General features: G+C 42.6%; 1 protein-coding gene across 6 annotated transcripts; it reads left to right on the top strand.

Annotated features, from left to right (window-relative positions):
- The first annotated feature begins 44,811 nt into the window (after positions 1-44,811).
- Positions 44,812-141,814, top strand: LOC144608761 (glutamate receptor ionotropic, kainate 4-like). Of its 6 annotated transcripts, none has more exons than XM_078426834.1 (21): positions 44,812-44,944; positions 59,117-59,249; positions 62,659-62,823; positions 66,760-66,857; positions 69,057-69,222; positions 80,399-80,577; positions 85,600-85,653; positions 89,528-89,689; positions 91,696-91,848; positions 93,453-93,557; positions 97,508-97,615; positions 104,749-104,790; positions 105,774-105,977; positions 109,879-109,992; positions 123,684-123,793; positions 124,120-124,293; positions 128,550-128,715; positions 128,792-129,017; positions 130,738-130,866; positions 135,679-135,797; positions 140,492-141,814. In XM_078426834.1, exons 2-21 carry the CDS (start codon positions 59,174-59,176, stop codon positions 140,855-140,857), a joined length of 2,916 nt encoding a protein of 971 aa, XP_078282960.1. In that variant the 5' UTR covers positions 44,812-44,944; positions 59,117-59,173; the 3' UTR covers positions 140,858-141,814. The 6 variants fall into 6 exon arrangements, with proteins under 6 accessions (XP_078282960.1, XP_078282959.1, XP_078282961.1 ...); XM_078426833.1 differs by lacking the exon at positions 44,812-44,944 and adding an exon at positions 45,229-45,520; XM_078426835.1 differs by lacking the exons at positions 44,812-44,944; positions 104,749-104,790 and adding an exon at positions 45,229-45,520.
- Positions 141,815-144,179: the final 2,365 nt, after the last annotated feature.

Genomic DNA, 144,179 nt, shown 5'->3' with positions numbered 1-144,179 from the left:
CCACAAAGACCCCCTCCCCCTGCCTGAGCTTTAAAGTGGGGATTGGTGGCCTCCTATTGTAACTGCCCGCATTCATAAGACCATAAGACATAGGAGCAGAATTATATGTAGGAAAATAACTGCAGATGCTGGTTCAAATCGAAGGTAGACACAAAATGCTGGAGTAACTCAGCGGGTCAGGCAGCATCTCAGGAGAGAATGGATGGGTGACGTTTCGGGTCTCAACCCGAAACGTCACCCATCCCTTCTCTCCTGAGATGCAGCCTGACCCGCTGTGTTACTCCAGCATTTTGTGTCTACCTTAGGAGCAGAATTAAGTCATTCGGTCCATCAAGTCTACTCCGCCATTCAATCATGGCTGATCTATTTTTCCCTCTCAATCCCATTCTCCTGCCTTCTCCCCGTAACCTTTGACACCCTTACCGATCAAGAGTCTGTCCATCTCCGGTTTAAAGATAACCAATGTCTTGGGCTCCATTGAAGCCCGCAGCAATGAATTTCACAGAATCACCACCCTCTGGTTAAATAAATTCCTCCTCATGTCCATTTCAAATGGTACGTCCTTTTATTCTGAGGCTGTCCCCTCTGGTTCTCGACTCTTCCATTACTGGGAACATCCTTTCCATGTCCACTCCATCTAGGCCTTTCATTATTCAGTAGGTTTCAAGGAGATCCTCTCTCATCCTTCCAAACTCCAGCACGTACTGATTTGTAAAAGACTGCTATTTTTAACAGTTGTCCCCCAGAGATTAACTCCAGATCACCCAAGCTCCCCCATTCTGTTACCAGGACTTTTGGGGGCCCTTGAAGATGGGGGCCGCTGTCATCTGATTCTTGAACAGGCCTCTTGTGTAAGCTAAGGATGCATTTCCGATCGCCCAATCTATTGCTATGTGGCCCTTGCACTCTTTCTTTTATCTGCATTTTTCTCTGTCACTGAAACACTATATTCTCCATCAGGAGGCGCAGTGGTGCAGCAGTAAAGTTGGTGCTGCCTTACAGCGCCAGAGACCTGGGTTCAATCCCATTCCTTCTCTCCAGAGATGCTGCCTGTCCCGCTGAGTTACTCCAGCATTTTGTGTCTACCTTCGATTTAAACCAGCATCTGCAGTTCTTTCCCACACATTCAATCCCGACGACTGGTGCTGTCCATATGGAGTTTGCACGTTCTCCCCGTTACTGCATGGGTTTTCTCTGGATGCTCCAGTTTACTCCCACACTCCAAAGATGTACAGGTTTGTAGGTTAATTGGCTTTGATAAAAATTGTAAATTGGTGCTAGTGTGTATGATAGTGCTGGCGTATGGAGTGACTGCTGCTTTGCGCAGACTCAGTGGGCCGAAGGGCCTGTTTCCGCACTGCATGTCAAAAACTTTGATTGTAATCAAGCAAGGATGATTTACCTGGATAGCACGCAAAACAAAGTTTTATACTGTATCTCATGTAAATGTGTGTCTCTATATGTCTGATAATGATAAACTAACAGCAATACCAAAGCAGATGTAAAATATTGACACATTTTACAAATTTAACTGAACAGCATATTTTCTAATTTGCAGTGATTTCCGTCGCAGTGCTGGTGTTATTTGTGCTGAGCTGGTCAATTCACCGGATGCCGATGGAATATCATCCTCTTCTATAGTCAATAATGTTGTTTCATCTTGACTCTTGTCAGAAATATCATACATTGGTTCGTCTTTAACAATCATGGGATTCCCTTCAGGGACACAGTTGATCTCACAGTCTTCACTAAGCTCCTGCATATCATGCTCGAAAAGCAAGTGCTGTACGAGAAATCTTGTGAATCTTTCACCAATCTTCATGAGATAATTCCTGGAACTATGTACCCCGACTGTTTCCCTGAAGTACCATTTTTTTCATCTCCTATCAGAGGTCTCAACATATAAACTCTATTGTGCAAATGGAATCTCTTTTCTTGCACCTTATGTCACAACGCATGCTCTGTGTGAGTGCCTTTGCTCCACTTTTGCTTCCAAACTGAATGAAATTCAATTGTACATACTGGCGAAGGGTTCCGACAAGAAATATCACCCATCCTTTTTCTCCAGAGATGCTGCCTGACCCACTGAGTTACTCCAGCACTTTGTGTCTATCTTCTGTGCACTGAGTCCCTGTACACTAACATTTCATCTATGGGGCATTGTGTTGTGAAGTTTATTTAGGAGTTTAGAAAAAGTGCTGCAAGTCAACATTTCATTGTGGTTTTCAGTTAATGTTCTAGGATCTCTTTCTACAACGTGTCTCTTTGTAGCACAAATACTCACACAACCCAAATTCAACGTCAGAAGCTCTTGCCATTGTTCTGCTCATTGTGGGTACACCATGTTTACACAAATTTTCTGCACTAGCCAAGATCTCTTCAGCTTTTTACAGGTCAATTCTATCGATGTAACTACTGGGGATGCCAACTATCTCACTCCCAAATAAGGGACAACGTGATGTCACCGCCCCGTGCCCCACGTGACCTCACCCAGCCAGCGGTCACGTGCTCCCGTTTCACCAATGGCGACCGCCTGGGCGGGGAGGCGGGTTGCTATGCAACCTCCGTTAGGCGGTGCCCGGGTCTCCGGGCCTACACTGTCCAGAAGGTAGACACAGATTTTAACCAGCATCTGCAGTTTTTTTCCTACTACACTGTCCGGACCAACACTGTCCGGGCCTACAGCATCCGGGCCTACAGCACCTCCCGGGCCTAATACAGGACAAGGGGGGTCCTATATGGGTCAAACCAATTTAGCCCAAAATACGGGATGTCCCGGTTAATACAGGGCAGTTGGCAACCCTAGCTGTGACAGTATCTTGCATGCCCATTTGAAGATATGACCTACATGTTTAATATCATAGATAGGATATGGTTATAAGATGGTCCACACACAAACACAAACAAATGCCAGATGGAGAATAAAGTTCTTGATGCGGCTCCAGGACAAGAGATCAGAAGGCCAGAAGGTCCTTGGGAACTTCAGGAATTTCTTCGGGATACTTAAATTTAAGGTGTATTCAGATGTGTACTTAAACCTCTGGTGCACTTTTGCCAGCGTTAGATTGCACCAGAGGAAGGGTCTGCACCAGAAGAGAGGAGCACAGGCCAAGGGCACAATTTAACTGGTCTGAAAATGTAATTCAATTCAATCCCAGCATGCATGCCGGAACACTGAACCCTGAGATCTGTAGACAAACTGTGGAGGAAGAAGCTGCTGATGCACGGTGGCGCAGCAGTAGTGTTGCTGTCTTACAGCACCAGAGAGCCGGGTTCGATCCTGACTACAGGTGCTGTCTGTACGGAGTTTGTATGTTCTCCCCGTGACCAGCATGGGTTTTCTACCAAGATCCTTGGTTTCATATCATATATATATAGCCGGAAACAGGCCTTTTCGGCCCTCCAAGTCCGTGCCGCCCAGCGATCCCCGTACATTAACACTATCCTACACCCACTAGGGACAATTTTTACATTTACCCAGCCAATTAACCTACATACCTGTACGTCTTTGGAGTGTGGGAGGAAACCGAAGATCTCGGAGAAAACCCACGCAGGTCACGGGGAGAACGTACAAACTCCTTACAGTGCAGCACCTGTAGTCAGGATCGAACCTGAGTCTCCGGCGCTGCATTCGCTGTAAAGCAGCAACTCTACTGCTGCGCTACCGTTCCTCCCTCACTCCCTCACTCCAAAGACGTACTGGTTTGTAGGTTAATTGGCTTGGTATAAATATAAATTATCCTGTGTGTGTGTGTGTGTGTAGGATAGTGTTAATGTGCGAGGATCACTGGTCGGCACAGACTTGGTGGGCCAAAGGGCTGTTTCCGCGCTGTATCTCTAAAGATGGACAAAATGTGTAGGAAGGAACTGCAGATGGACAAAATGTGTAGGTATGTGGTATCCCCTCATTAATACCTCTTCCACAGCCAACAATGGACCATTGTGGGCTCCAACTTTCCTTGGCCATGCTTGTTGGCCCTGATTTGTTCTTTTCACACCTTTCATTCTTTAGTTCTTTGCACCTTTTCTTACCTCTAGCTTCCCTCTCCCCTGACTCTCAGTCTGAAAAATGGTCTCAACCCTAAAACTTCACCTATTCTTTTTCTCCAGAGATGCTGCCTGACCCGCGGTGTTACTTCAGCATTTTGTGTCCCTCCATCTGTAGACAGACACTGGTTTCAAGAGGCACCTTCAAACACTGACTGCATTGCAGCGTGCTGTGTGTCTTAGTTCTGCGCTGGAGCATGCTGATCAAGAGGATAAAAGCATCCTCCTTAGAGGATCAAATGTTTGAATATTTCATACTCTCCACCAGGTCAGCGGTTCAAATTCTTAAGATTTTGCAAGTTTAAAACGTATAGTACGTAACACGAGCACTAATCGTTCATTGCCATCTGACATCATGCCAAAGAATCAGCAAGTTGCATTGGAAATATTTGGCATGTGGACTACTTCCAAGATCTTGAGGAGAGCATGAGGAGAGCATGAGGAGAGCTTCCCACTGCAAGTAATCAACAGTGTTTGCTCCAATATTCATCCTGGAGCGATCGGGTTGCAAGATTATTTGGGAAGAGGTAATAAAAGATAGGCAGTGTATGGAGGCAGCTATTGTGCAGGAGTGAGCTGATGTTTCATTGCCTGGTCATAAGGTCATAAGATCAGAAGGAATAGGAGTAGAATTAGGCCATTCGGCCCATCAAGTCTATACCGCCATTCAATCATGGCTGATCTATCTCGAACCCCATTCTCCAGCCTTCTCCCCATAACCTCTGATACCAATCCAGAATCTATCTATCTCTGCCTTAAAAAATATCCACTGACTTGGCCTCCACAGCCTTCTGTGGCAAAGAATTCCACAGAGACACCACTCTCTGACTAAAGACATTTCTCCTCATCTCCTTCCTAAAAGAACGTCCTTTAATTCTGACAGAAACTTTCTCGAGTCTGTCTTGTGTGTGTGGAACTGTGCACTGAGAGTGCTGCCAACCGCTTGTATCCTGTCAAGTTTCAACTGTCCGGGTCGCTGCCGCATGTCAAGGATGTCCTTCAGTGCCATGTGGAGCAACCTTCCTTCTACTCATCGCACACAGCAGGAGCTCCGGCACATTTGGAAGCGCAAGGGACTGCAGACGTTGGAACTTGCAGAAAGCAAAGAACAGTTGGAGGAAATTAAGAAATTAAGACAATGAAATTCTTCTTTGCAGCAGCTTTAAGGGCACACTAAACACCAACACGAGAAATAAATATACAATAAACAAAAATGCGAAATGGGTAACCAGACTATAATAGAGAAGCTGAAGTACATAGTGCAACCTATAAAAAGTAAATAGTATTCAGTGCTGAGTTAGGGTTGTGGTCAGGGTTGTGCCATGATCGTGATGATCGATGGGAAAAAGCAGTTCTTGAACCTGGAGGTAATGGGTCTTAGGCTACTAAACCTTCTTCCTGATGGTAACAGTGAGATGAGACCGTGGCCAGGGTAGGTGTAAGTCTTTGATGATGTCTTCCTGTACAGCACTTCCTGTAGATTAGTTTTGATGGTGGGAATGTCAATACCCATGATGGACTGGGCAATATTCACCACTTTCTGCAGCCTCTTTTGTTCTCGGGCGTTCGAGCTACTGAACCAGGCTGTGATGCAGACGGTCAGCGGGCTCTCCGCCGTACACCTGTAGAGGGTCGATAGAGTATTTGGCTTCATGCCAATACTCCTCAAACATCTGAGGGAGTAGAAGTGTTGATGATCCTTTGTGATTGCATCAAAGTGCTGGGCCCAGGGCAGACCAGAGAAGTGCCACGACCAGAAACACGACCAGGGCGGCACGGTGGCGCAGCGGTAGAGTTGCTGCCTTACAGCGAATGCAGGGCCGGAGACCCGGGTTCATTCCCGACTACGGGTGCTGTCTGTACGGAGTTTGTACGCTCTCCCCGTCGGGTTTCTCCGAGATCTTCGGTTTCCTCCCACACTCCAAAGACGTGCAGGTTTATAGGTTAATTGGCTTGGTAAAGGTAAAAATTGTCCCTGGTGGGTATAGGATAGTGATAATGTGCAGAGATCGCTGGTCGGCGCGGACCCGGTGGGCCGAAAGGGCCTGTTTCTGCACTGCATCTCTAAACTAAACTAAACTAAACAGGAACATGAAGCCGATGACTCTCTCCACTGCTGTACCACTATCTCTCAGCATCTATGGAGGGGCACAGTTAGTCAGCGCTCCATGTCGAGACCTTTCTAGATGCCTGACTCGCTGAGATCGTCAAGCTCTTTCCCGCTTTTAGTTCCAGTAAATATATGGCTGCTCTGGGAACAGAAGCCGGCACCATCCAGGACCTTTGCAATCTCAAAAGCTTTTCACTTCTCCAAGGAGATAACGGATGTCGGAGTCTTTCAAGTTATTGTCCTGCAGACCTAGCATGACTGTTCCCTTCAGCTGGTTGCTGTGCCAGCACTTTCTCTCACAGATCAAACAACGTATGCAAATCCTGCCTCGGTGCAGGTAACAGGATCACTCGCCTCACATAGTTTATCCCTAATTTGTGCACAATCAGCCATTGCTAAACTGAATTCTCTGAAGGGTATCTGTTGCATAAACATGAGCACAGGAGCAAAGCTGCTGGGCTGCTCAAACTCCACTGCGTTAAGATGTGACAATATTCCATAGGCAAACAATTGTCCCTAACCTGACTAGTACGAGGATTCACAAAGCCCAATGCAAACTCCAGTGGGTAATGTCAGGCAGGAAATATAATGTGCGCATCAAATTTAAAATGATGTGGACAAAGTGTGAGGATAATTAACTCAAATTTAAAAGGCTGGGGATAATCAAAAAGGACTGGCACAGGGCTATATTAGAACATTTCTTTAGTTTAGTTCAGCTGATTGTCATGTGTCATGCAGTGAAAAGCTTTTTTGCCGCATGCGATCCAGTCAGTGGAAAGAATATTATTCATGATTTTACATCAATCCGTCCACAGTGTACAGGTATAGGATAAAGGGAATAACATTTAATGCAACATAAAGTCCAGTCATATCCGATTAAAGATCGTCTGTCTCCACTAAGAGATCTGGATGATGGAAATGATGGTCCATCATTTAGCTCAGGACCACGTTCGAGTTGGTGTTAGGATGTTTCAGCTGCCTGATAATGGCATTGGGAATGTGAAAAGGCATTAGTGACATCTGGCCAAAGAAGACTAGCAAGGCGTAGACAGGATGCCAGGAGAGTAACAGAGACTCTCTGTTGGTGATGCATTAGGTGTCTACCAAGAAAGTCTTCCTCCTTGGCCATTTTATCTGAAACAGGGCAGCGTGGAACAATGTCATCAGAAGGGGCACCAAGGGCACATGCCTTTACTGGATAGTAAAATGGGGCCTCATGTGAAAAGGCTGCAGCAAGGTGGATCAGGACCACAGGTGTGCGCTCCTGTGGGAACACATCTACATACCTGCATGGAGGGCCTTTCATTCTGAAGGCCATGGCTGGATATGGCAGCTCCTACACTTGTGCACAGCTTCTACTCTGCTGGAAGCCACTGTGTCCTGGCAGCAGATGGACGAGCTCAGAATCTTGCCCTCTGCTGGCACTGACTTTGACAGAGAAGACATCAAGTGTCCCTTTGTCAAGGCTCCTGTGAAAGATTGGTGACACCTTGGTAGACTGGTTGAAGAAGCAACACTGATAAACGTACGAGCAGAATTAGGCCATTCGGCCCATTGAGTCCGCTCTGCAGATTCAATCATGGCTGATCTATTTTTCCCTCTTAACCCCATTCTCCTGCCTTCTCCCGTAACCTTTGATGGCCTTACTAATCAAGAACCTATCAATCTCCTCTTTAAAAATACCTAATGACTTGGCCTCCACCATTCCTAATCTGAGGAAAGACATTCTAGCCTTAGAGGGAGTACAGAGAAGGTTCACCAGATTGATCCCTGGGATGGCAGGACTTTCATATGAAGAAAGACTGGATAGACTAGGCTTATACTCCCTGGAATTTAGAAGACTGAGGGGGGATCTTATAGAAACATATAAAATTCTTAAGGGGTTGGAGAGGCTAGATGCGGGATGATTGTTCCCGATGTTGGGGAAGTCCAGAACCAGGGGTCACAGCTTAAGGATAAGGGGGAAGTCTTTTAGGACCGAGATGAGAAGACATTTCTTCACACAGAGAGTGGTGAGTCTGTGGAATTCTCTGCCACAGAAGGTAGTTGAGGCCAGTTCATTGGCTATATTTAAGAGGGAGTTAGATGTGGCCCTTGTGGCTAAAGGGATCAGGGGGTATGGAGAGAAGGCAGGTACAGGTTACTGAGCTGGATGATCAGCCATGATCATATTGAATGGCGGTGCAGGCTCGAAGGGCCGAATGGCCTACTCCTGCACCTATTTTCTATGTTTCTATGTTTCTATTGTCTGTGGCAATGAGTTCCCCAAAATTAACCACCCTCTGTCTAAATAAATTCCTCCTCATCTCCATTCTAAAGGTATGTCCATTTATTCCGAGGCTGTGCCCTCTGGTCCTAGACTCATCCACTATTGGAGAAATCCGCTCCATTCCTACACTCCCAGGCCTTTCATTATTCAGTAGCTTTCAATAAGATCCCCCCTCATCCTTCTAAACTCCAGCTTAGAGCTTGGAGCCATCAAACGCTCCTCATACATTAACCCAATCATCCCTGGAATCATACTCATAAACCTCCTCTAGACCCTCTCCAACGCCAACATATCCTTCCTCTGATTTGGGGCCCAAAATGGCTCGCAATATTCCAAATGCGGCCTGACCAGTGGCTTATAAAACATCAGCATTACATCCTTGTTTTTGTATTCAAATTATCTCAAAATGAATGCTAGCGTTGCATTTGCCTTCCTTACTTCTGACTCAACCTTCAAATTAACCATTTGGCAATCCTGCAGCAGACTTAGGTCCCTTTCCACTTCTGATTTCTGACTCCTCTCCCCATTTAGATAATAGTTTACGCTTTTATTCCTTCTACCAAAGTGCATAACTGTTCTTGTTGTTGTTGTTGTTCATCCTTCGGGTTCGAAGATGACCATGACTTCACTTTCAGTTGGAGGATTGGTGACTGTGGGTCCGGAAGTGACTGGTGAGGCCAATCCGGGCCCGGAAGACACGCCCACACGTAGGACACAAGTGGATGGCTGCTGCAGTGGTTTTGGCGACCAGTGCAGTTCTTCTTTCAGGTCTATCTGCCTTGATGTTATCCAGCAGGGTTCACACGTTCCACGTGCCGAGGTTGAGCACCTTCAACTTGTTTTTCTTATTATTTCGACGGCTGATTGGGATCCCCGCCAGCCGCGGTATGCTGGCCAAGGTGAAGTGAAGCAGGCTATGTTTGAGGCACCTTTTCTAGCCCCTTCCTCCATGGAGGTGAGCAGAGCCAATCCTAAAGAGGGTTGCTCAGACACCCGGGGGGCTGCCGAACTCCACTGCTGCTTCAGTCCAGTAGAGAGCGACCCTATGCCCTGGGCCGCCTGTGTGCAGGTTCGTGACTACAGCTTCTGGTGTATCCACACCTACTGCCTCGCCACTCTCCCATCGCCACAGGACTTGAGGTTGCATGGTATGGGGTTGAAGTCACGACTTGCGCTTGACTTGGATTTAAGTGAGGGGGAGTTGCGCAGATCGTCGGCCTCACTCTCTCGTCCCGGCCTATCGGGTTTCCAGCAGCAAGACAGTCGGGACGGCTGGGGACAGGTCAGGATGCAGTGGATGGTCAGAAGTGTCCTACGTATCTTACTCTGCCCTGTTTGCGCTCCACGGCGCTTTGCTGGGATCGTCTTTCTGTCCGTTGAACCTTCTGGTGGTTTCCTCCGCGCAATCCGCCAAACCCAGGTTTCACACGCTAGGTAAACAAGCCCTAAAGCCGCTGGAACCAACGACTTGCCGACTGTACAAGTGGCATGCACGCAAGACAGTGGAGACATCATGGGGGCGGGGTCGTCCAACTCCCATACAAGTCCCATTTAGAACTTGACCACTGCCCTGAACATAACTGTACATAACCGTACATTTTGCAAGACTGTATTCCATTTGCCATTTCTTTGCCCACTCTCCCAACCTGCCCAAGTCTTTCCACAGACTCCCTGCTTCCTCAACACTACATGCCCCTCCACCTATCTTCGTATCATCTGCAAACTTGGCCACAGAGCCATCATTTCCATCATCCAGATCATTAATATATAACGTGACCAACTGTGGACAGCTGCAGAACATCACTGGCAGCCAAGCAGAAAAAAAAAAACTTCTAGATGTATTTAACTTCAGTTCCCCGAGGGCCATGGATATATTGAATTTCCTCTGCAGAAAATTAAACAAAGCCTCTATATAATTGGCCTAATAGCATAACCTTTTTGTCAGGCAGCATCTGTGGAGAGAGAAGCCGAACCATCGTTACAACTGTCAAAAACTCTGCATCTGAAATGTTAACTGTCCATCTCTTCACAGATGCTGCCTGACCTGCTGAGTATTTACAATATTTCAGACCTCTAGCATCTGCCACATTCTGATATTCATAAGTTCTTAAGTGATAGGAGCAGAATTAAGTTATCCGGCCCATCAAATCTACTGTACCATTCAATCATGGCTGATCTATCTCTCCCTCCTAACCCCATTCTCCTACCTTCTCCCCAAAAACCCCTGACACCCGTACTAATCGAGAATTTATCTATCTCTGCCTTAAAAATATCCATTGACTTGTGCATCCACAGCCTTCTGTGGCAATGAATTCCACAGATTCACCACCCTCTGACTAAAGAAATTCCTCCTCATCTCCTTCCTAAAGGAACGTCCTTTAATTCTGAGCCTATGACCTCTGGTCCGCGAATCTCCCACTAGTGGAAACATCCTCTCCACATCCACTCTATCCAGGCCTTTCACTATTCGGTAAGTTTTAATAAGGTCCTCTCTCATCCTTCTGAACCTCAGTGAGTAGAGACCCAGTGCCATCAAACGCTTATCATATGTTAGCCCACTCATTCCTGGGATAATTCTCGTAAATCTGTTTGAATAGTAACTTACACAAAAAGAATCTAGCATTAAATGTGTAATGGAAATAGATTGGATTAAAACCAGAAAATGTTTAAAACCATCAGATCAGACCACTGATGTGGACCAGGATGAACAAGAGAATACAGTCTCAAATGAGAAGAGAAAATTAGTCCTGCCTGCATACAGAGTTTCACATAAGATTTGTCGATATATGGAATGAATTTGCGGGTTTCGTGTTTGTGAAGAAAACACACACTAAGGTCAATTCTACATTTATACCAAGCCAATCAACCTACAAACCTGTACTTCCTCGGAGTGTGGGCGGACACCAGTGAACCCGGAGAAAACCCACGCAGGTCATGGGGAGAACGTACAAACTCCGCACAGACAAGCACTCGCAGTCAGGATTGAACCCTGGTCTCTGCCGCTGCAAGGCAGCAAATCCACCGCGACGCAACCTGCCGCCCACTTATGGCACAAGAGTAGAGATTCTTTATTTAGTGAGTGAAAGATAAAATGAGAAAGAGGGTAATGACAAATTCAACTAGAACCATCTAGAAACATAGAAACATAGAAAATAGGTGCAGGAGTAGGCCATTCGGCCCTTCGAGCCTGCATCGCCATTCAATATGATCATGGCTGATCATCCAACTCAGTATCCCGTACCTGCCTTCTCTCCATACCCCCTGATCCCTTTAGCCACAAGGGCCACATCTAACTCCCTCTTAAATATAGCCAATGAACTGGCCTCAACTACCTTCTGTGGCAGAGAATTCCACAGATTCACCACTCTCTGTGTGAAAAAAAACTTTCTCATCTCGGTCCTAAAAGACTTCCCCCTTATCCTTAAACTGTGACCCCTTGTTCTGGACTTCCCCATATTTCTACTCATTACATCAATGCACAATAGAATAGAAAACAAGAAGTGTTTTATTTCATTAGGATAGCTGTTTTCTTATGAAAGATTTTAAATTATTTGCAAATAACTACCATGTTGAATATTTTTCATATTTATAATTAATATCAATATTAACAGAACAGACAGGTCAATATGGGCGTTGGAGGGGAGTTAAAATGGTTAGCAACTGGCAGATTGGCGGATGGATGTGAAGGATGGTCTGAGGCAAAGGTTCTCATGCACCTCCTCGAACCTCATCTAATGCATTTGCTTCGACTGATGCTTTAATTCACATATGGTTCCGAACTGACTGTGTGACGTTCTCTTTAGTTTTGTTTAGAGATACGGCGCGGAAACAGGCCCTTTGGCCCACCGAGTCCACACCGACCAGCGATCCCCGCACATTAACACTATCCAACACACTAGGGACATTTTTACATTTATACTAAGCCTACAAACCTGTACGTCGTTGGAGTTTGTAAGGAAAACGAGGATCTCGGAGAAAACCCACGCAGGTCACGGGGAAAACGTACAAACTCCATACAGACAGCACCCTTAGTCAAGATCGAACCCGGGTCTCTGGCACTGTAAAGCAGCAGCTCTACCACTGCGCCACAGTACCACCATGTTGGAAAGTTGGAACATAGCCTGCAAAAGAAAACGCTTTCACACATCATGTCTGCCAGAGTGAGTGCCACTTCCTTCCTGTGTATTCTGGAATCAGCGCGCAAGTTTAAAGGATGGAAAAGATGCCCAAAGTAACACCTGTACGGCTCAGAACATTCTTCTGGGCTGGGCTATTAATTGATGATATCAGCATGATAGATTCCAACCAGCAACCAACTCAGTGCCAACAATGAGAGTTAATGGCAAAAATATAAATAATTGCACCTTGCACCAACTTTGGGAACCAGCCTGAAAGAAACTGAACTTACATACAAGAAACGATTTCTGATGCCCTGACACCTTTTCCTGGTATTGTACGGTCTTTTTAACGCGCTCCAACTGGGCCTTCTCAAGGTCTATCTCCGTCTAAGTTTTACTACTCTTGACCGAATACCAGAAAGGCACCCAGCCCTTTGTTAACCACTTCTGACTGTGCTGATAAATATCTAATCTTTTTCCAGTTGGGAATTCAACTTCCTAGATCACTGATGCTTTAAAGAAGCAAGACTTTGACTAAAGTCATTTTCTGTGCATCTAGAATTCCACCACTGTTTCCGATGGAGAGGATAGCAAGACAATCACCAGCACAGTTCTGCAGACTCACTTCAAACGTTAAACAGCAGCACCACCTATGGCCCACAATGCAAACCAAAAACCGAAATCGAGCTTCTTCAATAACCTCTTTATCAGTGCAAACAATTTGCTCCCATTGACCTCTAGCCATTCAAAACTTAGCAGCACTTTATTGCATAACGATAAATGCTTTTACATTAAGCAATCACGAAAAACTGTTCCGATGAAGAATCTTTGAGCTGAACTGCGAACATTATGTCCCTTCCCACAAATGCAGCCTGACCTCCTGAGTGTTTCCAGCATTATTTGCTTTTATTATGAGAAGCAGTAGATGACTTTTAGAGCATGAACCTCACTTGAAGGAGCTATATTCAAATGCATACTGCATCCATGATTACACATAGAGTGATAAAAGGGTTTGATGTAAGTGGTATTACAGCAGTAGGATGAGAATACAGGGATTGAACATTCCAGGCTATTTTCCATGTAAATTAGAAAAGGAGATGATTAACATTGTTCATCAGGGATATCATCAGTATAGCAGTGAAGCAGAATCTCAATTTAGCAGATAATGCCATAGAATAGAATCATTTCCACTGGAGCTAAGAAGTAACAGAGAGCAGAAAACATTAGGGTTAAATTGTTTATGGGCCTTTGAATAGTGGTCATGATGCAGGGCATGGTGTAAATGAGAAAATTACAGGCATGCACAACAGGGATAATGTAGAGGGATTTTAATTTAAATGTAGCCAACCAAATTAGCACAAACATCTCAGACAATGAATCCCTGTAGTTTAGTTTAGAGTTTAGACTTTAGACTTTAGAGATACAGCGCGGAAAGAAGCACTTTGGTGCTTCACTGAGTCCGTGCCGACCAGCAATCTCCGTATCTGGACTTTCAAAAAGCCAAGGTCCCACACAAGAGATAAGTGTGCAAAATTAGGGCACGTGGTATTGGGGATAGGGTATTGACATGGATAGAGAATTGGTTGGCAGACAGGAAGCAAAGAGTAGGAATTAACCAGTCCTTTTCAGAATGGCAGGCAGTGACTAGTGGGGTGCCGCAAGGCTCGGTGCTGGGACCCCAGTTGTTTACAATATATATTAACGATTTAGACGAGGGAATTAAATGCAACATCTCTACGTTTGCAGATGTCACAAAGCTGGGTGGCAGTGTGAGCTGCGAGGAAGATGCTATGGGGCTGAGTGGTGACTTGGATAGGTTGGGTGAGTGGGCAGAAGCATGGCAGATACGGTATAATGTGGATAAATGTGAGCTTATCCACTTTGGTGGCAAGAACTGAAAGGCAGATTATTATCTGAATGGTGTCAGATTAGGAGAAGGGGAGGTGCAACGAGACCTGGATGTGCTTGTACATCAGTCACTGAAAGTAAGCATGCAGGTACAGCAGGCAGTGAAGAAAGCGAGAGGATTTGAGTTTAGGAGCAAGGAGCTCCTACTGCAGTTGTACAGGGCCCTGGTGAGACCACACCTGGAGTATTGTGTGCAATTTTGGTCTCCTAATTTGAGGAAGGACATTATTGCTTTTGACGGAGTGCAGCATAGGTTCTCCAGGTTAATTCCCAGGATGGTGGGACTGAAGTGTGATGAAAGAATGGGTCGACTGGGCTTGTGTTCACTGGAACAGGCTATTTTATAACACGCACTGCACAAGTAAGTGTTAAAATACTAAAAACAAAACATGCTGGAAACATTAATCGAATCAGACAACATCTGTGGAAAGAGTAATAGTTAATGTTTCAGGTCCAGAACTTCATCGGAATGGGGAAAGAGAGAAAAAACAACTAGCTTTCAGGAGGAGAGAATGTGGGGAATGGATGTGTAGAACAAGGGTGAGAGGGAGAGACCAAATGAATGCACGTAGCAGTAGGTGGATCAGTGAGAATCAGATTATGCTTTTCTGTCTGTGTAAAGTGACAAAAACAGCAAATTTGTGGAAATGCCTAAAATGACAGAATATACAAAAATAAATCTTGTTTTAAATAAGTCTCTAAGAGGGAATGACCAAAATATGATATAATTTTGTATTAAATTCGAAAGTGACCCAGTTCAATCTAAAAATAGGGTTTTCAGTCTAAAACTATGAGGATGTGAAGTATCAGTTGTCGACTGTAGATAGGGAACTACATTAAAGTGGATGACAGTATTCCAAGGGATCTCTGTATCCATGCATGAAAGTCATTGAAAGATAATATGCAGGTATGGCAGGCAACTGGTAAGGCAAAAATGGTAGGATTTGTGTATGAGTCAAAATGTCTCGCTACACTTACACAGGACCTCAGTGAGACCATAGCTGGTACACTATGTGCAAATTAGGTCTCCATATGCAAAGAAAAATATACTAGATATAGAGATGTAGTGCCATGAGACGGCACAGTGGTGCAGCGGTAGAATTGCTGTCTCACAGCGCCAGATACTCAGGTTCCATCCTGACTACGGGTGCTGTCTGTACGGAGACTGTGCATTCTGCATGTGACCGCATGGGTTTTCTCCAGCAGCTCCAATTTCCTCCTACTTTTTAAAGACATGTGTGTAGGTTAATTGGCTTCTGTAAATTGCCCCTAGAGTGTGAGATCTGAAACTGGTCTAACATGGAACTTTTTATCATTGGTCGGCACACTCAATGATCTGAAGGGCCTGTTTCCATGCAGTATCTCCGAAACTAAACATAACATTTCATCGGACTACTTCCTGGGATGGGAGATCTATCATACGAGGAGCATTTCTTTAGGCTAACCTCCATTCACAAGAAGGAGACGCAACCTAATTGAGACATAGAAATTGTTTTAGGGTGAAAGGGGAGATGCAGGGAGGATATTCCTACTGTCCGATGAGTCTAGAACGGAGTCACAGCCTCAAATATACGAGCTAGGCCATTTAGGGCTGAAATAAGGTGACATTTCTTCACTCAGATGGTAGTGAATCATTGGAATTATACACCCCAGAGAAATGCAGTCATTAATAGCATTCAAAATTAAGATTAAGAGATTTATGGACAGTAGACAATGGATAAATCAAGGGATCTGGGATAGGACAGGAAAGGACCCAGTGTGGGGAACCGCCGGGAGGGAGAACAAAGGAACAAAGGAGAACAAAAGAGAACAAAAGAGAACCTTGGGTATGCAAAGAGTTGGCAATTGTTACATGTGACAATAAAGTATTCATTCATTCAGTCATTCATTCATTCATTCAAGTAGCACAGAGATAGAGATAGAAGATATTAAATGGTGAAGCAGTCTCAAGTGCCAGCCACTTTCATGCGCCCTATAGACTTTGGTCCTTGTTCAGGAATAAAAGAAAGAATGGGGATGCAGATCACTAACTTTTGAGTCAAACCTACACCTCAGGGGCAAGACAACTTCACACAGCCTCCTAATCAGAACAAGAATCAAAGCACAAGTGTTTCGCCCAGTTTTAAAGTTTGTGAGTGACTGCCTCTACTCCATACTCACAATTCCTAATTACACCAAGAACAGCTAAAAGATTTGTAATTCCCAGCTGGACTGCGAGAGCTGTTAATATTCCGTGGACGTTGCTGGCTCAAAACTTTCTTGATGCATGGATTTCAACCTGTTGAAATTACCTTCAGTGAATCGGAGAAATGCCATGTGAGGTTCAGAGTTGCCTCCTCCTCGACTTGTAACTGCCGGTTTGTCCGGCAGCTCCAGTGAAAAGCTAATTAACTTGTATGGATAGGTTATGCTCTCCAACTAAAAAAATATACTGAGGGAAGCTCGCAAACTTGTCCATGACACTCCATGTATGTGCTCCATTCCCTTAAAGCATGGAAAGATGTAGTGTAGTCTAAGATACTCTGTGGGCAATGGTGCAGCAGGTAGTGCTGCTGCCTCTCACCTCCAGCGGCTCGAGTTTAATGCTGATCTCCAGTGCTGTCTGAGCGGAGTTTTCAAGTTCTGCCTACGACCGCATGGATCTTCTATAGATGGGCATATATTAGGTCAATCAGCAACAGTAAATCACCTGGAATGAAGGCAGGAACATCAGCGTGGAGTTGTTGGACATGCGAGAAAAAAATAGGTTACGGGGAAAATAAATTGAGGAATGGGATTGATGGGAAAGTGCCAGCATAGACTCAAATGAGCCAAACGGCAATCAATGATGCCACGAAGAATATGTGTCACATCCTTGAGTTGCTGGAAATGTGAAAACATTAAAGGTTGTACTGGGAAAAGATGCTTAGTTTAGTTTAGAGATACAGCATGGAAACAGGCCCTTCAACCCACCGAGCCCACACCAGCCATCGATCACCCTTTCATACGAGTTCCATGTTATCCCACTTTCACATGATCCACTCCCTACAAACTAGGGCAATGTTAAAGGCCCCAAGTAAGCTGCAGACCCACACGTCTTTGGGATGTGGGAGGAAAGTGGAGCACCTGGGGGAAGCCCACGTGATGACAGGAGGAACGTGCAAACTCCACACAGACATCACCTGAGGTCAGGATTGAACCTGGGTCTCTGGCATTGTGAGGCAGCGGCTAAATTAGCTGCGCCACTGTGCCGCTCCAGAAGATGTGAAGCAAATTGTATCTATGGACATTCACTAAGTTAATGACCATGCGCAGTAGTGCAGCAGGTAGTGCCACTGTATCTCAGCTCCAGTAAATAGTGTTTGATCCTGATCACCAGTGCTGTTAGCACTTCCATCCAAAGTCTTTCAAAATAGCACCCAAGTTATATATTCATTGCATGCAATCAAAAGTTCGGTGAAACTATCATTAAATGCGTCTTGACAGCATCAGAGTGTTTTAACTCCGGAGATATTTTGGAACGTTCACTCCCTTAAGTGTGTGATCTAATAGATAAGAGGAGCCAGTCAGAAACAAAAGATCAGTTTTAATTTGACATGTAACGTTGTGGCAATCCTGGAGATGGCAGACAAGAGTGTCAGAGAATTCAATAATGCTCCAGTCACAAATATAATGGTAACCTACAACTGAAGAACAGTTCCCCAGACTTTACTCAGATATAACGACGGCAAATGGCATGATCCTCCTTTACATATGTACCAGCAATCATTATTTACATATGTACCAGCAATCATTAACGGCACAATTGTTCTCTTGCAAGGCCACATGTTATTCACATCAGAAAAAATTACACATAGTAGGATTTTGCAAAACAATGTACAGGAATAAAGTCACAAATGTAATTAGATTAGTTTATTATTGTCACGCATATCGAGGTACAGTGAGAAGCTTTTATTTGCGTACTATCCAGTCAAATAAAAGACTCTACATGATTTTAACTGAGCCATTCATAATGCACAGACAAAGAATAAAGGGTATTAATGAGAGCACAGTGTAAGAAATATTGTTGTTGAAATAAAGATGTCAAAGAGTGAACCGATTGTAATGGATGATAGCAGGTCTACTTCTGCAACCGGCATGCAGCGTCGCCTAGCTCCAACGCCATCTTAATATCAACAGAGAGAGAACAAGTTTCTTACAACAATTTAAAAAAAGGGGATCTGCACAATATTAAAATCAATGCAAAGAAAACTATTTAACATATAGTATCACAAGCAGCGTATGGTGAGCCAATAGGATTTTAAAGCTACTGTTAATAGAAAGGGCGGCACGGTGGCGCAGTGGTAGAGTTGCTGCCTTACAGCAAATGCAGCACCGGAGACTCAGGTTCGATCCTGACTACGGGCGCCGTCTGTACGGAGTTTGTACGTTCTCCCCGTGACCTGCGTGGGTTTTCTCCGAGATCTTCGGTTTCCTCCCACACTCCAAAGACGTACAGGTATGTAGGTTAATTGGCTGGGCAAATGTAAAAATTGTCCTTAGTGGGTGTAGGATAGTGTTAGTGTGCGGGGATCGCTAGGCGGCGCGGACCCGATGGGCCGAAGGGCCTGGTTCTGCACTGTATCTCTAAAATCTAAAAAAGTCATTAAAAATGCAGATTAACGCTGCAGCAGACTGTTCCCTTGTGGAGGACAAGCAGTTTAGTCATTTTCCTTAGAAAAAACACGGTCAGGCACACGACTTATTTAGGATAAATTTTGAACATCACGGGACAGTTGCAATGTTTTGGTGCAAACACTCACTGAAAGAATGAAGCAGCCTGAATAAGCGTCAAAATAAAACTTGGTAACTATTCCATAATTTAGGTCTGAATTGTCAACCCTCCAATGCGAACATCAAATTGTCACTCTAAATTGTCTCTTTAAATGGATTGGAGACAAGCAGCATGCCAAATGAACTGCAATTATCTACCTTAAGGTAATAGCATTCTGTGTACTGGTCAAACATTGAGAAAGAGCAGAGGTGATGTTTTCACTAGATCAGATGCCTACACCCAGGGGGTTAAATGAGGGGCTTCAAGATGATTGTGATGGAAAGAATTCCTCCACCACAATGGTAGTAAATCCTGTTAATTCTGTACCCAAGTAATCAGCAGAGTCTCAGTTAGAGTCATAGAGTGTTGAATCAGGCCATTCGGCCCAGCTTGCTCACACCGACCAACATGTCCCATCTACACTAGTCCCACCTGCCAGCGTTTGGCCCATATCCTTCTAAACCTGTCCTGTCCATGTACCTGTCTAATTGCTTCTTAAACATTGCAATAGTCCCTGCCGTTACTACCTCCTCCAGCAGTTCATTCCATACACCCACCACCCTTTGCGTGAATTGCTGAGATTTTCAAGACAAAAACTGATAATTTTTCAGGAATCAAGGAACATGGAATTATTAATGAGATCAATGACAATCCATGACCTTGTTGAAATGTTATTGGAGCAGGCATAGTAGGTCAAACAACTAACTCCTGTTTCAACTCTTTATATTCTTGAGCCCTCACTCTGCACCAAAAAGAGATGCTTCCCTTGAGCAAATAATTTTGGGAGATCTCATTCAGAGATCGAAAACAGTAGTTCATTCAGGGAGCAGGGGACGGAATTAAAATTTAGGGCAATAGATACCAGGCAAACGAGGGAAAGGCTTTCAGAGAGCACGTTAACTGGAATTAACTGGCTGCAGACTGGTATGAACAGAATCAATGAGTGCTTTCAACCTGAAATTGGATAGGGAATTGAGAGGGTTTCATTTGTAGAGTGGTTGAAAGAGATGTGTAATTGGGCAGAGAACTTGAGGAGACAGTACAGACTCAATGGTCTTCCGTGCCATCATAATTCTATGGTTCTATGAACTGCATCTCCCCTACATGGAGATTTGGCCTGAATCTACTGAGATATCAGTGACAAACTGGCAACCAATGAGCTCTTGTGTAATGTTTATAAAATGGGAGTCAATCCCAATTTTAAAGGCTTGAGTTGACTCCAAACAATAAGCAGGCCAAAAAATGCCAACCTTGAAGCTCAGGAAAGCCTGGTGTTGTTTATTCCCCCCAATTTTCAAAGGGAATGGGACAGGAAATCAGGCAAAGTACAGTTTTCTACTTGCCACAGTCTCGCTCCATTCAATTCCATTCTGTCTTGAAAATGAAATATGGTGAGGCAACACGTTAGGAAAGTCTGAAAATTACAATCCAATAATACTCTGCATTCTCTTTATCTTGGTAGAGCACAATTTCTGATTTACTATGTTCAGTCGGACTATTATTACATAGTAGCAATGTCTGAAGAAGGGTCTCGGCCTGAAATGTCACCCATTCCTTCTTTCCAGAGATGCTGCCTGTCCCGCTGAGTTACTGCAGCATTTAGTGTCTATCTACAATGTAAATAAGTATTTGTTGAGTCACTGAGTCATCCAGTAGAGAGCAGGCCCTTCGGCCCAACCTCCCCATCCTGCATTCATCTATACCAATCCGAATATTGAACTTGAAAACATCATTCAATTCACAGGTATTTATTCACAAAATGCTGGAGTAACTCAGCAGGTCAGGCAGCATCTCGGGAGAGAAGGAATGGGTGACTTTTCGGGCCGAGACCCTTCTTCAGACTGATGTCAGGGGGGCAGGACAAAGGAAGGATATAGGTGGAGACAGGAAGATAGAGGGAGATCTGGGAAGGAGGAGGGGAAGAGAGGGACAGAGGAACTATCTAAAGTTGGAGAAGTCAACTTTAATTCACCATTTATTTTACAATTCATGAAACTCCATTCTTCTCTGACAAGGTCAGATGGCAAAATCATTCTAATGGAGACACACGGAACAGCAAATGCTGAAATCTTGAGCAAAACACAAAGTGCTGGACTACCTCAATGGGTCAGTCAGCATCCGTGGAGGGAGGGCGTAGGTGATGATTTGGGTCAGGGCCTTTCTTCAGACTCACTCCCCTCCATAGATGCTAACTGACCCCCTGAGGTACTCCAGCACTTTGTCTTTTAGTCACTCTAATATTGGCAACGTTCTATAAAGATATTTTCTTTGCTTAAAAGTAGTGATGTAAAAGTACTGTTAATGTGCACACCCTCCATGCTGAGGTACCATGATGAACTACCTAATGAGTTCCAGTCACAGGGGAAACAACTGCATTCCAATCAGCACTTGCACATCCCAGCCATCAGTAAAACATTTGAATCAGCAAACTTTCCAAAAGTTAATCACCAATCCATTGATTACTTTTGCTGAGAATATGCTCCATAAATACATAATACATTGCTGGAAAAAAATCTGGTCCCTCTTGAGCCTTTTTAGTTTACCATTTTAAGTTTTATGTTGCTTCCGCTGTCATCATAACAGCATGTTCATGTCTACAAGGAAATTAATTGCTTGCCCAGTGCTATCCTAACTCATCTCTTCTCTGAATCTATCTGAATCTAGTCTCCAGTGAAAACTGACTTACACCTACTCAATCTATCTGTTTGGTATTCTGTACTGTGGCCACCATTTCTGCAAAGATGCAGATAAACTTGTCAGTGCAGTCAACATTGTTGGGTAATGGGTAAGAATGACTTGAATCGAACATAGTGATTGAGACTTTGTATGTTATCCTGGTGGCATCGTCCAATTGATCCAAACATTTATAGAAACAATCCAAGAACTCGATTCACGGAGAAATGGTACAACTTTATGCCAGCTATATGAGTAGCCATCATTTTTATCATTAGCAAACGACCCTCAGAATATTAGATATTACTCTTCCAAATATAACAGCTCATTCTATATCTGGGCAACAGCATATAAAGGGTTCTGGTGTTCTGAGGTATTAGATTCTTTGAGCTGAATATTCCACCAAAAAACTGTTGCTTGAGCCCCTATTACAGACAACTGCACTTTTTTAGTCTCTTCCCACAGTTTATTACAGGCCCAGCTTTCCTTCTGTGAACTTGGGGCAGCACAGTGGCACAGTGGTAGAGTTGCTGCCTTACAGCGCCAGAGACCTGGGTTCGATCCTGACTATGGGTGTTGTCTACACTGAGTTTGTACGTTCTCCCTGGGACCATGTGGGTTTTCACCGAGTGCTCCGGTTTCCTCCCACACACACCTACAGTTTGTAGGTCAATTGGCTTCGGGAAAATTATAAACTGTCCCTAGTGTGTAGGATAGTGCTAGTGTACGGGGAGCGCTTGTCAGCGTGGTCTCGGTGGACCAAAAGGCCTGTTTCCACGCTGTATATCTAAAGTCTAAATCACATAGGCTTCTCTGTCCCCTGAAACTCATTATTATACTCATTATTTCTCAATGCCTATCTATTCAGTAATCCAACTGTGCAGCTCTGTGTTCGAAACAACTGCAAACAATTTGTAAGGAGTTGGAAAGTCTCTCTCTTGATAATATTACAATTGTTTCCTTTCTCTGAATTAGAGCTCGAGTGGAGAATCAACTGAATAATCTCTGAAGTCTGGGGGAAAAAAAACAACCGCTCAATAGTTTTCTGATAATGATCCAACTATTCAAATGAACATGTGGTGCTTTAACAGTGACTGCAAACTCATGCGAGGTTGTGGGCATTGCATATTTTTGAAAACTACTAAGTCATTCAACGATCATGGCATGGTAATATTTAATGGTCTTTTCTGCAAAGTACTTAGTATACACTATCTTGGAGCTTATCTTAAATATACAGGGCCTCCCCAGATTGTAACAGGGTCATAGAGTTCCTGAGAACTGTTTGTAATCCAAACAGTTTGGAAGTTAAAAATGTGGCCTTTAGGCATTACACTTAAATAAAAACATAGGCCAACTAAGGGCAATGTGTAGTTAAACTAAGCCTGTTAACTCAACTATTCAAATATTGCCACAAAGCGAATTACCACTTGCAGCTCTGTAACAGCCAGCAATTCCATCCCCCTCGTCTCCCCATATGCTCGTTCATATGTACAGTTTAGTTTAGCTTAGTTTATTGCCACGTGTACCGGGGCACAGTGAAAAGCTTTTGTCGCTTGCGGACCAGTCAGTGGAAAGACAATACATGATTACAATCGAGCCATTCACAGAGTACAGATACATGATAAGGGAATAAAGTTTAGTGCAAGATAAAGACAGTAAAGTCCGATCAAAGATAGTCCAAGGGTCTCCAATGAGGTAGATAGTAGTTCAGGACTGCTCTCTAGTTGTTGATGGAGTGGTTCAGTTGCCTGATAGCAGTTGGGAAGAAACTGCCCCTGAATCTGGAGGCATGCGATTTCACACTTCTATATCTTTGGCCCGGTGGGAGAGGGGACAAGTGGGAATGGCCAAAGTGCGACTCATCCTTGATTATGTTGCTGGCCTTGCCGAGGCAGCACACGGTATAAATGGAGTCAATGGAAGGGAGATAGATACAAAGAGCTGGAGTAACTCAGCGGGTCAGACAGCATCTCTGGAGAAAAGGAATAGGTGGCGATTTCATTCAGGAGGTTGGTTTATACACAAGTCGGGTTTTCATATACTGGGGAAGATTTGCATTGTTGAAGCTACAAGAGTTCCAATTTCTCGACAATAGGACACAGACAGACGGTCTCAGACTATTTCCTGCATTGCTTAACACTGAGTCCAACACGTGAAGTCTTTCTGCAATGGATCAGGAAAACCATATGTTTAAAGAAAATGAGAAGCCTTACTTTTCCAAATATGACATGGGTGTTTGACTCAAATGGGCAAGTCAAAAATCCTTACAAAAGTAAAATACTGCAGATGGAGGAAACCGGAAAAAAAACCACTGTAAATTCTCTCAAGCTCAAACAGCATCCACGGAAAGAGATAATACCTCAGGAAGGTGAGTTTTTCTCGACCATAAAATGGTCCTCCAAATCTGGCATCTGTCTATCCCTAAATTGAATCTCTCCATCATTGATGGCCTTGTCTTCAGCCACCAAGGCCAAACATTTGGAATTCCCTCCCCTATTTTTAAATTTTCTTTAAAGTTTACTCTGGTCATCTAATATCATTAAATGTGACTCGGTGTTAAATGTTGTTCAAAAATATTTATTTGAAGTACCTTGGAACAAATACTGCACGGATGGAAAAGGTAACACCGATGCAGTCATTGATGTAGCAGAGAAAGGGTTGGCTCGTGGTGGCAGCCAACAAAGGCTTCCCCATGCGGGCAGTGTCAGTGTATATTCCAGTGGTGCAGTATAGTTCAGTGGCCTCAATAAATGAAGGAGGCCACTGAACTATTTAAAAAATAAGGGTAAGTATACAGGAAAACTCTGATAATCCGCTCTCCAACTATTCAGAGCTCCAAATTGTTCAGCTTTTGGCTCCTCAGGTATTGATAGCCATGTTCCCTTTCCACTCACCTGGACACGAAGAAGTGGCTCGGCCCGAAACATCACCCATTCCTTCTCTCCAAGGACGCTGCCTGTCCCGCTGAGCTTCTCCAGCATTTTGTGTCTATCTTCCCTAAATCTCAAACTCCCTCTCATACATCAAGTCCCCAGTTCCTGCACTTGTTTCCAATTCACAAGGGCCAAATTCACTTCCAACCTACATGATGCACTGAAACAAATTTACAGTTCTACATCTAAAAAAAAAATGAAATTGCAGTGTTGAGGCATTTTATAAAATGACATCAAAACTGTCCAGAAAGTCCAACACCATAGGTCTGAAGGGTCTCGACCTGAAACGTCACCCATTCCTTCTCTCCAGAGATGCTGCCGGTCCTGCTGAGTTACTCTAGCGAGCGTTTTATGTCTACCATTGGCCTGAACATGTGGGTTATAAGAATATTACTCTTTGTTTACTTTACCTCATATTGATTAGCTTCCATATTTAAATTAATTTATATCAGTTAATTATGTTTTTGTTAATTTATTCAGCCATTTTGATTTGTTTTTGACATGCGCTGATCAATGGAGTCAAATGGATGTAATGTAAAGATCTTCCACTAGGAGGAGCTGCCTGCACAGTACGCAAAAGGGGCTTTGGTTTGTGTTGCCTGCAGCACTGCTTATGGCCTGCTTTACGTCACAGAATAGCCATAGCAACAGGACCTCAATGTCACTGTGTAGCCAGAGGTTTGTTTCCACAAGTTGACTGCATTGCTTGTTCAGTAGTTTAACCAATGCACCGCCACCATACCTTCCTCTGCATGTTTTTAGTGCAGAAGCATCGGCATTAACGTGATACAAGTTAAATGAATAGGACTGACATTTATCCTTTTATGCAGTGACCTCTTTAAATTATCCCGACTGATGGCGAAAGATTACTCTGATGCTGCAGCAGTCGAGATAATTGTTTTCTTCCTCGCGTTCCATTTCTGTCACAATTGCCATTTATTTGGGGTTTTGTTTTACTTCAGATGAGGGGACTGTGACGTTGGAACTGCCTCGAATAATTTCTCGCCTTTTGAATGGCACGCAGTAAAATCATTTTGAGTGATGTCGCTGATGGTGCAGTTCTATTGCACTGCGGTGTACACAGTGCAGAAGTACAGCAGCCCCACGCTGTCTTAATAAAATGACGAGAGAAGGAAAAGCATTAAGCAAGAAGCAAGGGCATAATTAAATAGCTGGAAGAAGCATTGAAACGAGAGTAGACAATTTAACCCCAAGGCTCGCGCATTGATATGGGACATTGCTGACTCAGAACACTAGCAGTGAAAGGAATAAGATACGAATTGACATAATGCAGTCCTTTTCGTTGATGTGAAGCACAGAGAGAGAGTGGAAGCATCAAACAATAAATTGCCCTCTGACAGTCAGTCCAATGGCATTGGCAGAGGCCTGGGAGGAGAGTATGTGCCCAGGCCATTTGTTTTTGCACAATCTTGGCAGAGGCTAGGAAATAAATTGGAAAATGAAAATCGCATTCAATATTTCATAAAGAAGAGGATACTCCAATACAAATAATCCTCACGCTGTAAATCTTCAATAGTCATCTGTTCACCACATTAATAGTGAGGTATAACTCAGATAATCAACATTCTTAAAGGACAATGCACATTTCTTTCAAGTGGTAAGGGCAATATGCGCAGTGTTAACTCCGCAATTTCAAAGTGAGAAAAATGATTCTTTTGAACGTGATTAGGATTTATCAGAAGATAATTTCATCTGAGGACTGGTTCAGTAGGTTCATTTTAACTTCCTCTAAACCTATCCTTTAGGGGGAAGAACTAAGAAGGACGCGGCGTGTGGGGGACTGCCGTGAGGGGAGGGAAGAACAAAGGAGGACCTGGTGTGGGAGAACTGCTGTGAGGGAGGGGGAGGGAGAACAAAGCACCTGGCTCGTGATACTTTGTAAGTTTGTCATGCCCTTCATGTGGCGACTATTTGCATACCTTGGCTATGCAAAACAAAGAATTCCACTGTGACTTGTTACATTTGACAATAAGGTATTCATTCATATCCATGTACCTGTCCAAATGATTCTTAAACGTTGTGTCAGTACCTGGCTCAACTACCTCCTCCGGCAGCCCGTTCCATATACCTACCACCCTTTATGTAAAAAAGGTTGCTACAAACTCCAACTAAACTCCTGACTATAAACTGCCTGTGTTTCACTGGGGACTTTGGGCTTTGTTTTATTTTTGCACTATATATATATATTTTTTTAATTGAACTTCATTTCTTTTTGTTTATTTATTATATTGTATGTTGAATACTATTGTGCTGTTGCTGCAAGTAAGAATTTCAATGTTCCATTTCGGGACATACGACAATAAAACTCTTTTGAGTTTGATGTCCATCATCCTGCCATGATGCATGGTAATACTCTAGTAATGACTTTCACGGAAAAGGAAATCTCGGTATATTTCATTTCCTTTTTATGCACCAACATTCCTACTTTCTTTGTCCATCCTTGAAAATATTTCTCTAGAATCACTTACCATTAATATTTCAAATTTCAACTATCTGGCTCCTTAACCATATACGCCATAGGGCTAAGTCCTCTGGCTTTAGACTCCCAGAATTGAGACTTAGATGAATCTAACCAACAAAATTGCGAAGCCTATTGTCACTATCCTCGGTCACACCACACCATAGATGCCGAGCATTGGTCATCATTTCCATCCCAGGCATCTGCTTGAATTTGATTTGGACTACTGCCAGAAGCTTTCTTGGTCACCGTATCTACTTGTGATGCCACTTTCAAGGAACTATGTACCTGCACTATGTACCACTGGGTGGCGCCGTACGATGGCAGCCTCGCCAACCGTCTGTCTCGTCCATTTTCTTCTTTTGTTGTTTTTATTCTGTTGCTACATGTATGTTTTAGTGAATCTTTAGTTTTGTATTATGTGGGGGGTTGGGGAAACATTATAAAATCTCTTTTCTCGACGGTGATGCGACTTTTTCCAGATCGTATCTCTGTCCGTGCTGCAGCCTAACATCGTGGAGCTGGTGGCCTCTTGCTGGGGATCGACTTCGCGAGCTCCAACCGCGGGAGCCTGCGGACTTAACATCGTGGAGCTCGCGGTCCCTTGGTTAGGGACCGACTTCGGGAGCTCCAAGCCGCAGGAACTTCGACCTCCCCGATCGCGGGAGCTTCAATCGCCCCCACGGTGGAGCTTCAATCACCCCGACTGCAGATGGTTCGATTGCCCCGTCCGCAAGAGAATAAGAAGGAAAGAAGGTAAGACTTTATTGCCTTCCATCACACTGAGGAATGCGGGGAGCCGCTGTGGTGGATGTTTATGTTAACTTTTATGTCGTTGCGTGTCTTGTTGCTTTTTTGGTATGATTATATGGCAAATCAAATTCCTTGTATGTTTTTACATACTTGGCTAATAAATTAATTACAACTACCATTCCAACACTCCTAGATCCCTCTGCTCTAAAACACTCCCAGACCCTTGCATTTCACTGCAGGTCCTGTCCTGGTTTGACGTCCAAAAATGCAACACCTCACATCTGTCTTAAACTCCATGAACCATTCCTCAGCTCAGCTGCCCAATCGATCAAGATCCTGCTGCAATTTTGGATAACCATCTTCACTTTCTATTATATTACCTATTTAATAACATCTGGAAACCTATTAAGCATGACTTGTACATTCTCATCCAAATTGTTGATCTAAACCACAAAGAGCACTGATCCCTGAGGCACACCACTAGCCACAAGCCTTAATTCTGAAAAACAACCTTCCACCATTACCATCTGCTTCCTTCCAAGAAGCTAATTCTCTATCCAGTCAGCTAGCTCTCCCTGTATCCCATGTGATCTAACCTTCCAAAGAAGCCTACCATGCAGTACCTTATCAAATGCCTTGCTGAAGTCCATATAGACGTATATGGCTTTGCGCTCACCAATCTTTTTAGTTATTCCCTCAAAAAACTCAAATTTATGAGACACGATCTCCCAAGTACAAAACCATGCTTACTATCGCTAATCAGCACCAGTCTAAACATATCTCTAAATGCACATATCTCTTATCATACTCTCCAGTAATTTGCCTTCCACATACATTGGGCGCACTGGTCTTTTTCTTGCAATCCTTCTTAAATGGAGACATAATATTAGTCACCCTCCGGTCTTCCTGCACCACATCCATACATAATGATGATTCGTATATCTCAGCTAGGGCGTCTGTAATTTCTTCTCTACCTAACTTTGTCCCTCCTCTCTGCGACCACTCCATCTCTACAATCCTTCATGGTAACTGCAATCCTCAAATTCTGACCTGTTGACATGGCCCAAATTTTATCATTCCTTCATTCGCACCCATTGCCTTCCTGAACTTTTCCCACTCTTCTCCTCTCTTCCTTCCTTCCTTCAACATGCCTTGAAACCAAATGGTTTGGTAATCTTTTGGAGATCTGTCTCAATATGTCTTTCTATGTCTCCTTGCGAAAAAAAAGTATTAATAAATCGTCCCATTATTTTATTATGATATCATGCTATATAAATGTAACATGCTGCGAGATATTTGCAATCAATTTCAGTTTAGTTTAGTTTAATTTATTTTAGAGATACAGTGCGGAAACAGGCCCTTTGGTCCACGCCGACCAGCAATCCTCACACACTAACGCTATCCTACACACACTGGGGACAATTTACATTTATACCAAGCCAATTAGCCTATAAACCTGTACGTCTTTGGTGTTATTTAAGTAAGTATAAAACAGTAAAATAATACTTCCCTGGTAAAGTGTTAAAGAATGAACATGGTTGGTAAATATTATGACATTTCATGCACAATATTGGTCAATTCCTTTCTCAAAACTTAGAAGGAAAATAAAAGTAATTGCCACAAGATGGAGCCTTTGTATTAGATTACTGTTTTGCCAGTAGCAGATGGGATAAAAGCAGATGTTACATTTAGTTGGCAAGCAGGAACCAGGGGAAGGCCTGCATTATATAGTACATTGCACAAGGAGACATGCCAATTCAATTTATATAATTAAATAGTATTTAAAATGTTCGTTCTGCAAAAGAAACTATCCCAACAGGCTAACAAGCAAATAATAATAGTCGCATCACATTTCACAGAAATTTATAATTTTCTTTGAGTTTGTATTTTAACTAACCATTGTAATCAAAAGAGAGATTTACCTCCGACAATAGACACAAAAAGCTGGAGTAACTCAGCAGGACAGGCAGCATCTCTGGAGAGAAGGAATGGGTGAAGTTTCAGGTCGAGACCCTTCTTCAGACGGCTGAAGTAAGGTCTCGACCCGAAATGTCACCCATTCCTTTTCTCCAGAGATGCTGCCTGTCCCGCTGAGTTACACCAGCTTTTTGTGCCTATCTTTGGTTTAAACCAGCATCTGCAGTTCCTTCCTATACAATTCACCTCCAACAATTTCAGTAGATAGACACAAAATGCTGGAGTAACTCAGCGGGACAGGCAGGATCTCTGGAAAGAAGGAATGGGTGATGTTTCAGGTCGAGACTCTTCAGACTGAAGAAGGGTCACGACCCGAAAACGTCACCCATTCCTTCTATCCAGAGATATTGCCTGTTATTCCAGCATGTTGTGTCTCTGTTCGGTACAAACCAGTATTTGCAGTTTCTTCCTAAACAATTTCATTATATGCACCGACTCCTGGTCTCTCCGACTTCTCACAAATATTCCTTGAGCATTTCAAAACCTGTTCAATCATTCTTATTTTTATCTTTTGGATTCTTTTATGTTGTTTGGCTGCAATATCATCACCAGATGTCATGCTATTTTGATTAATGTACTTGCCGATTTCCAATAAAACAGTCCAAGCATTGGACTGGGATCTAAAAAATGTCTGCAGTGGTCATTCAGCAGAAACGCTGAACCTGCACACCAAATGGCTTCAGACCCGACTTACAGTAAAAGCAACAACTACAGGAGAAGGTTAAACTGCATTTGAACCTATAGCTCCTAGAGGTTTTCATTTGATTCATCCACATGATGTCGGAGACCAGTATTCAATAGCCCTGCCTAACCTGCACTTGAACCGACTGTGCTGCTTTGTCTAATCTTGAGGCCAATTTCAAACCGCACTAGTGTGATCGGCAATTACACGATGGCCAAACTTTTGATTGCATTGGTTAGATAACATAAAAATCCCAAAGAGAATTATAAATTTACAGGAAATATATGGCAGCACTTATTATCTGCTTGGTAGCCTGCTTGGATAGTTCCTTTTGCACGATGAAAACATTAAATAGTATATAAAGTGAATTGCCGTGTCTCCTAGTGAAAGGTACTAAATTAATACAGTTCTTTCTCTGGTTCCTGCATTGTCAACTAGAAGGAAAACAGATATTTTTCGCTCAGGAAATGTATTGAACCAGTCAGAATTTTACAGCACTGCAATAATTTTCCTACCTTCAGCAATATTACCACCTTTTTCGAATAGTTCAAGAATCGGTTAAATTGACTTTAAGTACCTCCACTAATTTGATGGGAATGTGCTTTCACATGTCTGGACCATTATTCATCAGTCTGGCAACAGAACCAAGATGTTAGTGCAGCTTACCACTGGCACCTTCACCACTTCAACCCTGGCTCCAGGCTAATGACTGCATGATTGATCAGTATCAGTTATTAATGGCCGTAGCAGCCAACCAGGAAGGTAGAAAGAGCAAGAAATGTATCATGTCCTTTAATCATCCTACGATCCGATCCTCCTACATGTTCGGAATAATATCATTGCTGCTTACATTCCACTTGTTGAATATTACCAATGTTAAGGGGCTTACAAAAAATGTCTTTGCCGTTTGCAGACTGCAACTGGAACAGATTAATTGAACAACATTTGGCTCGGGTTTCAGGAACATCATCTGTCCTCTGGATATAAACATCTTGTTTTTCTTACCCTCCAGCTGAGTAACATTGGATTTAATTTTATTTCCCAGTTTTGGCCTGAAACATTTTAAATCCAACTGTTAGATCCTTAATTGTAAAATGTTAACCTGTTTTCAGAGGGGTTGTAGAATGTTTTAAATATAAAGTTGAATAGATGCTTACATTTACCTATGTTACCCTTCGGTAGCACACAAACCAAAGGCATGAACATTGAATTCTCCAATTTCAGGTAACCCCCTCGCCCCTCTCCTTATCTACCCATCTCCCCACCCCCCTAGCCCCTATCACATATCTCCCCACCCCCACCCCCAACACATATCTACCCATCTCCCCGCCCCCCCACCCCATCACATATCTACCCATCTCCCCACCCCAATGCTTACCTTTCTTTTCTCTACCCCTCACCCCCAGTCCTTTCACCTTGATCCTTCCCCCTCCTCCATACACTCGTCAACCACCACCCCCTCTCTACTCTGGGTCCCTCATGTTTCTTCCCCTTCCTCTGTCTCCTTATCATATCATATCATATATATACAGCCGGAAACAGGCCTTTTCGGCCCACCAAGTCCGTGCCGCCCAGCGATCCCCATACATTAACACTATCCTACACCCACTAGGGACAATTTTTTTTTACATTTACCCAGCCAATTAACCTACATACCTGTACGTCTTTGGAGTGTGGGAGGAAACCGAAGATCTCGGAGAAAACCCACGCAGGTCACGGGGAGAACGTACAAACTCCTTACAGTGCAGCACCCGTAGTCAGGATCGAACCTGAGTCTCCGGCGCTGCATTCGCTGTAAAGCAGCAACTCTACCGCTGCGCTACCGTGCCGCCACCATCTACCCACCATCCCTCCCTCTAGTTCTATATTTCACCCCCTACCTTCCTTTCTTCTCAGATTCCACCATTCATGCTCCTTAGTCTTCTCTACCTATCACCTTGGTTACTATCTCCACCCTTCTCTCCCCCACTTGATTCATCTGACAATCAATTCCTCCTCACCTGGGATGTATCTATCACTTGCTAGCTCTTGCCTTTGGCTTTTCCCTCACCTCTTTCTGCCAGCTTTCTCCCCTCCATCTGCCAGAAGAAAGCTCCCAACCTGAAACATTGGCTGCCATTTCCCTCCACAGATGCTGCCTGACTCACTGAGTTCTGCCAGCACTTTGCTTTTGCTCAAGACTCCGGCATCTGCAGACTCTTGTCTACCATTAAAATGATTTGTGTTTACTCTACAGTGTTCATAAACACAAGAAAAGGGATGAAGCAAGGAATAGTACTCTAAAAAGGCATTAACCAAGATGTTCATGATAGCTCAGTGCCCCTTAGTCCCACAGAAGAGGAATCGTCATGAGGCTTTCAAGCGCAACATTAAGAGAAATTTTACAGATACAAAGGTCTCATTTGCTTAATAAATCGTACAAACTGGGGCAAATTTGCAGATGACTTCAAAACTAACAGGAGTATCAGGCACTGGTTGTACTCACTTTGACATGTTTTCCTTCGAATTCATTGGAATTATTTTGGCAAGGAGACATTTGCATATGTGTCTGCCCCCCCACCCCGTAACCAAAAAATGAATTTCTCCCCCACCATTCATTCACTTGTTCAGGTGTTAATTATCATTTCGTTTCCAGCAATCTTTTATATCTCTGCCTGATATTATTTATTAGCTGTCTCTGGACTCCAGCGTTGCTTAAAAGAAGTTCAATGAGTGATGTGTTCGCAACCCCCTAAACCATTCAATTATTTCCATCATGAAGGTCAGATCTGGATTCTGACAAGGAATCTGATAGAACAGAAGAAGGAGAGGCTGAAAGACGAGAGTGATTGATTGATTAAATGACAAATCCATCAATGCAAAGACGTGCAAATGGAGAGATCATGTCCGTAATAATATGGTGTGCAAGAGTATTGTACAAGGAGAAGTTACACTCTGTATTTGAATTGGTCTATCCTGATTTATATATTTAACTTTATATAAATATCTGATTACCTGCAGCACAAATTATAGGGAGGGACACGAGTATTCTTGTTACTGAGAACCATGCAATACAGTCAAGGCTGAAGAGACACCAGATAGGAGATAAATTAGGAGATAGTGATTACTTGAAATAAAACCTCTGTGCTTCAGAAGTGGTTAACACTTGCGAGGCAGAATTTATTATCCATCTTTAGCTGCTCGGAAAAGGTGGCTGTCTTTCTTTGCTTAATGCCAGTTGTTTTTGTAATTGAATGGCTTGCCAGAACACTTAAGATCACATTAAGAGACAATTGTATAAAGTGGCAATGGAGTGATGCGTACAAACCACACAAACGTCTCTAAGTAACATTCACAAATTAGCTGGGTTTTAATAACAATCCGGAAGTCAATAGACAATAGACAATAGACAATAGGCGCAGGAGTAGGCCATTCAGCCCTTCGAGCCAGCACCGCCATTCAATGCGATCATGGCTGATCACTCTCAATCAGTACCCCGTTCCTGCCTTCTCCCCATACCCCCTCACTCCGCTATCCTTAAGAGCTCTATCCAGCTCTCTCTTGAAAGCATCCAATGAACTGGCCTCCACTGCCTTCTGAGGCAGAGAATTCCACACCTTCACCACTCTCTGACTGAAAAAGTTCTTCCTCATCTCCGTTTTAAATGGCCTACCCCTTATTCTTAAACTGTGGCCCCTTGTTCTGGACTCCCCCAACATTGGGAACATGTTTCCTGCCTCTAATGTGTCCAATCCCCTAATTATCTTATATGTTTCAATAAGATCCCCCCTCATCCTTCTAAATTCCAGTGTATACAAGCCTAATTGCTCCAGCCTTTCGACATACGACAGTCCCGCCATTCCGGGAATTAACCTAGTGAACCTACGCTGCACGCCCTCAATAGCAAGAATATCCTTCCTCAAATTTGGAGACCAAAACTGCACACAGTACTCCAGGTGCGGTCTCACCAGGGCCCGGTACAACTGTAGAAGGACCTCTTTGCTCCTATACTCAACTCCTCTTGTTACGAAGGCCAACATTCCATTGGCTTTCTTCACTGCCTGCTGTACCTGCATGCTTCCTTTCAGTGACTGATGCACTAGGACACCCAGATCTCGTTGAACATCCCCTCTTCCTAACTTGACACCATTCAGATAATAATCTTCGTGCTCACACATTAGATTTATAGAACTCGGAATAGGTCGGGTGGGTGGACGCATACTGTCTCTTGCCCAGAGTTGGGGAAATCGAGAACCAGAGGGCATAGGTCTAGGGTGAAGGGGGAAAAGTTTAATAGGAATCTGAGGGGTTACCTTTTTCAAGCAAAGGGTGGTGGGTATATGGGATGAGCTGCCAGAGGAGGTAAATGAGGCAGGGGCTATCACAATGTTTAAGAAGCAATTAGACAGGTACCTGGATAGGGCAGGTTTAGAGGGATGTGGGCAAAATGCAGGCAAGTGGGACTAATGTAGAAGTGACATGTTGGCCGGTGTGGGCAAGTTGGGTCAAAGGGCCTGTTCCACACTGTGGCCCAAACTTAATTCTATAAGCCACCCACAAAGGGGTAAAAAGTAAAATATTGCAGGTGCTGGAAATCCTAATTAAGAAGAGAAAAATGCTGGAAATGTTCAGCAGATTAGCTGGCATCTGTAAAATAAATCAGTGCTTTTTCGTGAAAACTGTTCTGATGCAGAGCAACAAGAAACATTTCAGTCAATCTCACTTCAATATATCTAACACCACTCATGATTTCATTACTGATGCAAAGCACAGTAGCATGCAATGCCTATTGTTACCTAATGTATATTTTTACAGTTTTTAATTTCCTTTGTAAGCTGGCCAGCATGGCTCCACGTTAAATGTTAGATTGGAATCATTGCGAACATAATTCTAAAGCAAATGTAAAATGACTTCTTAAAAAGCTGGTTAAAATATCCACATGGTTCTCTCTTACTTTGTACTGATCAAAAAAAGTCATAGAAAATTAGTGCAGAACGTGGCCATTTGATGTCCATGACTCACATATAGTCCTGAATGACCTTGTCCAAAATGTTACAGGGTCTAGTTCAAATAGACTGCATACAAATAGATAATGATGAAACATATCATGGAAACACCAAGTAGCCAAAGGAACCTACACTCTCAGAGGGTGGTGAATCTTTGCCACAGAAGGCTGTGGAGGCCAAGTCAGTGGATATTTTTGAGTCAGAGATATAGATTCTTGATTAGTACAGGTGTCAGAGGTTATGGGGAGAAGGCAGTAGAATGGGGTATGGAGTGAGATAGATCAGCCATGATTGAATGGCGGGAGTAGACTTGATGGGCCGAATGGCCTAATTCTACTCCTATCATTTACGACCTCTCAGTGCAGTTCCAGATATGGTTTAGTGGTGTTTATCCTGAAAGTACGAGTCAACAAAAATTATTCTGGCTTGGTTCAATCCAGCTTCCACTGAACTGTGCAAAGTGTCCAAATTCACCATTAAATCACATTATCAGCATTATTCCGGTTGGTATACTCACTGAAAATATGCCTCACACAAAGTACATGACTTCTTAGTTTGCTTCCAAAGAGCAGATTTTTGGGAAAATATTTTGTCCAATGCAGAATTGGATACCTGTAATAAAACAGGAATGATATCACTTATGTTAAAGATCATTAAATTAAAATAAGTGTGACATGGCACGACTTCACATCATCGACAATGGGAAAATCTAGATAATTGTAAAGGCAAAATGGGATAATAGTTCAAGACAGAGATTCACTCTGCTATTCTGCCCTGGACTTTAATTTTCACCATATTGAAACAAATGTGATGCATTTTATCCTGTGCATGCTCACAGCATGTGCAAAGACATGACAAGATCACACCATGTCCGTTCAATAAGGAAATGTGTAGACCAATGCTTCACTATTAGAAACACTGCTTTCTCAAGACTGACTGCCTCCACTTGTATTGGCGATGTCTTAAAATATACAAATAGTCAGTAAAACCAAATTGTAGACACAAGGAACTGCAGATACTTGTTTACAAAATAAGACAAAAGACGTTATCAGAAGCTATGGGGAGAAGGCAGGAAAATGAGGTTAGGGGGGAAAGTTAGCAGCCATGATTAAATGGCAGAGTAGACTTGATGGGCCGAATGGCTTACTTCTGGTCCTATCACTTATGATGTTATGTTCTAAGACACAATGTGCTGGAGTAACTCAGCGGATCAGGCAGCATCTCTGAAGAATGGATAGGCAACGCATCAGGAGTGAAATGAGGTTTTTAAGTGTCTCTGTAAGGAAACAAATAGACACTTTAATATAAACGCTCTCCCTGTTGAAACAATTCTTTCATGGCACAAGCTAATACCAACTGGGACTTTAATCACACTTTGCATTTTGCACTTATAGTTCCCACTTGCTTCATAAAAAGATGCTGATCATTACTCTGTCTGACAGTATGCACTGTCGTACTGTATGCATATCGTCAGAATCATAACTAATGAAATTGGGGCAATTAAAGTAGGTCTTCTGCTTTACAATCCAGAACCCGGTGATACTTAACTATAAGTAATATGTGCAATAAAAATATGTGTTGGAAAATAACTGCAGATGCTGGTTCCAATTGAAGGTAGACTCAAAATGCTGGAGTAACTCAGCGGGTCAGGCAGCATCTCAGGAGAGAAGGAATGGGTGATGTTTCAGGTTGAGACCCTTTAGGGTCATTCCTTCTCTCCTGAAATGCTGCCTGACCCGTTGAGTTACTCCAGCATTTTGTGTCCACCTTCTATGTGTAATGAAAATCTTTGTTCACGTTTTATTCAAAAAGGACTAGTTTAAACAAGTGTTTTTTCTGCGATAACTTGACATTGAAAATGATAACTGAGTGTACATTTTTCAAAATATGGCAATTGTCCAGTTTCTTGGATTTATTAACTTGTCATAATGCATAGAACTTGGAAATTCCCCTGAAAATATATTGTTTCATGCGAGAGGTTTCCATAATTTCTGCAAACATAATGGATATAGATTAAAAGTCACTTTGCTCGTTGTTTGAGAAAGTCCAGTTTACTTTCACTAATTATGAAATATTCAGCTTAGTGAATTCTATTTCAGCATCAAAATTCAGCCTTTGTGAACAAGATGAGTATTCATATAGTACAGTAGATAGCGATACATGAGTATATTGACTTCCCAAAGCTGCTCCACCATTTTTACAGCACAAATCAGAAATGTGATGAGGCACTATCATTTGCCTAAGTGCAACTTGACACAACGCAGACACATCTGATTAAAAACAGTATACACCACCCTACACATGCAGTCTCTCCAGCACCTGGATACTGTCGTGTGCTCCCATGAATTTACCAAGCACCTTCCAAACCTGTGAAATCTCCCACCTGGAAAGACAAGGGCGGGAATACCAGCACCATAAGCAAGCCAAGCATGACCATCCAATATGTCTGAAGAAGGGTCTTGATCTGAAACATCACCCATTCCTTCTCTCCGGAGATGCTGGCTGTCCCGCTGAGTAACTTCAGCATTCTGTGTCTATCTTCGGTGTCTATCTTCCAATATATTACTTCCTTTATCACTGCGAGGACCAAACCCTGAAATTCCATGACCATCAGTACCTTCACTGAATGTAGCAGTTCAAGGAGGTTCAACGCTATCTTCACATGGGTACATAGAAATGAAGAACCCCTTGCCAGTAATGGCCTCACCCTGTAATGAAATATAAATAAGCAAATTGTAAAGAAATATTAATAAATGTTTGGCATATAAAATTTCCATTTGACATATAAAATCAAGGATTGGATTAAAGGAATTTAAGATGAGCAAATCACCAATTTAATCACCCCCATCACAATTTTTGTGATAAATGCTTTTATCAACTTATCAGGCTACTTATTAGATGATTTTTATTGGAGTTAGATGTTTCTAAGAAATATCCAAAAATTGATTTATGGAGTATTTTATTGTGTCATAATTACTTAACATGATTCAGAATATGACACCCTGAGAAACACTTTTTTAAACTGTGACTCATTTTATGTTACACGTTTATTTAAGTGGCATTATTCACATTTATTGCATGAAACAGCAGTAACAAATACTCCAGAAGGAAAGATACATTGCATTTCTCTGTGCGGATATTACTCTTTATGACCCTTCAATATTAAATATTATTTAAAGGAAACAAATAAAGAAATGCTATACATCTAACAGATACAATTTAGCATAATTAATATGTTCATTCATCTCTCAGCATTTTCATTCAGTTGATCAACTAACAAATGTTGTTTCATCAAAAATCTAGCTTTTATTCATCTCAGCTATCTGTGTTTTATGCTTTGGAGATGCCGTATTAGGAACAATATAATTTACAATAAAGTTTCAGTGAAAAGCAAAAAATGGGTCTCTTGTCCAATCCCTCACTATTACCAGCACCCCTATCTTCATTCTCCATTAGTCAATCCTTTCTAATTGCCACCAATTGGAAAAGGTCAGTGTTGTTTCCATCATTACCTCAAGGGTTGAGATGGTGGTGAGCTACAGATCAGTTGACAGAGTTCAAAGGTCAACCGCATCACCATTCAAGACTTCACACTGACCAAATGGGCAAACTACATTGATTTTATCTAACTTTGCAAAATGCACTACTATCTTTGCAAGTATAGGAGTCCAGATTTGAAATTTTAGCTTTGGCTGCAGGTATCTGCAAGGAAGATAATTTACAGGGGAGCTATGGTTGAAAGAAGGACATCTCAAAGCCACTAGTGTGGAAAGTTTCATCATCAGAATAGATGTGACAGAGATGGAGTAACTGGAAGTCAGTCGAGGAAGCTGGGTGGGAGGAGGTATAGTCGGGATAATTGTGGGAAATCAGAGTGGAAAATGGTCCCTGAGATGGAGGCAGGGATGTCAGGAAAGAGGAAGAATCAGAGAGAGAGCACCTGTAAGTGGGAGCAGACCAGAAATTGGCAATGAACCTAATGACATTTTCAAGATTCCTTTGAGGAATACAATCATCAAAATAACCCAAATTCAATCATCAAAATAACAAAATCAATCATACAAGGACTGTATGATATATCCATCAAAAAGATAAATTTAGATGGGTCATGAAAGTTCCCGAGCTACAATTTTGACTTGGAGAAAGTATTCACCTTCTCTGAGATAGGTTTGCTCGTCAATTATCCCAACAATGATCCCTGTGGAAACATGGAACTGCAGGTGCTGGTTTACAAAAAAAAGACATAAAGTGCTGCAGTAACTCAGCGGGTCAGGCAGTATCTCTGGAGAACATAGATAGGTGACGTTTCAGGCCGGGATCCTTCTTCAGACTCTTATCCCTTCTTCAGATCCCTGTGGAACTCTGCTTCCCATCTTTGCCAGTCAAATTAATGAATTAATCTTTTCTTTCCTGATTTATAGTTATCGTGCCTGTCCCTTTACTACACATTTTCCACCATGAACCATAGTTAATATATTATACTTAATTGAAGCCCTTTTCAAAATCAAATTATAGGATGTCTATTGCATTACCCTTATTTGCTTTTTCTGTCCTTCTAAGCGTTCAGTATGGTTAGTCAAGCATGGCACCCTATTTTGAAATCCACACTGATTATTATGTTTTCTCTTTTTTGATACATACCAACACCTTTTTGAATAAGGATCCATTATGTTCCACATCACGGACATTAAACTAATTTGTCTATCATTCGCTGGGGTTGTTCTATCTCAGTTTTTAAATGTGTGGTTAACATCAGCCGTCTGACACTGTTCTCTTTGGCCGCCAGTTGTGATTTTCATGTAAAAATACTTCTGTCTTCCCAAACATATTTTTTCAGGATCAAGACCAGTATATATTACCCATTTGTAATTGATTTGTAAAGGTGGGAGTGAGACTGCCTGAACAACCGTAGTCCTTCAGGCAAAGATACTCTCACAATGGAATTGGAAAGGGAGTTCCAGCTTGTCCCAGAACTACTCTCTCAATTTAGACACCAGTCCCCATATGTTTGTGAGATGGAACTGTTCAGTGGTAAATGAAGAGTACTCCATCTGGTTTTATTCCTAGAAGGACACCAAGCGCTGGAGTAACTCATACAGTGTGGAAACAGGCCCTTCGGCCCTACTTGCCCACACTGGCCAACATGTCCCGGTTACACTAATCCCATCTGCCTGTGCCTCCAAACCACTTCCAATTCATGTACATGTCTAACTGTTTCTTAAATGTTGGGATAGTTCCAGCCTTAACTACCTCCCCTGGCAGCATGTTCCATACACCCACCACCCTTTGTGTGAAAAAGGGAACTCAGTGGCTCAGGCAGCATCTCTGGTGAACATGGCTAAGTGACATTTCAGGTCAGGACCCTTCATCAGGAACATGTGCAGATCACAAACGTGTGCCACAGTCTAACATCCATGGTTCATTATTATGCATATGGGTAACTTTGTTAGTTTTCTTCTTACTCGGATAAACATACTTGAGATCATAACAAGAACGATTATGACCTCAAGGCAAACTCACTTGAAAATTCAATGGGTGTCTATACGTGTCTGGATGAGTAGACCAGATTGCCTCTCCTGAAGGACATCAACATGAGTTTTCACAACAATCTGATTAGTTCCAAATTATTAACAGCATTTCGGTTCCATAGCTGCCATGGTAAGGTTTGGTCTCTGAATTGTTACAACAACCCCCTGGATGGTCAGTCCCTAATTGTCTCATCGATATTTCAAGTTATTCTGTGCCTTTACCTGGCTCAATACATCCCCCATCAGAGTTACCTCCTCCGGCCCTGCAATACTTCAACGGTCTGCCAAAGCGTTCCAGCCCGAAACGTCACCTGTTCCTTTTCCCCAGAGATCCTGCCTGACCCGCTGAGTTGCCCCAGCACTTCGTGCCCTACTTCAAAGGACTTGCATCCCTCTAGTTCTGGTATCTGATACAACCCATGATGTTAACGTATACATGAGTTCTTGATGATTAGCTTGGACTTTGCGACCCAAAGAGCTGTTTCTATGCTGTACGACTCGATGGCAATTCTGTTGCTGCTGCAGATGGCCCACAGTGCCTTAAGGATGTCCAGTAATGAGTGACCAGCACAGTTTTGATTCTATCCCATTTAGCCCGATTACAGCACTCCGTGACATGATGGGAAATGTACAGTCTCTGCATGGCCATTTCTGCTTTTTATTTATTTATTGTCATCATCTTAGATTTAGACATAATAGTTCATTCAGACTTAGATTAAATTTTGATTCAGCTTGATTTGAAATCAATTTGTGAGTAATTAGATTTGTTTCTTATTTACCTCATTTCATTATTTAATTCTGCCATTTATTGTTTATAAATCCCAGATTTTAATATAATGAAATTTGCATCATTTTAACATTAGTATCCACTATCTAATTAATCAATTAATCATATCTAGGTGTATGAATTACATTTTTGACTTAAGTAAAAGTTATTTAATAAATCAAACATTTCCAAAGACGTACAGGTATGTAGGTTAATTGGCTGGGTAAATGTAAAAATTGTCCCTAGTGGGTGTAGGATAGTGTTAATGTACGGGGATCACTGGGCGGCACGGACTTGGTGGGCCGAAAAGGCCTGTTTCCGGCTGTATATATATGATATGATATGATGATTAATGAAAAAAGTTTAATTACCCTGACCCCAACTTTTGTTTGGTTAAATTCAAATACATTTTATTCTCATTGATATCTAAATTTACTGTGGCCTTGGACAGTGCTTTTGCCTTCTGAAACATCTTTTTATATCCCTTCATCGGTTTAAGTTCCAGTCTCAATTATATGCAGCACAGATATACTTGTATACACTACACCTGAGTATTAGCCTCAGTGCTCAAGTAATCCCTGATTCTGTATTCCTTTCTCTATCCTGTGCTCCAACTGCACTGAGAGTTTAGGTTACAACTGCAATGACCGAGATTGTTACAATTCTGTTTTGTTTGTGTAATATGAACGGTATCTCAAGGACTGCAGTTCTTGTTGTAAAACTTGACTGAGCATTCACTGTCTCTTAATGACACGCCAGGGCCCATGATGGGCAAAAAAACGTAGGACTGAAATTACAGTGCATTCGACCTCAGGCTTAGATGACAACAGACTGATGTTAATCAGAGATGAATTTTAATGAAAGACTAATATTAATTAAGCATAATTAACACTGTCATTTGGCAACCTGAAGACCAATACCCAGAAGAGCGGCTGACCAAGCTACCTTCTCTGGCTTTTTATACATAGTGACTTGTGTAAAATGTGACTTCTTGTATACAGATGCTGATTTAAGCAATTTACAGCATACAGCTGACCCAGACCTCAAGTGCTCCTGAGTAATAGGAAGTGCACCAATTGTTATGTGGTGAGCATGGACTCCTGGCTTTTATAGCAGTCTTGCTTTGATCACTAACCTGCTGGACCCTACACACCCTGATGCCAACTCTCCGAGCCTTGCGCATACTTCTTCAATCCCAGTCGCCCTTATTCCCAGTTTACCTTCCCCACATCCTGCAACAGCAGTCATATCCCAAATAGACCCTGTAAATGCCAAAGCAACCTCCCTGGAACCCATGTACTGTATTTGCAAAGTCACCTACAGCCCCTCCTGACCACCCGTGTATACCCCTTGGAACATAGAACAGTACAGCACAAGATCAGGCCCTTCGACCCACAATGTTTGTGCTGAACCTGATGCCAAGGGGAAGGCACTGTGGCACAGTGGTAGGGTTGCAGTCTTACAGCACCAGATACCCAGGTTCGATCCTGACTATGGGTGCCGTCTGTACAGAATTTGTATGTTCTCACTCTGACCGGATCAATTTTCTCCAGGAGCTCCAGTTTCCTTCCACATTCCAAAGATGTACAGGTTTGTAGGTTAATCTGCTTTGATAATAATTGTAAATTGTTCCGAGTGTGCAGGATAGCGTTTGTGTATGGGGTCAGCATGGACTCGGTGGGCCGAAGGACCTGTTTCTGCGCTGTCTATTTAAAACTAAACTAAACTATACCAAATTAAACTAACTTGTGCCTACACATGATCCAGATCGCTCAATTCTTTATATATCCATGTGCCCATCTAGAAGCCTCTTAAAAGCCACTATCCTATCTGCCTCCACCACCGCCCCTGGCAATGCGTTGCAGGCACCCACCACTCTCTGTGTATAAAATCGTAATGGCAATGTAACTTTGCCCCACTCACCTTAAAGCTATGGCCTCGAGTCTTTGATGTTTCCACTCTGGGAAAAAGGCTCTGACTGTCTACACCTCTCATCATTTTATATACTTCCCACAACCTCCAGCCTTCCAGACAAAACAAACCAAATCTTCAGACTCCACATGGAAAATCTTTCAACCTCTGGACAGACCTTGTGTGTTGTGCCAGCCTCCTTGCACTCCCACACCTGTGAATCCTGATTTCGAACTCGGTTGGATCCTGTGCACCTCCACCCCCCCCTCCCCCTCCTCCTCCCCCTCCCCCTCCTCCTCCTCCTCCTCCTCCTCTCCCTTCCTCCCCTCTCCCTTCCTCCCCCTCTCCCTTCCTCCCCTCTCCCTTCCTCCCCCTCTCCCTTCCTCCCCTCTCCCTTCCTCCCCCTCTCCCTTCCTCCCCCTTTCCCTTCCTCCCCCTCCCTCCCCCTCTCCCTTCACCACCCTCTCCCTCCCCCTCTCCCTCCCCCTCTCCCTTCCTCTCCCTCTCCCTTTCCCCCACTCTCCCTTCCTCCCCCTCTCCCTTCCTCCCCCTCTCCCTTCCTCCCCCTCTCCCTTCACCACCCTCTCCCTTCACCCCCCTCTCCCTTCCTCCCCCTCTCCCCTCCTCCCACTCTCCCCTCCTCCCACTCTCCCCTCCTCTCCCTTCCTCCCCCTCTCCCTTCCTCCCCCTCTCCCTCCCACTCTCCCCAGCCAGGCACCCTCTCCCTTCACCACCCTCTCCCTTCACCACCCTCTCCCTTCACCACCCTCTCCCTTCACCACCCTCTCCCTTCCTCCCCATCCCCCTCTCCCTTCACCACCCTCTCCCTTCCTCCCCCTCCCCCTTCCCCTCCCCCTTCACCACCCTCTCCCTTCACCACCCTGCACTCTCCCCCCACCCACATCCCCCACCGCAGTCTCGTCACCGCCGTGTGCGGTGAATGTGGCGACTCTCTCTCAATGTGAAGATGGACTTTGCTGTTGTGCCATCGCTCGGGTCCATTGGAGAGGGAGGTGTGTGTGTGTTTGTGTTGTGTGTGTGTGTTGTGTGTGTGAGTGTGTGTGTTGTGTGTGTGAGTGAGTGTGTGTGTTGTGTGTGTGTTGTGTGTGTGTGTGTTGTGTGTGTGAGTGTGTGTGTGTGTTGTGTGTGTGAGTGTGTGTGTGTGTTGTGTGTGTGAGTGTGTGTGTTGTGTGTGTGTGTGTTGTGTTTCCCCGGCATGGCTTTAGGGGCAGTGTTTCCTGTAGTTTTGACGCCTATGCCGCTTGAATCCTAATTTGACACTCGGCGCGGGTTTGGACAGAATGTTAACCCGGGATCACAGCGGCTCGTGTTCGCCCCAATCCCACCACTCTGGACAAACACATTTGCCAATGTTCGGACGCGGCCGCCGCTTGAACAGTCTGTGCAAACTGCGGCTTGGCGTTGTATGATTGTGTGTGAGAGTCTGTCACAGACTGATTCCCCTCAATCCCATTTCCAGGGCGCAAGAGCGGAAGAAAATATTGGAATTACTATTAACTCTTTGCAACATTGATTAACCATTTGGTCCAAGTTTTCTGAAAGGGGTCGATGTTCCGTTGAGATTGTGGGTGAGTGGATTTGTTTCTTACTGCGGAACGCGTTAGTTGCTGCCTTTGGGAAGACTTGTCTTGGGTCTGATTCTGGGTTGCCTTGTCATTAATTGTGAGCAATCTGCCAGCGAGGCCGGGACTTTGCTGCCCGTCTCGTATCTGCAATTTATAATTTCGACCACTTCAAGAAGCTCTGATAATAACCTGTGTTTAATGGGAATGTAGACAGTTGCGCGCTAGTATCATTCGGCTTAGCTGATACACTTCTTGTTGCCCAGTGCATTTGGCTTGGGCTTTGGCTTTGGCTTTGGCGGGTCTCTCCACTGCTTGTGATCTGGACCATCTCGGCATTCGCTGGGTACAATCACACTCCCAGGTCGGCAGCACTTGAATGAATTTTGCAGCCACACTTCGCCGTCATATCCGTTAGCGTTGCCCCAGTGTTGGCGTTCAGCAATCTACCCGTTTCTCCATTCGAGGGGAGCACATGTGCTGTGTGTCGTGAGACCGGCTCCAGACCCTGGGCTAATCAACAACAAAAAAGCCCCCAATGTGCAGCCGACGGAGCGGCGAGCCACCATTATGTTGCCCAACGCAAATTAGTTGTCATCTCCGTTGCAGATGACGTTGTCATTAAAATATATATAAAATGTCAGACTTTGTGTCATCCGCACATGTCGCACTTTTGGGTGTTGATGTGTTTTGTCATTTTTGTGCCAGGCTGGCGCATGCTTTCCTGTCGACCGTGACTGGGGATGAAGAGAGCTTTGCTATCTGAACCAGATGACGACGAGGGAGAGACCTTGGGGGTGGGCAGGAGCGTGGGATGGAAGTGGCGGGGGAGAAGGGGCTGAGGGGGGAGGGAGTGGGTGGGTGGTGGCTGGTTATTGCACTGAATAACCATTCTGGCCTTGGTATCTGCCATGGGTTGCCTTGTGTGACAGTGAACTGCAGGGGCTCCTGCCATCTTTAGAAGATTGGAGTCAACAATTTCCAATGTTGGTCCTTCTTTTGTTGCAAGAAAGATTACTTGCAAGTTTGACATTAGTGGAATCAAAGCAAAAATGTCATTGTGAATCATGAAGATTATAGCCCTCTCTCGTTACCGAGTCATGAATAAGAATAAACATGTTTCTTTTCCAATTAAACCAAAGCATACATCCAAGGGGTAGTGAAAAAGAATCTTTAAGTACACTGAATCCTCCTTTAAATCACAATGATCTCTGGTCTAAAGTTACAATAACTAGTCTGCTACTGTATTAATCTCCAGTGGCCTGGAAAGATTGTCTTCCCAATAAGTATTCGACAATACTTCTGCAAGTTGTTTAGATGTGTTTGTTCTTGGTTACTTGTTTTGGCAACATTCATAAATATATCCAGTTGTAGTTGGGCACTGCCAAGTATTATACTTTATGTAGTACAGAAATAATAAATTTACCTTCTACCTTTATCTTGAATGAGCAATAGAAATGTTTATTATATCATTGGTCTAATTATTTGGAACAAGAGGGAAATACTGTTTTTTGAAACACTAGCCCAATACTTCTGAACTCTCTTCTAATGATGTTGCATTGGATAAGTTGTACATTGTTCCAGCTTCTTTCGCAGCAGCTAGTGAAGCGTAAAAGGAACATCCAGCATTGATCTTCGTTGAGCCAGTCAGCTACAAGGCAGGAAAATTCAATTTAAGATCACAAATAGTGGGAAAGGAAAGATAGGATCAGTAGCCAAGAAAAATAAAACACATACTGGCAGAGAGGGAAATAAAAGGCAAATAGATAGAAAAGAAAATGAATTGAGGAAGGAAAAGTTGAGTCTTGATGGTCAAATGTGAATTGCTCCATTTAGGATTAATAGATCATCTTTGAATTTGCAATAGGAGCATGTTCACCTCTCTGGCACTCTCTGTGTTTCCAGCGCCTTAGCCATACCTGTCCGCCATAATCCATTGCCATAATCCTCTCCGCCACAATCCATTTCCTCTGCCCTTAGCAAATACACAGCCTGTTGTCCTCCAGATTATTCAATATTGCATTAGAACGGTCTAAATTCTAATTACCCTTTGAATTATAAATCTATTGATATGCCATTGAAATATCTGCTGGTATAGTTTTCGTTTTTTTTAATAACAATCCTTTTACGACAGTTTGGCAAACAAAAACTTTGCTAATCACTCTTTTATAATTTTAAAAGAACCTGTCAGATTTCTGCCTTAGCCTTTTATGTTCTGGAGAATTAAAAAAATATATATATCCAGTGCCTTTATGAGTGCACATTCTTCTACTATTATTATTCTCGTGAATCATTCCTGAATTGTTTGTATGTTTCCAATAACTTTTGTGTAATGAGGCACCTGAACACTGGATACTCCAACTGCAGTCGAGCTAATATTTAGTACAAACTCACCTAATTCTGCGTTTTAATGCTTTTGTAGATTTCATAGATCTTCCATTATCTTCAACAACTCAACATTGTTAATTTTCCACAATATTTCTTGTGCTTCACATTTCTTTCCATTGAAGTTCGTCTATTAGCTGTATATTACTGCAATAATCTCTTGTACCTTTCTTTACATTTGTCATATTAATTTTGATTAGAAGTTCGTGCAAATTGTGTTGAATTTGTAAGTGACTGGATAGCTTGCAACAAAAGCTTTTCACTGTGACAATAAACTAAACTAAAGTGGAATATAGATTAAGTGTGATCCCCGCAAGAAAATGGTGACCCACCTGTTAATTAAACTGCTGCCTTCTTTGTAATGATTGGCCTCAGCTAATGGTGTTTGGTAGGAAATTTCAAGGTTGACCAAGTGACGATGAAGGGTCAACTTGAATATTAGTGGAGGATAAGTTCGAGTTGTTGGGAAATTTGAGTAAGTATCATTGCTGTTTTGACAAGTTAGTAGTATTATGTAACAGTCACTTACCAAGAAACCTGCTCACTTGCACCAACTCAAGCCAACCCATCAAAGTCTTATCAAAGTGAGACAATAAGAGGTCAAGAAGAAAAATTCCAATTCCTGGCACAAAAGAAATGTGGAGGCAAATCATGATAACAAGGAACTGCAGATGCTCAAATCTGCAGCACAATTCAAAGTGCTGGAAGAACTCAGCTGAGAAGGGGATGGATAGTTGACATTTCAGGTCGGGACCCTTCTTCAGTCTAGGTGAATTATGAGGAAGTGTCCTCACCCAAAACGTCGCCTGTCTGCTCCCCTCTCAGATGCCGCCTGACCTGCTGAGTTACTCCAGCACTTTGTGCCCTGTCCAGTTGCCTCGCATCCATCTGAAATTGGAAAATAAGGTGTTGGAGCAGAGATTTTGTCATCACAATGTTGCTTTTAGCCCACTGGAAGGTAGAGTGTTTTGTTTAGTCATCATTTCTAACATGATTTTATGCTGGTGTGAATAAACTGTGCTATCAAAGCAATTGCTATCAACATGATTAATGACACCAGCATAATTAGTACCATATTTTTCAAGAAATAGTTTGTACCTGATTAGAAGCAGATCAAATTGATAGAATATTTATAAAAGAACCAGAGATCTCACGAATTAGACCTCTTGATTCTGCATCAGCTTTGCAAAAAAATTAAATTTGGCCCAGGTTTTACTGTTAACCTGGCATATTAGTCCAAATTGTCCATTTGTCTTTCCAAGGGCACAAATGTCAGCATGGATATGATATCCCATTTTGGTGGTGTACAGCTCTAAGACTCTCCCCCAGAGCAGAGTGGCACAGTAGCGAAGCTGGTAGAGCTGCTGCCTTGCAACAAGAGAGACCCGTGTTTGATCCTGACCTCCCATGTTTTTTTTCTCATTTTCCCTTTTACTGTGTAGTTTTCTCCAGGTGCTCTGGTTTCTCCCACATCCCAAAGACATACAGGTTTGTGGGTTAATTGGCCTCTGTAAATTGCCCCTAGAGTGTCGGGAGTGGATGTAAAAGTGGGATAGCTTAGTACTAGGGCAAGATCAATAGTCAGTGTGGACAAGATGGGGTAAAGAGCCTGTTCCCATGCTTTACCTTTCAATCAATCAAATCTGCTTCCATTACTTTTTCAGTTGAAGTATCATCACCCTCTGAGAAATGAGAAGAGAAATGAGATGACAAGAAAGAAATGTTTGTATTTCTGTGGCATTGTTAATGTCTCCACATGTCCCATATATATTTCTGAAATGATGCCATTGTTGTAATATGAGAAGTGGGAAGTGCAGCAGTCAATTACTGTATGGCAAGGTCATACCGGACAATTGGATAGTGGTGAAGCAGTCTTGTCATGTTGATTGAGCAATAGTTATCACTTCGGACTCCCTTGATATTCAAAATAGTATTGAGGGACTTGTCATACCCATTGACTCAGTTTAAAGTTTCATCAAAATTATGGCATTTCCAACAGTGTCTCCTCAGTATTGCACTGGAGTCTTTATCTGCACATTTGTTCTCATTTCTAAGAGATGGGCTGTGAATCCACTCTGTAAGAGATGAGAGAACTACCAACTGAGACATAGTTGATAATGCCAATTTATGTTCTGTAATCAGTCTATATCCACAACTTTTAACTACTGACTATTTCACAGAGATTAATCTCTTCCATTTTCCTCAACAAAAACATCTTACACTGAGCACCTACATCTTCCCCCTTAAAATGTCTCTGCTTTAAATAGGGCAACTCCAGATACGGTCTTTCCACGTAAGTGAAGCCACTTCGTTCCCAGTGGAGGAAGGAACTGCAGATGCTGATTTAAACCGAGCTAGACGAAGGATCTTGACCCAAAACGTCACCTATTCCTTTTCTCCAGAGATGCTGTCTGACCCGCTGAGTTCCTCCAGCTTTTTGTGTCTATCCCCTTGTTCCCAGTGTTAAATTTAGTTTCCAGCACTACACAGAGTACTCAATCTGGGTTGCAATCAGTGATTTTGCATGACTTCCTGTACTTCTGTTCTGTGCAGTTATTTAAAAAACACAGGTGTGATATCTCTTTTTTTTACGCTACCTTATTAGCTTGCTCTTGTACCTTCAAAGGTTTCTGCATGTGCACCCTCTACTCCTGTATTCACTGCAGCATAGAGCATTTTATATCATTCCACCCTGCCGTTTGTCCTGAATTACATCATTTAGGACTTGTACACATAGAATTGCACCGGACATGTGTTTGCCCAGATCACCTGATTATCTAAATGCTCGTGAAGGATATAGGTTTCAGGTGAGGGTGAGTGGGAAGTGGGTGGGTGGGGGGATTTAATTGAAACCTGAGGGGCAGACTTTTTACACAAAGGGTGGTGGGTGTATGGAATGAGCTGCCGGAGGAGGCAGTTGATGTAGGGATTAGCACAAGGTTTAAGAAACATTTAGACAGGTACATGGATAGGATAGGTATCGAGTGATATGGGCCGAACACAGACAGGTGGTGGCACTAGTGTAGATGGGACATGTTGGTCAGTGTGGGCAGGTTGGGCCGAAGGGCCTGTTTCCACGCTGTATGACCATATAAGTGGTCTTCCCTTTGCCATTATTTTACCAGCTCTTGCAGCATGTGTACAGTTCAAAATTGGACTCCATATACCAAAGACGAGGTGGATAATATATAAAAATCAATATTCCTTTCTATAAAAAGGCATAATGCAAGTTGACTGACAGCAAGCTATTGGAAACTCATAACTTTTAAAACATTGTCTAAAATAGTGAGAATACAGATGGCATATAATGCAATTTTGAAGTTTTATTTCTGTGGCAACCTGTCCTGGACAATTTGCACCCTTTTGATTCAATTTTTTAATAGCAGCTTACAGAAATCCTTCGTCGTGTTTCATCGGTCTGTCAGAGCAATCGATTGACAGCAATTAACGTACAAAGGAACTTTGTTGAGAAAGTACACAGATCTTTTTAAATTGTGGTTATTGGAGAACAAGTGTTAGTCTGTAGTTAAGTGATTCGACGAACAAATTGATACCCACATGGACATTCAGAGAGTTACACAGCATGGAATCGGCCATTCGGCCCAACTCGTCCATGCTAACAAAGGTGCCTTCCTGAGCTTGTTCCATTTGTCTGTGTTGGGCCTACATTCCTCTAAGCCTTTTAAATGTTGTAATTGTACCCACCTCTACCATTTCCACTGGCAGCATGTTCCATACACCCACTTCCATCTTTGTGAAAATCTTGCCTCTCGGGTCCCATTTAAATTTTTTCCTACTCAACTTAAACATGTGCCTTATGGTTTTAGACTCCCTTACCATGGGGAAAAAGAGTGCGTCTGTCCACCTTATCTGTGCCCATTGCGATTCTATAAGGTTACCCCCTCCTCTCCTACGCTCAAGCTTACTATCAGGTGTACTGTATAACACATAATACCTCACGATTGCATGCAGGTACATTATTGAATAAAGCAAGTGACTAATCAATGTCATTTCACTGTCTGTAAATTAGACGTACTGAGGTCATTACAGAAAATAAAGATGCCATATTACAAGATAACAGAAAGTAAATTTACTCAATTTTCCAAGGCTCACTGCACACAAATGCCTGAAACTTCGTTCTTAAATGCAAGCACTAAACACTTACTGCTTTACTATTGCTCAGCCTCTGAAATCGACACCATTGACTTCAGTGGAATGAATTTTGGAAGGAGAGTACCAAAGTGTTGACACAGCCGTACAATGTATTTAACGCTACTGACTGGATGTGAACTTTCAGGTGGCAGAGTATTCCTCAATACAGCATTGCAGCAGAGAAGGGCTGACTGCTGAAACATAAACGTAAGAAAATAACTGCAGATGCTGGTACAAATCGAAGGTATTTATTTCACAAAATGCTGGAGTAACTCAACAGGTCAGGCAGCATCTCAGGAGAGAAGGAATGGGTGACGTTTCGGGTCGAGACCCTTCCTCAGACTGAGGAAGGGTCTCGACCCGAAACGTCACCCATTCCTTCTGCCTGACCTGCTGAGTTACTCCAGCATTTTGTGAAATATATACCGCTGAAACATAAGCATTCAAGGTAGAATGGTTAGTCTCCAATGAATAATTGATTTAGCAACAGCAACAACCAACAGCAACAACCAAGGCGCTTTATAGGATTAAGTAATTTTAGAAGAAAAACTCCAGAATGAACAAGATAAGGATGTGATGTTTGGTGGATGGGATGTCAAGATACAATGTAAGGTCTCACCAGCGTACCCACAATAAGGTAGAGTGAATTGGATATAATTACCGAATGCTAATAGAAAAATAGCAGCCTGGGTTGTGATGGTGTGGCTAGACCATCAAAGAGGAAGTAAATGAGCAACAACACTGCTGTCCGAGGGACTATGGTGATCACATTTTATGCATCAGCTGCTCTGGGGCTGGCATCATGACAACCTGCTGAGTCACAGTTAGTTTCCGTATGTGTATTGAGGATCTCACAGAGGAATCAATTGTTTCAAGTGACCAGCTACCTGAAGGTGATTGGGCTGCACAGGTCAACTGGATTTCCAGGAGCACCACAATGCTGAGAACTATATTTGGCTATTGTACTTGAGTTTTATTTTGCTTGTATTTATGTATCATAATATCTGACCTGATTGGATAGCACGCAAAACAAAGCTTGTCACTGTACCTCGGTACATAAGACAAGAACAAACCTAAACGTGAACACACGATTTGATTGAATCCACGTTACCTTTTGGGCAATTCAGTGCCCTGAAAATCCAAGGAGTCATTTCTGTCATTAATGCGCTTTTTATCTGTGACTGCCTACAAGGAGCAGGTGGAACATTGACTAGTTGGACAAAATGGCCTGTTACTGTGCTCTACTGCACTTCGAAAGTTGTGTTGACAGGCCCATGCTGATACATCCTAGTGAGTTACAAAATAAAGGATTAATGTTGGTCTGGTATCTCTAACGTTGTCTTCACTTTATGGAGACTAAGGCTACCACTCCTACTGAAAGGGGAAGGGAATGTTTTATAAACCCGTTTTCTCCGAGCATTCGATATTATGGGTGGCACAGCTGGTAAGAGTGGCTGCCTCATAGCGACAGAGACCCAGGTTGGTCTGTAGGTAAAATGGCCTCTGTAAATTGCCCCTAGTGGATGCAAAAGTGGGAAAGCGGCACGGTAGCGCAGCGGTAGAGTTGCTGCTTTACAGCGAATGCAGCGCCGGAGACTCAGGTTCGATCCTGACTACGGGCGCTGCACTGTAAGGAGTTTGTACGTTCTCCCCGTGACCTGCGTGGGTTTTCTCCGAGATCTTCGGTTTCCTCCCACACTCCAAAGACGTACAGGTATGTAGGTTAATTGGCTGGGTAAACGTAAAAATTGTCCCTAGTGTGTGTAGGATAGTGTTAATGTACGGGGATCACTGGGCGGCATGGACTTGGTGGGCCGAAAAGGCCTGTTTCCGGCTGTATATATATGATATGATATGATATAACATCGAACTAGCGTGAATGGGAAATCGACAGTCGGCATGGACTCGGCGGGCTGATGGGGCTGGTTCCAATGCTTCTGCGATCACGACAGGCAAGAAGATGATTTTGTCACCCACAAAAACACATGAGAGTTTGGCCCCTTGCTGCTCCTGATCTACCTTGGGCCCGAACAAAGCAGATTGCTCAGTCACATTACGCTTTCAGTGGAGAAAGTGATAGAAGCTGCATATGATTTTTGAAATTTAATGACAAATCTGCAATTAGACTGCTCCAGTTTTTGTTTTTTTTGCTCCTCTCTGCAGGCTACCGCTGGAGTTTTACATATTTCTATAAGTTTCTTAATTTTACTGCAGATTTAAGATGAGTGAAAGCCAGAACAAATCTTTGGTAGATATACCCAACAGTCAAACTCTAGCACTGTTCTCCACCAGGAATGCAAAGGGTTAACTCTGAACAGCCATCATGGATTTACAGAGATGGTTCATGCGTGAGTTACTTAATTGCATTTTTTTTAAAGTAAAGCTGTGTCGGCAAGGGGATTGCAATGGATGTTGCATTTCTTCAGAAGGTGTTCAATATGATGCCATCAAAGAGATTTGCTGTGGAAATTAGTCATAGCCTTGTCTTTACACACACTGTAGCTGCGCAGAGAGAGAGAGAGAGAGAGAGAGAGAGAGAGAGAACCAGCAAGCTGGAAGTGAATATGAAGGGCAGTGTTTCCAAAGCTGGTTCTGGTTGAAGACCACCATCTCTGTTAGTTTTGGCAGCCCAAGGGCTCTGCTTTGTATTTCTAAACGAGTAATATTTTGTTTCTACGTTTAAAATCAATTCGAAATAATTTGAGGCTAGAATGAACGCTGTTTGAAAGGTCAGTGCAAACATTACTTTTTCCAGATGTCGACTCGCCCACAAAATTATTCATAAAAGGTACAGAGACAGATGGGCATGGATGGCGGAGACCAATGCAATGTGCAGGCAGCACAGCCTTTAATGGTGCAGTCAGCTTCTCTTAGGGTGTAACCTTGTGACATGACCAGGATATCTGGCATATTATATCAGACCAATCTTCCTGGAAGATAGGTTGAATGCATAAATTGGGCCCCTGTGTGAAATTAGATTGAAGCAAGTACTGAGATGAGTTTCGCATTGTCGGACATCAAAGGGATATAAGACATCAAAGGGATGACCATTCCCTATGCAACTCAGGCGGCACAGTGATGCAGCAGGTAGAGTGGCTGCCTCACAGCGCCAGAGACCCAGGTTCGATCCTGACTCCAGGCGCTGTCTGCACAGTCTGCACATTCTCCCTGTGACAGCATGGGCTTCCTCCAGGTGCTCCATTTTCTTCCCACATCACAGAGACGTGTGGGTGTGTAGGATAATTGACCGCTGTAAAATTCCCCCCAGTGTGTAGGGAGTGAATGACAAAGTGGGATAACATAGAACTGATGTGAATGGCTGATCAGTGACAGCATGGACTCGGTGGGCCGATTGACCTGTTTCCATGCTGTATCGCTCAACTAAAGTCCCCTTTAACAGGATACCTCCTGACCCCAAAGCACGCCTCCCAGCTACTGCTCAGTGCCATCGTTCATTCTTAATTCTTAAGAATAAGCGGTAGGCCATTTAGGACTGAGATGAGGAAAATGTTTTTCACCCGTAGATTTGTGAATCTGTGCAATTCTCTGCCACAAAAGGCAGTGGAGGCCAATTCACTGGATGTATTCAAAAGAGAGTTGGATATAACTCTTAGGGCTAACGGAATCAAGTGATATGGGGAAAAAAGCAGGAACGGGGTACTGATTTTGGATGATTAGCCATGATCATATTGAATGGCGGTGCTGTCTCGAAGGGCCGAATGGCCTACTCTTGCACCTATTTTCTATGTTTCCGCACTGTATCTCTGAAGTTGAACATAGAATTAATGTGAATGGGTAATCAGTCAGCGTGGAATCGGTGGGCAAAAGGACTTGTTTCCATGCTGTATGGAGGCCAATTCTCTGAATGCATTCAAGAGAGAGCTAGATAGAGCTCTTAAGGATAGCGGAGTCAGGGGGTATGGGGAGAAGGCAGGAACGGGGTACTGATTGAGAATGATCAGCCATGATTACATTGAATGGCTCGAAGGGCCGAATGGCCTCCTCCTGCACCTATTGTCTATTGTCTATCTCTAAACTAAACTCCCCTTTAACAGGACACCTCCTGACCCAAAGCATTCTTCCCAGCCACTGCTCGGTGCAATCGTCCATTCTCCTGTTGATTACTCCACTCCCTCCATCCCATCCACCTCTTTCCCGGAGGCCCGGGCCCAAGAGGGTGAGTTGCTATGGAGGTATGAACGGTACCAACACTGCCCCACCTCATTACCCCATTGAGACTCTGGACAAATGTCGTCCGTCTCAATCTTTCATGATCTAGAGACAACTGCACTGGCAACAGATGGCAATAACTTTTCAGTTGCTTGCTTTTGGTAGCTGGTACTCCCATCAGGTTTCCAAGGTGTCAGCCAGTGACAACAAAAACTTCAGTGAATCATTGTCACATTTTCTTTTTCTCCACAGATGTTGCCCTGAGCTGCTAGTTATTTCCAGCACTTTCTTTGATTTTAATTCAGATTTTGAATAACTGCTGCATTTTATGTATTTTTATAGATGTGAAACACGATCCTGGGTGAATTTTGTCACCACGTAACTTTTCAGTCGGCAGGTCCATGTACAAAGAAGGACATAAAGTGCTGGAGTAACTCGGCGGGCCAGGCAGCATCTCTGGAGAACATGGACAGGTGATGCCGTGGGTCGGGACTCTTCTTCAACGTACAAAGAGCTGGGTAAACAGAAGGGGTCCGTCCTGAAACATCACCCATCAGTCGAGGGGCCCCAACCTGAAACATCACCCATTCGTCTGTCGAAGGGTCCCAACCTGAAACAGTATCTATCCATGTTCTCCAAAGATACTACCTGACCCGCTGAGTTGCTCCAGCACTTTGTGTCTTTTTTTGGGTAAACACCTCGTACTTTTCACACAATCTCCACAAAAGGACTTTGTCACTCACTTTGTCCTCCGCGAATTGCTTTCACACTTAGATCCCCTGTCTGTAGCTTCCACTTCAGGATGGCGTTTCAATATCACAACTCTCTGACAGGGGGATAGTACCGGGCGCTGGTGAGACCGCACCTGGAGTACTGTGTGCAGTTTTGGTCTCCAAATTTGAGGAAGGATATTCTTTCTATTGAGGGCGTGCAGCGTAGGTTTACTAGGTTAATTCCCGGAATGGCGGGACTGGCATATGTTGAAAGACTGGAGTGACTAGGCTTGTATACACTGGAATTTAGAAGGATGAGAGGAGATCTTATCGAAACGTATAAGATTATTAAGGGGTTGGACAAGTTAGAGGCAGGAAACATGTTCCCAATGTTGGGGGAGTCCGGAACAAGGGGCCACAGTTTAAGAATAAGGGATAGGCCATTTAGAACTGAGATGAGGAAAAACTTTTTCAGTCAGAGAGTTGTGAATCTGTGTAATTCTCTGCCTCAGAAGGCAGTGGAGGCCAATTCTCTAAATGCATTCAAGAGAGAGCTAGATAGAGCTCTTAAGGATAGCGGAGTCAGGGGGTATGGGGAGAAGGCAGGAACGGGGTACTGATTGAGAATGATCAGCCATGATCACATTGAATGGCAGTGCTGGCTCGAAGGGCCGAATGGCCTCCTCCTGCACCTATTGTCTATTGACTTACCAGCTGCCTCTTTTCACATTCTTCCTATCTTTTACAGAAGTATACGGTGGAGATTTCAACACCTTCACCATTCATGGATTTACAGCCATCTTGTCAACCGAATCAATTAAACGCTTTTACCAAGAGTAGAACACAAAGTGCAGGAGTAACTCAGTGGGTCAGGCAGCATCTCTCGAGCACATTGATGTGCACCATTTCGGTTCAGGCCCCCTTTTCAGACTGCGGAAGGCTCACGACCAGAAACGTTGCCTATCCATGTCCTCCAAACTTGCTGCGTGACCCGCCAAGTTACTCCAGCAGTTTGTGTTTGATGCAAGATTCCTGAATCTGCAGTTCCTTGTGTCTATTTTTACCAAGAGTATATTCTCAGCCAACACAATGTTCAGGTCCCTTGATCTTTAAGGCTGAGCGTTAAGAAATGAAGATATATTTAATGTCAGCCCGTTATCCTGTCTACTTGTAGGCAGGAAAACAAAATCTATAACACTTCATCAAAACTGAGAAGGTGAGAAAACAAGCAAGATTGAATAATAAACAAACTACTGGAGGAATTCAGCAGATCAGTGTGAAGGGAAACGGACAGATACCATTTCACACTGAAAAAGTGTCCTGACCTGAAGTATCATCCATTTTGGTAGCTTAATAGGCCACTGTAGGTTGCGTCCAGTCTATCGGTGAGTGGATGATGAGAATGTTAGGGAGAATAAAAAAGGGATTTGTGTAGATTTGGTGTACATGGATTGTTGATGGTTGGTATGGATGTGGGCTCAAGAGCCTGCTTCTGTGTGATATGTCTTAGTGACCTTCTGTGACTCCACCCCCATGCCCCCAATACCTCCTGTTAATGCAATTTATATTAAAACATTACACTTTTAGGTAATTGTAAAGGAAGGAACTGCAGATGCTGGTTTAAACCGAAGATAGACACATAAAGCTGGAGTAACTCAGCGGATCAGGCAGCATCTCTGGAGAACATGGAACAGGTAACGTTTTGGGTCGAGACCCTTCTTCAAACTGAGAGTCAGGGCTGACTCTCAGTCTGAAGCAGGGTCTCGACCCGAAACGTCACCTATTCCTTTTCTCCAGAGATGCTGCCTGATCCGCTGAGTTACTCCAGCTTTTTGTGTCTGTCATTCCCTGTTGCTCAAATTATTTTTAAAAATCAAATTGGACATTGGCCCAATATTTCTTTGAGATTCCTCCTGTTATTGCTGGACCTGTTAAGGTAAATAAAAAAAACAAGGAACAGATTATGCTGTTCTGTAAAGTTCCAGGGGTCATTTTGCCAGTTCTGAGATGGCATAATAGTAAAGCCAGTACCTCTGAAACATGATGCATGGTACACGTGGCAAATATAAACCGGGAGCAAATACCACCAGTCTTCATCTTCAGCCAAAGGCAAATAGGGAAGTGAACTAGGAAAGATTGTTTGTGTTATTTCCTTCAAAGCTTCATTTCTTCTCTGTTCCAGGTGGCTGGGATCCGTCCGGCCAGATCAAGTAACAATCTCCATGAGGAAGGACAGAAAATGCTGCACCTCTTGATATTGCTGATGTTTTTATCTTTAAGGAAAAGTTCTGAATTCACAAATACAGTCCAAATGGGTAGGTCTCATCTCTAACCCTAACAATCCTTCTTCATTTGGAGCTCTATGGAAGTAAATATTAATTGTCCCAGGTTTTTGGAAAGTCACAAGTGGAAAGTGCATCGAATGGCCCAGATCTTGCATGTGTTGTGCAGTTTCTGTCCTGTCACTGTGTTGATCTTAACTCTGGGAAGAGGAGGGCTAATAAACCTTGAAGCCCACCCACTGATCCAGAAATAACACCAGGTTATATCAATTCTTCAGCAAGAACACCCAGGAAGTTAGTGGATGTACTGTAAAATGACTCAGTTCTGTCGACTTAATGTGGGTGGTGGGATTTGCTTTGGCCTACTTTTTTGGGATCTTGCTTTTAGGGAGCATTGACAATAGACAATAGACAATAGACAATAGGTGCAGGAGTAGGCCATTCAGCCCTTCGAGCCAGCACCGCCATTCAATGCGATCATGGCTGATCACTCTCAATCAGTACCCCGTTCCTGCCTTCTCCCCATACCCCCTCACACCGCTATCCTTAAGAGCTCTATCCAGCTCTCTCTTGAAAGCATCCAACGAACTGGCCTCCACTGCCTTCTGAGGCAGAGAATTCCACACCTTCACCACCCTCTGACTGAAAAAGTTCTTCCTCATCTCCGTTCTAAATGGCCTACCCCTTATTCTCAAACTGTGGCCCCTTGTTCTGGACTCCCCCAACATTGGGAACATGTTATCTGCCTCTAATGTGTCCAATCCCCTAATTATCTTATATGTTTCAATAAGATCCCCCCTCATCCTTCTAAATTCCAGTGTATACAAGCCCAATCGCTCCAGCCTTTCAACATACGACAGTCCCGCCATTCCGGGAATTAACCTAGTGAACCTACGCTGCACGCCCTCCATAGCAAGAATATCCTTCCTCAAATTTGGAGACCAAAACTGCACACAGTACTCCAGGTGCGGTCTCACCAGGGCCCGGTACAACTGTAGAAGGACCTCTTTGCTCCTAAGGATCCCTTCTAAGGATCCCTTCTGTAATCCTCCAGCCTTCCATCTCGTCACTCTTCCCCCGCTACATCTTTGCAGCCTTGCACTGTAGTCTATCTGTGATTAATATTTGCACTGTAGTCTGTAGTATGAGAAGAAAACCTTCCCTTTTCATTTTTTCTACTGTCCTGTGGAACTTAATTCTATTTCAGTGGCAAGTTGGAATAGGATTAGCCCATGAAGCCTGTTCTAACATCCAGTTAGATAACAGCGGTCTGTATCTTGCCTCCAACACCTGCCTTTGGTACATTGCTTCATACTATCTCTGTCTGACAAATATCTAATAGTCCTATATTAAAATGATGAATAGTCTTCCAGATATATGAAGAGGAAGTTCTATGTTGCCATTACACCACAGAATTGTTCCTGACATGGCCCTTGAACATTCATGCCATACTTTTATAGTTGCCTCCAGGATACACTGTCTCTTTCCGTATTGATTTATCAGTTACTTTAATGTTGCTAAAGAATTATCACTTTACGTTTTAGTATGCAAGGGAATGCAAAGGTAGTCTACAGTATCTCTTCCCATAAATTAACCCTTTTATTCTTGGAATCATTACGATGATATCCCTTCAATGTCACATCTAATGTATTTTAGAGTACAAATCTCGACTGACCCCCTACCCTCATCATCGAAGGAAATAACGTCAAAGTCATTAACACAATAATGAAAAGCAGCTCGATTTTAAGGAGCAACGATAGAAAAAAACGATAGAAAGGCAGATAGGTCTGGGAAAGGAATTCTAGACTGGTTGGATAAAGGAACTAATGCCAATGATGGAGCAAATAAAGAAGTATGTTCTTTACAGAACTTAGAATTGGAGGCATTCATTGATCTTCACGTGTTGTAGGACTGGGGTGGCATGGTGGTGCAGCGGTAGAATTGCTGCCCTACAGCGCCAGAGACTCAGGTTCGATCCTGACTCTGGGTGCTGTCTATACGGAGTTTGTACCTTCTCCCTGTGACCACGTTGGTTTCCTTCAGGTGCTCTGGTTTCCTCTCACACTCCACAGACGTACAAATTTGTAGGCTAATTGGCTTTGGTAAAAAATTGTAAATTGTCCCTAGTATGTAGGATAGTGCCAGTGTACGGCACGGACTCGGTGGGCCGAAAGGCCTGTTTCCACGTTGTATGCCTAAAGTAAAGTCTAAAGTAAAATCTGGAAGAGGCTGCAAAGATAGGGGGAGGTATAGTGAAGGGATTTAAATTTGAGGTTGAGAACTTTAATACCTGTATTGATTGGGAGCCACGGGAGCATGGGTGTGATAGGGGGGAATCAGTAAGAAGACAGTTTAATCACAGCCTCGCTCTTTGTCTGTTACCTCCTTCTCCAGATTTTTTTCTTTATTCACCAACCAAGCTTTCTTTTTTTAATCTTTCAATCTATTTCTCTGTCAAACTCTTTTCCTACCACTCTCAGTGACTTAATCTCTCTCTTTGTCACATGCACTTTCAGATTTTTTTTTCTTATCTAATGCTTCCCCTCTCTTCCTCACCAGATAGCCTTGGCTTTCCTCAACCTCTCCCAGGGACGGAGCAGGGACCCTCACATTCATCTCTAGCTGCCATTAGGCAGGTCTCCCGAGTCACCATTCAAAATTCTCCACACGGATTAAAAGCCCACCCTAGTGTGAATGTTTGTAGGACCATAGCCATCAACAAGAAGATGTAGAGTCCTAGAGTTATACAGCACAGAAACAAGCTCTTCAGCCACATTTGCCATCAAACCAAGGTGCCCAGCTAAGATAGTCCTTTATTCCCTTGTTTTCCTATCTATGTACTGTCCACCGTCTTTTAAATGTTGTTATTGTACCCACCTCACCCACTTTCTCTGTCAGCTCGTTCTATATACCCACCACACTCTGTGTGAAGAAACTGCCCCTCAAGTCCCTTTTAAATCTTTCCTCTCTAACCTAAAACCTATGCCCTCGAGTTTTCAATTCAACTTTCCTGAGAAAAAGACTGAGTGCATTTTCCTTCTTGGTTTAGTAGGCTTTTGAAAGAAAACCATCCATAGTATTATAATGGCATGGTGTTTTGGGCCAAGAAGATCACCTTTTCTCAGCTTGATGTGTGTCCCATTTCCTGGGATAGCACTTTGATGTGGTCAGAACGTTTACATTCTCCCATAACCTTGACTATGCTGGTGTGTGCTACTTGGCTGCTGAAACAGGAGGGCCATCTTCTCCAATCTTCTTCCATCCCATCTTCCTTTTGTGGAAGCCATTTAGTCATTTAACCTTATCCCCCATTCAAATAATTTAGGCTAAGCTATGCTTGAACTCTATTAGCTCCACATTAGCTCGGTTCCTTTATGCTTTGTGCTTCCTATGATGAGAGGAGGGTCACTGAGATCAGTTTGTGAAATTTGTGTGTTTCCAGCTGCAATTTTGGACGATCCGATGGAGTGCAGCCGAGGAGAAAGACTCGCCATTAGTCTTGCAAAAACCCATATCAACAACATGGTGGATCCATCTGAAAAGGCAAGGCTGGAGGTTGACCTGTTTGAACTGCTACGGGACAGCGAATATGAAACGACAGATACCAGTAGGTACCCGAACTGATCTGATCTCCTCTCACCTCAGCAGAAAGACGGGGTTGGGCTGAGTGTGGAACATGATGATTTGCCTGCTTTATTAGATACACATATTTTAATCTCCCATCTATCCAAATGTCTTTTAAATATTGTTACATAGAAACATAGAAAATAGGTGCAGGAGGAGGCCATTTGGCCCTTCGAGCCATCACTGCCATTCATTACGATCATGGCTGATCATCAACAATCAGTAACCTGTGTCTGCCTTCTCCCCATATCCCTTGATTCCACTAGCCCCTAGAGCTCTGTCTAACTCTCTGTGTTATTGTACCTACCTCAACACTTCCTCTCTAGCAGCTCATTCCATATATCCACCACCCTATATGCAGGGCCGTCTTTACAGCATTATGGGCCCCGGGCAAAGCAGTGTACTGGGGCCCCTCCTCCTCCCACCCTCCCCGTCGCCCCCACCGTTACTCTCCCCTTTCCCTACCAGCCCCCCCCCCCTGTCGTGCCGGCGAAAAGCACTTACCGAAAAGCACTTAGCGATGGACTTAGGGTGCTACATTGTTGCGAAAAGCACTTACAGATCGCTGTGAGAAGCACTTAGGGATGGAAAATGTTGCGAAAAAAGCACTTATTGAACCTACATTTTTAAAGTAGTATTTATTTATTGCAAGTCACTTAACATACACAGATCAGCATGGGGCCCCTATGCTCGTGGGGCCCCGGGCAAGTGCCCATCAGGCCCATGCGTTAAGACGGCCCTGCCTATATGTGAAGAAACTGCCGCTCATGTGCCTTTTCAATCTTTTCCCCTCTCATCTGAAACCCCTGCCCTCTCGTTTTTGACATCCCTTCCCTGAGAAAAACTTGGATATTTAGGGGATAGAATATTGAGGGGCAAAGCTTCTTAGTGTGATCAGGATGGTAAAACCTAGCCATGTGATCCAACACAACCTTCTTGTCGAACCAGGTTGCATCTATTAAATGGAACAAATGGGAACAAAAGCATGCACCAAAGGCAAATCCTTGTTTGTTGAATATGGAGAAGCAGATTTATTTCTTTATTTGCTGCCTATGAGACATGACGCCCACATAAATAGATAAACGTACAAATTTTACATTGTTATGCTCTAGTTATAGGTTTATAACCGCTGAAATATTCTTTCTGCCTGCAAGGTGTTAATTATAATTAGTACTGAACAGAATTTAATTTCATGAAAGTTATAAAAATATTATATGACTGCATGAAACCTAAAATAATTTAATTGTTAATTAAACCAAATTGACAACACTTTTAGCATAAACATTATGGGTGTCAGCCTGCGTATGATGAGGCTGTTGAACGGTCGTTGGGCTGATGTGCGATTTGATGATGTAATTGGACGTGGCACTGTGTTAAGTCTCCATTAGTGCAGCCCACACAGGAGATGTTATTGAGCAAACTTCAACTCCTTCAAAAAGTCAAATGATGTCACCAATGAGGAAAGCTAAAGATGTGACCGTGACTGCTGGCATTAATCTTTCCACGCCATGAAATATTAACTCAACCGAGCGACTGGCAAAGGCAGTCTTGTTGCCTGTGCAAGATTTGTTGCGGAAAAAGGCCCCGCCGAGTCCGCGCCAACCAGCGATCCCCGCACATTAACGCTGTCCTACACACACAAGGGGCAATTTACAATTATGCCAAGCCAATTAGCCTGCAAACCTGTACATCTTTGGATTGTGGGAGGAAACTGGAAAAACCCACGCAGGGCACAGGGAGAACGTTCAAACTCCGTATAGACAAGCACCCGTAGACAGGATCGAACCCGGATATGTGGTGCTGTAAGGCAACAACTCTACCGCTGCGCCACTAATGCTTAGCAATGTAGATGTTTTGGAATGCTTTACTTTCAATACCATTCAGATAAAACCGAGTCCTGATCTCATCAATTGCCCGGTATGCCTGACTCCTGAGATGATTAATGAACGGGGAATTGGATACATCCTTTAGACCTCGTCATATAGCCTGGCCAGTAACCCGATCCAAAGAAAACACAGAGGAAATGTTGACAGCCCCCACAATTAAATAACACATGATTTGCCATCCCAACATTGCCCCAAGTCTGATGGTGACCTCGGTCTTGTTTGTAAGGTGGGTATTCTATTTCACTCTTGGAAGTGATGCAAATAGAACCAATCACCACAGTGTCATTAGTAAGCAACCGCATTCCTCACCTGGTGATGGAGGAGAGATCTTTGTTGAAGGAGCTGAAGATGGCATTTTACTGAAGAACTCCTGAATTGATCTCCTAGGCCACGATGATTAGTCACAAGCGCCTTCCTTTAAAACCAGGCACTGCGCACGTTCGTTATTCCTCCTTCTAATCCCTACACAGCTCGGAATTATTGGTGCTGTGATGTACATTCACCACGGATATGTTAATATAATGCTGAAGTTGCTGGACCAGCAGTGCACAGGATCTCACGAGTGATCTGAGGAAAGACATTGAATAATCTGGAATTTAAAAGTTAATTTCAGTGCAATGACAATGAGGCTGCTAGTCTTGCAATGAAAAGAGACCGAGTGCACTAGTATCCTTTAGGGAAGGGCATCTTTCCATTCTGGCCCGTCATGGATTCCAGATCCTCAGCAATGGCCCTTAATGATGGAGCCCTCAATGGCCCAGAACACCACAGGTGATCCTTTATCCCTGTCGCTATCAAACTGTACAACTCCTCCCCCTTCTGTCATGGGGTATCAACGTCGTGTGGTGTCCAGCTCACCCATGCCAACCTCCAACCATTAGACATCCTTCCATATTAATCCCACCTTTCAGCACTCGGTCCATAACCTTCTATGCCTCAGCAATTTAAGTGTTCATTCAGACACATTAAATCCTGTCAGTGACCCAGCTTCAAACTACTCCCCCAGGCCATGCATTTCATATCCTTACTGTCCTCCAAGTAACGAAGCGGCCCTTCATATCCCCTCTTCCTCCTTCACCTAAATCTGTGTCCTCCAGATTTATCTACATTTGAGAGGGGGAAAGGTCTCCTGCAGTCCACCTATCTGTACACCTTATAATTGTGTATACTTAATCAGGGCCTTCTCTCAACCTCCTCCACTCCAAGGAGAACAGACCTAGCTTCTCCAGTTTCTTCTCATCTGAACTACTCCAGCCCATGCATTATCGCGATGAAGCTTCTCTGTCACATCTCCAGTGCGATCACTGCCTTCCTGTAGCCTGGTGACCAGGACTGCTTGCAGTCCTCCAGCTGAGGTCTGACCGATGATTTATAAAGTTGGAGCATAACGTCCCTACTTCTGCATTCGACACTCTGACAAATGAGCCAACACCCACTGTGATTCCACGAACTGGGCTGTGAAATGGTCTTGCTGTTAGAAATAGACTATAAATGTAGGCACAGCCAGAAATACCTGCATCCCATAAGGGATATATAGTTTGCTTCCAGCATTCCTCACTTGGGGAAGTTTGGAAATAAAATGGAAATCACAGTGAGTGCAAACTTCATGAAATATACTTAGAAATGTAAGATTATTTTTAATTGATTTGATACATGAAACCAATTGTTTTTATATTGCGATTGTATCTTGAATTTAAAATGTTGTAATCTACCATTCCTTGCTAAGTGTGTCAAATCGGCCACTGTTCAGCAGCTGTCCATCCTGGCAAGGTTTGCACTCAACCAGTAACATAACTACGTATGAAAATAGACACTAAATGCTGGAATAACTCCAACAGTTTGTGTCTATCTTCAGTGTAAACCAGCATCTGCAGTTCCTTGGTAGACACAAAATGCTGGAGTAACTCAGCAGGACAGGCAGCATCTCTATAGAGAAGGAATGGGTGACGTTTCGGGTCGCGACCCTTCTTCAGACTGGAGTTCCTTCCTTCACACAACTACCTGTAAGACTGACATTTATCTCTTTTCTGCAGCATGCCAGATCCTCCCCAAGGGGGTTGTGGCAATCCTGGGACCTTCCTCAAGTCCAGCATCTGCCTCTATCATCAGCCACATCTGCAGCGAGAAGGAGGTAATATTGCTATTTATAATAAACATGATGCCAGGATAAGTCCTCATTGAAGAGGCCGGCTAGCCCATCACTTTACTTCCAGCGTTCATTGAGATCCTAATTGATCGATGCCTCAACTCTATTTACTTGCTGGTGTTCTATGTCCTTTGACACCTTTACCCAAAAGGAACCATTTGTCTCAATATCAAAACGTGCACGTGTACAGTGCAGAGGACCTAAGATTTTGAGCTTAAATGGTCATTTTCAGGTCAGAGCAGAGGGCTTACCAGTGACGTTTCCTTGCACATTATTAGCTCGAGCACAGGGCCAGCCAGGCATGCAGTGGCAGCAAGCTACACACAACCTGGAGGTTTGACTCCACGTACCAAATTCAGCTGTACCTGAGGCTCAGGCTTAGAACATGGAAGCAGCTTTTAAATAAGAAATTGAGGATTTAAAGAGCCAGAAAGAGATCCAAGATGGAAACGGGTCCTTCGGCCCACTGGGTCCACATTGATCATCAATCGCTTATATATTTACACTAAACATACTCCAGTGCATTTAATTCACCCCACATTCCCATCAATTCCCCTCTGTAACTTGCCTACATACTATAGAAAATTAACAAAGACCAATTAACCCACTGACGTGAATATCTTCAGACGTGGAAGTAATTGAAGTGTCCAGCGTTCACATGAAGAATATGCAGAGTCCACACAGACACAACTAGCGGCAAGATCGTACCTTGGTCTCTGGCACTGTGAGGCAGCGGTTCCTCTCGCTGCGTCACTGTGCTAGTGTTTGGGCCTCAGGCCTTGCATGGGCTGTTGTTGGGAGTGCTACACCCTCAGCTACATCTCTTTAACTTTTCACCCTTGGTCATCATTAACCAGCACCCTTCCCCCACAATGTTCCATCATCACCCCACCCTCTCTCTGTCAATGCCCTCAGGACCCAGCCTCACTAATCTGCCCACCAACTCCTCCAAAGTCCCAAGGCTCGTCCTGGCCACCACTAACACCCCTTCTTCTCGGGTTTTCACCCTTTCTCCAATCTCTCTGCCCTCAACATTTATCATGCCAGTCTCTCACAGTGCCATGTCTTCTTCAATCAGGTCACCTGTTACGTATTTCATAAACTCTCATGATCCAGTCTTCCTCAAAATCTCTTAAACTCTCCTTGTGGAACAACTCATTCATCACAGGTATCAATATAGAGAGTCTGGGCATGTATAACGACCTTTCAATATGGAGTCCAAAACCACACATGGTCCTCAAATCAGAAGATACTACATGACCTCTGCAATCACAACAAAGTTCATCTTGATTTGTACTCTAAGCTCTCTGTAATAAAGCCTTTCCAATTGTTGCATCCGAATTTGTACTCTCATGAATAAAAATGGTATGAATATTTTCTTGTTCTAACCATTTTAAATGGATTTTTTTTTAAGTACATAGCAAAATCCCACATTTCACCTTGTACTGCATCTGCCACTTTCTTACCCATTATGTTATCCTTTGCAGATTCTGTGCATTCTCACTCTCTGTGCTTTGTGGAGTCTCTTCTCCTTAAGCCACAGTTGCTCATCCACTTGGATCAACGTTAAAAGGCAGAACGAGTCACCTCGACATCACGGAATGTGGACTTTAAAAATTCTGCCTCGTTAGTCCACTGAACCCAATAGATTTCAGTCAGAAATGATGCAGGGGGTTGGAATGAGTAACTAGCTCACTGACATCGTCCCTACCTTCACCAGACACCTGGGATTTAAAACGTCTTATTTTACTCGGAAGATGCTTCAACAGAATGTATAATTTCAATGCAAAAATCAAAAGGGAAAGTGGGTTGAAAACTAATGTAGGAAGGAACTGCAGATGCTGGTTTACACTGAAGATAGACACAAAAAGCTGGAGTAACTTAACGGCTCAGGCAGTCTGAAGAAGGGTCTCGACCTGAAATGTCACCTATTCCTATTCTCCGGAGATGCTACCTGACCCGCTGAGTTACTCCAGCTTTTTGTATCTATCATTGTGAGTTGAAAACTACACCAGCTTTGCATTAGGAAAATTGAATTGGGAGTATTCGGTTGTTTTTAGGTGGTATAATCATAATGTTCAAGAGAAGAGGTAACATTGACTGAACAAAGCTCTGGAGTTGATCACTAAGCTACCTATCTGCCGAGCACATGTCTCTAACCAGTTTCCTTCTATTTCAATACAGGTCCCTCACGTGAAGGTGGCACCTGAAGAAATTCCTAAATCGCAGTATTTGAGGTTCACTTCATTAAACCTGCACCCAACCAACACAGACGTCAGTCTAGCTATTGCCAGCATCCTGAATTTCTTCAACAGAACCATGGCGTGTCTGATCTGTGCCAAAGCTGAATGTAAGTTTATCAAGGGCAATCGACATGTATAAAAATAGCATGGTGAAATATTGCTCTTTAAAACTGCTCCTTTCACTGAATGTTTAAATGGGCAATCTGCTACATTTTAGTCCTGAGACGGTCAGAAATCACGATCGATCACAGAAATTATGTAAGAGGAGATAACTTGTGGAAATGCTCTGGTGTCTCGTTGTGTGTAGTGTGTCAGTGGCTGACACACCAACAAAGGTACAGCTAGAAAAGGAGAAAGCCAATTAGCCCATTATTTACCCCCACATTCGGTGCTCTCAACCCGCCCACCTTTACTTCGGCAAGACCAAGCATAGACTAGGCGACTGCTTCACCATACACCTGCGCTCGGTCCATCAAGGCCTGCAGGATATCCCAGTTGCTAACCATTTTAAATCCCCTTCCCATTCCCATAATGACCTTCCTGTCCTGGGCCTCCTCGATTGCCAGAGTAAAGCCACACGCAAACTGGAGGAACAGTTTGTACTTTACCATGTAATGGTATGAATTTTAAATTCTCCAATTTTAGTTAATTAATCAACAAACACCCCCCTTCCTCCTGCCCCCCACCAGATTCCCCCCTCTCTACCTTGTGCCCTAGCTGGATTTGCACCCATTTCCCCCCCACAACCCCCCTCCCTTTACCCTTTACCCTTCCCCCGTCACATTCCACCGAGATCCCTCCCGAAACATCCCGAGATGTTTTACATTTCATGCCTTTTCTCTCCTTAACTTAACTCACAGCCTTCAGTTCTTTCATCTCTGGCCTTTGACCAGCCATCTTCAAATCAAACCCCACTCACCGATACCCACCTATCACTTGCCTGGCTTTGTTCCGCCTCAACCTCTCTTCCGGCTTTCTTCCCCTGACGCCAATCGATCTGAAGAAGGGCCCCACCCGATTCATTGCCTTCTCATGTCCTCTGGAGATGCTGCCTGACCCACTAAATTATTCTAGCACTTTGTGCCTTTCATTGTTCTAAAGAAACGAATGTTTAAGAGTTCAGTGCAATGAACCCTCTCATTGCACTGTGTTTCATTCATACACCGTCTCATTTGGCCAACCAGTCACTGATTGAATAAATTGACTCTCCCACAATCGTGCATAATAATTTTATTACAAAATATTACAAAGGTCATAGATATTTCCTCACATTTCAGTCTTACTAATTGATTATTAGCCGCCTTTTACAGTTTGTTGTCAGTCGATACTGACAATGACATTGGTTTGGAATTCATGTCTGGCATTCTGGTTGAGTCTAATTTCTTCCATCACCTGCAATGTTGAAGCTTGCCTTGATCATTTGCAAAGTTAATGGTTAGGTGTTTAATTAGATTTTGAAGCTTCTTGGGCCATTGAGCACTGTGGTGTATTGAATAGTCATCCAATGCATGTTGGTTTTATGGAGCTTGTTTAGTTTTATTTATTTACGCTACATGGTCATTGACCTCTACTTTAGTGCTTGTGCTACTCATAAAACAGTTGAGGATATTTCATCAAAACGGATTAAATAACTTGTGAAATATGTCAGCTTGGACGATTACCTTTTTTTATTGAGGGAAAAGTCAAATCTTCATTATCCACGGAAGAGAAATCTTCATCCCATTGAATCGGGAGAGAGGGAGGGAGGGAGGGAGGGAGGGTTGGTGATCTGGGCTGGGATCCCTCAGTAACCAGGTAGGGGGGAGAGGAAATAACCTGACACTGAACATGAAGCAATGGGAAGGTCACCTGAGCAGCACCACGATGAATGATGGAGTCACCATCATCATTCATTACATTAGCAGGGCTGCTGCTAAGTTGTGTCATGTTTCGGAGTTTTAGTCTGGTAAGCCTGCGGATAGGACAAAGGTAAATTATCTGAGATGGCTGGTTGCCAGGGCAGTGATTTGTTCCACTGACTAAGATGAGAGAAAGTAATGATGGGTGGATACTGTCAATGTTACCCTATTGCTTTGGTGATAAATTGTACATTCTCAGCCCTGAGGCAACAATTTAGTCGCATCAATCCTGGGCTTTGATGACGGAGAGGGTTCCATGGTCAAGGTGGTTTAGATCATCAGCTGGTCAGTGTGCGTTTTCTCCTCTAGGCTACCTACTCGTCTTCTCTCCCGTCCGTTTGATGCTCCACCCAGGTTACTGGGGGACATTCAGATCTGTATATTTTTAAAAAAAAGGAAAATATACAAACATATAACCATATCCATCTCCAATGCATTAACGGAGGACCCGGTGTGGGGGGGGGGGGGGGGACCGCCGTGAAAGAGGGGGAAGATCAATGAACAATGGAGGAGCCGGTGGGGGTACTTTGTAACTTTGTCAGCGCCATTTATGTGGCAACTATTTGCATACATTGGGTATGCAAGCAAAGAATTTCACTGTGCCTTGTCACATGTGACAATAAAGTATTCCATTCTATTAGATTCCATTCCACTCTACTAATTAAAAGAAACTTGCTGATTTTCTTAGTTGAGTTTAATTTAGAGATACAGAGTGGAAACTAGCCCTTCGGCCCATCGAGTTCGTGCCGACCAGCGATCACCCATGCACTAGTTCCATCTTAAACATTAGGGGTAATTTACAGAAGCCAATTAACCTACAAACCCGCACTAACTTGGGATGTGGGAGAAAACCAGAGCACCCGGAGAAACCCCACGTGGTCACAAGAAGAACGTACAAACTCCATACCAACAAGACTAGTAGTCAGGATCAAACGACGGCATCTGATGCTATAAGGCAGTAACTCCACCGCTGTGCCACTGTGCTGAAATCTTTACGTTGGTTTGTCACAACATCTCTCAAATGTGAGGGTGGTTTCCACTTGTGAAATGGATAACTCCTCGTGATTACTGGGGTGAGGGGGTGAGCTGCTTCTCAAGACGGAGTTAGTCAGTTTCTTCTGATCTTGAGATTATCCGTTTCCGATTCACTGACAGTGGATGGAGTTTTGAGTATTCTGAAAAATGAGACATTTTGTGTGATTCTTAGTGAACCACTCCCTCAGTGCTGTGATCATTGCATCCTTTCATCAGGGTTACTTCAAATGTCATGTCACATTGTTGCTTGCTTGCCTGTGGTTATTCTGCTTCACTGGTACAGGGTCCCCTGGTGCATTGGCATAGAGCAGAATTGTGTGTTTCCATTTTCATGCCCCTGTTTGGATTTGTCATGCTCACTTTGGCATTTGTCTCATCTGTCTCATGGGCTCTGTCATCACTCATCTTTCCACAACACATGTGCACACTTCAATGATCAGTTCTACATCCACAAAGCCTGCCTTCCTAACACTTAATTATGTCCTTGTGTTGCTTGGTGCTCTGCAAACTGACTGGAAGAACAGTGCACATGGGTTGTGCAGAGATGTGCAGTTGGCAGTATTCCTGTTGTCGAATGCTTTGTTGCTCTGTGATTTCATAAAAAGCGATAGGTTTTGTTTGCTTCCATGATCTTCCTTTGGATTGACCAATGTCCTCATCACTCGTATGAAGCTCTGCCCTTCACCACTGACCAAAGGCCAGCAAGGATCTCAACCCGAAACGTCACCCATTCCTTCTCTCCTGAGGTGCTGCCTGACCCGCTGAGTTACTCCAGCATTTTGCTATACCTTTGAAAGGCCAGCAAGGTGTCATTTCACAATTTTTGAAGCATAGTTCATTGCTGTTGAACAATAGTCAGTCAGCCACTGTTTGCAGAACACCAAGCAACACAATGATAGGAATAAGTGTTAGTGTGGCAGCTTTCGTGAATGTAGAACTAATCGATTCTAAATGGCGAATCTATTGTAGTCACTGATTATTTCAAGCAAATATTCATCAGAACATAGATCTGAAATGTAATCGCTAACATTAACCCTAACCATTTTGGGTAACACAAACATTTATATTGTTTTGTGTAGGAAGGAACTGCAGATGCTGGTTTATACTGAAGATAGACACAAAATGCTGGAGTAACTCAGCGGGACAGGCAGCATCTCTGGATAGAAGGAATGGGTGATGTTTGGGGTCGAGACCCGAAAGGGTATCAAAACAATTCTAGAGCTGTTATATAGACACAAAGTGCTGGAGTAACTCGGCTGGTCAGGCAGCATCCCTGGAGAAAAACGATAGGTGACATTTCATTCAGATTTGATAGTGCAGTCTCTTGACTTTTGTGTTCAACTAAACAATCTGTTTCTGCTCCCACATCTTTTCGCCTAACGGCTATTTACTTTTCACAACTCCTTGGTTGGTTGTTGTGAGCAATGTCTACACATTTTATTCATAACTACATGGTGATAATGCAATAACTGCTGATCACGAGATCTGAAATTGATGCTATCACGAGATGGTGTTGTTTCAATGACGTTTATTTTACCCTTTTTGCATGGTGGTTAAATAGCACCTCTCTTTTCAGCTTTGATATTATTTAATGTCACTGCCTGGGGTATTGAGGTCCCTCTCCTTTGTGACAAGTGGGGTCCTTTGAAGGCATGGTGTAAGTGCCCTCTGCAAAGTGAAGAGCTCTTACTGTGTCAAAACTCAAGGGTATCAAAACAAAACCAGAACTGTTATAAAGTGCTGGAGTAACTCGGCTGGTCTCTGGAGAAAAAGGATAAGTGACGTTTCAGGTCGGGAATCTTCTTAGAACTGTTACGTACATACACTTCTACCTGTGGTTGAATGATTCAGTTTATGTGGCAAATAAAACTGTGTATTTAAGGTCACAAGATTTATTATTGATCTCTGCACTGGTTTCACACGAGCTCCATGCTTTGATATGTTTTGATGCAATGGATTTCCTGAATAACAAATATTAGCCAAGTAATTGAGTTTTCCACTTGAGTTTCCTCTGAATTGGAGGTTCCACTTGTGGGGACAGCTGCCGCTGGTTTGAGTTCCCTCCATCTCCCTGCTGCTGGCAATTTGGCTTTGTCGATCGTCATTCCTGAATTCTGTGCCTGATAATATCTTATGGCTGTTTTATATCAAATGCCCTGTTCTCTCAAAGTGACAATGATATTGCTAATCCAAGGAGCTTGGGCAGTTTGTGACCTTTTTCCAAGTGCTTTCTCTCAAAGTTGCTTTGATATGCATCTTCAATGATCCATCTTTCTAAGTCCTAACTCAAGATTTTTAAAAAATCAGATTTTGCAGCAACTTGTCAACATTGCAACATTGATCATTTGTTTCTTTTGCTTCTTGCCTTGTACAAGATATCAATTATCTTGTATCACATTCTTGTGCGGAGCGAGATATGTGGTGGATGCGTGTTTTGTTCCAAATGATCATTAATTGTCGATGACATTGACAATGGCTCATAAATATCCCGTTGTATGAAAATACTGTTGTTGCCCCAGCGAACTTGCCAAAATCTGTCCCAGGACAGTGGAGAACTGAAACTGCATGCTGCCAGCATGGGGTTAGGTGTAAATATTGCCACTTTGATGCCATATCAACACAGTGAGGACCCACAGACTGTGTAAGAAAATAACTGCAGATGCTGGTACAAATCGAAGGTATTTATTCACAAAATGCTGGAGTGACTCAGCAGGTCAGGCAGCATCTCCTGAGATGCTGCCTGACCCATAGACTGTAGTGTATACTGTTGATAAACAGATATTTTCAACATTGGGTGATTTGAATGGACTAGGTATCATTAGATTAAGTGAGTATATTGGGTCAAGATGGCGCTGGAAACCTGGCGACTCTTGTGTACTGTCTCAGTGTCATTTGCTATCTTGCCCCCTTGTACTTAGGTATGATTGTGTCTCTGTACAGTAAGATTCTTACTGAACTGTCCACAAAAACAGATTTTCACTGTGCCTTGGTACATGTGACATTAACGTACCATGGAACCATGTGTCTCCTCAACAATTGCTGGGTTAAAAGTAGACTGATCCAGTCACAGACACAAGACACAGACGCAAGAAATCCTACATACTGAATTCACTTTCATTTTGAGTGAGGCTTACACATGCAAAATGCTCGGACTGTCAGCACCTGTTCCCAAGTTTCTTTGTTTTGATCGCCAGTGTAAGCTGCAACTGTTAAGTCTTCATGTCAGTGTGGATTTATGTAGACTTAGTGCTTGCAAACAATAATCGTGATCTTTATTGCCACATCAGAGCTACTGGAGACTGGGCATGCTCACAACTCTACACTGTACAGCCATTCCTCAATTGACAAGCACATTATTGTGAAGCAAAAGGCCAAATTAAGATGCATTGTGTTTATTTTACTTCAGTGCAATCCAACGGGTAGATAATGTAATCATTTTCATTGAAGCAAAAAATCCATAAATCAATTCACACAACACTCTGATTCATTGACCTCATATTGAGGAAAAGGTCAAATATCCAGAAACAGAGCAATATCTGGATATAATTTGAACAAACAAAATACACACAGTATTTTTTAAAAGGAAACACACCAACATAGCAGGACAATAATAACATAACATAACAACGAGGATGAACTATCTAACCACATTTGCAATCCTATTTACAGAGCAGAGAAGAGCACGGCTCAGGAGCAAGCCTTAGCCTGCTATGTTTATTCTGCTAAAATTCCAATCTATACTAATCCCATCTACTGAGCAGGGCCCAAATCTCACTATTACTGCCTTTTCACATGACTGCTAAATGCCCCATAAATGTTGCTGTTGTATCTGCTTCTATCATCTCACCTGGCAGCTTGTTTCAGGCACCTACCACCTGTGTGTAAAGTAAAAATAAAACTTGCCTTAAATCTCCTTAAACTATCTCCCTCACAACAATAACCCAGACCCTCTGGTATTTGACATTTCTACCCTGGGATAAAAACTCTGAGCATCTATTCTTTCTATGCCACTCATATTTTTTATATACTTCTATCATGTTGTCCTCAGCTTCCGATGCTCCAGAGAAAAGGATCCCAGTTTATCCAACCTCTGCTTATAGCTACTGCACTCACAACCAGGCACCATCTTGTACCCTCTCCAAAGCCTCCACAATACTCAAATTGTGGCCTAAATAAAGATTTATACAGCTGCAAAGTGACTTGCCAACATTTATAATCAATCCCCCAAATGATGAAGAATATCATTCCATACGACCTCATTACCACGCGATCCACTTGTGTTGCCACTTTCAGGGAGTTGTGGATTTGCACCTCAAATCCCTCTGCACATCAATGATCCTAAGGGTCCTGTCATATACTGTAAACGTTCCTCATGTTCTTGACCAGCCAAGATGCATCTTGTCACACTTGTCCAAATTAAACCGCATCTGCCATTTCTCTGCCCAAATTTACAATTAATCTTTATCGCACTGTATCCTTTGACAACCTTCCTCTCTGTCCACAACTCACCAATTTTAATATTGGCTGCAAACTTACTTATTAGGCCATCTACATTTTCATCCAAATCATTAATATTACAAACAACAATGGCCCCAGCACCGATACCAGAAAAAAATACCAGAGATACAGCATGGAAACAGGCCCTCCGGCCCACCAAATCCACACCAACTTGCGATCCCCACACGGTAACACTATCCTACACACACGAGGGACAAATTACATTTATACCAAGTCAATTAACCTACAAACCTGCACGTCTTTGGAGTGTGGGAGGAAACCGGAGTAAACCCATGCGGTTACGGGGAGAACGTACGAACTCCTTGCAGACAGCACCCAGAGTCGGGATCGAACCCGGGTCTCAGGAGCTATAAGCACTGTAAAGCAGCAACTCTACCGCTGTGCCACCGTGCCGACCTATCTTTTCAGAAAACCATTGGTCACTGGCATCAAGTCAGAAAGACACCCTCACTATTGCCCTTTGTCGCCTGTGACCAAGCTAATTTTATATCCAACTTACTGTGGATCTCATTTGGCTTAATCTTCTTGAGCAGCCGACCATGAGGGACCTTATCAAATGTTTTACTCAGGTTCACGCTGACAACATCCATCGCCTACACTCATCGATCATCTTCCACCGCTCCTCAAAGAAACTCAAATCAAATATGTGAGATGATCCTCCCTCCCCCGCCTCCCACAAACCCATGGTGACCTTCACTGGCATGTCCCTGCTTTTCCAAATGCGAGTACATCCTATCTCTGAGAATTTTCTCCATTAATTTCCCTATCAGGGATCTAAAGTTAACTGGCCTATGATTTATTTGTTTGTCCCTGGTGTCCTTCTTGAAAGAAGGAACAATATTGTCTATTTTCCAGTCCTCTGGGATCTTGTGTGTGGCTGAAGAGGATATGAATATCTCTGTCAAAGCCCCAACAATCTTCTCCCTTGCCTCCCACAGTTTTCTGAGATAAATCTCATATGGTCCTCGAGGCTGATCCACCTTATTTTATTCAAAACACCCAGCACCTCCCCCTCCTTAACATATCAACCTGCCCTGGAATATTACCAAACCTCCCTCATCTCACCATCATCCGTGTCCCTTGCTAAATACCAAATCCTATGCACAATACTTATTGAGGTCCTCACCCACTGGCTCATTGCATAAATTCCCATGCTTGCCCTTCAATTGACCTATCCTTTCCCTAGCTATCCTCTTGCTCCTAAAATACATATAAAATGCGTTAGTATTTTCCTTAATACGACTTGCCAAGGTCATCTCCTAGCCCTATTTTAATTTTATTTTTTTTCAGTTCTTTCTTGCTTCATTTATCTGAATTCACCATTCTAAAGCACCAGAAGCTCACGGTCACCTTTGTAGACGGAATGGATGAGACCACAGAACAGTTACTCAATCTGCACTTGCTTTCTTCAGCACAGAGAAAACAATCTTGTGAGAAGCAAATGCAACATGCAGCGTGGAAGGTGTGTGCTCACCACCCTCTGCAGATCATCCCCAGAGGTTCTGCCACCTGCAGTGAGATGCCAGCGTTAGACACATCTTCTCCTCCCTTTCGCTTTCAACATTGCAAAGGGACTGCAACCTCCACAATTCCCTCGTTTTTCTATTCATCTCCTCCAACCATGTCCCTTCACGTGGTACTTCCGTCTGTAAAGCTGAGAGATGTAAAATTTGCCATTTTACCTCATCCCTATCCACCATCCAGAGACTCAAACCATTCCCCCAGTCTTAAACTGCAGAGAGAACTGTAAAATATGCAATGGGCTAAACAGTTTTGTTTCAAAATTATTGCTATTTCTTCATCTAGTACTGTGTAATTTATATAAAACTCAGATTGTTCTTTTCCATTATTATCTGAAGTTGCATTTGCTTCAATTGCTTATTTGCATATTTGAAACCTTAAACATGTGTTCACCTGCACCTTGGATTGCCTTTCTATTGTGTGTATAACCTCAATTTCTGTTTTGTTCTTTTGTTCACTTATGGTGCATTACATCATGCTCATCTGCATTGAATTATATGTGCTGCTTCTGCCTTTTCCCCTTGCAGACCATATATCATTTTGCTTGGTAACAAGGACTAGTGTCTCTTGACCGGTGTAGAATTTCTTATCCTAAATAAGTGTTTTGGCAGGGTCCTACAAGAAAACGCATTGCTAAATGATAGCCAGGACCTGAGATCTCAGGTCTAATATGACTATTGATTTCTCTAACTTCAAGTAACCCTTGCATCCCCTCTTTCTCCATTCCTTCCCCACTCTAGTCATCGTACTCATTTTACTGTCGTCCTGCTGAGGTTTACTGTTTGTATTGCTCGTTAATTGTGGGCTCCACCTTTCCTTTATCATCGTTGCTGGCCTTTGATATGTCTTCTCACATATCTTTCATTCATTTGTTCCATGTACCTTTTCATATCTCTCGGCTCCCTCTCCCTGACTCTTAGTCTGAAGTAGTGCCTCGACCCGAAGCGTCACCTATTCCTTTTCTCCAGAGTCGCTGCCTGACACGCTGAGTTGCTCCAGCTTTTCGTGTTTATCCAATGAAATGCACGTCCAGTTTATTCAATGAGATGGAGAGTTGAATCCTTGCTTAATGTAAGAGTGGGCAAGCTGGTCATTAGAAAATTATGCAACATGGTGGTATTGGCAAAGCTGCCTAGGTAACACTGTTGTAGTGTAGATATGGCCCCTGAATCAGACGAGACAAGAGAACTTGAATGGCATAAGATCAGGAACTCCCAATGCATATGTGGAAAGACAAAGGGAGGTATCCACATCCCTTGGGGGGGAAATGGGAGAGTGCCTGAGGTAAGAAAGTACAAGAGAGAAGTTTGATAAGGCATGGGCATGTTCAAATGGAATCAGAATAGATGGGAAGGGAAGTCTCTAAAATGGTACCACTGGGGAGAAGGGTAAGAGGAAGACTGAAGATGAGATGGGATAATATAGTGTAATATTGTGAAAGAGAAGCTGAAAGAGAAGGTACATCTGACCAAAGCCAATAAAGAACCAGGAACTGCAACAGTTCCATATAGATGGTACAGGCACTTGGGGAAAGTTGGAAATGCAGGGCAGGGTGATGCTGGAGGGGGGAGAATAATATACGTGTTTGTGTTGAGAAAGAGCGGCATAATGGCGCGGCAGTAAAGTTGCTGCCTTACAGCGCCAGAGACCTGCGTGGGTTTTCTCTGGGTGCTCTGGTCTTCTCCCACATTGCAAAAACGTACATGTTTGTAGGTTAATTGGCTGCTGTAAATTGTCCCTCGTATATAGGATGGTGTAGTGTATGAGGCGATCATTGGTCGGCGCAGACTCAGTGGGCTGAAGGGCCTGTTTCCACACGGTATCTCTGAAGTCTAAAGTAAGATCACTGCATGAGGTAATGCCTTTGATGCATGAGCATCATTTAATGCATCAGGTCTAAAAAATGCGCATGTGTCTTTTTCACTCGTCCACATGTCAGTAAATGGTATAAACATGAAATATTTAGAAAGGATATTTGAAGATTCAACGTAGCTACACGTTAGGGGGAAGCCTGATTGGTATAGATAGTTGTGGTTGATGACAGCAGTCAAGGACACGAGCTTTCTCCTCACTTTGATATGCTCTTGCCTTATCATTTTAATTCTTTCTGACAATTTTTAGGTAACTGTATTCCAGTAGTTTTGACCAAAGCCAAGTTATGTGGTTTGAAGATTTTTTTGTTCATTGAAGCCTTCCAAGTAAAATTCCCTGCCAAGAATCCCAGAAAGATATTTCATTCTGATATATTTTAGATACAGCCTTGCAGTTTGATTTATTCTAGATGTCATCTCACTCCCCAATTTTTCTGCAGGCCTTTTGAGTTTGGAAAAGTTATTGCGCCAGTTTCTTATTTCCAAGGACACCTTGTCGGTGCAAATGTTGGATCAAAATCAGGATTCAACACCACTCCTAAAGGAAATCCGAGATGACAAAATTGCAACGATAATTATTGATGCCAGTGCTTCAGTGTCACAATCAATCCTTCACAAGGTAGGTTTAACCTTAAGATTACTAAGTTGCAGTCAACCAGCGTCTAACCGTTAATGAAAGCTCCCAAATGAAACCGGAGAACTTGCTTAGTTGCTTCAAGTGATTATTTCTGACAGTTACTGACTCATTGTTTCTGCTGTAATGCGAGACAGCAGATTTGTGCACAATAATCATAGCTGGCTGTTTCTTATTCTAATCTGTGAGGCTTTGTAAGACTTCCTGGGTGTGAGAAAGGCTATAACTGTTTTTTTCCCCTTTTAACCTGATCCATCGGTCATCAGTTTTGATGGGAACATTTTGTACAAATCTTCTGGTGCAGAGATGGCCATTTTATACTCCTATCCTTCAGTTCCACATTCACGGGTTGAAGTTAAACAACCAGATGTGATGACATTTTGCACCGGCAGTTAATGTGAGCTGGGGTGTACAACAGCATGTCTGAATGCAAATGTTCCACTGATTACAGATATGCATGTGTTCTGAATATTTATAACGCTGAAGCCTCCCTAGTACTATCAGTTTCATTAAAGACAATGGCGCCATAACAATGAATGATTGTTAAATGATTCCTTATCCAGGATGCTAATAATGAGTCCAAAGCATCCATCTTCTTGGAAGGTTCCCCTTCAAGTGTTCCTCTGCATGATGAATACACACCATTCAGTTCTACTCATCAGATGATAAGTGATAGGAGTTGAATTAGGTCATTCAGCCCATCAAGTCTACTCCACCATTCAATCTTGGCTGATTTATCTCTCCCTCCTAAACCCATTCTCCCGCCTTCGCCCCTTAACCCCTGACACTGGTACTAATCAAGCATCTATCTGTTTCTGCCTTAAAAATATCAATTGACTTGGCATCTATGGCAAAGAATTCCATAGATTCACCACCCTCTGATGAAACAAAATCCTCCTCATCTCCTTCTTAAAGGAACGTTATTTAATTCTGAGGCTATGGCCTCCAGTCCTAGACCCTCCCACGAGTGGAAACACCCTCTCCACATCCACTCGGTCCAAGCTTGTCACTATTCGATGCTTACAGGTTTCAGCAAATGAGGCCGTATGCAACATGATCATAGGTGGGAGATAATGAGTGGCAAGAACCATTTGCAGCATAAAAGTACCAGACGATGACAAAACTAGAAGGTTAAACCAGCTGCCCTTGATATTCAACGATATTGCCATCAATACATCTCCCAGCATCAATGTCCTCGGTGTCATCAATGATGAATAACTCATATGAAGCATCTATGAATCAGATTAAAAGCCAGATGGTAGAGCTGCTGCCTCACTGTGTCAGAGACCTGGATTCCATCCTCACCTTGGGTGCTGTCTGTGTGGAGTTTGCCCATTCTCCCTGACTGTGCGGGTTTCCTCCGGGTGCTCCAGATTCCTCGCATAAGCCCAAAATGTGTGTGTCTATAGGTTAATTGACCTCCTTGAAATTGCCCCTAGTATGTTTGGGAGTGGATGCAAAAGTGAGATATATAGAACTGGTGTGATCAGAGGATCGGTTGTTGATGTGGACTCAGAGGGCATGGAGTATCTCTAAACTATGAACTTGCTGTGGGAGCCACACACCTCAAGACACTTTACCTTCTCCACTCCCCCGCCAACCGCCTCAGTTACAACACACACGTCAGGAGTGTGATGGAATAGTCAACAATTGCCTGGGTGAGGATGACAATTCTGAAGAAACAACATTTTCCTGGACAAAACAGCTATTTGATTGGTGTCCTTTCCACCACAAACATTGGTTCACTCCATCACAGTCGTACAGTGACTGTGGTGTGTGTTCCATTCATAAAATGCAATGTAGTTACTCACTTTTGCCATTCCAAATGCCTTACCGTTCACAAACACGTAATCACTTCAACCTCAAAGGAGAAGGGTTGGTTTGGCTTGCGAGGTTATTATTATTGTTGTCATGTGTAGTAAGAGTAAGATACTGCAAAAACTTTTGCCTCACTCATAGGTCACCATCCCTGCCTGATTATTTGAGAGACCGATATTCCCACTCAACCATCCCTCTCCTCCAAAGTCCCACTGCCCAACTGAGACACTCTGCCAACTCTAGTACCCTTAATGGAGGACAGGCACTGATGGTGGACCATTGTAGCCATTATCAGCCAACTATTCTGGTCCAGATGCAACTAAGTAGTTCAAAAGAAATTACATTGGTTCAGCTGGCCATTTGGCCCAACTCATCCACAACTGTACTTGCTCTCAGTATGACCTCACATTGTGGTAGTTTATCCGATTAACAAGGGTTCACCCTCAACCCCATGGCCACAGTGAGACCTAACCCACCATTATGCTGACCTTTAGTAATAATCTATAAATTCACTGATGGTTCCTCTCCTCTGTCCTCCTGAACAGTGTAGCAGGCATTTTTTTAAATGAATAATGGGTAAATGAAGGACACATTTCTCAAATAATTATATGATAAATCTTCTATGATTAAAATCATTTATTTTTGGTAGCAGTGGAGTTCTTTGTTCATTACACTCCCTGTCTAACTGTAAACTAGTTCAGGAATTACAACCAGGGGCAGACCCATGGCAATAGGCAGGGAATTATTTTGTAATTTTGATGCATTCACTCTGAGCAAAAAGGATGGATATAAGGACAAGCCATTTAAATGTAGCATCAGTGGCAGAGGCTTTCAGCAGCTGGAAGTGTGAGAATAGCAAATGAACAATGGAACTATTGTAGTTGCATCACGGAGAAAGCATTTGGCACCATGCAAGAAACTGAATCAGTTAACGAGCATTTTGCTGCAAACACAATTGTCGTTAAAAGGGTGATGAGATAAGCTTCAAATACAACACTTCATGATCATCGCAGAAATTGTGGCAGAGTAATCTATTGTACTAACTTGGAATGTGTAAAACGTTATAAGAGCCCTTTGGTTTAGTTTTGTGAATGCTGGTTCGAACTCACAACAATCATTTGCTTCCATGCGAGTGAAATGCATCATCAGTAAAAGCCTCGTGTATGCTTCTATACCTTTTAGACTCAGTTTTATCTGTGTCCCTAGCCACATCCTATCGTTCTGTACCCCACATATAAAATACAGTTATGTTATTTTCTGTCCCACTCACACTTTACTGCCCTCACCACTAATGCTCTCCATTCCCCAGCATACTGGAGTATAATTTCACACGTACTCGACAGTACTTGTCCTACTTTCAATGCATTGTGCCGCAACGGACAAACATGCTGGAAGAGCAGGGTAGTGTTCCCTTACTGCTCATTTACTGAAAGTAATAAAATTGTCGAGTGACGATTTTAAAGTGCACTCGGAGGCAAAGATGCAAACTGTGTTACACTGTGGTTGGAAGGTGGGTGGATCTTAGTATCACACATAATGCAGCTGGCTACATTTTGCTGGGATGGAGATTATCCAAATAGAAGGTGGGAAATCTGGGGGAGAAAGAATTAAACATGGAAATGACTCCCAAAAAAACACGGATAACGGGTACTCTCAGTGAAAGCTGAGATTGAACTGGGTGTGAGCAAGATCACATAGTTTTAAATAATTGGATAAATAGAATATGCGGCTTGACACTGAACTCCAAGTCAAACAAATTGGCTGCATTTTTCTTGGGGTGGCGGTTATGCAATTAATAACAAGGCCACATATACTGACACCCTGGCTGTTAATTCCTAGTGCAGAAAAGAAATGCTGCAGCAAACCTTCAAACAGAGAGAGAGACACAACAGAGGTTTTCCGAAACCCTTGGGATCTGGCTCGGTAGAATCTCTTTCCTCTAACAATTGGATCATAGACTTAAGTCTCACACTGAGTTTGTTAAAATCCAGAATGCACAACCTGAGATGGAGGTGGAATCCAATTGTATAAAGACTTTAAAAACAAAACTAGATTTGTGTTTAAGGGCAACTAATTTCCAGAGCCATGGGAGAAAACTTCAGTGTGGGATTAACCTGGACAGTTTATCCAAAGACCCAGCAGAGACACAATAGATTGAATGGCCTCTGTACCAATAGAGACTAAGCATGATTCCAAATCCACTTTGGTCTCTGAATCCTTTGTAGAAGGAGTATATGTTCTTTTAGCATTGTCCCCACCTATAGTCATCCATGCAATGTTGAAACCTTCCATGCCAGTCAGCCACACATGGAGCACCTTCAGCCACCCTTCCAACTTACAGATAAAGAATGGGAAAGGTAAAAAAAGAAGGGTAGAACACTGAACAAACACACAAACTGAAGGCTTGCCGTTATAAACTTGGAGAATTGCCAAACAATATTTGCTAATTACAGATGGAGATAGGAAGAATGAAAGCTAATTAATCCTTGTGATGTACTTTGCAGCATTGAGACAATTTTGGCTCAAGTTCATTCCCCAGTTCCTTTCCGATCCAGTTTTGATTGGAATGGAGTTGTGACGTGACACAAACCTCGCGTTATACAATACAAACAGAAAATGCTGGAACTAGTCAGCAAGTCAGGCAGCATCTGTGGAGGGGGAACAAGGTTAACATTTCACATCAATGACCCTTTGCCTCAACTAGAAAAGTGAGGAGACAAATGGGTTTTAAGTTGGAGATGAAAGAAGGGATAAAAAGAACGGAGGGAATTGCTGTGATAGGTGCAAGACAAAGCTATCAGGTTGAACATTACTTTCAATTAACGTGTCTGGTCATTTGGTCATATCTTCTTGTGACAATGTTCAGAAAGGACTACAGAAAATGACATTTATCTATCTCTCTATCTGCTGACAAAAGCCAGCAGTAAAGGACATCATTTAAATTTAGTGAAGAATGACTGTATTTATAGCAGATCTTACAATTTTATTTTACTCAAAAGGTGATAACAGTTTGAAATAATCTCTCGTATATTACATAGAGACACAGCTGAATGTTCAGGTCGGTGAACACAATGATCAGTTGAGACTAATTGATGCTTTCTTGTGTTTCTCAAATTTATAGAAGATTAGTGAATTCTAAAATCTGTGTCAAAGGATGCAGTAACTTGCACTTTTTAACTTGTTTTCCAGGCTGTGGAGTTGGGAATGACATCCACCTACTACAACTACATCTTTACAACGCTGGTAAAGTAATGCCAAGCATCCGATGGTTAAGACTATCTACCTGGCAGAGTTCTTTCATTCTTTAATCCAAAAGTGTTTTGTACAGCGTTTGAATTGGATTAGAAATGCTCCCTTTCCAGGTTGTGTGAGTGGGCGGATACATGGCAGATGCAGTTTAATGTAGATAAGTGTGAGGTTATTCACTTTGGAAGTAAGAATAGAAAGGCAGATTATTATCTGAATGGTGTCAAGTTAGGAGGAGGGGGAGTTCAACGAGATCTGGGTGTCCTAGTGCATCAGTCAATGAAAGGAAGCATGCAGGTACAGCAGGCAGTGAAGAAAGCCAATGGAATGTTGGCCTTCGTAACAAGAGGAGTTGAGTATAGGAGCAAAGAGGTCCTTCTACAGTTGTACCGGGCCCTGGTGAGACCGCACCTGGAGTACTGTGTGCAGTTTTGGTCTCCAAATTTGAGGAAGGATATTCTTGCTACGGAGGGCGTGCAGCGTAGGTTCACTAGGTTAATTCCCGGAATGGCGGGACTGTTGTATGTTGAAAGGCTGGAGCGATTGGGCTTGTATACACTGGAATTTAGAAGGATGAGGGGGGATCTTATTGAAACATATAAGATAATTAGGGGATTGGACACATTAGAGGCAGATAACATGTTCCCAATGTTGGGGGAGTCCAGAACAAGGGGCCACAGTTTAAGAATAAGGGGTAGGCCATTTAGAACGGAGATGAGGAAGAACTTTTTCAGTCAGAGGGTGGTGAAGGTGTGGAATTCTCTGCCTCAGAAGGCAGTGGAGGCCAGTTCGTTGGATGCTTTCAAGAGAGAGCTGGATAGAGCTCTTAAGGATAGCGGAGTGAGGGGGTATGGGGAGAAGGCAGGAACGGGGTACTGATTGAGAGTGATCAGCCATGATCGCATTGAATGGCGGTGCTGGCTCGAAGGGCTGAATGGCCTACTCCTGCACCTATTGTCTATTGTCTATTGTCTATTGTCTAATCTGCTTCAGCTCACAGCATTTGTGATGTTTTCAACATTGGTATCTGCTGAACTCAGATAATTTCTGGAAGGTTTGCCCAAGTAGTATTGTTCGGACTGCATAAAAGGTCCTGACGTAATGGATCGACAGTCCTTATGAGCTACATATTAAAATGTTGAAGCAAAGCAATAGTCTAGAAGAATTATCTCTTTGCAACATCTGCCGGAAGGTGCTGTCAAAGGAGCGATTCTAATGAAGAATAAAGCAGGAGGGTTTTCTTTGTTCACAGTCTTTCTTTATTCAACAGTGTCCATATACAACTGCAGTATGGTTCAGCACCCAGACTAGATCAGAGGCTGGTGAGTTCGGAGGGTGGGTTGCTATTGAGTGATGGCAAGAGAGGTGAAGAGATGAGGAAGGTGCATAACAGAACGAAATTCAGTAACATCTTCTTCTGACAACAACATATCTCATTGTTACAATTAGGAACAGTTTCTGCAAATGCACCTTCATAGAGAAAGCGTAGATGGAGACACAAGACACTGCAGATGCTGGAATCTTGAGCAAAACACAAAGTGCTGGAGGAACTCGGTGGGTCAGGCAGCATCTTTGCAGGGAAATGGAGGGGTAACATTCTGGGGCAGGACCCTTCTTCAAACTAATTCTGTCCAAAAGCATCGATGGCTTAGTTCTACATCAGACTCAAGAATATATCAATGTCGATTCATAAGAAACAGGCCCCGCCCGGTACATGACTTTTATATCTATCTCGGTGCCATTTCTCAAAGCACAAAAATAATAATCCAGATATTGGTAATACATGTAAATTTCAGACTCTTCTCCGGGAGGACAGAATCTCCCTCAACAAGAAGGCAGATAATGGAATCAAAGCTAGATTAGAATGTATTGAAAGTGCTCCTTTGCAACTAAATCACTGTTTATGATGTTAAATAAAAATCAAACCTTCAGTCAGCATGGTAACTGCCACATATTATGCAGAGTAATCTCCACTGATTTGGAAGGGACTGCCATCAAAATTCTCCATTTGGAAAGGGTGATTAAATGTGGTGTGTGATGAGCAAATGAATGCTCCCCATCAGGGCCCTTGAGGATTATCTTACGCACGTACACCGTCAACTCTGGCCACAGAGGCACTACCGATGTAGATGTAGCTCCATGCTGTCATTGCACGCTGTTGGATGCCACTGACCGCCTTCGTGTGTTAGAGCTTCCTCGTGTGAACACAGAGGAAGGCAAGTCACAGACTTCGCAGAACATGTGTTAATAAACAAATCATACTTTACAATTGGTTTCCTGAAGAGGTTTTGTTGCATTGTGCATGTAAACATTGTGCTTTATCATACTATTTTAGACTTTAGAGATACAGCGTGGAAACAGGCCCTTCGACCCACCGTGTCTGAGCCGATCTGCGATCCACCATCCACCCATACAATAACACTATCTTACACACTAGGAACAATTTACAATTTCTACCGAAGCCAATTAACCTACAAACCTGTACGCCTTGAGTGTGGGAGGAAACCGGAGCACCCGGAGAAAACCCACACAGTCACAAGGAGAACGTACAAACTCCATTACAGACTGCACCTATAGTCAGAATCAAACCCAGGACTCTGGTGCTGTAAGGCAGGAGCTCTACCACTAAGCCACTGTGCCGCCCAAAATCCTGTTCACCTCCCCAAAATCCTATTTCTAGTTCTGTTGTTGTTAAAGTGTAGTGAGAAAGAGCCATGTTGGATGCAACACAGATAGAGGGGACATTGGCAAGGAAACCACACTGGCTGAGTTTCAAACTCCTCCTGGCAGATGGACTGAATATTCTGCTCAAAAATTGGTACATAGAAAAGGCTGTTTTTGTATTTCCAATTTGAACAGTTGATTAACATTGTAGATACAAGGACTAATCAGGGATATCATGATTTAATCTACAATCTGAGTTAAATTAGTAAATAATAGAGACAAATTCAGAGTACAATGTATTAAAGTAAATCACAGTTTATGAAATATAAAAGATACTATCATTAGTCAGCGTTAATTGCCATGTCATACAGCATGGAAACAGGCTCTTCGGCCCAATTTCCCCTTGCCAACTAAAATGCTCTATCTACACTCATCCCACCTGTCTACTTTTGTCCAATATCCTTCTAAACTTTACCTATCTATGTACCTACCCAAATGGCTTTTATATATTGTTATAGTACCTGCCTCAACTATCTCCTCTGGCAGCTCGTTCCATAAACCAAACACCCTATGTATGAAAAAGTTGTCCCTCAGGATCCTATTACATAATTATCCTCTCATCTTAAGCCCATGTCCTCTGTTTCTTGATTCCCCTGCTCCTAGTAAAAGACTCTGTGCATTCACCTATCTGCTCGTCTCATGATGTACACCTTCATGAGATTATCCCTCTGCCCGCCTGTGCTCCAAGGAATATGCAGAGTAATGGGATGCTACTGTTTTGTATTTGCGTCAGGAAGGGGAAGACAGCCAGGGTACGAACCTCTATTCTTGCCATTCATGGGTAAAACCAAGGAGATGACAATTTAGATTCATGTTCTTTATCACTGTCCAGGATTGGAGATGGAGAAATCAGCCAGGTTTCCTGATAACAGCTCAGTATTTTCTCGATTGAAGAGAGAAGTGTCAGGGAGAGCTGAGTTGCAGCTCCTAAATGCTTTGCGGTGATGGTTTAGAAAATACAGAAGGAGAAGCATGACAAGAAGCAGGATTGGGATGCAGAGGCAATAGTTTGTAATGTAATGTTTGATGGATAAAGGGTAAGAAGATGCATTGCACTTTGCAAGACCAAATTAAAAAGATGAAAACAAATGATGTCAAAGGAGGGATTAGAAACTAAGCCTATTTGTTATTCCTCTTTTCACTCTAGGAGTTTCCACTTCTCCATTTTGAGGGTCGAGTTGAAGAACATGTGAATATCCTGGGCTTTTCCATCACTAACCAAGATCATCCACATTATAATGACTTTGTTCATAGTCTAAACAAATCATGGCAGGAGAACTGTGCACATTCACCTTATTCTGGAGCAGCAGTAAGTACCTGACTTAGTACAAATTAATCTGGATAACCTTCGTTAATTGGAATTAATTGGCAGCCTCACTTGTAACACAAGAACCTGAAGTTTGATATCAGTGATTAAGAATATGAGTGCAGTATCCATTTCTTCAATAAATCTTTGTGTGTTTTTGAATTTTATTATAAGGTGTTTTCTTGTCAATAGTGTGAATGCAAAGCTCCCAGCTTTTGCTGTAGCAATGTTGATTGATTGCATTTGGTAATGTTTTAATCATGGGCCAAGATGCAGACAGTTGCAAGCTACACACTGTAATTACTAAGTGCAGCAGTGAAACCACTACCTTCGATTGAGTTTGATTTCTAAATAGATTTTCTTACTCAGTGAGATGTAGCCTTACAATACTTTATGAACTGGTAGAGAATCACAGTCATAAAATACAGTAACAGGCCATTTGGCCCACCGTATCCATGCTAACCAATAAGCACCCATCTGTATCAATTCCATCTTCCAGTACCAGGTCTTTTACACAATTCAAGTGCTCACTGCAGAAATACTAGGGATTTTTTTAGGGTTCTTTTTAAATGTATTGAACTTTCTTTTGTTTATTATATTGTATATAATTGCTGTATTTACAGACCTGTTATGCTGCTGCAAGTAAAAATCTGATTGTTCCACTTTTGTTACATATGACAATTAAACACTCTTGACTCTTGATCTGGACTCTTCTGAAACGTTGCCAGCGACTCTGTTTCTACCACATCTCCCCTTGGTGAAACCTTGTTTGAGGAGCCTCTTAGGATATCTACCCTCAGTACTGAAGTAACGCATTCCTTGTCAAACCCGAGATTTATATTCGATATTCCAAAAGACGTTTGATACGGTGCCAAATAATGTTTGGCATATGGAAATAAGCAGAAACAAAGGAATAGACAAAGCCTGAGTAATTTTAATTTGTTCAGGGAAAAGATAGAAAAAGTAGAGATGATTAGATATTTTTCAGATTGGAGAGAAGCCTCCCAGAGCTCAGTAATACCAATTCTTTGAAACACCTATCTAATTATCTTCCTTTCACAGCCCTTTGCCCATAGCTGAAATACGTATACGTATGCATGAGTTTTCGTGAAAATTCATCCTCCCCCTTCTTAAATACAAATGTAAAATTACTGAAATTCACCTTTTTCTTATAAATATTATGATATGGGGATCCATCAATCAATTACGTATGAATAAAGGTCACATATAGGAGGTTTCAAATTTCAATGACCATCTAACTAAAAGAACTAGGTTTCTGGAGAGTTTGAATTGCTTGCAAAAGCTGCAGTCAGCAGTAATTCCCAATGGTTTAAAAACTAATACATAAAATCCCCCGTACTCCTGACCTGCTGCATTCAATTTGATCTCCACAAGCCCTGGGACATGATTGTCCATGTTAGGCAGGAGTTTGCTTTGTCATCTGCCCACATTTTTCTAGGTCTTGGCCCCACAAATTGATTATAAATTATTGTTTGCTTGGTCTGTTTGCCTTTCTCTCTCTATCTCCCTCTCTGTCTCTGTCTCTCCCTTTCTGTCTCTGTCTCTCTGTATCACCCTGTCTTTCTGTCACTGTCTATCTCTATCTCTTTCCCCTCTCTCTCCCCATTATCTTAATTCAAAACTGCAGCGCTCACATTAGGGAAAATCCGAAATGGTTAAACATTTTTTTTTTGTGTGAAATATGTTCTTTTTACCCAATTATTAGTGATGGATGAAGCTAGAATTTTCTATCCTCAACAGAATTTATCAAGAAACTCTGTGCAATAAATGACTGAAGATTTCATGAAGATATAATCACCGCTTTGGGCAATTTAATTCTCAGTTAATGATAACAGGATTGATGGTGCTTTGCATATTTTTCATTACATTTTTTTGAAAGGGATTGTTTGCAACTAATGTTTCTCCACATTCATATTGAATTTACTTCTGAATTTTGATAAGCCCCTTTTTACTCCCTCCAGAAGTGATCTTCTGTCTCTTGCACCTAGCTCTCCTCTGCACTCCTGTTCGATGCTGTCTTTGTCATCGTAACTGCCGTCAATGAACTTAATCGCAGCCAGGAAATTTCTGTCAAATCCTTGTCCTGTGGCTCGGCGCAGATATGGCAACATGGAACCAGTCTGATGAACTACCTGAGAATGGTGAGTAGGAGGTCCCGTTCAGAGATGGAACAGCCTACAACTGTGTGTAGATTATGTGTGGTGTATAAAATGCAATGTATGTCATTCTTCTCTTGTAAATGTATTTTAAATGGTGTTGTTGCCTGTTATTCATGTGGAATCCACACAGTATCGTCACTCCATGTACAATGTATCGATGGAATATGGATTGTCGCCTCATCGCTTGGGGGCTTGCTGCTTATTTGTCCTTTAGCCCGCATTTCACATAACTGTTGGGCCTCAGCTGTGAGGTTCTGTTTTGTGTTTTACTGCACAGAATCTTCTTCATTGGCCATTTTCATTAGTGAATCACAATACTTCCAGGGAGATAATGGGATTAGTGTAAATGAATGCTTGGTGGTTAGTATGGTCTTGTTTGGCGGAAGGGCCTGTTGATGTGCTGTATCACGGCATGACAAGGTGAGAGCCAGGAAAGTATGTACAGCTTGTACTTGTGAATGAGGAGAATGAATCAGGTCAGAGTGAAGAGATGGTGGTAAAAATTTGGGCTTGGATAACATTCATTGCTCGGTCCATGTGAACTTCATTTGGAGGTCTATATGCCACAAGCTTCCGTGAATCAGGCTGAATGTCAAACGACTGAAGGCACTAAAAGAAATCAAGCTAACACCTGCTAGATGTGCACTGAGCAGTATGGTCCATCAGTAGATATTGTTAATTTAACACGTTAAATCTCAGTTTAAGACACCATCTTAACTTCATAAGGCTGAACGTACATTCAGCAACGCGAAAGGACGTCTGTTCACCAACATTGATCAAAGGGTTCAATAACCACTTGCAAGTTAGTTGCTCCTTGTGAGTCCCAATTGATGAGTGACCAACTACATTTGTGGCCGCTCCATTTGACATGTTGTGGAGTGGTGGTTACCTTATTAGATGAGCAACCAAGAGAATGCTGACTGATGATCCAAGCAATCATTTTAAATCCAGCCACAGCAAATTAGAATTTAAATTTATTTAATTAAATAACATGCAGTGAAACGCTCATGTCAATAATGGTGATGATGAAGCTTTCAGACTCATTGAAAACCTTCAGGTTCACTAATGTTCTGCGGGGAAGGAAATCTGCTGCCCTCACCCAGTCTGGACCTAACTCACAGCTCCAGCAGAGTACTCAGTTGAAGGGCAATTCAGGATAAGCGATTAATGCTGGCCTTTCCAGGAATTATTTTATCGTGGAAGAAATGCTTTATAAAAATCCTATCAAAGAGCTATAAAGACTTCTCTCAATCTTTTCTAGAGAAAAAAGCCTTTTTTGAACTTTCTTTATAATTATACCCTCAAAGTTTAGGCTAATTCCTCTTGGCTATCTCCATTTCTCCTGTTTTTTATGCTGCAACTCTAATGGGAACATGTCCATGGTGATCATTGAGCCGAGGGAAGCTGCCGGTACATCATGTAAAAAATATAAACCCAATAGTTAATTAACCTTGTGTATTATTCTGTGGTGATGAGATGCGTGTAAGCGATTGTGTACAGTCTGAAACTGTCCTTAGACTTTTGCAGTGAACTATTTTGAGAATGAATCTATGTCAATGACCAATTTTCTGTGTGCCCGAGTCCAGGTGGAATTAGAAGGTCTAACTGGTCATGTCGAATTCAACAGCAAGGGTCAGAGAACTAATTACATTTTAAAAATTGTTCAACGCAGCAAAGAAGGATTGAAACAGGTAATCAGTGTTAACAATCCTCTTCAAATCTCTGATATGTTTGAGAATTTGGAAAGGTATTTTAAGAGTTTGAAATTGGAAGGTGTCCATGTCTGACAATACTGATTTATTTAGTATGAGCAGGATGTTTTTATTTACCTAATGCTGGCCTGAGACTGAACTGTTTTGTGCCAAATTTATATTGCTAAAGGATAACATTTATTGTAACGACGATCAGACAGAGCAGTTTAATTGCACTTGGACCTTGAGAGGCTGCTTCAGATCACCCAGATTAGTTGGGATGAGATTGGTTTAAACCAAGGAGCCAGAGGCAAGCTCACTGCTGTGAAGAGCTTCATGGGAGAGAAAGCAGTTCCAGTTTCCTCTCTGACATCTGCCATTTCCTTGCAGATATTCTGCATTTCCTTTCCATGCCTCCTTTTCACATATAAAACATCCCACTTTCCCATTAATTAGACACAGGAATTTCACACCTAAGTTTAAGGATTTTATCAATCCAGAACTCCCTTCGCTACAATTAGTTGTTAAATTATTTGAAGAACTAATGGATAACAGTTAACCAATTTTCTTTGATTGTTCATATTTTATTAGAAGATTCACAGAGATTTAGATTTCAGGATGTAGAGGTTGAAATTTAGATCTACTACAGATTTCAGTTATTGACAGGGGTGTGAAATGGATTTTAAGAAAATAATGTAGGTATTAAAATCTGTCGAGGACAGTGAACATTCAGGACACCGCCTCTTAGATGAAATGGCCAAGAACATTGTGGATAAAATTTAACACACAAACATAAAACATTTTGGATGAAAAATGTGGAGAGCCCGTATAATCTAAATGATGAAATGGAGGAACAGAGACTCCCATGGGTTATGGACACAAAATGCTGGAGTAACTCAGTGGGACTGAAGAAGGGTCTCCACCCAAAACGTCACCCATTCCTTCTATCCAGAGATGCTGCCTGTCCCGCTGAGTTACTCCAGCATTTTACGTCTATCTTCGGTATAAACCAGCATCTGCAGTTCCGCCCTACACACTCCCGTGGCCTATGTACAGGAAACTCTGAAGGCTGACCCAAGAAACTGCAGATGCTGGAATCACAAATAATTTGCTGTGTGAACTCAGCAGGTTGTGCAGCATCTGTAGATGGAAAGGAATGACCACTACCTAATTAGATTAATTAAAATAAATGAACAATGTACAAGAGCTAAGAAATTATACTAAATCTTCATAAAACACCGATTAACCCTCAGCTACAGCATTTTAGAATCAAAAATTCATGTGATAGGAGAATTAGACCATTCGGCCCATCAAGTCTACTACACCATTCAATCATGGCTTATCTATCTCTCCCTCCAAATCCCAATCCCATGCCTTCTCCCATAACTCCTGACACCAGTAATTGAGGTATCCAGCACAGAAATGGGCTCTTCGGCCAACCTTGTCCATGCCACCAACTTGGCCTGAAGGACTAGTCTCATTTACCTCCAAATTGGCCCAAAATTAGAACCATTTGTATCCATATATCTGTCCAAATATCTTTTGAAGATCATAATTGAATCCACGCCTAAAGCTTCTCTGGCAACTCATTCCAGATACGGGACTATGCTCTGCAGGAAAACGTTGCCCCTGAGGTCCCTCTTAAATATCTCCTCCCTCACCTTAAACCTCTCGTTTTAGAAACCTCCACTCTGGGGAAAAAGACTGTGAGCATTCATTTTATCAATGCCCCTCATGACCTTGCACACCTCAATAATATCACCTCTCAGCCTCCTATGCTCCAAAGAAAAATGTACCAGCTTATCCAACCTCTCCCTCTAACTCAAGCTTGGTGACTCTCTTCTGCAACTTAATGACATCCTTCCTATAGCCGAGCAAACAGAACTGCAAACAGTGTGGTCTCACCAATGACGTAAAGCTGTATCATGAGTGCCAACTTAAAACTCTTCCCATGAAGGCAAGCATGCCAAATGCTTTCTTCACCACACTGTCCATGTGACTTGCCCATTTTTGGGAAGTATGCACCTGTACTCTCGGATCTCTCTCTTTTGTTGCACTCTCCAGGGCTCCACCATTTACTGTGCAAATCTCACCCTTGTATGACACATCAAAATGCAACACCTCAAATACTGTATGTCTCAGATAAATTCCATTTGCCATTCCTTGCCCCATCTTCCCAACTGATCCAGATATTGTTGTAAACCTAGATAACCTTCCTCATTGTCTATATTTATATATCACCTCTTTGGGTGCATTCTGCAAATTTACTAACAATGTTAACTATATTGTCAGCCAAATTGTTAATTATACAACAAACAGTAGTGGACACAGCACCGACCCCTACAGCACTAGTCACAGGCTTCCAATCGAAAAAAGCAATTCTCCACAACTACCCTTTGATGACTTCCACAAAGCCAATTTTGAATCCAATTGGTTCCATCACCTTGGATTGCATGCGATCTAACCTTCCATACCAGTTTACCATGTGGGACCATGTCAAAGGCCACACTAAATCTATTTATACAACATACACTGCCTTGCCCTCCGTTTCCAGACACATTACTTGAGCAATGATTTTAAAGCCCTGGAGAAGATAAAGAGATTTGTGAGAGGTGTATCTGAATGAAGCAGATCGGATACATGGAGAATTTAGAGAAGCTAGACTTTGCCCTTCTCAAAGCAAGAAATGTTTCATACAATTTTAATAGGAGTCATTCACAACTCCAATGGATTTTGACAGAGTAAATATGTTAGAAGCATCACTGATCAAAAGACATATTTCATTTTATTGGCCATAGGATCAAATGTGAGATGAGTATTTTTATGCAATGGATTAGGATTTAGAACACAATTTTGTAAAGCTGATTGAAAAGGATTCATTAGCAACTTTACTTTATAACCATAAAGATAATCCATAACTTTTTCATTAGTAATTTATCAAATTATCTACACCATAAAACAATGGGTTTAGTTCATAAAGTCAAACAATCGAAACTGACCTTAATTAATCCTGACACTTGGCCAAGAGTATGGTGTCACCTTCTCATAGAATGGAATACAATCATCTTTTAATGTGCATGGGGCTTCTGAATCAGTTATGTAAGGTCTGAATAAGATCATCCCTTGCAATCAGACAGGCACCATGCCAATCACATTTCAATGAAGCTAGGCTGCTAAAATCCATCAAACCACATTGCCCTGCTCAAACTTGATGCCTGCTAACATCCCATCCCAGGAAGAGAACTTTACACAACATTCAGTACTTCTCAAGATCAGTTGCATAATAGTGAACAGGAATTTGCTTTAGGCTGATGGTCAAATGAGGATAAAGTCATAGTCATACAGTGTGGAAACAGACCCTTCAGCCCACCTTGCCCACACCGCCCACATTTGAATCTGATAACTAGAATACATGAAAAGAGGCCTTGGGGCAATTTTAACCAAATGCATCCATTAAGAAACCATCAGGATTGAGAAGAATGCTATTTTCACACCTCATTCAGTGTTGCCCCTTAATGGTTGCTGCAGTATGTAAAGCCAACACAGCGAATAATCAAGTAGTTTTCAGAATGAACAAATTAGGTTAAAATTGACCCTTTTGTCATTAAAACATCAAAGGGTTCAACAGACTTGCCATCACTGAATTGTGTATTATTTTGCATGTGTTGATGAGGAAGTAATTTGAATTAAAGTGGTCCATTAATGACATTTCTGGGGTAAAGGAAAGTGTAAGCAGTTTATTAGAATCAACTCAGTTTAGAATGTTCTTTAGAATTGATAGATTGTGAGGAATTACATGCTGAAGCACTTTCTGGGAAGATGTGATTTGAATATTAATGTGTATTAGAGTGAAAATTAAGCTACTGTATGTTATGGAAAATATCAAATAAATGGTTTATCGCCTTTTTTCTAGGCTTGCAACAGTTTTAAGTTTTTGCTTCCTTGTCTAGGTTGGTTTCTGGCACTCAGAGAATGGACTGGTGATGGACCGAAAATTTTATTTCTTAAATGCTTCAGAAAGTTTATTCAATAAGACTCTGATAGTGACAACTATCTTGGTAAGAAATAACTGCAGGATGTATTTTCATTATACATTTAATGTCTATACCAGAGTGGAAATTGGAGACCTTCTTCTGAAATTGTTTCTAAGTGCAAGAGCAATTATTTGTGGATCTGTTACCTGAGATTGCATAGCATGTCCAGCATAGCAAAAGGCCATTCAGCCCAATCAGTGTATGCAACACTAATGGCCATTTAGGTCTTTTCCAGTCTTTCTTTGCCTAAATCTATCAGCACCCTCTCTATGCTCTTCTGTAATTTTTGTCCTAATATGCTTCCTTGTTAAATACTATTGCTTGGACTGTTCATGGAGTAATGGGTTTCCCCCAAGATTTTTCCAAATGTCCTCAAGATTAAAAGTATTTAATTGCAATATCTACTGAAAATGGAGCAATTAAATTCTTTCTTGCAGTAGTATAACAGGTCTGTAAACCCTATACTCACAGGCAACCGAATAAACAAAAGAAAGTTCAATAAATTTAAATAAAACAGCATTATTGCAAAACAAAAGCTCGATGTCCCTGGTGCAAACAAGACAGTTTGTCTTGAAGATTGAGTGGAGGCAAAGATGTTTCCACTTGAGAACAGCCTAACCAGGGGCCATAAATATAAGAAAGGCACCGACGAAGTCTAAAAGAGTCTGAAGAAGGGTCTCAACCCGAAACGTCACCCATTCCTTCTCTCCAGAGATGCTGCCTGTCCCATTGAGTTATTCCAGCATTTTGTGTTTATCTTCGGTGTAAACCAGCATCTGCAGTTCCTTCCTACACAAGACAGTTTGTGGTTTAGTTGATGTCTGTAGTGTGCAAGAGCCAGATGGTTGTTGGGAAGATGCTCTTCCTGAACCTAGAGCTCATAGTTTTCCGACTCCTATATTGTATTCCCGATAGCTGGAGTGAAATGAGAGCATGGCCAGAGTGGTGAGGATCCTTGATGACACTGGCTGCCTTTTTGTGGTTCCCTTCGACGGTGTGGAGGTCTGTACTCGTGATGGACTGGGCAGTGTTCACCATTTTCTGAGCGTTCGAGTTGTCGAACCAGGACGTGATGGAATAGGTTAAGATACACCTGTAGTTCAAGAGAGTGTTCGTCCTTTTGGATATCTTTGTGCCGTTCTTATATTTATAGCCCATGGTTAGGCTCTTCACAAGTGGAGACATCTTTGCATCCACTCCATCTAAAACTGAGCACAATTTAAAAAGCCTCGTCTGGGTGTCTGTTCATCTTTTCCCGCTATGTATAACTTTGCATTTGCAATATTTTTCATAGCATAGTTTGATGATGATTCATCTTGCACTAGAAGTGTACTGCTTCTCACAAGGTGGCTGTGGTGTAACACCTCACCGAAATGACAATTCCGAGTCATGCTTCAGGACATCGGAATCAACTAGCGACAAACACCAGAGTTGACCTTCAAATTGCCACTGAAATGGTCACAGATTAAATTGAATCAAGAAGTTGAAATCAAATCACTTCTGTCCTTCCTTGTTCTTTGAAGCATTCATTTTAGCTGTGGGCTTGGTGTGATCACAAGAATACGAGAAAAAGGAGCAGGAGTTGGCCACTTTATCCCTGCAGCCTGACCTATCGTTCAATATGATTAAGGCTCTACCCAAAACCTCAAATCTTTCTTGGTGCCAGGTCCCCATAGTTCCAAATCCCCCCTGATAGTTCAAAAATGTACCTTCACTCATTTCAAAACTTCTAACTCGCCAGCCTCCACAAATCCCCGGGGCAGAGAATTCCAGAGAGTCACCAATCTCCAATCTTCAACCCCTCACTTCAACAATCTTCTGATGCCCTTCTGCCTAAAGGAAACCTCAATCATTCCAGTCCCCAAGAGAAATAAAGTGACCTGTGTCAACGACTCACATGGCACAATTAAGTGCTTTAAAATATTGTGTGATGTCTTGAGAGGTCGGGAGCTTTTCTCTTGAAGGTTGGGAGGCGTGGGTGCCGGAAATGAAGACAGAAAAGTTCTTGTTTTCAAACTTAAATTCCATATATTTAGTCTTTTCCAAAAACAGGTAAACTTAATTGTTTGCAGACAGGTACACAAAACCAAAACAGGTAGTTAAATCAAAACGGTAGCTTGCTGCCTTCTTACAAAATATAACTCAAACACTGCTTCTCTCCCTCTCTGCTCCAGTCATTGTCTCCCTCTCTGCTCCAGTCATTGTCTCCCTCTCTGCTCCAGTCATTGTCTCCCTCTCTGCTCCAGTCATTGTCTCCCTCTCTGCTCCAGTCATTGTCTCCCTCTCTGCTCCAGTCATTGTCTCCCTCTCTGCTCCAGTCATTGTCTCCCTCTCTTTAAATATACTGCTTCCCTTCCCTTTTAGCTCTCTCACTGAGGCAATCAGCTCATCTGGTTCAGCTGAGCAGCAATCAGTGTCAGCAGCAATCAGTGTCAGCAGCAATCAGTGTCAGCAGCAATCAGTGTCAGCAGGGCAGGCAGCCCTGCTGACTATGGGTTTTGTAGTCTTTTGCTGGCAGCCATGATGGTTTGTAGTCCTTGTTGCATCCACCGGGAGGAAATGTATCTCCCCTCTATGACTCTACCTCTCATGATATCACAATTGGTATTGGCCCACATTTGAACCTTCAAGACATTCTCCCCCCCTCCCCACACACAATTTGCATAGGGGAAATAGGGAGGATGCCATCTCTCTCGCACTGCATTCAGCCCCGATTGTCTCGATAATAAAACATAGATGTCAGGATGATATTCATTGACTACAGCTCAGCCTTCAACACAACTCTGAATAAGTTCATCCTTGAACCTCCGAACCTTGGCGTTGGGGCCTCCATCTGCAACTGGCTTCTGGACTTTGTGACAGACATCGGGTGATTAAAATTTTAGTTTAGTTTAGAGATACAGTCCGGAAACAGGCCCTTCGCCCCACCGAGTCTGCGCCGACCAGCGATCCCCGCACATTAACACTATCCCACACACACTGGGGGCAATTTATACGTACATCAAGCCAATTAACCTACAAACCTGCACGTCTTCAGGGTGTGGGAGGAAACTAAAGATCTCAGAGAAAACTGACGCGGTCACGGGGTAAACGTACAACCTCCGTACAGACAGCACCCGTAATCGGTATCGAACCTGGGTCTCCGGCAGTGCAAGTGCTGTAAGGCAGCAACTCTACCGCTGTGCCACCGTGCCGCCCGTAAAATTGGTAATAGGATTTTTCACCCCCCTGACCCCCAACACTTGGTGTCCTTCAGTGCTGAGTGCTCCGTACCTTACTCTATTCCCTGTACAACAATGAATGTGGGGCCAAGTATAATGCCGCCTCGATGTTTTATGTTCACTGATGATACCACTGTCAGCAATGATGAGAGTGAGTATAGGAGAGAGATCAGGACCTTGAGTCATAGTGTCAGAACAACAACCTAGCCCTGAACGTTGGCGATATGAAAGAGTTGGTTATTGACCTTAACGAAGCAAGGGGGTGAACACAACCCATCCTCATCAACAGAGCTGCAAATGATCAACAGGTTCAAATTCCTAGGCTTTCATATCACCAGTAACCTAGCTAACTTCACACTAATGTGGTGATCAAGAAAGCACATCAAGCTATTTACTTAGGTGGCTGAGAAGATTAGGCATGTCCATGTGAATTCTCTCAAACTTTTACAGATGAGCTATAGAAAGTATTCTGATGAGATGCATCTCCACCTGGTATGGCAACAGCCTGAACCTACAGACACTGGTGAACTGCCTGTGCTGTCACAGGCTTGTTACTTCCTTCCATCCACCATTCCATCTTAGGGTTCATTGCATTGGAAAACTAGAAGTATCGTAAGGATGCCTATCACCCTGGCCATTACCTTTTCTCTCTGTGTAGGAAGGAACTGCAGATGCTGGTTTAAACTGAAGATAGACACAAAATGCTGGAGTAACTCAGCGGGACAGGCAGCATCTCTGGATAGAAGGAATGGGTGATGTTTTGGGTCGAGACCCTTCTTCAGACTCTCTTCTGCCTTCTGTGAGATGATACAGGAGCTTGAAAGCTCAGACATCTTGACTAAAGAACAGATTCTTCCTCACTACTATCAAACTCTTGAACCATTCACCTCTTTTACAGCCCATTCCCAGAGGAGCTATCAAATGCTCTTATTGTTAACTCTACTTCATTCACTTATTGTACTTTAAAATTATTTTGCACTACCCAGATTTTTCCACAACAATCTTGCACCATTCTGTTATTTTTGCACACATTGTTATATTGCTGTATTTAACATTACCATCTGTATACTGTTCACTTTGTGAGCTCATGTGTACAAAGAATTTCATTTCACCCTGGTGTAAATGACAATAAAATAATCTATCAATTCAAAATGTTAATATATTTCAACAAAATTTATTTTTTGAATCAAGTGATTTTAGGTGGCTAAATTGATTTGAAATGTAAGCACCGTACACCCGGTTGTGGAACAAGCTTGATGGAAGTGAGGGTACATTCATTTGCCTGCATTTAATAGGCAATTTTAATCTGTTTCTGTGAGGATTTGGCCAGTTTGAATGGACATTAAAATGGTCGTCATCAACATAGAGATTGGTGCCAAATGAAGAGGTTTTCTAATTGGAAGTAGATGTGGAAATACTGAAAGTATTTTCATTGTAATTAAGAAAGCTGAACATGGAAATGTTGAAATTGTAAAGGTTTTGATTGAATCGATTGTCAGTGAAACAAGAGCAACAAATGAAAACTATCTCGGAGAGAAGGGAAGTTAAATTTTTCATGCACAATTATTAGATGTGGGAACGTTGCCACAAATAGTGGTCATCCGAAAGAAATGTACTTATGTATTTAAAACAGGGTAAGGTACAGGACCATATCAAAAGAACTGGATAGCAAGATCAGTTTGTATTGAAGTATTGTCCTGGACTAGTTGGAGCAAATAACCCTCATCCTTGCTGCAAACCTCTGTAATTTCTCGCTTCTCAGCTCCATTCTTAATTTAGAAGAAAATGAGATTGCTGGAAGGACTCAGTGGGTCATGAGTTGTAAATCAACGTTTTGGGTTGAGACCCTGCATGAGGACGGGCAGGAAGCATTAGAGATTTTCAGTGTATAGTAGTGGGTTAGAGGTTCGGACAGAGGCTGGTCGGTGTTAGGGAGACCTAGATGGGGACGGGATGATCGGCAGATGGGACCAGGTGGGGGAGAGAGAGGTTGGTTAGAGGCTGGTAGGCGATAGGCTTTACCTGATGGGGAGGAGATGGTGGGCAGATAGGAAGGAGTAAGGGATGAATAAAGGTGAGATGAAACCAGGTGGACAAGTAAGTGTGTCGGAGGAGAGCAACTGAAATTGGAAAATTCCACAGTCCTACCATTACGCTGTAAGATACCAAAGCATAATATAGGACATTGTTCTTCACATTTGTGTTTGGTCTCTCTGTAGTAGTGAACAATGCTAAGGACAGAGAGGTCAGTGGGATGTCGGGTCAAAATAAAATGTAGCTGGAAGCTTCAGGTGGCTGTTACAGAGAGAGCACAGATGCTTCACAAAATAGACACCCGGTCTACATTTAGTTTCAGCAATGTGGAGAAGGACACGTCCCTAGGTGCAAGTGACCCTCTGCCTGACCTGGAATTTGTTCTTAATGACAATAAATATTTGCATGACCCTTTAAGCTCCTGCAGGAGTTTCAGACCTGCAGCAGCATAGTTTTTATGCCTCCCGTGAATTCCAAACTTGCAGATGTTCATAATTTGCCAATTACAAAATCCACATGATGTTAATTTCTCTGCTGATCTGATGTGAATTATTCAGAGCCAGGACATTCAGCCAGTTTCTGTGCTCACAGTTTGAGTGCAAACCGTTCCTTTCTCCTGTCAGCTGCTGAGCATGGTCCCACCTTTCAATCTGGCCACTGGCCCCACTATCCTTTACATTAATTATCTTGGGTTGCTTTACCTGAACTGTGTAATTCCAATGGGAAGGACTACGGGTTAACCATGCTCTCTCCAGATTATCGAGATTGGCTGCATTTTAGGTCCATTAACTCAAACCTAACCTGATGTAAAAGATCCCTGGTCATAGTTTTGAGAAGGAGCTGGAGAATTTCCCCCATTGTTTCTAGCTAATTGCCACCTCTACAGCATGTTGTCGGGTTGTTGTTACAGACTGCTTGTGGCACCTTGCTGTGCACAATCCCCAGTCGCATTTCCTGCATCACCACAGTGACTGTCCTTCATTGCCTGTAAAATGCATGCATTCTCAGAGAATTGCCATGTTCAATTGTGGCCTGGACGCACTATTTTGAAATTAATGCAAAATTATCATGTTCATAAGTGCTGGGAGAAGAATTCGGCCATTCGGCCCATCAAGTCTACTTCTTCCTTCTTCACTCTATTCCTAGCTGTTCCAGATTAATTTTGCAATGACCCGCTATGAAATTCTAGCACCTCCACACTTTTCCATTAAACAAAATGTTTGGCTCCCTGTGTAAAATGATTATAGAGCCAGAGGCACACAAGAAGGTACTGCTCCCATTTTTGGCTGTTTTATTTGTCCACATTACAGTTCAGGGTTTAAAAAAAAATTGTTGGAATCATCTTCATTATTCGTTCTGTCCTCGGCTTAATCGACATCCCCAATTATCTGCAAGGCACCCCTTGAGCTGAGTAATAAGGAGGCAGCATGGGGTAAGGAATGTTCCTGAGTGGTGCAGTGAGTTTAATTGGTGAGCTATGCAAAATAGGAGGACAGGTTCTATTCCCAGCCCTTGGAGAGTGATCCCATTTCGGGCAGGTGCTGTTAGAGCGCAATTAAAGGGCCTGTCCCACTTAGGCGATTTTAAGGCGACTGCTGGCGACTAGGCTGTCGCCGACAGTTCGCCGGGGTGTCGCGGGCATGATCGTGAGGAGTCTTCCAAAGATCGTAGTGGATCGTAGTGGATCTCGGCGTGTCGCCGAGAAATCAAACGGTTTGAAATCTCTCGGCGAAAGCTGGCTTGTCGCCAGGCATCGTAGCTTATTGCGGTCGCTGTCGCATGCTGTCCCCAGGTTTGATAGGTTCTCTTAAGATGCATTTAGAAGCACATCATATTAAAATAAGTAAAGTAATTTCAAAATACCATAAAATGCTTGTGTTTAACCAATTTATTTACCGTCAGGGCATTGGAGAGGTAGATTGGAGGCGACAGTTTGACGGTCAGGTAAGCGTGGGAATTTTCTTGTTACAGTGAAGCTTGGTTTTTAAGTAACCCATACAAGATGTTATAGTTCAAAACTCTCAAGTACTTACCAACTTGTCAGTGATTTCAGCGAAAATTAGGACGCCGGAGAAGCATTAACAGCGTGGGAATTTTCGCGATGTTTCAGAAGACGCTGTAATCTCGACCTGACTCGGCATTGTCGTGGTCATTGTCGTCGGGTATAAGAAAAGTTTGGCCGTCTGCTACGACTTTGACAGTCGCCGGCAGTCGCCAAAAAGATCGCCTAAGTGGGACAGGCCCTTAAGCAAGTTCGGAAGAAATCAGCAGAATGCACCTGGTTTCTTCTTTTCATTTAGTCTCCACTCATAACTCTGCATAATAGTTTTTAATTATAGTTGAGGACGTGCTGGAGGTTTGTGCCAAATGGCTTGTAACTGCCGACTGATTTGCAGCCGTTTTAGTGTAACTTTACAATCCCTTGAGGTCAAAGCTAGCCATTTTGAAAATGTGTTCTCCTGTAGAGCCATAAAACATGCGTTGAAGAGAGGAGGATATCTGTTGCAATGACGTATTTCATGGTGTTATCGGTGGATTTGTATCTACGCATCTGTCAAACAATCTTTTCCAAAGAACTCATCAATCAATGGCAAAATACCAGATGTTCAAATATCAAATTCAAGCACAGCAGCTTTTGTTTGTTCTTTCCAGGGAATGCTCAGCATATCATCCGGTGTTTATTTATAGGTTTCAGCTAACTTTTACAGGTTTAACAATTTAATATTAAAATTGCATTAATGTGCAAAGCATTTGCCTGCTAAAATTACCATCAGTGATTGATAGCTTTATCTGGTGATCTGCTTCCTGATCACAATTTTGTAATGGAAACTCAGACCAGCTCAATATGTTCAAAAGCTGAATGCAGGTTTATTTCTCCTCCATGCTTCTGTTGATGGTTTCAATATTTCTTTTTTTTTCCTCTTCAGGAAAATCCATATGTGATGCTGAAACCAAACCACCAAGACCTCCAGGGGAACGAACAGTATGAGGGGTTCTGTGTGGATATGCTGAAAGAGCTGTCGGAAATTCTTAGATTTCATTACAAAATCCAACTGGTGGCCGATGGTGTTTACGGGGTAGCGGAGGCCAATGGCACTTGGACGGGAATGATCGGTGAGCTAATTTCAAGGGTAAGTCCTTCTTCTTCTTCTCCTTTTTCCTCTTTTTTCTAACTGGGGGGTGGGGGGAGGGGGGTTGTGGGTGGGGAGATAATACAGAACAATACAGATATAATCGAATTTAAATGTATAATCGAATTTATAATGTAGGTACCATCGTGTACTATGAGTTCATACATGTATTTGTTTTGTTAAAATTTAAATAAATAAATAAAAAATAAAAGGGTAAGTCCTGCACAATAAAACAAATAATATTTCAAGTAATATTAAATAATAACAAAACACATGAATTAATGATCAGTTTTAGAATGGGAGTCGAAGGTCACCTCTCTGTGCTACTTAAAATAATGTGCTGAAAATCAGCAGAGTTGCTGCGCAAATTGTGGGCACGCAGAAATCGATTGAAGGTTTATATTCCAGCTCGTAATTCGAGATCTCACTCAGGGGAGCAACAGCGATTTTCTTTTCGTCCCACATGACAGCACTTGATCATATTTTATTGTTAAACTTGGTGCTCCTCAACATGAGGGGTATATAGAGCACTTTCCCATTCTGAGTCCTCCTGATCAGCATCAAACACTCCCAGGTGAGGCATATAACACCAAGGAGACAGACAAAGATCTGCACCATTCACTTTATTCCCAGACTCAGAAAAACATTTGTAACACACCAGTTTAACACTGAGTTTTTGCTCTCCCCAATTCTCTTCTGCACTCTGTATTTTCTGTAAGTGCAATTATATTTCAAGAACGCCTTTAGCCAAAACTAATTCTGTTGCATTTGAAGGATTGCCACAACCTAAAAGTCATAGGTTATAGTCAGCAATTATGGTCATCCTTGAGTGATCTGAGAACATTGAGAGCCAGCTGCAGCCCAGGGAACCAAATGGCCAGGAAACCAATAGTTTGGGGTGAGCAGATCCAGCTGATGGATGAAGGGGTGTTTGGAATGCTAGGGCCAAGTCTGATGGGGTCCAGCAGGTCAGGAGTGGTACGATCAGGGAAACCAAGTGAAGATGATGGAATCAGGGTGTTTGTAGTAAAATGCGTTCATGTAATTTGATGGAAGTGAGTGCGTTAGGGTGACTAGTTCCATTTCCTGGCCTAGGTTTAATGGTCAACTTTCTCCACAGCAACCCACAAATTCTCAGATTCATTTAATTAAGATTCACAATCCCATGGCGCAGGTTGATAAGAACAGTATAACTCAACCCATTATGAACTGTTGGTGCAAATCATTTAAAGCTTTAAAGCATAATTATAGATGGGATGCATCAATGGAAATCTGCTCGCTAACCCATCCTATCCTTTCAGCTGTGTTCTGGTGTTGCATGGACCTTGATCGGAATCACAGCTGACTGCTTCCTTGCCTTTTGCTTTCACCAGATTGATCCCTGGGATGGCGGGACTTACATATGAGGAAAGACTAGATAGACTGGGCTTGTACTCGCTGGAATTTAGAAGACTGAGGGGGGATCTTATAGAAACATATAAAATTCTTAAGGGGTTGGAGAGGCTAGATGCGGGAAGATTGTTCCCGATGTTGGGGGAGTCCAGAACCAGGGGTCACAGCTTAAGGATAAGGGGGAAGTCTTTTAGGACCGAGATGAGAAAACATTTCTTCACACAGAGAGTGGTGAGTCTGTGGAATTCTCTGCCACAGAAGGTAGTTGAGGCCAGTTCATTGGCTATATTTAAGAGGGAGTTAGATGTGGCCCTTTTTGCTAGAGGGATCAGGGGGTATGGAGAGAAGGCAGGTACAGGCTACTGAGCTGAATGATCAGCCATGATCATATTGAATGGCGGTGCAGGCTCGAAGGGCCGAATGGCCTACTCCTGCACCTATTTTCTATGTTTCTATGATGTAGAAATGCCTTTTCCAGTTACACTTTTTTAGATTATAGATGTTATTTTCACGTGCATAATAATTCATCCTGTCGTTTGGACATCTCCTTTTCACAAAAATACGCAATATATTGTAACTATAATTTTGCAAATACAATGTTTACATAATAAATCAAATGTATAACAGCATTGATTTTTTCGGTTTAATCTTAATAATGTACGAAGGAGATGCCTGCATACATCATGTGTTTCAAAAGACATTATAGTGCAATTGCCAGAATTTGTGACCAAATTCCTGTGGTGTGAGTGATGCTGTCATCATTAATGTACAAACCGGACAGCTGGGGTTCAGGGAAAGTGCCCCCATGCATTTTGAATCACCACAGGATTTTTATTTGCATGACTCTGTTGTTGGTTTCATGAGGTTTCTCCACTTGTCATTAATTGACCCTTAAACCCGCCACTGTTGAGTGATTAACAGCATCTACCTTTTTAATGCTGCAATAATTGACAATGACAGCCAATCGGCCTTTCTTGCTCAGTAAGCGAATGATTAAACAAGTGGATTCTGACTCCTGCAGGTTGTAAACGAGTGGAGATTTTAAACAATGCCAAATTTTACCATTTAACTTTCTTCCTTTTACTGTTTTCTTTTTTCTCCTTTAAATTGCTTCATCCTACCCTTGTTTAAGATTTGGCACTGAATCCATTCTCCATCTCAGTCCCTTCTATGTTTGATTCTCAGTCCTTGGTTATGGGGATAGATTGTATTCCCCCCTGACTTACCAGGTCCCCACACCACAGCTCTCACTTCCAGAAATTTTCTGGGCACTATTTTATAATTAGACCAAGTCTAAGTAATGGTCATCTTTGAAATAGTTAGCTCGAACTAAATGGGAGCTGTACTAATTGATGGGAAATATCCATTAAGCTCTTGGTTGTTCTTGTATCTATCTTTTTTTTAGTTTAGTTTAGAGATACAGCATGGAAACTGGCTCTTCAGCCCACCAAGTCCGCGCCAACCAGTGATTCCCGCACACTTACATTATCCTACACTCACTAGCGACAAGTTACAATTATACCATGCCAATTAACCTACAAACCTCTACGTCTTTGGAGTGTGGGTGGAAACCGGAGATCCCTGAGAAAACCAATGCAGGTTACGAGGAGAACATATAAATTCCATACAGACAAGCACCCATAGTCAGGATCGAACCCAGGTCTCTGGCGCTGTAAGGCTTCAACCCTACTGTTGTGCCACCCTGATAAGGGAGGATTGTTATCATGGTAGATAATCTGACTGATCATTAATTAGAGATGACCCCTGATAAATGCAGAAGGTGGAAGATTTTCAAATCTCTTGCCATCCAGAGTTGACAATTCAGATAAAACCCACTGGAAAAGATGTTCCATTGCCCCAAATATCATTGACATCTTGTTTCTGTTTAACACTGTCTGTTAACTGTGGCCTCCAGCAGAGAGTTTGGCTCCCAACACTTGGCATAATGCAGGCTGCCTCACCACAGGCAGCCGACTGCACTGGTAGAAATGCTTTGACAACCAACAAGCTTCTACTCCCTGCCATTAACAATTCAGCAGCTGTCAGCATCAGTATTATAGGACCATTGAATGCTTGTGAATATTAGGAATATTAAGAAAAATCAAAATAGTGTTTGATAAACTAAAATACTTCTTTACATTTATAAAGCAAAAAAGCACACAGATGCACTAAATAATTTTTTCATGAAAACTCACCTCAATTAATTTAGAAATAACTACTTGCCTTTCTCCCAGAAGACAATATCTCCCATTCATTTGAAAGGAGACTATGGTTCTTGTGCCAGGTTTAAGCCAGCACAGGATGAAGGGTTGATCTTGTGGCCTGAATGGGTGACATTTCGGGTCGGGTCGGGTCTGAAGAAGGGTATCGACCCGAAACGTCACCCATTCCTTCTCTCCAGAAATGCTGCCTGTCCCGCTGAGTTACTCCAGCTTTTTGTGTTTATTCTCTGTCCGTGTTTATCTTATTCAGTCCCCACTGACTTGCCTGCTTTTAATTTTATCCACAGAAAGCTGACCTGGTAGTAGCCGGTTTAACCATCACAGCTGAACGTGAGAAGGTCATAGATTTCTCCAAACCATTTATGACTCTTGGAATTAGTATTCTCTACCGAGTTCAAATGGTAAGAGACCAGCTGTCCTGTCACAGTGAAATATCCATGCAGTTTGCACCCTTCCTCAGGCAGTGATAGCCTCTGCTCCAATGTCTATCGGGTTAGTTGGCACTTTTGAATGACATATAAATGGAGGCCATCTGCCTCCTCTCGTGTACATAAAGATTCAGTGGTACTTTTCAAAACGCTGGACTAATATGTTTTCCTCAGCCATCCTCACTTCTATCCTTGCTCTTTGTGGGGTCTTGCTGTGCATCCATTGACTGCTCATTTCCATGTTACCCTGGTGACGACACCTTGGATGCAATTGGAGAAGTTCTAGAATTGTGTAAGGCACGAAATAAGTGAAAGTGTTGTTTTTCCTTTCATTACTGAAGTAGAACTGTAATGATAACTACTCTAAGCAAAAAGTAAAAGGAATCTCCTGGGTATCCACAAAATGCTGGAGTAACTCAGCGAGTCAGGCAGCATCTCTGAAGAGAAGGAATGGGTGGCGTTTTGGGTCGAGACCCTTCTTCAGACTCCAGCTTTTTGTGTTTATCTTCGGTTTAAACCAGCATCTGCAGTTCATTCCTGCAAAAGGAATATCTAATTCTACATAGTGGGGAAGATGCTGGAGTCAATTATAAAAGACGGAATTGCGGAGCATTTGGATAGCAGTAACAGGATCGTTCCGAGTCAGCATGGATTTACGAAGGGGAAATCATGCTTGACTAATCTTCTGGAATTTTTTGAGGATGTAACTAGGAAAATTGACAGGGGAGAGCCGGTGGATGTGGTGTACCTCGACTTTCAGAAAGCCTTCGACAAGGTCCCACATAGGAGATTAGTGGGCAAAATTAGAGCACATGGTATTGGGGGTAGGGTACTGACATGGATAGAAAATTGGTTGACAGACAGAAAGCAAAGAGTGGGGATAAATGGGTCCCTTTCAGAATGGCAGGCAGTGACTAGTGGGGTACCGCAAGGCTCGGTGCTGGAACCGCAGCTATTTACAATATACGTCAATGACTTGGATGAAGGGATTAAAAGTACCATTAGCAAATTTGCAGATGATACAAAGCTGGGTGGTAGTGTGAGCTGTGAGGAAGATGCTATGAGGTTGCAGGGTGACTTGGACAGGTTGTGTGAGTGGCCTGATGCATGGCAGATGCAGTTTAATGTGGATAAGTGTGAGGTTATCCACCTTGGTGGTAAGAATAAGAAGGCAGATTGTTATCTGAATGGTGTCAAGTTAGGAAAACGAGATCTGGGTGGCCTAGTGCATCAGTCACTGAAAGGAAGCATGCAGGTACAGCAGGCAGTGAAGAAAGCCAATGGAATGTTGGCCTTCAAAACAAGAGGAGTTGAGTATAGGAGCAAAGAGGTCCTTCTGCAGTTGTATAGGGCCCTAGTGAGACTGCACCTGGAGTACTGTGTGCAGTTTTGGTCTCCAAATTTGATGAAAGATATTCTTGCTATTGAGGGCGTGCAGCATAGGTTTACTAGGTTAATTCCCAGAATGGCGGGACTGTCATATGTTGAAAGACTGGAGCGGCTAGGCTTGTATACACTGGAATTTAGAAGGATGAGAGGGGATCTTATCGAAACATATAAGATTATTAAGGGGTTGGACACGTTAGAGGCAGGAAACATGTTCCCAATGTTGGGGGAGTCCAGAACCAGGGGCCACAGTTTAAGAATAAGGGGTAGGCCATTTAGAACGGAGATGAGGAAAAACCTTTTCAGTCAGAGAGTTGTAAATCTGTGGAATTCACTGCCTCAGAATGCAGTGGAGGCCAATTCTCTGAATGCATTCAAGAGAGAGCTAGATAGAGCTCTTAAGGATAGCGGAGTCAGGGGGTATGGGGAGAAGGCCGGAACAGGGTACTGATTGAGAATGATCAGCCATGATCACATTGAATGGTGGTGCTGGCCCGAAGGGCCGAATGGCCTACTCCTGCACCTATTGTCTATTGTCTACATAGAGGTTTTCTTGAATGGTACATTACCAGCCCCAGCTCTGGAGAAATGTGACAGATGGAACATTTCATTGGAGGAACATTTGGGGACAGTGACCATAACATCACTGTCAGGTTTGAAGCGATTTTGAAGAAATAAAATGTGCAAAATTTTCATCTGCGTGAAGGCTGGTGTCAATGAGGTGAAAATGGATTTGGTTCTGGTCGATGAGAATCAGAAGGGCAGAAAAGACTGACTGCGTAAAGATAGATTTGGCAGAGACCAGACACATTTCCACAGAAAGGAGAGGAGAGTTGTTCAGAGCTACACCTCTTTGATGACATCAAAATTGAGCATGATAAACCTGTTTTTTTCCAGTGCTATGAGAGCTTCAAAGTAGCGACTGTTAGGAACTCACACGCTTATTGGGATAATTGTACCGGATGGTTCATTGTTTAAGATGTTAGCACACAGAAGCAAGCAAGGCAGCTAGATAATTGCATCAATCAGTCTGCAGTTTGGCTTTGATGCCAGAATTGCAATTTGCTAAAAATAACATTATCTCTTAATCCTACACAAGCTGAATACGTATTTGGGAAAGGCATCCTTTCTACTCATGCACTCCGTCTTCACATGATCATTTATTCAATAAAAGGATCGTTTATTATTGCATTTTTGTTGCTGGTTGATGTATTTTGATGGTCGTTTCAAGTTCCAAAAGTCGTTTCAAGTTCCAAAAGTCTATAAGTAGCGGTGAATGTGTTTCTGTGACTTCCAGACAATACTAGTTTTAATACTCAGCAAGGATCGATATATGGAGCAGATTAGGAGAAGGTGAGGTGCAATGAGACCTGGGTGTGCTTGTACATCAGTCATTGATAGTAAGCATGCAGGTACAGCAGGCAGTGAAGAAAGCTAATGGCGTGTGGCCTTCATTGCGCGAGGATTTGAGTTTAGGAACAAGGAGGTCCTACTGCAGTTGTACTGGTGAGACCGCTCCTGGCGTATTGTGTGCAATTTTGGTCTCCTAATTTGAGGAAGGACATTATTGCTATTGAGGGAGTGCAGTGCACGTTCACCAGGTTAATTCCTGGAATGGTGGGACTGACATATGATGAAAGAATGGGTCGACTGGTATTCGCTGGAATTTAGAAGGATGAGAGGGGATCTCACAGAAACATATAAAATTCTTAGAGGATTGGACAGGGTTGATGCAGTAAAAATGTTCCCGATGTTGGGGGGAGTCCAAAACCAGGGGTCACAGTTTAAGAATAAAGGGTAGGCCATTTAGGACTGAGATGAGGAAAAACTTTTTCACCCAGAGAGTTGTGGAATTCTCTGCCACAGAAGGCAGTGGAGGCCAATTCACTGGATGTTTTCAAGAGAGAGTTGGATTTAGCTCTTAGGGATAAGGGAATCAAGGGATATGGGGAAAAAGCAGGAACGGGGTACTGATTTTGGATGATCAGCCATGATCATATTGAATGGCGATGCTGGCTCGAAGAGCCCGAATGACCTACTCCTGCACCTATTTTCTATGTTTCCATAAAACTTTTAACTTTGATAAAGATGTGAAATCTGCATGCTGCTACAGTCGCAATTCAACTTCATATTGAGGGTAAAGACTCCCTTGCAAATGACTATCAGGATAACTAGAGGCTAGAAATAGGAATGCATCTGGCTGCTTCCATGCTAGAACTGGAGATATTTCCAGCATACTACAGTTTAATATTCTTGCCACAGAAAAGAGATCTCTACTCCAAGAGAGCTAATTATGTTGCAGTCCATCATAAGAACAGATGGGGAAAAGAACATGTAGTTTGACAAGGATTGCAGGCTTCCCCACAGTTCAGGGTTCCTTAGTAGCATGCATATTGTTCCAAGAACGCATTTAAACTCCAAAAGGAATTCCCCCCACTATAGCATCCACAATGCAAAAATGAAAAACAACCACAAAATAAGCATTCCACACCAAACTGATAAATAGTGCCATACCATCAGACTATTCTACATGTATAGTTGTAGGAAGGAACTGCAAATGCTGGTTTAACCCGAAGGTAGACACAAAATGCTGGATTAACTCAGCGAGACAGGCAGCATCTCTGGAGAGAAGGAATGGGTGATGTTTCGGGTCAAGACCCTTCTTCAGGCTGGAGACATACAAAGATCACCTACTCACCCTTGGGTATTCAATGTCTGTCCTGGAGCACTAACTTGTTCCACCCCAATGCTAAACTGTGGCCAGTGGAAGGTTTCTGGCTCTCAGAAAGCTGCACATTGCCATGCAGGGTGTCTCAAAAAGGATCTGGACCATAAACGCCCTGCATTAGTTCTTCATTAGTGGCAGCAGTCGAGTGAATTGACAGACCAAAGCTGGGCTCACTAGGGGGGAAAATGTTGTTGTCGTAGGTTTGTACAGTGGACTGCATGTCAAAGAGACATTGGGAATGATGTCTCAACCTGAGGAATGGTGGACAGTTTGTACCTTTTTGTACCCTTTTTGTACATTGGGAATGATGTCTCAACCTAAGGAATGGTGGACAGTTTGTACCTTTTTGTACCTTTTTGCGCTTTGTTGTCCTGCAAGCCCTATTGCTCACTTCCGTCAAGACCCAAGATCCAGTCATTTGAGCTTGCATGGCATTGAATAATAATAATAATAATAATATATTCCTTTATTTGTCCCACCCCGGGGAAATTAACAGACGTTTGTTAGCTGCTGCTTGTGTTGGAAACTGCAACATTTACCATCAGATGCACAAAGAACCACCATTTTCAAGCTGAAATGAGTGAAATTCATGCCGCTTGAAATGAATGAATAGCACCACCATGCCAGGCCGACCACTGCAACTCTGACCCAGTACCACTGCCAGGACAATGGGCCTTCATGGCCAAGTTAAGACACTAACATTTTTTTAATATATTTGGATTTGAAGGGTACAAGTTGGTGCCTAAAACATGGCAACTCTTGTGTGGGGACTCAGTGTGATCTGCTATCTTACACTCTTATACTTAGTATGATGGTGCCTTATGTATAGTAGGATTGTCACCGAACTGTATGGAAAAAAATAACTTCACAATACTTAGGTACATGTGCCAATAATGTGCCATTAAATGCAGGCTTTCAGGTAGGTTTCCACTTCTCATACGAAGCAGCTTTATTGTGCAACTTCAGACATTGTAAAATATAGTGTCATAGCGCTGTACAGAATGGAAACAGGCCCTTTGGTCCACTGGGCTAGTCCTATTTACCTACATTTGGCCATTGCCCTCTAAACCCATCGTATCTGTCCAAATGTCTTTTAAAGGTCGTAATTATAATCCGCTTCTGCTGCATATAGAATAGCTCATATATTCTTTTAATCATTTCTTCTGATGAAGTTGAATTTATTAAGTGGGTTCCATTCAGAGTCTTCCTATTTGGTGTCATATTTTGGGGGTTTTGGGGAAGGAAAATGTTTTGTTTGTTTCTCTACGTTCAAAATAAAATGAATGTTGCCACTGATTTCCTTGTCAAATTAATGTTAGTTCAGTGGTGATTGGGAGGAAAATGACCAAACATGAAACATCTGAAATAATTCTGCATTAATGCATTAACTTAGCAAGTCTGAGCCACAGGAGTGAACAACTCTGCACCATGGTGGCTCTCTGCCAAATACAATTTGCAGTCGAAGATGAAGTGCAAACAACCGGAGGAATTTTTCAAGAAAATATAGTTTTCCAAAAGGTCAGTCTAGCAATATACTGCAGACTTATTGCAGGTGCTGTACCAATACGCTGGTCAAATATACAGAAGGCATTTTACAACACGTTAAAGGCAAATATGCAATGTTACCGAATTGGAAGGGGCCAGAGCAGGGCCAGAGCAGGGCCCTAGCTAGCCAGGTGATCTGTGAACAATCGGCAACTAACTATGCTGCAGAATTTCTGTGCAAGTGGCTCCATTGACTGTGATTCACTGTGTGGTCCAAATTGGTCCAGGTTGCCGGACAAATACCACAGCGAGACAAAAAATGTTGGTGTAACTCAGCGGGTGAGGCAGCATCCTGAACATGGATAGATGACATTTCGGTTCAGGACCCTTTTTCAGACTGAAGAACAAACAGTTTGAAGAAGAGTCCCAACCCGAAACGTCACCTATCCATGTTCTCCAAGAATGCAGCCTTACCCGCTGAGTTACTCCAGCATATTGGGACTAGGCTTGTATACACTGGAATTTAGAAGGATGAGAGGGGATCTTATCGAAACGTTTAAGATTATTAAGGGGTTAGAGGCAGGAAACAAGTGCCCAATTTTGGGGGAGTCCAGAACAAGGGGCCACAGTTTAAGAATAAGGGGTAGGCTATTTAGAACGGAGATGAGGAAAAACTTTTACAAGTCAGAGAGTTGTGAATCTGTGGAATTCTCTGCCTCAGAAGGCTGTGGAGGCCAATTCTCTGAATGCATTCAAGAGAGAGCTAGATAGAGCTCTTAAGGATAGCGGAGTCAGGGGGTATGGGGAGAAGGCAGGAACGGGGTACTGATTGAGAATGATCAGCCATGATCACATTGAATGGCGGTGCTGGCTCGAAGGGCCGAACGGCCTACTCCTGCACCTATTGTCTATTGTCTATTGTCTTTCCTTACTATACTAGCATCTGCAGTTCCTTGTTTCTACTGAATACTATCGTATCTGGTCCTCAGCTGTTATTGGTATAACTAGAACGAGGTTGTAGAATTTCAATTTAACAGTTTAGGTTAGGTCTGCTATTTGTCTATTTCGGATTGTTTTAATTAATTAACATTTTCATGAGTTCTTTGTTTTTATTTTTAATACTTTTCTTACATTTTTCGACATTTTCAAAATATCGCTGATCATCGGAGGTATTTAAATGGAATTAGTTTTTCTGAAGCGCAATGCATCAGCAGTATGTTGGGAGCTGGGTGGCAATAAACTCTTTGTACAATTGTGGGGCTAATGCAGACAGTCATCACAGGGCATGGGTTGGGAAGCAGAAGTGGTGTCGCTGCGTAAGCAGCTGTGGTTCACCTGCAGTCCGTTTGTCTTTTGTGTTTTTTGTTGTTTTTTTGTCTTAATTGTAGTGTTTAGATGTGGTGTGTGTTTTGTGGTTGTGTACTATGTGTGGGGGGGAACTGTAAAATTGTCTATTCCAAACAGAGACCCGACCTTTTTTCTGGGTCGTGTCTCCGTTCACGCTTCTGCCTACCATCGGCCAAACACCTGGAGCTGGCGGCCTCCACCTGGGACCACCTGGGCTCTGTTTCGCAGAGCCCGCGGACCGGACTTAACATCTGCGGAGCTGGCTGCCTTCGGATGCTGTGGTGGCGCTGCGAGTGCGGCTGCGACTCGCCTTTGGAGGCTTCGGCGCAGGCCGTGTGGATATCTGAAGCTCGCAGGCCCCTGGGTGGGGGCCGACATCGGGAGCTCCAGCAGCAACAGTGTCTTCGCCCGCCCCGAATCGCGGGGCTTGGGTCGGCCCGCTGCAGACCTTTCACCGTCCGGCACGGCCTGGAACAGGCCGCGGGATTTTCTTCCTGGTGGGGGCTTCAATGTCGGGAGTCCCGACCACCGCGACGTGGCAACCAACAGCCTGACCGCGGGAGTAGACGGCAGGGGAAGATAAAAGACATTCTGGCCTTCCATCACAGTGAGGAGGTGACTGGAGGAGACTCACTGTGATGGATGTTTCTTTTTTTTGTTTTGTGTTGGTTTGTGATTGTGTGTTATTGCCTATTTTTATTGCTCTTATTGTTGGACTGTGGGTAATGGAATTTCGTCCAAAAGACTTGTTTTTTTGGATGACAATAAAGGCTATTCTGATTCTGATTCGGAACTGAACGGACTGGACCCATGGGTACCCCTACTGACAAAGGTGCACTAGAAAACTAGCTGCGTTGTTCAATATCAAATCACTTTGCCCTCCATTTGCCTTTATTTTTTTTTGTAGTCAGAAGTTGCCCAGTGTAGGAGAGTATGAACCAGAATACATAACACAGCAGGGGAAAATGACATATAACAGGCTCATATAATAGGAAAGGAGTTGAACCATTGAGTCATTCAATGCAGTGAAGGAGCACATTCATTTTGATGGTCGAACTGTTCATCATCGTTTATGCTTAGCTCCATAGTTTACACTAATGCTTTCATACACAATCTACACAAGCTTAATAATTAATGAAAGGCAATACAATATTTAAGTGCCATGCACACTTATCTGCCATAATGTTGCTTCTCCTTTTATGCATGATACGATCGAAGTAACATTGTTTTGGAGCGTAGCAAAATATATTTGGCAACAAGTGTTTCATTGAGTGCTCAAAAGGATACAAAGTGCTGGAGTAACTCAGCAGTCAGGCAGCATCTCTGGAGAACATGGGTAGATGAAGGGAATGCAGATGCTGGTTTAAACTAAAGATAGACACAAAATACTCGAGTAACTCAGCGGGACAGGCAGCATCACTGGGGAGAAGGAATGGGTGACGTTTCGGGTCGAGACCCTTCTTCAGACTGATGTGTATGGGTAGGTGATGTGTCTAAAGAAGGGTCTCGACCTGAAACATCACCCTATCATACTCTCCCGAAATGCTTGCCTGATCTGTTGAATTACTCCAGCACTTTGTGTCCTTTTTTGTGTATAAACTGCAGTTCCTTTCTATATTTTCATTGAGTGCTGTTATGATTTAGCACAGGTACTGAAATGTTACAGCTATTGCTTAGCAGTGATGAAGATACGGAATCAGGGGCATACTGAGGTTCATAGACTAGGAAGGATAAAAGTAGAATAATTTTGTGTGGCTAAAAAGCAACAGTCCCCATGAAATGGTCAAGAGTTTCTTTAATTCCCCTGGAGATGAAGGAGAGCGTCAGAAAAAACATACTGTCACTGTTCTCTACCTCCCTGTCACTGAAATAGCTAATTAGCTCTCTTGTTGATTCCAGTGTTAAGCCATCAGATTCTAAATCCAGGAGCCTAGGATTTATAGGTAGATATGATCTTTATATCCTCTAACGCTTCATTAAATTAAACCAATAATTAATTTTGCTCCTGCTCTTATCATCTTGCACAATTGCCAAGATGAATCAGCAGTACAAAGAAAATGGTACCAGCTAAGTCTGGGTGGGCAGAAATAATTTGGAATTAGTGAGACAGAGAGGGAATTAAACTTGCTTCCCTTCTTGGCATGTCATGGATACTGTGCCCTCTAATCTGCTGCCAGCACTGTGCCCTCAACTTCATCCACATCTCCCAGTGGGTGAAATGTCTCCCCACAACTCTCTGGCTGGATCTTTAATGACCCGCCTTTTCCTTTAGTTTAGTTTAGTTTATTGTCATGTGTTTAGTTTATTGCCACATGTGAGGTACAGTGAAAAGCTTTTGTTGTGTGCTAACCAGTCAGTAGAAAGACTATACATGATTACAATCGAGCCATCCACAGTGTACAGATACAGGATACAGGAAATAACGCTGAGTGCAAGATAAAGCCCAGTAAAGTCTTATTAAAGATAGTCCAAGGGTCTCCAATGAGGTTGCTAGTAGCTCAGGACCGCAATCTAGTTGTTGATAGGATGGTTCAGTTGCCAGTTGACAGCTGGAAATAAACTGACCATTGTAAAACATGGCCATTGTACATGTTTCTATTGTATCAGTGATGATTGAACAAAGATTGTTAATTGGGTGTCTTTCACAGGATAGGAAGGGACTTAAAAGTTATCCATAAGGTGGCACAGTGGCGTGGCAGTAGAGTTGCTGTCTTACAGCGCCAGAGATGCGGATTCAATCCTGACTACGGTTCCTGGCTGTATGGATTTTGTACGTTCTCCCCGTGACCTGTGTGCCATTTCTCCGGGATCTCCGGTTTCCTCCCACACTCCAAGGATGTACAGGTTTGTAGGCTGATTGGCTTGGTGTAATTGTAAATTGTCCCTAGTGTGTGTAGGATAGTGTTAGTGTGCGGGGATCGCTGATTGACGTGGCCTCGGTGGGACTAAGGGCATGTTTCCGCACTGTATCTCTGAACTAAACTGAAAACTGAACTTAAAAATAGATATGTGTTGAGAAAAAAGCAGATGATGGTCAAAGTAAAGAGAAGGAGAAACATTAGCGATGTTGATGAAGAATATATGAAGCTGGAATCCAACCATGTTCCTTGGAATTAGATCCCATGTTCTGGTGTCCAAAACTCCCCATGTCATTCTTTACATTGCTTGCGCTTTCATTCCCATCCATCACCCATCCATGGGCATGGTGTAGTGGTAGTGTTGCTGCCTTTTACAGTGCCAGAGACCTTGGTTCAATCCTGACTATGAGGGCTTGTCTATATGGAGTTTCGCCAAGATCTTCAGTTTCCTCCCACACTCCAAAGACATACAGGGTCATAGGTTAATTGGCTTGGTATAAAAATGTTTTTAAAAAATTGTCCCCAGTGCATGTCGGGTGGTGTTAATGTGCAAGGATTGGTGCTGACTCGGTGAGCCGAAGGGCCTGTTTCTGCGCGGTATCTCTAAACTAAACTAAACTAAACCTGGTCAGCTTAGTGAGGCTATGCAGCAGGGTTCTAACGTAGAGAATTGCGACAATGTGGAATATCCAACTGAATAGGGAGGGATGCTGAATCAATAACTAGGCAAGTAGTTGTTAAAGAAAATTAAAATGTGTCTAGGGGACTGGAAATAAAATTTCTTCTCGCTTTAAGTGATGGTGTAACAGTGGTTAATTTACTAGACAGATGTCCAGACTGAGTGGTCGACTCCCAGGACAACAGCTACAGAATTTAAATTCACGTAATTAAGTAAATCTGGAATGATATAACAGTAATCGTGAAACCACCAGATTGTTGTAAAACCCCATCTGGCTCATTAGCCTTCTTACCTGTCTGGTCTACGTCGCTCCGGAACCACCAATATTGTTGATGCTCAACTTAGGGGCAATAAAAGATGGACGATAAATGTTGGTCTTGTCAGCAGTGTTCATATCCCATGAAGGTATAACTGAAAAAGAATGAAGTGCAGCTCAGATTCCTCCTCTAGTCCACAAAAGCATTTCAAGGGTTGAAAGGGAATGAGCACTGGTACAGGTAAACTTTTACATTGATTTTTTTTGTAGTTCGAAACTGCGGTTGGGTTTGGCAAGAATGCAATGAACAGAAATGTGGAAATTATTTATAGAGTGAGCACACTGTGAACAGTTGCATTCATCTCTGCAGTCCCACTGAATTTCTATGAACAGAGTTATTGATAACTACTTATTGACAAAATATTTTGTGTTAATTATGGTGGACACTGACTTTTAACAGTTTTTTACTTTCTGTAAAAAATCTTTGTTTCATTAATAATAATGAAATGATCTTATTTTGATGTTTCTGTGCCATTTGTATAAACCAAGGAGATATGGGGAACCAGAGTAAGGCCAGGATATTAAACAAATGAACTTAATACAATGCTTTTTATTCACAAAATGCTGGAGTAACTCAGCAGGTCAGGCAGCATCTCGGGAGAGAAGGAATGGGTGACGTTTCGGGTCGAGACCCTTCTTCAGACTGATGTCGGGGGTGGGACAAAGGAAGGATATAGGTGGAGACAGGAAGATAGAGGGAGATCTGGGAAGGAGGAGGGGAAGGGAGGGACAGAGGAGCTATCTGAAGTTGGAGAAGTCGACGTTCATACCACCGGGCTGCAAACTGCCCAGGCGAAATATGAGGTGCTGCTCCTCCAATTTCCGGCAGGCCTCACTATGGCACTGGAGGAGGCCCATGACAGAGAGGTCAGACTGGGAATGGGAGGGGAGTTAAAGTGCTGGGCCACCGGGAGATCAGTTGCGTTAATGCGGACCGAGCGCAGGTGTTCAGCGAAGCGATCGCCGAGCCTGCGCTTGTTTTCGCCGATATACATAAGTTGACATCTAGAGCAGCGGATGTAATAGATGAGGTTGGAGGAGGTGCAGGTGAACCTCTGTCTCACCTGGAAAGACTGTTTGGGTCCTTTGATGGAGTTGAGGGGGGAGGTAAAGGGACAGGTGTTGCATCTCGTGCGGTTGCAAGGGAAAGTGCCCGGGGTTGGGGTGGTTTGGGTAGGAAGGGACGAGTGGACCAGGGAGTTACGGAGGGAACGGTCTCTGCGAAACGCAGAGAGGGGAGGGGATGGGAAGATATGGCCAGTGGTGGGGTCCCGTTGTAGGTGACGGAAATGTTGGTGGATGATATGTTGGATCCGCTGGCTGGTGGGGTGGAAGGTGAGAATGAGGGGGATCGTGTCCTTGTTGCGAGTGGGGGGAGGGGGAGCAAGAGCGGAGCTGCGGGATGTAGAAGAGACCCTAGTGAGAGCCTCATCGATAATGGAGGAGGGGAAGCCCCGTTTTCTGAAGAACGAGGACATCTCGGAAGCCCTAGTCTGAAACACCTCATCCCGGGCGCAGATGCGGCGTAGACGGAGGAATTGGGAGTAGGGGATAGACTTTTTGCAGGGGACCGGGTGGGAAGAAGTGTAGTCCAGATAGCTGTGCGAGTCGGTGGGCTTGTAGTAAATGTCCGTCACTAGTCTGTCTCCTGTGATGGAGATGGTGAGGTCCAGAAACGGGAGGGAGATGTCAGAGATAGTCCAGGTATATTTAAGGGCAGCATTTTGTGAATAAATGGATTCCCATTCCTTCTCTCCCGAGATGCTGCCTGACCTGCTGAGTTACTCCAGCATTTTGTGAATAAATCGATTTGTACCAGCATCTGCAGTTATTTTCTTATATTATTAATACAATGCTTAATGGTTTAGGTACACTGACCAACTGCTTTTCATAAATTGGTCTAACGAGGCACAGGATTGCTGGATGAGAGTACTTCTCCAAAATAAATAAAAGCCAGAGATGTGATGTAAAGTATCCTGACGTGCTTCAGGAATAAGCTACAAGCTAGAGAAAGACAAGGTCATCAACATTATTCCAAATTTTTCCTTGGATGTGTAATCCAGATGAACATGGATAAAATTCATGTCACAATACTATAATGAGTAAGGATTACAAAGGAAACAAGGAAACTATATACATGCCTCAATTACCTTAAAGTATATGTCAACACACTACACAAACAGTATGTACCATCTACAAAGTGCATTGCAGATACTTACCTCAGCTACTCCGACACCAACTCCCAAACCCACAACCTCTACTCCCAAGAAGGCAAGAACAACAAATGCATGGGTACATCACCATTTGTAGATTCTCCTTCTATTAAGGCACACGGATGTAAATGAATAATATATCACCATCCCTGGGTCAAAATCTTGCCCAAAGCACATATGGAATACATTCAGCAGAATGACTGAAGCTATTCAGAATCATAGCTCGCTACCCCCTTCTCAGGGATAATTAAGGATAAGCAATAAATGCTCATTTCCCCAAAAAATAAAGCAGTAAAAGGAATAGAAACTACAGAATCATTCTTGATACCAAGGCAGTACTAGCAGGCATGTTCAGATTGAATGAAGTATGACATTGTCTTCAGAGGAGAGATAAGCACTGTCCTTGAGTAGAATTGCAGCAGATTAACGTTGAGGGAATCAAATAATAAAAAACAGGCTATCATTCATTTGAACGTAAACCAATTAACCGACCACCAGGTGACGTCTACCTACTGTTTAAAGATGTGAGAATTTGCATTTCATCCTTGTTGTTCCTCATTCCTGTTGCTCTGTATGTTGTTTACTGTTATTCCTGCTCTTGTGTAGTGCAACTTCCCCATGCCAATTATGTCCTTTCCTTACTGTATTTCAGGGTAGGAAACCTGGTTATTTTTCCTTCCTGGACCCTTTCTCTCCTGGTGTTTGGCTCTTCATGGTGCTTGCCTATCTTGCAGTCAGTTGTGTTCTCTTCCTTGTAGCCAGGTATAGTCACTTGGGAGTCCTGTGAAACCATTGTTTGTTTTAAGTTCTGTATGCATGAGCATGTTGATGCATTTATTGTTTGCAAATCCTAATATTGATTAAAGTAGCCGATCTAATTAAATCACATCTAATAAAACAAGTGCTCAGGAGCTTAATAATTTGTATAGATTTGAGGATCGTTTTTAGTTAGTAACAAAGGAAACTCAGAATTTGCTGCTGTCCTGTAATAAAACTGATGGCGTTTGACTAGTTTGATACTAAACAATGTTTGATACACGTTCTTAATGGGACTCTCTGTATTTTAGATGTAATGATTTTTGTTGCAGGTTATCACCGTATGAGTGGTATAACCCTCAGCCTTGCTTTAAAGGAAAGTGCAACGTGTTGGTGAATCAATACTCATTAGGGAACAGCCTTTGGTTTCCAGTGGGTGGCTTCATGCAGCAAGGATCAGAGATTATGCCCCGAGCACTTTCCACACGCTGTGTTAGTGGAGTATGGTAAGAAAGATGGCACCTGTTAAATATAATCTTGGAACATATTGTATCTGGCAAGGTGCACTTCAGAGATGCTTATCAGCCACTATTGTTTAAGTAAAACTGTTTTGTCAGGTTCTAAACAGGCAGCTTTGATTCCCACAGATATTTTAATATTTAAGTTAAAATAATTACTTGGAACCTTGTTTGAGTAATAGAAATTCAAATAGTGCTGGAGCAGCAATGAAAAGGGAAACATGGGACTCAGGGATGGGAGATGAATGTATGGAGGAGGGGGAAAGAAGCAGGGTGATACCCTGATCCCAGCCACCCCCCACCACAGTGCGCACACATTTCTGTCACCATCGCCCCCTCTGTAAAGTTACCCTATTCCTTTCCCCTCACCTGTATGGCCACCGCCCAGGTGGGATTCCATATTTCTCATTTATGCCCCTTCTTTCCCCTCCTTCCTGTTCCCTTCCATCCAATGTCTCCTTTTCACCTCGCACTTTTGTCACTTATTCCAGCCATCTGTTTAATGAATCAGACTGCCGGATAACCGCAATAGACACAAGTAGGTTTCCAGGCATTGTTGCTGTATTTATTGTGAGCCAGGCTGCACCCTATGTTGAGTGGTGTGTCTGAGATTAGTATAAATATCATGCTGTCCTTGTGAAGATACAATGCATTCTTGAAGATGAAAATTGGCAGGGCAACAAAATGGGTGGAATCACATCTGCTCGCTGCCAGAACAGATTTAATGAGGCACCTTGAGATAGTGTGTACAAGCTTTCAAAAAGTGATAAAATACAACAAAGGTAAACGTGACTGAAACTGAAAGTCTACAAGATTAAAGGACAGGCAGCACTGATATGAAATTGGTTGTTAGAAAAGAACTGGTAACTGTGAATAGATGTTTTCAGACTGGGGAGAAGTGTCCAGAAGTTACTGAAAAGACAGAATTACTTTTTACAAGCATTGTCAACCAGTCCTTGGGCATATAGGGCTTAATTCCAAAGTTTGGAGATGATACAGAATTCGGAAATTAAATAAGGAGGAGGATAAGAGCATTCTACAAGTGCACATTGACCAAGGGGTAAAATTAGCCGATGCATAGCAAATGAAATTTAATGCATAGAGGATTGATGTGATGAATTTTGGAAGGAATAATAAAGTCCAAATAAGTAAAGTGGAACAATTTTAAGGCAGATAGGGAAAGAAAGCGGCCTAAAGGTATATGTAGTGTTAACATTTCCATTCATACATACCTTTAGTACCTCCAGATTTGACTTTTCCAGTGGAGTATGGTGGTACAAAGTTTATGTTACTAGACAAACAGCCACAGGCTTTGCCATTGATCTTGAGGGGTAAGTTTTCCAATTGCAAAATTAATTTAAGTGATTAAATTAAAGTGCAATCTTCTGAAAGAAATAGCTGGTCCTAATAACAATGGCTATGAAACTCCGAACTGACAACATAACACGTCAGATTCAGTAATGTCTTTCAAAGTAGGTACATCTGCTGTCCATTACAAATCCGAACATCTAGTAATTCTTCACTGTCTCCACCATTCAATGGGAATTGAGTGGACAATAAATGCCAATATTGCCAGTGATTGAACAAAATAAAAATAATCTTTACGGTAGCAGATTAAGTTGATAAACCTGTGTAAAAAGGATTATGGAGAAACAATGCCTCCTCCATACTAGAGTGATGCCACATGCAAACCAGAGGAACAGTGGCCCATATTCTGCTTGGGTAACTTACAACCCAACGGTATGAACAATTAATTTTCCAATTTTAGGGAACAACCCTTCACCCTTTTTTTCCTCTCTCTTCCCTGTGCACAACCATTTCTCCCACTAGCTCATCCCTGTTCTCCAGCCCCCATCCCCTTCCGCCTATATCCCTTCCTCTGGCTTCACATTTCACTCCTCTTCTCCCTTTATCACCCTTTTGTCCTCTTTTTATTTCTAATCTTTGTCCACTCATCTGCCAATCAAACCCCCTTCACCTGCATCCAAGTATCACTTACCAGGCTTTGTCCCAATCCTACCTCTTTCCCAGCTTTCTCTCCCCTACCATAATCAGTCTCAAGAAGGATCCCGACCCAAAACATGGCTTATCCATGTTCTCCAGAGATGCTGCCTGTTACTGCAGCACATTGTGTTTTGCTAAAAGGATAGTGATTGTGAAGATAGAGCACAAAGGCAAGGGAATTATATCAAACTGTAGTAAATACTGGTTAAGCTTCTGATGGAGCTTGTTTTTCACAATTATAGAATTCATATTTTAGGAATGATATCAGGATCTTGTTTAGTTTAGTTTATTATTTTGTTTATTATTGTCACGTGTACCGAGAGGTACAGTGAAAAGCTTTTTTTGCTGCATGCTATCCAGTCAACGAAAAGGTAATACATAATTACAATCAAGCTGTCCACAGTGTACAGATACACGTTAAAGGGTATAACATTTAGTACAAGATAAAGTCCAGTAAAGTCCGATTAAAAATAGTTCAAAGGTCTCCAATGGGGTAGATGGGAGGTCAGGACTGCTCTCAAGTTGGTGAGAGGTCAGTTCACTTGCCTGATAACAGCTGGGATGAAACTGTCTCAGAATCTGGAGGTATGCGTTTTCAAACTTCTGTACATCTTGCCTGATGGGAGAGGGGAGAAGAGGGAGTAACCAGGGTGAGACTGGCCCTTGATTATGCTGGTGGCCTTGCCGAGGCAGCATGAGCTGTAGATGGAGTCAATCGAGGGGAGGTTGGTTTGTGTGATGGACTAGGATGCATCAACAACTCTCTGCAATGTCTTGCGATCTTGGATGGAGCTATTTCCAAACTATGATGTGATCATCCCAATAAAATACTTTCCACGGCGCATCTGTAGATGTTGGCGAGAGTTGTTGGGGATCTGCAAAACTTCCTATGCCTTCTAAGGAAATAGAGGAAATGGAGTGTTTTCTTGGCTAATTCTCCAAAATGGCTGGTCCAGGACAAATTGCTGATGATATTTATTTCTAAGAACTTGAATCTATCAACCATCTCTACCTCAGCGCCATCAATGTGTACCGGGGTATGTGTGCCACTTCGCTTCCTGAAGTCGATCAATATCTCCTTTGTCTTGCTGACATTGAGGGAGAGGTTGTCTTGTGACCAGGTTCTCAATCTCCTTATGTACTCCATCTCATACACGATTTGAGATGCGGCCCAGTACGGAGGTGTCATCTGCAATTTGGAGGTGGTAGAGAAGAAATGGACTAGAATTGTAGCTGGTTTGAGAAACTTGATTTCTGTGCAAATCTGGAGAAACTGAGGTATTGGCTTTAGAGCAGTCAGAATCAAACAAGATTTGACAGAGGTCCTCTAAATCTCAAAGCTCTTTAGAGTAAATAAAGAGAAATTGTTCTTGGTGACAGAGTCAGTAATCAAAGATGATCAGCTAAAGAACCAGAGGCTACACCAGACCACTCAATTGTAGTCAAGTCCAGTCGACTTTATTCTCATAGGCACAAGTACAGTGAGGTATGGGTGCAGTAAAAATCTTGCTTCCAGTGTTATTAACACATAGACAGGTACATAAAGCAAGCTGGTGTAATTACAAATGGAGGTAACTGGAGCTTACTGGGCTAGGTGCTCACCAACTGAATACTAAGCTTCCTTCAACTTCAAAACTTTGACAGGAAATTCTTGCTTCGGACAACAACAAAAATTGTAGCAGTTGAGCAATGGGAGAAAATCTTATGGATTATTCTGGACTCTTCAAATTTATTGCAGAAATTAGTCGTTAAAAACTATAAAGAACTGCTGATATACATGATCATTAATAAGATCTGTTCAGTGGACTGAAACCAAGGAAGCAACTCCTACCAATTCAGAGGTATTACAAAATGCTGGAGTAACTCAGCAGGTCAGGCAACATCTCAGGAGAGAAGGAATGGATGACGTTTCGGGTCGAGACCCATCTTCAGTCTGAAGAAGGGCCTCGACCCGAAACATCACCCATTCCTTCTACATCAGTCTGAAGAAGGGCCTCGACCCGAAACGTCACCCATTCCTTCTACATCAGTCTGAAGAAGGGTCTCGACCCGAAACGTCACCCATTCCTTCTCTCCTGAGATGCTGCCTGACCTGCTGAGTTACTCCAGCATTTTGTAATATCTTCGATCTGTACCAGCATCTGCAGTTATTTTCCTACACAACCTACCAATTTAGATGTCAATGCTTTTTACCAGACTTTATATTTCAATTGCCTGATTACGTTTTAATTTCTCGTCAGGTGGGCTTTTACACTCATTATCATATCATCATACACAGCCAATCTGGCTGCTTTCCTCACGGTACAAAGAATGGACGTGCCAATAGAATCAGTTGATGATCTTGCTGACCAGACAAACATTGAATACGGAACAATGCAGGGAGGATCAAGCATGACCTTCTTCCAGGTACAGTACAAACAAGAGTTTCACTTTCTGTTATTAATTTGTTCAGTATTACTGAGTAATGTTATTTTGCTTTCAGAATTCGCGATACCAGACCTACCAGCGAATGTGGAACTACATGCATTCCAAGCAGCCGAGTGTCTTTGTGAAAAGTACTGAAGAAGGAATTTCTCGTGTTTTGAACTCCAACTATGCTTTTTTATTAGAGTCAACCATGAATGAGTACCACCGACAACGTAATTGCAACTTTACACAGATTGGTGGTCTTCTGGATACCAAGGGATATGGTATAGGCTTGCCCCTTGGTGTGTACAACAAGCATTCTGTAATGTTTTCTTAAGTCGTGCATATGGTATATTTGTTAATAAGACTGTATCAGCAATGATAGGATTTTAAGCCACACTTAAGAATCGACAAATCTCACGCTATATAATAAATATATTTTGTAAGGTACATAATTGAAGTGGAGTTTTTAAAGGAAGGTTGCTACTTTCAAATTTTAAAATCAATTTCCACTTTTTAAGTTGTGAAGATAAGAGATAGATTATGAAGTGTGACCTTTCACGATTACTGAAGACTGAGATGAGCAAGCATTTTAATAAGATTTATGAAACTAAAAATGGCAGGGAGGGGGAGGGGAGTGGTGAGGTTTATGCCTGAGGGAGTAACAAATGATCTGTAAGTCCTTTGTTCAAAGCCTTTGAAAGATATAAAAGTTATTTATTGAATCATTAGAGCATTATCATAAGAATTGATGACTGCATAAATCATTCAGGATGAAAATTTACTGACCCAGCAAAACAAACACAAAATAAAAGTGTGTAAAGGAGAAAAGATAAATGCAAATGCAATAAAACTTGGAACACTAATATGTTAACAATTCGCTGAGTTCTAATCATGAAGCTCAGATCGAAGAATTATTGGATCCAAATTCAAACCCATTGCATCTTGAGTTAAATTTCTCCCTATCTCACTATAGAACAGTTTGAATTCCATTTTGGACACAAAGTGCTCGAGGAACTAGCAGGTCAGGCAGCATCTCTGGAGAACATGGATCGGTGATGCTATCAGGTTGAGACCTTTCTTCAGTGATTGTAGGGGGGGGGGGGGGGTGGAAGGTGGAAAACCATGCAAAACCTTTGCCATTGGGGATGGACAATTCAATATCAAGTCTATATCAATTCCAAGTCTATCCAACCTCTTCCTGTATCTGAAACCCCTTAAATCAGGCAGCATTCTGGTAAACCTCCTCTGCACCCTCTCCAAAGCCTTCACATCTTTCCTGTTACAGGGTGATCAGAACTGCACACAATACTCCAAATGCAGCCTTGCCAAAGTCCTCCAGAGCTGCATCATGACATCATAATTTTGCATGCTAGTGAGTAACCTCTCTTGATTGGGAAATGTCCAAATCCCATTTTTCGTTTTATGACTTTATTATAATAAATGGCTGTTGGCAACCCTGCATCAACCAATGAGCTGGAGACTGTGTGGAGTCTTTTGTCTGGCCTCAGCAAATAGTTGATTTTAAGCCAAAGCCAATTTACATGGAAAATAATATCCATCGACAACAGAGAAATATAAACTCTATCAACTACTCACAAACAACAGCAAAGTAGTTTTACTGAAAAACGGCAGTGAATGAAGAATATACATTCAAATTAGATGAATAGAACATGATTTAACTCTCGTGCTCAACAACTACTGAAGTTTTGCTCTTAATCCAACAGTTATCTCAGGTTACTGGGAAATTGTTCAAGTTGTGAATAGCAGTCCCTTAATTTAAAGACTAAATGTTATCACTAATAAGAAGTGTTAGGAATTAACTATGTCACCTTTCATTGCCATATAGCCACACCTCTATGGAAACTGAGTGTCAATTCCCAACTGACGATGTGTAGGTAACAGACCGGTCAATTCCAAAGCCAACATTAAACTCCTTTCATGTCAATGCAAGACCTTCAATTTGTTTGATAATCCAGAGTTTCAGTTACGTTTGCTAATTATTGTGTACTATTCTTTCAGCTTCGCTTTTTCGAAATGAATTTGACTTGGCCATTCTCCAACTTCAGGAAAATAACCGTCTTGATATGTTAAAACGGAAATGGTGGGAGGGAGGAAAATGCCCAAAAGAAGGAGAGCATGGAGCAAAAGGTAAGGATAAAGCTTTCCTTCAATATAAGTTCAACAGTTCAACAGTTCAACAGAGCTTTATTTGTCATTCGGTACCAAGGTACCGAACGAAACTACATAGCAGTCATACACAAAAAAGAACACAAGACACATAACCCCAACACAAACGTCCATCACAGTGACTCCAAACACCCCCTCACTGTGATGGAGGCAACAAAACTTCCACTCTCTTCCCCACGCCCACGGACAGACAGCTCGTCCCCGACCGACCCGCACAGTCCCTGCAAGGGGATGGAAGTCCCCGCGGCCGAGTCGCACAGGGCGCTGAAATGTCTCGCGGCCGAGCCGGGCGATGGAAGGCCCCGCGACCGAGCCTTGCGCAGCTAAGTCCCGCGGCCGAGCCGCACCGGGCGATGGAAGGCCCCGCGGCCAAGCCGCACCGGGCGATGTTAAGTCCAGCGGCCGAGCCGCACCAGCGATGAAAAGTCCCACGGACAGACAGCTCGTCCCCGACCGACCCGCACAGTCCCCGCCGGGCGATGTAAAGTCCCGCAGCCGAGCCGCGCCGGGCGATGTAAAGTCCCGTGGCCGAGCCGCACCGGGCGATGTTAGGCCCCGCGGCCGAGCCGCACCGGGCGATGTTGCGCCCCGCGGCCGAGCCGCACCGGGCACTGTTAAGTCCAGCGGCCGAGCCGCACCAACGATGGAAGGCCCCACGGCCGAGCCGCACCGGGCGATGGAAGGCCCCGCGGCCAAGCCGCACCGGGCACTGTTAAGTCCAGCGGCCGAGCCGCACCGGGCGATGTTAAGTCCAGCGGCCGAGCCGCACCGGGCGATGGGAGGCCCCGCAGCCGAGCCGCACCCCGCACCGTGAGGAAGAGACCAAAAAGAGAAAGGTTTCCCCCACCCCCCCCACCCACACCCACACCCACACCACCACCCCCCACACATACACAACCAAAAAAAACCAAAAAAAACCATCCCAACACCAACACACAACAAAAAAAGGAAAAAAGACGAACAGACTGCTAGCGAGCCGCAGCCGTTAGGCACCGCCACTTCCAACTCCAAAGGGTTCTCTTTGAGCATTTTCTTTGATACAAAGAATATATTTAATGATTCCCTTGATGAAGTAAACTTGATAGATTAGGCTAGTGGGCAAATGCATGGCAGATGCAATATAATGTGGATAAATGTGAGGTTATCCACTTTGGCGGCAAGAACAGGAAAGCAGAGTATTACCTGAATGGTGAACGATTAGGAGAAGGGGAGATGCAACGTGACCTGGGTGTCATGGTGCACCAGTCATTGAAAGCAAGTGTGCAGGCGCAGCAGGCAGTGAAGAAAGCGAATGGTATGTTGGCATTCATAGCAAGAGGATTTGAGTTTAGGAGCAGGGAGGTTCTACTGCAGTTGTATAGGGCCTTGGTGAGACCGCACCTGGAGTATTGTGTGCAGTTTTGGGCTCCTAATCTGAGGAAAGACGTTCTTGCCTTAGAGGGAGTACAGAGAAGGTTCACTAGATTGATCCCTGGGATGGCGGGACTTTCATATGAAGAAAGACTGGATAGACTAGGCTTGTACTCGCTGGAATTTAGAAGACTGAGGGGGGATCTTATAGAAACATATAAAATTCTTAAGGGGTTGGAGAGGCTAGATGCGGGAAGATTGTTCCCGATGTTGGGGGAGTCCAGAACCAGGGGTCACAGCTTAAGGATAAGAGGGAAATCTTTTAGGACCGAGATGAGAAAACATTTCTTCACACAGAGAGTGGTGAGTCTGTGGAATTCTCTGCCACAGAAGGTAGTTGAGGCCAGTTCATTGGCTATATTTAAGAGGGAGTTAGATTTGGCCCTTTTTGCTAAAGGGATCAGGGGGTATGGAGAGAAGGCAGGTACAGGTTACTAAGCTGGATGATCAGCCATGATCATATTGAATGGCGGTGCAGGCTCGAAGGGCCGAATGGCCTACTCCTGCACCTATTTTCTATGTTTCTATGTTCCTAATAATGGATTTCTTGGAATAACCTTTCCATCGATGTTTAAGTCAAGGCCACATTAACAGTGAATGTTTAGTCTAGTACTGTTACCATGACAACCAAAGCACAGTTCAGTAAGTTTAATGGAGGATCTAAAATCCAATTTGGGTTATCAATTCCATCTCCTTACAACAGAATCTTAGATATATTTGTGTGTGTTTCAAATGGCAAATAATGCAGATGATTAGTTTCCCATGAAAATATTTTATACGTTTGGTTCATTTGCTTTTTTAATTTCAATTTCATGAAAGATTGCAGCCAAATTTTCCAATACAATCTTGAAGAGTAGACAAAAAATGCTGGAGCAACTCAGAGGGTCAGGCAGCATCTCTGGAGAGAAGGAATGGGTGACGTTTCGGGTCGAGACCCTTCTTCAGACTGATGTCAGGGGAGGGGGCGGGACAAAGATAGGATGTAGTAGGAGACAGGTTGAAAATTTATGTCGGATGGCCAGTTGGACTCCCCCGGCTGGCCATTGACCTTCACTAGACCTTTTCATTTCCAACTGCCTGCGGGACATCAACCGAAATGTGATTCCTTCTTGGAGAGCATTTAGGAAAGACTGGATTTACTTTCTAGCTCCAAATCTTGGCCTTTGGACACTGTCGGAGTGTGCAGCTACCCCATTTTGCCTTGTTTTATTTACTTACAGTATTCAACCAGTCATCAGCTTACATGAAGCAAGTAAGATGGATCATTCAGAATAATGACTCCCACATTGAAAACTAAAGAGAGGGGTGGGTTTAGGGTTGGGGAGTGTTGGGGAGGGCGATGACGACTTGGTGCTCAGGGATTCTAAATTAGTATTGGCAATCAGTATTGGTGGGAATGGGTGGGGAAGATGTATGTGTTTGGGTGAGAGATGAAGTGTTGAATATCGTCAGAGTAACTAACATATGATATGGGAGGAGCTTCTATCTTGGGGAGGAAGGGGAGCTGAGGGATTAAGTCCCTAAGAAGAACTATAAATTAATAACATAATGGGGGTCTCGAGTAAAACGCAAAGTGTTCGAGTAACACAGCAGGTCAGGCAGCATCTGTAGAAGGAATGAATAGGCACCATTTCAGGTCAGGACCCTTCATCAGACTGAGTTTGAAGAAGAGTCTGGACATGAAGCTTCATCACTCCATTCCTTCCACAGATGCTGCCTGACCTTCTGAGGTACTCCAGCACTTTATGTTTTAGTCATGATTCCAACATCTGCAGTTCCTTCTGTCTCCTTAATAGGGATCTGCTGCGGTTGAGCTCCCTGTATCAGCCTGGGAGTAGCTCGGGTAGCCGTAGCCCAGAAGCAAGTTACAGAGTCACTGAGAGATATAGCATGGAAACAGACCCTTCAGCTCATCGAGTTCAACCTGACCATGCAGTACCCAGTTACACCAGTCATACGCTAATCCCGTTTTATTCTTCCCACATTCCCATAATCTCCCCTCAGATTCTACCACTTGTTTATATGCTAGGGGCAATTTTACAAAGGCCAATTGACCTACTAACCCACATATCTTTGGGATGTGGGAGGAGACTGGAGCATCCAGAAGAAACCCAAGCGATCACGGGGAGATCATGTAAACTCCACAAAGAAAGCTCCTTAGTATTATGGACAGTTGGAAAAGTCTGCATCAGTAGATTATGGGCAATTCAGCTGTGCAAGTACCATTAAAAATGATAACAATTGTGTCAGGGATCCTTCATATGTTAACGTGGCACATAATGCATAATCAGAAATGCAAATTGCAGATTTCTCATAAGTGTTAAGCTCCTCATTTTCAATAAGATGGTAGTTTTCATTGGCATTTTCAGTGGCTTAGTAGTTCACTAAGTTATGATGCCGCACCATCTAGTTTCTGGACAACTGTTTCTTCCTTTACTTGCTGGTCATGGTTGGGTACTATAGTTTACAGTAGAGAAATAGGCCAAGGGCACCCTGACCGGTCTACACCAGGCATTGACTCTCCAGAGCCTTTTCTATTCTATGTACTTCATTGCATCCTGTCAGCTTGAATCCTATTCCTCCCTCCATAGTTTCCCTTAAGTGCATCTTTATTTATTAGGCTTACACATTTAATGTGATAGCAAGTTCCAGATCACATTAAATGTGTAGGGGTAATAAATGTGTAAGTCAACGATCTCTGGATAAAGTTTGTTCTAAATCTATCACTGAATTTGTTGGTGACTCAATTTATGTCCCCTAATTTCATACTTCCCTCAAGACGCAACATTTTTTCTACGCCTACCCTATCGTACCTCTTCACAGTTTTAAAAATCCTCCCACAAGGCCAGATTTCAATCTTGCCTTTCGAAAAAACAAATCCCAGATTTTGATGAGTGTTGGAGAAGATCTAACAATAGAAGCTAGTCCAGTGCAGTTTAATGGCGGATTAATGATGCAGCAGTTAGTGCCGTTCCCACACAGCTTCAGCGATCCAAGTTCAATCCTGACCACGGAGTGCCAACTGTGACTTTTTGGGTTTCTTACGGGTGCCATTAATTGGCTAATATAAATTACCTCTCGTGTAGGTGTGAGGCAGGAGAATCAGGGGGAGCATGTGAGAGAGAATGGGTTAAAGGGAGATAAGTGAGGATATCTGACTGATAAATGTGCTTTGAGAGTCAGCATAGACTGGTTGAGCTCCAATAACGTACAAAGAAATGTAGCAAAAATGTACAAAAATAATTAATTTATTCAATTTTAAAAAGCACTTGGTTTTAAAGCCCATTCAACATTACTGGACCCAGTGAAGGTGAATTGTAAGTTGCTTATTTCAACTTGCTGTTTTTTTGTTTTCAATTACAGGTCTAGGGATGGAAAATATTGGTGGCATTTTTGTAGTTCTAATCTGTGGTCTGATTGTTGCTGTTGTCATCGCAGTGATTGAATTCATGTGGACAATGAGACACTCCACAGAAACAGAGGTAACGATTACTGAAGGGTCTCACTTTTAAACTTCAGCAAACTGTCAGCAAAGTTAATTACACTAAAGTTAAAAATGAGCGTTGGGTGCATTGTTAATACTTTAATGAATGCAGACATGAATGTAATCAATATTCTAACAATTGATGGCCTAGTTGTTTTGTATTAGAGCTTGAAATAACTGACTCTATCCAAACACAAAAACAAGCAATTGTGATATAGGGCTTGGTATTGTAAACTGTTCCACCAGAGAAATTAAGTCCATAGGCTTTTCACTGGTATTTCTTTCCTACAAGAGCCACTTAATTAAACATCACATACCCGTATTCTTTTCTTTCCACCCTATATTTATGAATTCAAATACAACAGTAGGTGACAGTAAAGTGTTTTGCAAACTAGCTGCCCTCTGTAAAAACCTTTTTTTTATCTCTCTTTTAAATATTTCATATCCTACTGTCTCCAGATTTTGACAAATGGAAACAAACCAACAGTATATTCTGTATAAGAACTCTAGACCTCCATAAAGTTCTCGTGAAAAAAACATTTCTCAACTAACTTCAGACCATTTATCTAAACAGCTCCACGTCGAATCATTTAAATTCCATGTAGTAGCAACAAAGTTAATCTTATTTAACACTTGTTAATGATACCTCTTGTATCATTCTAATAATGCTGGCTAAATATTGCATACAGTTTAAGTACGGCCTTTACCAATACAATATAATAGCAATACTTTTTACTGAATGTTCGGTTGAGTCCTCTGTACATCGCACAATTCTAAAAAATCTACCTCAGAACTATCAATGGTAAATTATGAAGTTTAAATCTATATAAATGCTTGCGTGGTATTAAAGACACCGTGGTAGATTCCATTGCAATGAAACTGAATTTTTGCTTTGTAAATATTGCCATTTCACTTGGTTCTGAAAATAGCCAGCCTTTTCAGATGGGTGCCTTATTAACGCCTTAGACTCAGGCTCGTCCCACGCATGCTTTGCCCAAATAGGGAGAGCAACAGTTTGGATTTGCCAGCTGATGCAAGGCTATATTCATTTTCTGCCATGTGGGACTCAGTCATGACCACATTTCCAACTTGCAAACTGTTCACGTCCAAATGCCTTTTAAATGTTATCACTTATGCCTTTTAAGTGCCTTTACCACTTGTTTAGGTATCTCATTTCAGAAGAACACCACTTTCTCTTTGAAGAAACTGCTTATCACATATCCTTTCAATTTCTCCCCTTAAACCTATCCCTCTAAGTGGAAGTGTAAAGGGACTGGACATCCATGGTAAAGATGAGGCAATAGGGGCCGGAAATTTGAAAATTATTGAAGAGTTGAAGGGTGTGTGAAGTGTCTTGGATATAGGTCGGAAGGGATGGACAAGGGAGGATGGGATGGAATCCTATTGAAATCCTAGTGAATCTCTTCTACACTCTATCCAATGTTACCACGTCCTTCCTGCAGTGTGGAAACCATAACTATACACAATAGTCTAAGTGCACTCTGACCAATGTTCTGTACAATTGCAACATGACATCCTGACTGTGATACTCAATTCCATGGTCTATGGTGGCAAGCATGCCAATTTAAAAAAAAATACTATTACCACTTGTATTGCTAATTTTAGGAAACTATCAACTTTCACCACAGGTTCCCTCTGCACATCGATACCTCTGAGGTTCCTGCCATTTACTGTACATGTCCTATCTGTATTTTATAGCCAAAAATGCATAGAATTGCAATTTTCTGGATTAAATTATATCTGCCACTGCCCCACCCAACTTTCCATCTGATATCCCCCATGTGCCCTACCCTTCTGGACTACCCTACTGTGGTGGACTTTGTCAAAAGCCTTGCTAAAGTCCATGTAAACCACATCTTGATTGGAATCATGTACGTTTTTTTCTTTGACTGGATAGCATGGGAACAAATCCTTTTCACTGTACACACGACAATAATAAATTAAACTAAACTAAATTATCTAACATCCTGCCTTCATCATTAATGTCAGCTTCTCCCGGATGTAGAAATGGTATATTTTTAGAATGTTTTTTGAGAAGGTAGCAGGAGCAAGAAATTTCCTGCCTCCTTTCAGACGCACACTTAAGCACCCATCTCTCCTCCCTCACTCCAAACCCGCCCCACCAATCCAACCTTGAGTCTTAACTGTTGACTTAAGATAAGGGCAGTCACATTTCTAGTTCATCATAACCCTCTTGGTCACAGAGAGATATAGCATGGATATAGACTTTTCAGCTCTCTGACTATAATCCTACAATACTTTATTTTTTTATTCTTCTCACATTCCCATTAACTTTCCCAGATTCACCTACCAGGGGGTGGGAAGGGAAGAATATACAGCTGACAATTAACTTGCCAATTTGCACATTTTGGAACTTGGGAGGAAAACAGAACATCCAGAGGAAACCCACATGGTCACAGGAAGAACGTGAAAGTCCATGTGGGCAGCACCCATAGTCAGGATTGAACCTGGGTCTCTGATGCTGTAAGCAGTGGGCTCCGCTACGTTAGTTGCATGCTGATCTGATATAAATGAGGATGATCTTCAGGTACTGGTGAAAAATGAGATCACTAACTACACCTCCCACACAATGCTGACTGGCTGTTAAAATCAGTTCAGAAACTTTCACCTGCACTTAAAAATATTCATTCCTTTATAATATGATCAAATTTATACCATTACGTACATATCATCATTATAGCAACATGAGTATATTTGGACTTTTTTTCAAAAGACTTATCCTTCCATTTCTACGTGCCATTGTAATAATTCAGGGAATAGAGACAATGTCCACCCTAAAAGAATATTTGGTTTTCTCCCCACTAAAGATAGACACCTTAATGTTATTTCACTATTTTAGATGAGAACCCAGTAACTATTTTGGTTTCTATGTCTGCAACTACAATTACCCCATTATAGCTCTGAATAGTTTTCCTTGTAAAATCCTGCCTCATTATATGATATTTCCTTCAAACCTAACTGGTTTGTTAAGGTCCTTCCACAGCAATCCAATACATGACTCTCAAATCTATATGAACTAATTCAGTAAGGCACTCAACTGCGGAAAAAAAAAATTAGTTCACAGAAACATAGTCGCTTTCCCTGAGCAAGGAGGAATAAACAATAAACGTTAATGTTACTCGCATTCAATATAATTTTTTTCAAAATATGGTAGCAGATGATATTAAAAAAACATCGTTTCCATCAACTCTAAAATACCAAGGCAAAAATAAGACCTGTGGGCATAGATTATTACCTAGAAACAAATAACCCCAAATTCTTCTTTTATAAATCTCAAGTTTTAGAATTACTGTCAGAGAGATTATAGCACTCATCTAACATTCTGAGCATCCTAAGGCATCAGCTCATTAATAAAGAGGAAAGTTGTTCCAACAGTAAATTATCAATTCTCAGCAGGGATAAAGACTCTTCCATGGGATGTGAGCTGTTTTCCACGGATGAAATCATGAAACCAATAACTAGAGACCAGGCATTATATAATATTCTCTGTTATATTCACGATTTAATCATTATTTGCTGTTGGGAACAATATATGTAATCAAAACATAGTGACACAGCTGGCGTCCTGGTGCCATCGCAACAAGCTGGAGCTCAATGCTCTCAGTGGAACTAATTGTAGACTTTCGAAGAGATCCCCCTCCCCCTACTCACCATCAACAACACCATAGTCACATCTGTGGAGTCATTTAAGTTCCTTGGAACCATCATCTCCAGGGACTTTAAATGGGGGGCCACCATCGACTCCACAGTCAAAAAGGCCCAACAGAGGATGTACTTCCTGCGGCAACTGAAGAAACAAAATCTGCCACAGGCAATGATGGTCCAAATCTATACTGCTATCATTGAGTCCGTCCTCACCTTCTCCATCATGGTCTGGTTTGGCTCAGCCACCAAGCACGACATCCAGAGGCTGCAACGGCTCATCCGCACAGCTAAGAAGGTTGTTGGCTGCAACCTTCCCCCCATTGATGAACTGTACACTGCAAGGGCCAGGAAGCGAGCGGGCAAGATCATCTCTGACCCCTCTCACCCTGGCCACAAACTCTTCAAAGCACTTCCCTCTGGAAGGCGACTCCAGACTGTCAAAGCAGCCACAGCCAGACATAAAACAGCTTTTTTCCACGAGTGATAGTTCTACTCAATAACCAAAGTCTGTAGTCTCTATTTTGCTCTGGTTTATTTTCACCCACATGTTTAGACCGTAATGTTGTATCCTTATTGTTTTGATGTGGTTATGCTTTATTCTTAATTGTTACCTGTATGTTTGTGTTGTTATTTGTGAGCGGAGTACCAAGGCACATTCCTTGTATATGCATACTTGGCCAATAAACTTATTCATTCATTAATTCAAACTATCGTGTGTAACTAAAAATGACACGAGTGCTGGAGTAACTCACCAGGTCAGGCAGCATCTCTGGAGAACATGGATAGGTGACATCTTGGATCAGGAAACTTCTTCAAAGAGTGTCCTGACCCGAACTATCACCTATCCATTTTCTCTATAGATGCTGCCTGACCCGCTGAGTTACTCCAACACTTTGTGTCCTTTTGTGTAAACCAGCATCTGCGGTTTCTTATTTTTACTCTGGTGTGCAACTTATGTCTTCTATCATATACTTTAACCTTCTCTCTCTTTTTTTTCCCCCTCAGATTTCGGTTTGTCAGGAGATGCTGAAGGAACTGCGGACTATTGTGTCATGTCAGGACAGCATTAGGTCTCGACGGAAACGACGCCTGATAAGGACACGTTTCAATCAAACTGAAACCTCGCGCGATGTGAACACCATGAGCCTGAGCAATGGGAAGCTATGCAGTGGCACAATGCCGGACCCTGTTTCCCAGCGATTGGCACATGAGGCTGCCTTGGCAGTAAGAGGCTGCACCCACGTTCACGTCTGTCCAGAATGCCGTCGATTTCAGGGCATGCGGCCCCGGCCTATGGAGTCACCAATACAAAGTGAAGAAAGTCTAGAGTGGGAAAAAGCCATAAGTAACAGCAGCGACCAAGAACAGTAGGACAATGACAAAAAAGACCTCCAACACAAAGACCACTGTGCTCGGGTGAGCTCTGCCCACTGCGAGAGGGGAAATACCCTCCGTGGTGGGGGAATGCAGAGTGCAAGCCTTGGGCAGCGGGTTCTGAAATAATGAATGTTCTTCATCTCACACAAAAAGACATAAATAATGCACTGTGTGGATCTTCTCTCTTCAATCAGGGCAGCAGCAGAATTATTTCTGTATATTCTAATATGAAACAAAGTGCCAAATCTCACATTCCCATTCTCAGAGCAGCAAGGTCTTGAACCTCAAGCTATGCACCTGTAAACTCCCTAGGCCTGGAAGGAGGGCTATGATCAACATAAATTAATGAAGCGTCACTGAACAAGTGGCAGAGACACAAAACCATTGGTATACAGTTTCTACAATGGCGCACAATTCTTGGTTATGTGAAACCTCCTTCGCAAAAGCCCAGGGTGACTGGATGGGGAGAAAGAGAACAAACGCTGTATAAATCCCCCATCTCTGTTTCATCATCCTGTGTGGTAGAAATTGGACTCGCCCACTAACCTAGATTGAAATTAGTGAAATGATTCTATGCAATTCCTGTGTTACAAAGATCGGTACATTAAACTTTAATTAAGGATCTTCACCTTCTGCCTTTTTCAGAAAAAAAATCATTGCTCTCTCTTGTTCTACCTTCTGTGCTCTCCCTGCATTGTAAAGTGTATAGCTGAAAGATTTCTTAATATAACATAAACATGTTGGAATGGACATTTCCATCTGTCAGAATCAATCTTCGTGTTTAATGTCACCATTTAAAGAGGAGAAAGTGCTGATTCATGCAAATCCTGATCATTTACAGGTCTTCCAAACACACTCTCTTAGGGTTGAAGTTGGTATTGGTGTTATAATTTTAAAACCTAAAACCTCCTGGGATCATTAGATTTTAAATATATATTATTTCAAGCTATTTCCCTTTAATTGTTGTGTTCCTTATTATAAAAACTTATTCTAAATTATATTAGGGCATTTTTGCACTCTTTACTGTAACAGATTTTACTCATTTTGGAACGGTGAGATGGGGAGGAAAGACAATGCTATCCTCCATCTCAAAGATTTGTGTTGCTATCAGGATGTGTGATTTTCCTCTCTATGAATATCAGAAAAGGTTCTGATATATACCATGCGTAGTCTCAAGTCAAATTGGAAGTAGACATTGGCAGGATTTATATTTCAGCACAAAATTAATTCATCAAAATATTCAACATTAAGAGCTGGCAACCTATATCCTTGCCCTTCGCTAAGATAATCGTTCACAATGTATTGCTAGTTTAAGGTAAGATGTGATGAATAATGCACAAAGCTTCATGTGTAGCGTACCCTATTGATCGTCACCAACTGCAGCAGTATTCTCTTCCTCAGTCATGCTGTCTCTTACTTTATCTAAGTAAGAGTAAAAATTAAAAATGTGATCAAAGTTACTTCAATTTCATGCTATATTCTTAAGAAATGCAGCAAGTTTATTTCAGTCTGGATGTTTTAAATGTGACCAACCACTCATACTGAGACACATGGACTGAGAGCCAACTGACTTGAAAACTTGTCAAGTGTTACATTCTGACTGTTGAGACAGATCTTGGTCAAAGTGATAGCTATCTACCACCTGGATTATGCCAGAATGCCTCGCTCTCACATGAAATCATTAGAGGGAAAGGATTGGGGATTACACCCACACCCAAACACTAAATTTAAGATCAGTGGACCTGGCACAACCGTCTGACTTCATACATTGTAAACTGTTTTTGTAAACGTTGACACCTAGAGTAAAGTTAGAGCTACCCTAACCATTCCCACCCATCTCTGACAGGAGCAGCCAACTCCAACTCCAAGAGTCAAGAGTCAAAAAGTGTTTTAATTGTCATTTGTACCGACAATACAATTAAATTCTTATTTGCAGCAGCGTGACAGGCCAGTGAACACAATACATATTATTTGTTACAGCTCATCCACTCTATAGCAGAGCTTGAAAAGAAGTTTTTGTCCCTATCCTGACATTGCAAACGGTAGTTCTAACACAAAAAGAAACTAGACTAAAAAAAAAATCTTTCACAATCTTGGGTTACTTCAACTAACCAATTTAATATTTTTGACGTTGACTCCCTTATGAGGAAATCTGGCAACTAATTTTTATACAGTAAGATTTCACTTTTGACCCCTTAGATGAATGGTAATGAAAATGGCGAATTTTTTTGATTTTGTTTAAAGGTTAGGTTTGCGTCATAATGTTCAGTTGAATGGGCAGGGGGAGCTTCAATTCAACGCTCATCCAAAATATAACTGTTCCAAAAGTGCAGCACTTGATCTCTGTTTGAGGGTTGAGCCCCCAGTGTTCTGAATCAAGATGGAAAATTCACCCACTGACAAGAATAATGCTGAAAATCCCTCATGTGTACAAGTAGCAAGTACTTAAATTAGCAATTCTGTGTTTCTTGATTTTGGGACAGGAAATTATCTAGAAGTAATGTAGGTTGGTATGTAGGTTAATTTGACTGGGTAAATGTAAAAATTGTCCCTAGTGTGTGTAGGATAGTGTTAATGTGCGGGGATCGCTGGGCGGCGCGGACTTGGTGGGCCGAAAAGGCCTGTTTCCGCGCTGTATCTGAAATATGAAAAATATGAAATATAATCTGGATTAACATTTCAATTATGCTTCGGAGTCATGGTTCTTAAAAACCTGTCACATTACAAATAGGCGCCAGGTCACAAAATGGGTATAATTCCATGTGAAAATCATTTGTGATGATTCCTTTATCAGTACTTTAGATGGTTACATTGTTGTGATCTATAGCAATTATAGAAATACTGACATGAACACAAGCTAGGCAGAAAAGGACTGAGTGCTGGTGTAATTCAGCGAGTCAGGCAGCATCTCTGGAGAACACAGATAAGTGATATTTCAGGGCAGGACCCTTCTTCAGAAGCTATGGCAGGTTCTTTGGCACACCCATGGAGTCCCATGATTTCTGCCACTTTGGACTCCACAACTCTGTGGGTTCTGATATGGCTGATGAGACCAATGTGGGATCCGAAATACTGCCACAAGTACAGAAAGAGGCACTTGTTAACCTATAAGCTGGGTATCTGGGAGACGATATGTTCCTTCCACCATTTGCACTGGGCTGGTCTGTGATTCCAACTAGGGACTCAAGATTCTCAAAGCCATCCCCAGTTTTCCTTTTCCATTTTGAACAGTTCTAGACCAAAGATAATAAGACCATATAAAACTGAAGCAGTAGTAGTCCATTAGGTTCCTTATACCTGGTCAGTGATCTCTTAT

This window comes from Rhinoraja longicauda, chromosome 32 (genome assembly GCF_053455715.1).
Source record: "Rhinoraja longicauda isolate Sanriku21f chromosome 32, sRhiLon1.1, whole genome shotgun sequence".
NCBI lineage: Eukaryota > Metazoa > Chordata > Chondrichthyes > Rajiformes > Arhynchobatidae > Rhinoraja > Rhinoraja longicauda.
This window is presented reverse-complemented; position numbering and strand designations above follow the sequence as displayed.

Bases quoted from the DNA above. Each gene is read 5' to 3' on its own strand.
- LOC144608761 (XM_078426834.1), top strand. From the start codon at position 59,174: ATGCTGCACCTCTTGATATTGCTGATGTTTTTATCTTTAAGGAAAAGT. The intron at 62,824-66,759 runs GTAGGTACCCGA...TCTTTTCTGCAG, and splicing joins ATATGAAACGACAGATACCA to CATGCCAGATCCTCCCCAAG. The intron at 124,294-128,549 runs GTAAGAAAGATG...ATTTCTCGTCAG, and splicing joins CGCTGTGTTAGTGGAGTATG to GTGGGCTTTTACACTCATTA.